The following is a 144,179-nucleotide window of genomic DNA, read 5'->3' as shown; positions in this document are numbered from 1 at the left end:
CTACTTACCTAACCAAATGTCATTTTCTGATGGCCTGGGAGCTGGCTTGAATGAACAATTCTGGGACTCCTTGGCGTTCTTCTGGGAATTTGTGGTGGAAGGCGAGCCCTCAGCCTGTACCCTCACTTTTCTCCCCTTTGGCTCTGTACTGTCCCAAGAAGGGGTCTCACATGCATGAGCCTGGAAAGCCCAGCCCACATGTCCCAACTCAGTTCACTCTCCCCCACAAGCAACCAAGACTTAACCACCCCTAGAGCCTGTAGCTGAAAATACTACAGGTGCATGAGCAGCCCAGAAAAAGTCCTGGTAGAACCTGCAGCTGGGCTTGGAGCCATTTGTAGAGAGAATTTTGTGTCTCTGGTGCTTGGAACCTGACTTAGAAGGGGGCAGAACATGTCCTTCAATTGATATGGTGCCTTATCCCCAAGGACTCTTCATGGCATAAAGAGGGTTACGGCCAGAGGGGCAAAGCAGAACCTGTACAAATCCTAAGGGCAGTGCAGGATCCATTATGACCTGTTGGCATGAAGGGATAAGGAAAGAGCAGTCACCAAGAGACCAGTTGACCCTTGAGTGACGTGGCTTTGAACTACACACATCCACTTATGTACAGTTTTTTCCTATATAAACACAGTGTTGTAAATCTGTTTTCTCTTCCTTATGATTTCCTTAATAATATTTTCTTTTCTCTAGCTTCCTTTATTGTAAGAATACAAGAATACAGTATAGAATGCATACGCCATGCAAAATATGTGTTAATCGACTGTTTTATCATTAGGACTTCTGGTCAATAGTAGGCTGTTAGTGGTTAGGTTTGGAGGAATCAGAAATATACATGGATTTTCAACTGAGCAGAGGGTGGGTACTCCTTACTTCGCATTGCTCAAGGGTCAGCTCTTACTGTAGGAGAGGGTTAGCTGACAGCGGGTGCGGCCTTCAGCAGAGGAGCACCACTGCCAGCAACCCCTTTGCCCAGGAGGGAGACCAGCAGAATATACAGACCCCTTTCCCCCTGCCTCTGTTTTCCTGCCCTTATTCCCCATTGGCTGATGCCAACTGGAAGCCAATGCACAAGAGAATTCAGATGACGCAGTCCCCAGAGCCCCCAGAGCTCAACCTCCTGGGCACAGAGGGAGATGGAGAAGGGTGGAGAAGCATGAGTCTGGAGGGGCAAGCAGAGACAGTAGCACACACGTGTACACCCGTCCCTCCTGCTTCTGTTGCATGCCGTGCCTGGTGCCTCATGTCTGTGGTTAAATCCCTACATCTCTCTGTCTGCCCTCCTAGCTTTCATCCATCATCTACCACCAGGGCCAACCTCACGTGCCTCACAGAAAGCCCAGCCTAGTCATAATATAGTCAGGGATCAAATGCCCAGTGCAGAACATTCTACAGAAGAGAAGAGAAATGAGTGACAGTTTGGTATCTGAGATCGAATGACCTCAAAACAGCCACGTGTGCTAAGCATATAGGAATTACTGAAGGAAAAAGAAATATCAGGCAAAAGAGATTGATCATGCTGAACAAATACCACTGCTCCCTCTCCTATTAACTAGAAGAAAGCATTTTTTTTTTTTTCATGGTCTTTTGGTCTCCTTATGAGTTCTGATGTTCCCTAGTATATTTTAACCTTTTTGTTTGGGTGACATCCTTTCTTTAAATCTTCCCCCAATTCTTTAAGAAACAAGTAGAATACAAATGTGTATTAAAAATAGCAGCAGGACAGAGAATGGTAACATAGTTCAGTGTTTCTCAGTAGTCTGATGACCACTGATTCCTGAGTCATCCAGAGGCTTTAAAAATATCAGTACTGTTCCACATTCCAGATTTCTGGGAGTTGGCCCTAAAGTCATTAATGAAGTGGTTAAGAGTAGTGATCCTAGGGGTGCCTGGGTGGCTCAGTGGGTTAAAACCTCCGCCTTCGGCTCAGGTCATGATCCCAGGGTCCTGGGATGGAGCCCCGCATCAGGCTCTCTGCTCAGAGGAGAGCCTACATCTCCCTCTTCCTCTCCCTCTTCCCTCTGTTTACACTCAATCTCTCTCTCAAATAAGTAAAAATCTCTTTTTAAATTGTGTTATGTTAGTCACCATACAGTACACCATTAGTTTTTTATGTGATGTTCCACGATTCATTGTTTGCACGTAACACCCAGTGCTCCATGTCTTTAAAAAAAAAAAAAAAAGTAACAGTACCTATTCTGTTTTTTTAGATACCAAGAGATAATCTATGTCAGAGGATTTAGCATAATCCTCATTGATCAGCACTAGGGACCAGTGTTTGATTTTTGCCCTGGGTCTCTATGGGTTGGCCAGTGCAGAAGGTGACCCTTTGCTTGGCTAACTTTAGAGGGACTCCACGGCTTCTGAAGAGCCAGGACCCTCCCTCTCTGTGATACTTAACGCACCCATTAGGATTTCTTGCATCACAACTGCAGCAAAGGAAGTTGGGACAGGTAGTTCCCTCCCACGACACAGATGGCAAGGGCAGCACCCAGAAGGCCACGCTCCCTGAACCGGGCTGCATGATCTTGGCTGCTGGAGCTTCATGGAAAACTCTGGAACACCAACTCTGAAGAGATTATTTTTATTTCTACGCTGTGCTACTGCTTTTACTCAGCCGGCCTGGAGAACACCTCTCAGTTAGAAATTATACCACCAGGCATTAGAACTATGTGCAAAGGCCATCACTGAAAAAGGCTGAGGCATAATGGAACCCATTTGAAATAGCTCAGCAAATATACATGTTCAGTTACAGAAGCTTTCAAAGTAAATAACTTAGCTACTTGAAGCAGAAAGTAAGAAAATAAGCCAGGCTAAATAAGGGAATCTTTCCTAGATTTTTATTTCTTGTCCCTCGGGTACTCAGGGAAAGCTGCCAGGTGTAGTTCTAACAAATTTTAAGAAACAGAGTATTTCAGCAGAGGTAAAGGGGGAACAGGACTTCTCCGGCTCCACTGGGGTTTTTCTGTTTGTTTGTTTGTGGGTTTTTTGTTTTGTTTTATTTGGGGTTTTGTGGGGATTTTTTGTTGTTGTTGTTTTTTGTTTTATTTTGTTTTTTGGGTTTTTTGTTTTGTTTTTTGGTTGTTGTTTTTTGTTTTTGTTTGTTTGTTTTTTGTTTTTTAAATACTTACACTCTCCAAATCTTTCCAAAAAAGATTGAGGCAGTAATAATTCCTGTTGCTCCAGCGTCTTGGTTTTGAACAGCAGAGGTGATGTGAGGAGCCCTGTAACTTCCTTTGCTGGAGGCAACCTTCCTCAGTTAGGTGAAGAAGGACTTCAGGGTGAAGTTTTAATTCTTCAAGATCACGTCCAGGCTGTTGCATCGCAGAGTCTGGAAGCAGGCACGTCAGCACACACATCATAATACATCTACTCCCAAACCGAATACCACAGGAACAGGTTCGGTTTAATGTGAGGCAAAGGGCTGCATGCTCCTGGCTTCTCACACCTGTGCCTCCTTATCTGCGGCGCACAGGTCTGGGCTCCGAGGCTTGAACTGACATCCTCTTGGGAACTTTCTGCGAAGGGGGCTGTTCACAATCGCCATCAAGAGAAATCTCATGCTTTGCCTGTTTTCTAGCAAAATACCTAAGCTGGGGTTGTCTTTCGATAGAGCAAAAGGGATTTTTTTTTTTTTTTTAATTCTTTAACTCTAGAAGACCTGCCTGCCCACGCAGTGATTCATGACTAACCAGGAGGTCACAGAACAGCAGGGGGAGGAAGGCTGATTCTTAGTCCAAAGTGGTGAATGTTACCAATGATAAATTCTTGAGATAACTTCCTGATGAGCAGAAATAGAAGAATCTGCACAGGGAGCCATGGATTCCTTTAGAGAAGAGGGTCCGTCTACTTTCCCCAATTATTAAAACGTATGAGGCTACCAGGACTGCGTCCACCATGAGAATCCGGGCCTCGTTAAGTGGACGGATTCCGCGGTCCTGGCGTCCGTTCCCAAACATCCTCCCGCTGCAACCACAACCACATCCTAAAAAATTCAGTGCCCTCTCCTTGCTCTTGTGCCTTTGGTGTTCATTTGATGTCTACTGACGTCCCCAACCACCTCACCCCCTGACAACACACACACGTAAAGCCTTTCTCCAGACTCGCTGATATCAAATTTCAGGATTCTTCCTAGGTTAATAAATCTTATCTACTAATTCAGGTTAATTTGCGAATAAATGTCAACAGTTTCAAGGGCTGCCTCTTCCAGACAGGATTTACATCTTATCAGGATTTATACCTGGTGACGCAGGTCAAAGAAATGAGTAATGGGACAAGGAACTTAATTGTAATGGGGCTGATAAAATGGCTCACGGTAGCACTTAGGATAGATAGTTCTTGTTGCTTTAATGGGCACTGAGTCATCTAACTCACATACCTTATGAAGCAAATGCAGGGATCCACCCCACTTTTACAATGAGGAGTCTGACATATAGCGGTTAAGTAACCTACCAAAGGCCACACAACGGGCAAGTGTCGATGCCTGGGTTCAAACACAGGCGACTGGTGTGTTTGCAGAGTCCCATACTTTACTGCTCGACGACAAGATGGGAAAAGAAACTTTGGGGCATGTGGAAATAAATGAACAGCAAGCAAATGAGAACTGACGTGGGTTGTTTATGCAGAGTTTGCTATAGGAATGGGGCCAGCTGCTATCTCTTGTGCTGTGGCTGAGACTCAGTCAGGGAACGGAGTGGGAAAGGTGCATGGAGGACAAAAGGGAAGCATCAGACATACCCTGGCTGGAGGCTGTTGATGTAGGAGGCTGTTGATGTGGGAGGCTGGAGGCAGACGGACTGGAAGTGGGTCGCCCCATGTGATTGGTTACAGGTGCACGCCTGGTTGGTCCTTAGTCAGAAGCAGAGACAAGAATTAGGAACGCTGTCAGTTGCTGATCCAGCGCTAGTTATTTGAGGCCCATCATTAAAAGGGTTCTTGTTTGGCTTTCTGGACTGTCTTCTAGAAATACTGATAGGACTTTTTCTAAGTCTGGCTTCTAGAGAGCTGGCCTCCAGAGCTGGTTACTAAGGACAGTGGGTTGGTTTCCAGGACTGGTCGCTGCAGATAGTAGGTAACAGTCCTATTTTTAGCATATGGTCTGGCCATTGTCAGCTTGTATGTTTAATCTCTCAGGCAGAAGAATCTGCTAGAACATTCATTTTCTCCCACCATGGAAGGCAGCCTCCTTCTGGAAAGGAGTCTTCTAGCTCTCAGCAGATTCTTTCACCGGAGCAGGTTTGTGAATTAGGTCAAAGTCTTGATTTCTGGTGAATTTCTGGTGTCTGTTGAGTTTCCTAATGCTGACCTCGCCTTCGCTACTTAATATTTGCCTTGTGGTGAGGAGCAAGAGGTAGAAAAACTGTCGGCCTCATCCTTAATCATGCCCACAGAATAAATGTCAAAGGTTGGCTAAGGTCTTAGCTGAAAGGCAAGGAGGGGAGAATTTCTAGTTCCATTTTCAAACTAAAATGCAGATCTCAAAATTACTACACAAGTGAACTGGAGGAGAAGCAACCTGTTCAACTCTTTTGCTCCCAAAGACTGAGCTCCTTTTCAGCAGCTGGCAGTCTACCCAATAGCCCACCGCATTTCCTTATGTTACTAGATGGTTCTGTTTTCAAGAGGAGTAAGCATTTAACAGAGAATCTCAAATGTATGCAACACAGATAATGAGTTAATTTTTTTTGTCCTGAGAACCAGGTCTGTTCATTATGATAAAGGAAGTAGAATATACTACCCTTGCCTTCAGAGAGTCCTACCGACTTTTGCATGAGATACCATTTTTCAATGACTTGAGTGAATGACAGTTTCAACACCAAGCATCCAGTGAGTTTTGCCTTGAGAAATACATGAGTCCCTAATGAGATATGTCTCTGGCTGTGATTTTATTGACTCTTTCTAACACAAAGTTAATATGAAAGCTAACATGAGTGCTTGCATTTGGGGACCTGAATCAATTACATACCCACAACAAGTACAGATCTATGTTCTAAAGATGTTAAAGGAGGAGAACGCGATTAAAAGCACCTATGGATGTCGTGATGTAACAAGTGCTAGTGACCAGTGTTAAAATTGGAATCTAACATAAAATACAACAATGGCTCCTTCCAGCTACCAGGTGAGCACAAACCCAGAAGCACATTACCCATTGGTAAGGTCAATACAACGTTGAAGAAAGCGTGGAGCATTTGGCCGAGGCCACTATCTTACTCACTCCTCCTGGAAGGGAGCAATTTGGGACTAGGAAAAGGGACACAGGAGAGTGGATGTGAGGACTATCCTGTTACGTACAGCCCAGCAAGGATAGTATGCAGCTTGGTAAACGTGGCCTTTAACCTGACTCAGTAATTGGAGGAAGTGATTGGGCGAATCACTTCTCTCCCTGGGCTTCAGTGGCTATTATACCTGACAGAGCTACCTATGTAATAGCTGTGTGACATTTCTGTATAGATCCGTGAACAAACTTATGAAGTGTTTTAAAGTAAAATTAAAAGATTCCGTGTAGAAGACTATTAGTATAATACTCCTACTACTATACACCGAAATGGTGACTGCAAAAAAAAAAAAAAAAAAAAAAACAAAAAAAAAACAAAATAAAAAAAAAAAAAAAAAAAAACAAAAAAACAAAAAACAAAAAAAAAAAAAAAAAAAACAAGTGGAAGATTGAAAGAAGAAAAGAGCAAGCCTAAAATGCTGCAAACCCTTCTTACCATTAATTGGGCAGACAGAAGAAGAAAGGAACATTTTCCTTTCAGAAGCCACACGTGGAATTAAAAAGGAATTATAAGAGATTGCTCACCAGTGAGTATTGAAACAAATTCAAACAGCCCTTCCAATAATCCATGTAAAATAATTCCTTAATTTGATATTCTCTTGGCAAAAAGTGGCAAAAGTAAAACGCAGTTGTTCCTTCCAGGACCCTTGAATGTGTGTCTAGCTCTACACCTAAAAGAAAATATTTTGTCCAAAGTCATCTTTAAAACTCTTTTTTTTTTTTAAAGATTTTATTTATTTATTTCACAGAGGGAGACAACAGTGAGAGAGGGAACGCAAGCAGGGGGAGTGGGAGGAAGAGCAGCTTTCCCACTGAGCAGGGAGCCCAACATGCAACTCAAACCCAGGACCTGGGATCAGAACCTGAGCCTAAGGCAGACGCCTAATGGCTGAGCCACCCAGGCACCCCTGAAGTCATCTTTAAAATTCTAAAGCCTGAAGCACCTGGATTCCTGATCACCATAATGCACACACCTCAATGAGTTTTCTGTTTCTCTTCAATACACACACAGAACTAAGCAATCAGCCCACGCAACTCCTCGGCTCTCCTCAAACACTTGAATAAAATGAGAGACCACAATAAAACCTGAAAGATGATATCTTCTATTTTCTTTTTTTTTTAACGTAAGGATGCCCATTTCCACCTTAGCGTATTCTTTTGTGATTTATTTGGAAAGCCAGACATGATCTATGGAGAGGCGTGTAGGCACGTGGCTGGGCACGTGTGCGCGTGCGTGCCCCCGTGTGAATATAAAAAAACTCAATCACCTATGCCCACTCAGGGTACAGAAGATATTCTTAGATATAAACATTCCACTTAATCTAGTCTGGCTAGTCATCCTCTAACTGGATTAACTCTATTTCTGCCTATAAGCCAAAGAAACCCAAACAAGGCCCACTATAATGAGATGACACCAAGTGTGCTTCTCTACATAAGAAAAAGGATGTTTTAATTAAGGGCAAAGATTTCCTATCATATTAAGAATGAGTTCATCATCCATGGCATCATTCTCAAGAGCGAGTCAGAAAAATGAACAAAACACAAAGCAACAAATAAAGCGATGCTTTTGTTCCACAGGCATGATCCTCGGAATATACTTTTATATATGCACGATCTTTTTATGTTAAGAAGGAGTAAATCTTCAATAGAAAACAATTAAAAAAGAGAAGTTCATACTTTCAAGATTAGTGAGGTAGCAGAGCCCCTCAGAGAGACATTTTGCAGTGTGCTGAGGAATAAAATAATAACTCTAGCAGAAGCAGCCTTTAAATGAAGAGCATATCAAAATAAGGCCATGTCTGTGGTTAAAAGCACCGAGACAAGCGGGAATACGTCCGCAGAGGAGGAGTGTCATTTTGGCTGCGCTCCTGGAGAAAGGTAACAATCCAGGGAGAGGTTCAGAGAACGGACCTTGCGCTGAAAACCCCTCAGGATATAGGACGACACTGATAACAATCAGGCAAAGAAATCTGACAAGCACTTAAAAAAATTATCCGTTCCTTTGGGGCCTGGCACCAGTAATCCATTCAAAACGGCTTCCAAAGCACTGGGACCATATATCCAATGGCAGTTCTCTTACAAAATTGCCACTAGACACTAAGGCAACGCCCACGGATTGTCACGCAGGGGGTTATGCAAATTCGCCCAGTGCAGGGTGACACGGCAGTCACCGCCAAATAATCTCTCTATTGCTAATTGTACCCACTGAATTTTGATAAAACGTCTATAAATAGCACAACAGATGTTTTTGTTCACGGGGTTCAGGTAGATCTCTTTTTCAAGAGTTCAACCCGATGTTGGTTAATTTGGACCCGTGGACCCCGGTGGCAGGGAGAGGGTTTTCGTGGTCATTAGCGAGTTCACATCCAGGATACTTGGGTAGATGAACCCCGTGTTTTTAACGGCAAGCGGACTACGTTTTAAATGAACTGGTTATCAGTGTTTGTGTAGGTCAGAGTGCGACCCACTTCTTCTCTAATAGGGTATGTGCCCTAGGGTAATGAGCTAGCTCCTGAAGACAATTACAGGCCATAATTACTCTCCAGTCAAGAAGAGACTACATTAGAATGGGTTTATATGTTGTAGGTAAATTATTTTCCTGACTTTTGTCAGGAAAGGACACGATACCATCCTCCCCCAAAATGTGAGACGGGAGGAAACACATATCTCACAGACATTTTGTTTTCCTTAATGGGGCCTTGAAACTTGATTATCAAGGACGCACCTATGAATAAAAGGATTTTTTTTTACATTTGTGGGCGGGGAGGAGGACTCTTGGAGAGACAAGTGTTTGGAATCCTGACTCTTACCCAAATATTTGCCTATCCACAAATTTCCAGTGCACCCTTGTCATTGTTTTACCAAAACTGCGGTCCTCACCTGAGACTATCTGACCCGCCAGGCTGTAGACCAGCTTCCCACACCATCCAGTAATTACCTCTGTTGGTTCTACAACTGTCACATATATGTCTTGGACAGCAGGAGATTTTATATGCACTGATTTTTCCAGCAAAGCAGCTAATAAGAGATAAATGTGAGCTTGCCTCACAAATACCACAGGATATTCAAGAGCACAGCACAGAAATGGGCTTTATATTATTGTATGCCTTCAAGTTCAGTGTCTTTTCAACATGCAATCTATTCTTCAAGTGTGTAGGGCCTTTGCCTCCTAGGTCACCAGGAGTCACTTACCACATGGGAGTCACTCAGTCTTCCACCACTCCTGGTCCCCTCCCCATGAAATAGCACCATTTTGTTCCTAAAGCAGCAAAGAGTGCAAGTAGCCTTAATGCAATGATTTTTTTTTTTTTTGTCATCTCAGCAATAAGTTCTTTTAATGTCCATTTTTCTGAGAACCTGATTCATCAGCCAGGTGAAATTATGGGGCTCCTTATTCTCTAACCTCCGTTGTTGAACAAGTTTTGATCTGTTCTATATAAAACATCTATCATACCTCCCTCAAAGAGCTAATATTATATTATGGGACAGAGAATACAAACATAGTGCATAAATTAATCCCATTTATAACACGCAGAGATGAATACCGCTCACAAAAAAAATCTATTCTAAAGATTATTCTCAGCTTTCCTTTAATTTGGTTACTTTTTGATTTTAAGTTCAGCGTCTACAGAAAGAAAAGGCAGCAAGTCATTGGTGAGAGATCCCCGGATGAGCAGCCGGGGGCCATTGGCTCTAGCCCTGGCTTCCACACTAATGAGCATGTGACTGCAGACACATCATTTCATCTTTCCAGGCCTGTTCCCTCATCTGTTAAGTGGACTAGAGCGTCTCCAAGGTCCCTCTCAGCCTAACACACAGTCTGAAATCATTGGCGGTCAACCTCCCTATTTATAATTACCCGTGCAAGAATGCACGTGCTGGTTGTTGTTGTCTCCTGAAGGGGTTTTGTCACAGTCTCAGCCCCAGGTTTCAGTATCACATTCCCTGAACACCAAGACAACCATCAGCCTTTCTTTCTGAGGACGGGGAGTAGTGAGAGTCGGAGAGATGAGCCTGTAAGTCCTTCTAATTAGGTTTTAGTTTTAATTATGAATATATATTATAATAAATATCCTAATAGTACAAATATTTGGCATGTTGGATATGTTTGAAAGTTATTTTATGGTTATGGGGATCACAGTGTTTTGCAAAATTAAATACAAGTAGGAGTTGTTTTTTTGTTGTTTTTTTAAAAAGATTTTATTTGTTTATTTGACAGACAGAGATCACAAGTAGGCAGAGAGGCGGGCAGAGAGAGAGGAGGAAGCAGGCTCTCTTCTAAACAGAGAGCCCGATGTGGAACTCGATCCCAGGACCCTGAGATCATGACCTGAGCCGAAGGCAGAGGCTTTAACCCACTGAGCCACCCAGGCACCCAGGAGTTTTTGTTTTGTTTTTGTTTGGTTTTCAATTTACTTATTCTAGAGATAGAGAGTGGGGAAGGAGAAGGAGAGAGACGAGCAGACTCCACATTGAGCATAGAGCCCAATGAGGGGCTCAGTCCCATGACCCTGAGATCATGACCTGAACCAAAACCAAGAGTTGGGTACTTCACTGACTGAGCCACCAAGGTGCCCCAAAATATAATAGGTTTTTGTCTTCCTCAGTGGGTCAATAATTTTCCCCTGGCTAAGAAGAGATCATGATTTCCTATTTCTGAGAAAAGTCATCAAGATTTTCTTAACCTCTCTTTTGATATTGGTTTGAAGTTATTATCATTTTCATCTATAAGTATCCATTTTCCTTCCCATAGTTATTTTTCAAGTTGTATATTGCCTTGCATTTTGTAAGTATGTCTGTGGTTGGGGGAACATGCTTTCTTTAATGATTAGTTAAGCAAATAAACAGCAATCTGTGGCTTGTTCCTCTTGATCAACCCCAATTAGAAGGAGGCTTCATTTGGGGCAGAGGTTAAATGATATTGAGTGTAATTTAGTTCTTAGTGTCTATAGCGAGGGTTAATAGTGGTTTCAGTAGGATAAGCAGGTGCAGTAGGAAGTTCAGATTCCATCTCTGGTAGCAGAAAGGTGTCGACTTTGGCTTGGACACTCACTTTCAGGCTCTGTGACCTTAGGCATTTTATTTAACCCTCAGGTTCTCATTTATAAAATGGACAGAGAGAGGAACTAGAGGAAATGTCTTAGGTGGTGTATTAATTTACTGGTACTGCCATAATGAATTATCCCAGACTGGGTGGTTAAGCTTCAAAAATGTAGTTTCTCTCAGGTCTGGAGTCATGGGTGGGCAGGGTTTGCTCCTTCAGAGTCCTCCCTCCTTGGGGTGCAAATGGAAGCCTCCTCTCTGTGAGCATGGTCATCCCTTGGTGGGTACGGGGTCGGGAATCCCTTGCTGTGTGTCCAGATTTCCTCCTCTTGTGAGGACACCAGCCATTTTGGATGAGGGTCCATCCTAAAGACCTCCTGTTAACTTAATCACCCTTTTGAAGAACTTACCTCCAAATACAGTCACATTCTTGGGGGAAAGGACTTCAACATAGGATTTTTGGAGGAACACAACTCAGCAGATAGGTTCCCTGGGCAGCAGCTCCCAAGATGGCTGTGTGCAAGCAGCAGATTTACAAGCAGGGGTGGGGGGGTGGGGGGAGTGATATAGGCAAGCTCTCCGGGATAAAGTCAGTAAAGAAGTGAAGGAAGCAGCATCCAGCCATGGGAGAAGTTGAACCACAATAGAGCCATAACAGAGGCTTCAGCTGATCCCATAGAGAGCAAGGGTGACCCTTTAGAGTTGCCCCAAATTGAGGCCAAAGGGCTGGGTCTTTGTACCCCAACACTGACCTGATGCCTCCAGGAAAGGAATGCCTCCAGGGAAGGGAAGGAGGCAAATCCTTGCACCAAGAGACTCCATGTAATCGAAGGTCATTCATGCAAACCTTCAGCTTAGCAGCTGGGGCTTGGTCCTGAAGGTGGGGGACAGGGTGGTACCCCCCTACTTGCACTGGAGAGGTAAATGTCAATTTCACCATTTCATGGGATTTTGATGAGAACTGACTGAGACAAGCATAGGTACTAATATTTCGTCCCTGGAATGTAGCTGGAGCTGGCAAGATTTCCCTTTCATGGCCCCAATCTGGGCGTGCCCGCAAGGCCCTTCCTTGACAGCAGGATCATCAAGCTATGGAGAATCCTGGCCTCCCATGCAAAGCTATCTGATGTGTTTCTGCTGAGTAGGAACAGGGTCTGGGAGAGCTGGTTTTGAGGTACTTTCCAGTGTTGATATTTAACTTCCCTCCCCTCTGACCCCCTTCCTTCTGTCATCCAGATAGCTCACTCAAATCAACAACCCATAAACCATCTGAACTCTTGCTATACGGAGCTCTTTGGGGAGCCGCATGCCGCTTGACTACAAAGCTCTGTAATTTTCATGGTGGGTTTTTTTTTTCCTTATTATTTTTAAATACCCTGCATTTAAAGTTTCACATCTGCAGAGGCACGGAAAAGAGCATGTGGAACATAATGCACAGTGAGCTCTGGAAGAAAACAAAAGAGGAGGGGGTGGTTTCAGACAAAGAGGTTGCCTTGTATCTCTGACACAAGGCTTTTGTGGTTGCTGCTGATCAGTGCAAATGAAAGTCCATTTGGGAGAGCCACGTGCCTCTCCAAACTGTGCAATAATACTTCATGGCTGCGAGTCCTTGGGCTGAGGCACAGTGAGACTTCGAGAGAGAAGCTAAATGGCAGCCTATTGTTTCCAGAAAGTGTAACCTAGCAATGAATGGCTGGGAAGAAATAAAGAATTTTAAGTAAAGAAAGCGCTGTGTGGGAGTGAAAGAAGTACATAGTATCCTTCTTGCCTGCAGCTTTTCCTAGTGGAGACTAGCAGAAAATAAATGGAGATTTGCCTGATATATTTGTTCTCCCAAGGACACAACCCCGTGTGGCCTGTCCTTCAATACCTCCTAGAGGTGGATCCTATTTCCAGGTGTAAACTCACACCCACCGTGTCAGGGAGGATAAAGAAGTGAAATGCTTCAGGCTGTGAAATGAAACAGTTTGCTCTGACCTCAAAGGAGACTTCTAAGTGTTTTGTGGGGTGCCATAAAACAGATTCGCACCCTGCATAATGGGTAAAGAAGAGAAAAGGCTATTCTGTGTTATGTGAGTCAGGGACCAGAGACAGATCCCAAGGGAAGCTTCTGGCTGGTTGGGCTGCCATTTCCTTGTTAGCATTGTTTATTCATCAAGTCTCCATTTATGGGGCACCTACTGTCTTAGTCTGCTCAGGCTGCCATAATAAAATTTTATAGTCCGGGCAGCGTAAATAACAAACATTTATTTCTCACAGTTCCGGAGACTAGGAGTCCAAGATCAAGGTACCAGCAGAGATGGTTTCCTGCTGAGGGCTCTCTCCTTGGCTTACAAATGGCCGCCTCCTCATGGTGTCCTCACACGGCCGACAGAGGGAGGGAGCGAACTTTCTGGCTCTCTTCTTATAAGGGCACTAACCCCGTCATGAGCATCCCACCCTCATGACCTCATCTAAAACTAATTACAACTAATTACTTCCCAAAGGCCCCATCTCCAAATGCCATCACACTGGGATGTCAATGTGTTCATTTTGAGGGAACCCAACTCAGTCCACATATTCGACCCCTATACCCCTGAAATTCGTGTTCTTCTCACTGACAAATTACAGTCCTTCCATCCAAACAACCCCACAAGTCTTAAATCATTCCAGCATCGAGTCTGAAGTCCAATATCCAAAGTCTCTTCTAAATATCATTCAAATCAGCTGTGAGGGAGTCTTGTGTAATTCATCCTGAGGCAAAATTCCTCTTGAGATGTGACCTTGTGAAATGAGACAAATTGTGTGCGTCCAAAATGCAGTGGTGAGACAAACAGACCATTGACATTCCCATTCCAAAAGGGAAAAATGGAAGAAGAAGGGGTGATGGGTGCCAAGCAAGCCCAAACCTTAGCAAGGCAAATCCCATTTCATCTTAAGTCTCAAGAAGACTCAGTATGTTGATATGAATATTTTGGGGAATGTTTTTCAGTCCATAACACCTTTTATGCCATAGAAAGAAGGGGGTAATGGGGATATGGTCTCTGCTTTCCAAGATTGGGATGAGAGAAACATAACCTAGTTGGGGAAGTCAGAGAAGACGTCCCTGAAGAAATGACCAAACCAGAACTTAAGCAAACCAGAGGTCAACTGGGAAAGAGCATTGGAGGCCAGTGGGCAGTATGACCGGCGACCATAGAAGGAGCCAGCATGACGAGTTCAAAGCCTAGAGAAGGTCCTCATTGTACCTGAAACAGAAAGAGCTCAGAGAAGCATAGTGGGCAGGGTGTGGTTGGAGAGATGGGTGGGGGCCAGACCAGGCAGGTACTTGCCTACACAATACCAAGTGAATCCCCTAAAGGAATTTACACAAGGTGGCAGCATGATCATTTTCACAGTTGGAGAAGATTACACTGCCCCTGGTGTAAAGAACAGACTAAAAAGTGGCTTGAGTCTGAATGGATGCTGGTAGATGGTAGGCAGTAGTTGTCGTAATCCCAGCAGGAGACAACAGTGCCTTGGACGAGAGTGATAATAGGAAAGGAGAAACATGAACTGACTCAGGAATTCCTGAAGAGGTTAAGGCAACAGGATTTGACAGCAGATCAGATCCAGGGGGCAAAGGAAAGGGAATTAGCAAATCTCATTACCCTCGACACCTGATCTGGGATCTGGGCCAGATGTGTGTGCACAACACAGTACAGATGTGTGTGCACAACACAGTACAGATCTCGTACACCTCATTCTTCACATGGAGCACTCAGGGTATGCCTCCAACATCAAGACGTCACAGCTTGCCCTTCTCCTGCTCTGCTCTGATTACAGAGGCTGGCCCCTGCAGTCTTTGTTGTCCAGACGATTTCTGGCTGAGTTTGGCCATTGGGAGGCTATGTGGAGTAGAGGGCAGGAAGACAAGCCAGGCACTTCTCTGCCTCGGGCAGTGTCTCCTAGAGTTCTAGTTGCTGCAGGACAAGTCTGCCTTGTTCCCCGCTGCCCTTTGGCCCTGGGCTCTAAACACAATCTTCTTCCCATCCAATTTTCTAGTTACGAGCCTCTGGGTTATCTCAGTAACCCCTGTTTGGCTTCTCAGCCCTTCTGTTGTCCGTATGACTATTTCTCTGAATGAAGTCCCCTCTGTTTGCCTGGTCTGACCTTGTTTCATGTGGTTCTTACATCACTCAGTTCATGAATTCATCCCTTCCCACTACTTACCAATGTCTGACACTCATTAGTTTTCTTCCACCATGAAATAGAAAGCTTCAGATGCAAATAATCCTAGGAAACTTTAAAAATTGAATTATACATAGGACATGGTTTTGCCCACAGACAATATTTTATATATATATATATATATACATACATATATATGTATGTATATATATATATATGGTATAAGAGAGCAGGATGTGGTGGGGTTGGGGAGAGGGACACTATGCAGAATCACTAGCAGAAGATAGAGAACAAAGGGGCTAGAAAAAGGAAGTGAAACATGCCAAGATTGAGTTGCTTCCACATTTGCCAAGCTCTAACCATAGGGTGATAGGGTGACATCACTGCTATGCAGATATATATATATATACACATATATATATATGTGTGTATATATATACACACACACACATGCATATATATATATTTATATTTACCTATTTATATGTATAAAAGATTAGGTAAGTTATAGCAAAATGTCATTAACAAACAACTAAAAGTAGAATCTCAAGAGGAATAATTAGAAAGCTGTATTAGCAAAATATAGAAATGTGGGACACCGAAAAGTCTATTCTGTTTTTTACCTTATCTATCTATCTTTATTTCTACCTGAAGTCTACACCAAGCTACGATAGCTGTTCAGTGCCCGTTCTCTATTGATTGTCACTTATGGAAAAGAAAAATTGTTGTGTCTGTACAATCTGTATCATTGGTGAATAAACAATGTACTAGGGCAGAGAGAAAAGCATGAACCCAAGTTACATTTGTTCAGAGCTGGGACCTTCTCATACTCATGAGGATAATTCTAGTGTCATACAAAATTGGATTTGCTCAGTTGTACATATGACCTGTGTATTAGCAATTTGTGCTGGGAATGACCCAGATTGTGGCTTTTATAAATAACTCACATTATTTGGTATACAGTATACCCTACACCATTTAGGACATTAAACAAGTTAAACCCTGCAACCTCTCCACATCCCTGTGTAAGTACACACACATACACACACGTACTCTTAATGCTTCCATCTATCTTGAAAACACCATTAATTCAAGATTTTAAAGTTCAGTAAACTTCGGCAACAAATATATCACATGCCAAGATGCGGCCTCACCTGACTCCACAGCTGCCGTCTGAGATGGTAGTCACTGACCACATATGGCTACTGAGCACTTTAAAGGTGGTAATCTGAATTGAGATGTGTTGTAGGTATAAAATATACACTGGATTTCTCCAAGACTTAGTATAAGAATGATATAAAATATTGCATTAATATGTTTTGTGTTGATTATATGTTGAAGTAGTAATATTTTAGACATTAAATTACATCTTTTTTCCAGAGAGAACATGAATGCAAGTGGGGGGTGGGGTTGCATCAGTGAGGGTCAGAGGGAGAGGGAGAGAGAATCTTAGCCAAGTTTCACCCCCAGCATGAAGCCCAGTGTGGGGCTCAGTTTCTCGACCCTGAGATCAAGAGCTAGGGCAAAATCAAGAGTTGGATGCTTAAAAAACTGAGCCACCCAGGTGCCCCAAATTACGTATACTTCTAAAGTTGACTTTAATGGTTTCTTATTACTTTTTTAACATGGCTACTAAAAAATTTAGAAAATGTGTATATTGCTGGGGGCAGTTTAAATAATCATCCATCTAAAGATAAATTGTAATAAATATCACAAAATTCAAATCCCCTTCTACCACCCAAATTCAGCATGTCTGACCACTTCCTTGGTGATCTGGGGAATGTAGTGTTTACTCTGGGAGGCACATGAAGTATGGCAAAATAAAATGAAATTGGTAGCTAGAGAAATCTGGCTTTGAATCTAGTATTCGGTAGCCGTGTGGCCCTGAGCGAGTTATTAAACTTTTTGAGGTTTAATTTCCTCTTCAGTTAGACACCCCCACAGGATGTTAGAAAGATTAAGGAAAACGAATGTTAAGTGCCTAGCTCAGTGTTTGACATACAGTAGCCGTTCAAAACTAATACCAGTTATTTTGTTTGTCTGTGTTTAAACAAGTGTGCATGAGAGAAGGTGGATTATAGGACTGACTTTGCATAAAAGTCACCATTGTCAACTGAAGCAGCGTCAGTGGTCAGTGAATTCACTCATACAAATTGAAGGAAGGGCCCCACCAGCAAAGTGTTATTTGGTAAAGGCTCTCTTAACTCTTTATTAATTACAAACCATCTAAATTTCTAATCCATTTAAATGGCCTACCTGGGAATTCCAAGGTAGGATTTATGCCAACGGCGTAAGGGAGAGGAGCGAGGCATGCTTCCCTTTGCTCAGTTACGGGCCACTCTCTGCTACCTGCCATATTCTCCACTTGTTGCTAAGACCTCCACAACCTTAGCTATGATCTTTGGTAAAGAGCTCTAGGAGTATAAAAATGTACACTGAAAGAGTTATTGAATGCAAATTTGCTGTTTGATGAAGCTTTAGAAATCTCTGATAGCTCTCTGTGCTTCTAAAAAAATGTACTACAAAGCCAACCTCACACTGCTTTAGGTTGGCTTTCCAACCAATTCACCGAGTAAAGGAGGAAATCTTGAATGAAGTCTCAATGTCATGAAATCCTCAGCCTGATTTCTCTTCATTATGACTGGACAGATTTCCCAAAACTCAGGTCAACTTTCCAAGAATAGCTATAACCAGCAGCCTACAGCCCATCCAAAGGAATTTTAGTCTGAATCCATTCCTTCTGAGGTGTGTAGCTCTCCAAGTCCTTATTCTTTCCTCAAAAGAATGATAGGTAGGCATAAATCAAATTCAGGCATATTAAAACACATATGCTTTTTTTTTCCAAAGCATAGAATGTATATTCCCGTATCGCTATCATAACGTGTGTTTCTCTGAAACGCACTGAATATTACTGACAAAGAGCCTAACCATGTAATGCCCCATGGTAAAATGAGTCCAGAACATACCTTTCGTCCAGCATAGACTTTTTCCTGTCCTGATAGGATTGGGGATGGTGTTCTGTCATCTGTCACACCCTCCTTTAATTCTCTCACTTGTTCCCTTCACTTAAAACAAAATTCTCAGCCTCCTCTCTCTCCACCAGAGCAGTGTCTGTTTGTTGTGTCTCCATCCCAGCCACGCTGGCCCTGATCCCAGGAGAAGGCTTACAGACCTGACCGGCTGGCGTCCACGGCCATTTATTAGGCTGGGGTTACTAGTTGCATGAGCAGCTCTGTCTTAATAAGAGGTACACAGACACGCTTCATGCCCTTTCTTCTCCTTCATTCATCCAACTAATACGCGAGAAGTGCCTTCTCCAACCCAGACGCTGTTTTAGTTGCTGAGAGAAAGCAGGGGACAAAACAGACCAAAGTCTCTTTCTTCGTGGAGTTTACACTTTAGCTGTGAGGGATTCTTATCAACCAGATAAATAAGGAAAACATTAGGTGTCTCAGGTAATAAGTGCTAAGGAGCAAAATGAAGCCAGGACATAGGGGGTTGTTCATGTGATATTTTAAGACAGGACGGATGAGGTCAACTTCTCTGAGAAGGTGCCATTATGACCTAAGATCCAGCTACGGATGCAGCCATCTTGCTCCCACCTTCTTCTTGACTTCATTTCTTTTTTTTTTTTTTTTAAGATTTTATTTATTGATTGACAGAGAGAGATCACAAGTAGACAGAGAGGCAGGCAGAGAGAGAGAGAGAGAGAGAGAGAGAAGCAGGCTCCCTGCTGAGCAGAGAGCCCGATGAGGGACTCAATCCCAGGACCCTGAGATCATGACCTGAGCCGAAGCCGGCGGCTTAACCCACTGAGCCACCCAGGAGCCCCTTGATTTCATTTCTTGATGAGCCTAGCTAGACAGTGGTGCAATCTTTTTTTTTTTTAAGACATCTGTTTATTTATTTGACAGAGAGAGAGATCGCAAGTAGGCAGAGAGGCAGGCGGAGAGAGAGGAGGAAGCAGGCCTCCCGCTGAGCAGAGAGCCCGATGCGGGGCTCGATCCCAGGACCCTGAGACCATGACCTGAGCCAAAGGCAGAGGCTTTAACCCACTGAGCCACCCCAGGTGCCCCGACAGTGGTGCAATCTTAAGTTCTGCACAGAAAATCTAAGGGGGGTGCTCCAATTCCAACATTAGCCAGAGGGCTTTAAACCAGCCAATATGTCCAATCAACTCTGCTGTTCATTGCCTAGAATTCCCTGGAGAATTTCCTCAAATGTAGAAGTTATGAGCAGGACAGGATTTTCGAATTGCTGTCTTTCCAGCTGTAATAGTCTAAAATAGCACTAAAACAACACTCTTTCCCTCTGGCATCTCTCCGCTCTCCATTCACACCGAAGCGTCTGTAGAGTAAGGAGGGAAAGCAGATTCCCAATAGAAAACTGTGAATGATGACTCTGCAGCAAGGTCTGGGTTTCTAGTGCAAGTGAAGACTAAAAGGCAGCAGGTCTGTGCAAGTAGAGATGAATAATCATACTTGGTTACTTTTATCGATCACTTACTTTTTATTGAAACTCCTACGTTTTAGCACTTTCCTGAAAATGTACATATATCATTGCATGTAATCTCCACAATAATTTTGTTGCTGGTGTATTTAATTATCCAGTGGTTCCATTTAAGGAGGATGAAACTTAAAGAAGTGAAGTAATTTGCAGCAAGTAATGGAAGATCTAATACCCACATGTAGGCTGAATACTCATTTTAGAGACCGTACAGTGTTTTCCGTAGAATACCGGAATATGATCAGCTAAAAAGAAAGATTCTCGTTGGTTAGGTTACCCACAGGAACTACAAGCTTTGAACCTTCAAGCTTCCCAAGCTAGTGTTCTTTTCTTCCTTCTTTCCCTTCCCTTCCTTTCCCATTTCCTTTCTTTTAATTTCTGGGTCAGATGTTGACTTCTCATCTTGTCCTCCGCTGTCATCATGGTTCTTTCAGCCAAGGATGCTCTCCTGCTTGCTCTCCAGCCCTGAACCTTTAGGAAGCCTTTCTAACACTTTTTCTAAGCACTAGTAACAAAGATAAAGAGACAGAATGTGAAGACTTCTTACTAGGGCCCTTCTTCGTCACCGTCTTCTTTTCTCCCTTAAACTCTGCCAAGAATGACAAAGTTATCATCGTAGGGGAGGGAGGAAAAATTATTTTCATTCCACCCTGCTGGGTTCTCCAGCCAGGCCCTGGAAACGGTCTGACGAAAGCAGATCAACAAGAGAAAAACAGCAGCTTATTAACGGGGGCCTCCTGCATTCACATGGCGCCCAGGCCTCAGCAACTCAAGGGAGGGTTGGTCGTGGGGTCAGCGCACCTAACGAGGGAGGAGGAGAAGGGCACTTACGGGAGAGCCCGGGACTCTTTGGAAAGATCAGCGGACCCTTAGGAGAAGTGATGGGCGGTGTGCTGGTGTGTGGCAGGGTCTGGGTGCGGTGCCTGGAGAGAGCACAGTTGCCTGTGGAGGGGATTTATGACAGTTGAATTTTGAGGGGAGGCTCTGCTTTCAGGTAGATAAGAGATTTCAGAAACTCAAATGCCTTCAGATCAAAATAGTTCTTACACCAAAGTGGCATATTTTGGGGTAGTGTGTCCCGATTCCCTTCACCATATAAATATTCAGGGAGTAGCTTATATCCCCAAACCCACGTATGTATGCCCCAGTGTCTCTGGCTGAGGGAAGAGAGCTGGTTGGGGAGTTCCTTGCCACTGGGAAAGAGAAAGCTTACCCTTCTGGCCCTTTATCCATTGTTCTTTGTCTCTTCCAATGCTTCTATCACCAGTCCTGCCTAGAGGGCATCCAGCATGAAAAAGTCTTGGGTAAGAGAGCAGGTGCCAGAAGAAGGTGCCATTATAGAACCACGAGCATGAGAGGAAGAAGAGAGATCCTCATAAACGGCTATTGGCCGAGGTGGGAATCCCTTAGTTACTGGTCATTCCTTGAATCACGTTCGAATGTAAGACACATATTGAATTGGTCTATTCTGTCATAGTATGTTATACAACGTGGGGGCATACAAAGGTGACAGAGCTCAGCCCTCCTTTTCAAGGATCTCCCAATCCACATAAACCTGATAATTAATTGCCTTAGAAATCTTTACATTCTCCCGTGCTTTGCTGAGGTTTGTGCGAGGTGAACTGAATGTTGATTTCGGTGGAAATATATCAAAATTACACTCTGTTCAATAGGCAAGAGTGTTGCTCGAGGCTTGGGGCTTGATACTATGTATCCTTGGTGTTTTTCTCTTAAAAAGTCCTAGTAGAAGTGTAACATATTAGGTTAGTTTATTCACATTTTTTTAGAAACTTCCTCTCTCTTATTCTCCCCCCCCCCCACATTTTGCCTCCAATATCTCTGCGTGAAATATGAACCACTTCCAAGCAAGTTAAACATGAAGACCTACTTAGTTCTCAGGCTCATTACCAAGGATTTAAAACCTCTCCTATTCATTCCACAACAATGGTTTCCATGGCAATTACCGCAACACATGACATCCCCTGCAGCTCTGCTTAAAAATGCACCAGCAGAAATGGCTACACATCCACACATTCATCAGGAAAAGCTAGGCTGGACAGGTCTCTTCCTTGGTGGCACTGGGTGTAGGAAATTAATAATAACAATAAAAAAAAAAAAAGACAGTCATTTTGATTTCTTTGTGCCATATTGATTTTCCTTTTTTTATTTCAACACTTCATACCTGCGAAGATATAATTTCTTGTAGCAAATCATTTGAATTGCATTTATGTGAAAGTGGCTAGGGATAAAGACAAAGTGCTTACCATAATCACTGTCACCCCCTTTACCTCTTTCATCTGTTCCTGACTCTTTTAGCCATTACCGCTTGCCCTTTCGCCTTCTAAGAGAGACATAAATTCTGAAAGAATACAGTGCCGAAGGAGAGTCCCAGACACAGAAGAGAATCACATACCACACTGTCTTGCTGTCTGCCCTTTTTCTGTCCCACCAAGAAGCACAAACAGAAGGTGCCCTTAAAATACATGCACAAGAAATAGCAAGTCAAATGAATACCCAAAGCAAAAACATCCCTTTTATTGAGCACGGCAGTGTGCAGGGACCACGGTAAGAGCTGTGCATTTATCATTTCATCACAATACTATGGGTTCAGTGTTTTCACTGTTGTACAAAGTCAGAAATGCATGCTCAGAGAGAGAAAGAAATTTGCTTAAGATCATGCAGCCACATATGTCAGAATTGTAACCCACACTGGCCTGGCTCCAGAACCCATGCTCTTGACTTAATTGATAAGGGGACTGATTTTCTCACTCAGAGCTGAGAAAAGGTAGATGGGGAGAGGTGTGTAGTCAGGAGGTCGGGGCTATTATCGGAGCTCTTGGAGTCCTTGTGCTCTAGCTGGGACCTTTCTAAGCAAGGCTCTGCTTCCTTACTCCTTCGTTTTCTGGGAAATGTTAATAGCAATGTTGACCTGCTTCCTTGGGTTATGTAACGAGAGCCTGAAATAAACAATAGGTAAGACTTTTGAAATGCTAAGCAGTAATGATGGTGATCATAAACCCACAGGGATAGACAGAGGGGAAACAAACATAGCAAGAATACTTTAAAATGAACAGGGAGAGGGGCTTGCTCAGAGAGAATGAATGGTATAATCCAATTACCCTCATTCTGTCAAGCCCTAAGCAGATGTGTTGGATGAGAAATGCAGCTCCTGATTCTAACTTCTGTGAGACCTGGCTCTAGAGGTGTAAAAGCCCCCCTTGAGAAGACTATCTGTGTCATTCCTGGTTGTTTCTGGCCCAAGAATATATAAGACAGGGGTGCCTGGGTGGCTCAGTGTGTTAAAGCCTCTGCCTTCGGCTCAGGTCGTGATCTCAGGGTCCTGGGATTGAGTTCCACATCGGGCTCTCTGCTCAGCAGGGAGCCTGCTCTGCCTGCCTCTCTGCCTACTTGTGATCTCTCTCTGTCAAATAAAATCTTAAAAAAAAAAGTATAAGACCATAGAAGACTTCATACATGCTCATTAATTTTTCTGCAGGAAGAATTTCGGACTTCACGCTTTCCTTTTAACAAGCATGGGAGTAATGCAAATATCACTTACCTTCATCATGGGCTCCAGTTTGTATAATCATTAAATAAGGAGCTATATTAGCTACATACAAAGGTAATAGCTTTGCTTATCTAATTTTGCATTTACTTAGGCTCAATTCTTAATGATGTATGATAAGGATTGGCAATTAATGCGGCAGCTGAGGTTACCATGCTTGACTTTATGTTTTAGTTAGCAGAAATTAAACATGGTTGTAATTTTGTATCACTTTCCTCTTTTCCTGAACTTGAGCAGCTGTGTAAAGAAGAACCTTGGAAATAACACTGAACTGTGTCCCTCCACATATTCCCATATACTTAGGGGACAAGCATCATTCAGCACCTGAGGACATACAATAGAACGCTACTTGGTCCCTTTGCTCAAGGAACTAAGAGTCTAGGCATAACCACATAAGGCTTTCATAGACATCATTTAAAAAGAAGCCTCCAGGGAAAATGGGAACCATAATCTATGTGGATGTAATCTAGCTGAGGCCCAAAGACTTGAGGATTTTGCAGGGCTTCTCATTCTCCTATACGGAAAACGTGTAGAAAAAGATGTGTCTCAATTGTCAGTGATTGCACCAAGCTCTTCTAAGGACCTTCCATGGCAGTATAAAATAAAGAATTTTCACTTTCAGAAATAGAAGATTAAGCAATCATGTTTTGTAAACTTTCAGGTTAGTCATTTTTGTCCATTACTTATATAAATGAATTATAGCTGAATTCTAGGTTGAGTCCAAAAGGCTTTAGATTTTGCAAAGCTATTATTTGGGGATGTTTTAAAAGGACATCCTGGAAATTGATTTAGCTTCCTGGAAATAAATAACTCTTCTAGAATGTGTTTCTCCCAGATATCCCTCCTTAAATTTTTAGGTTTTCTCAGGGTGCCTGGGTGGTGCAGTCCATTAAGCATCTGACTCTAGGCTTTGGCTCACGTTTTGATCTCAGGGTCATGATCTCAGGATTGTGAGATCAGGCCCTGCACTGGGCTTTGCACTCAGCATGGTGTCTGCTTAAGACTCTCTCTTCCTCTCCCTCTGCCCCTCCCTGCTGTGCTCTCTCTTTCACTCAAATAAATAAATCTTTAAAAAATTTTTTTTAGGTTTTGCCAGATTTTACAAGCTAAAGCCAAAGAACACACATTGCATTTTGGCTCTCAGAGACATAAATACTTAAATATACACATGCATAATTATACATATTTAAATATTGGTCACATCTGCTACTGACAGGAGGATCATTGCAAATAGAAAGATGTGGGCATTTAAGAAAAGATATCCTAATAATGCATGAAAGACTAACATTTCTGGATAGATTTATTTTAAACTAAATAATAGATGCATATAGATTTGATGAGAAAAATAAACATTCACTCTATTGCTGTAAGTCCATTTTAATGGTAAAGAGAACTGAAAAAGGAAAGGGAAGGGGTTTATTTTAAAACTAAAGAAAAAAATCATGTAAGACTTCCAACAAACAGATGAAGAAAAGTGCATTGACTTTAAAATTCAGTAGAAAATGTTTGAATTCCAAGTTGTCATTTACAGACCAATTAAACTTCAGCAAGCATTATAAGTTGAGTTCCCTAAAGAAGCTGACTGTATAATAGGAGATTTATCTGGGGGTGCACTTGGGATGAACACCCAAGAAAAGATGGCAGAGAAAGAACTGAAGCAGAATTTGGTAGAGAGAAGTTGAGCTTCTCTGTAGTCTCATCAAAGGCTTCCACTTGCTCAACAAGGAGCTCCAAAGTTGGGTTAACCCTTCAGAATGGTCCTGAGACCAGAGAGTACCAGGTCCTTGTAACTCCTACACTGATTACTCATTGAATGGGCCTCCCCATGAGTGCCATGACTTTGAGCATTGTGCTTCCCTTTAGCAAAGGTACCAGCAAAGGGTCATCTGCCAGGAGCACTCTCAGCATCTGGGAAATAAATTCTGGAAAAGGGTACTCTGAACAGCATATTAGTGTCTAAAACAGTACACTGTACCCATTCATGTATTCATCCAATGGGTGTGCATGGAACTCTAACAATCTGTTCCTGTGATCAAGCAATAAACAAAGCAGACCAGGTCCTCACCTTCATGGGACTTACTCTCTGGAGGGTGAGGAAGGGCTTTTACAAAAAGGAAACAAACAAATGAAATAATTACCAAGTGTTAGTACTTTAAAGAAACTAGAGTGACAAGATAGAGATGAGGAGAAGGAGAGGCCACTTTAAATAGAGCCTTCAAAGACAGAGGATTGAAGAATGAATGGAAGACAAAGGAGTGGAAAGAATGAGAGCCAACAATTCTTTTGAAAAAATTGACTATGAGGTAAAGGAGAGAAATTGGGATGATAGCTACAGGAGGGAGGTGGTATCAAAAGGTCATTGATATTTTCTTGAGATGTTTACAGGGCAGACGAGTAGCGAAGAAGGGAAGGGTGAGTCAGGAAAGAAAAGGTAACCAAAGAAGCAAGGTCCACATCAGGAATCAGCAAACTAGGGCCCAAACTCCATCATCTGGTTTTGTAAATAAAGGTTTACAAAAGCCACAGCCACTTAGTTCCTTATTGTCCGTGGCTGTTTTCATGTTACATTCAGCAGCCTTGAGTTGTTATGAGTGAACTCATAGCCTACAAAGCCTAAAACTTTTACAACCTGGACCTTTACCAAAAAAATGTCTTCTGACCACTGGATTAGAAGTGGTAAGAGGAAATGGGATCCAGGGCAGATCTGAAGAGGCTCACCTTTGGATAGAGCAGGTGCCCTTCTTGAAATGTGACAGGAGGTAAGGCAAAGATCCGCACAGAGGCAGTTAGGTTTGTGGATGGGTGGTGGCGAAAAGAAAGGAGTTCCATTTTGATGGCTTTTATTTTCCTGGTGGCAAATTAAATAAGAGTGTTGAGTTCGAGGGAGAAGTTGGAAGTATTTGAAAAGAGAAGAGAGGTTTGAAGCTCTTTATTTGGAAAATAAAAAAGCTTAATTTCCTATGGAAGCATAGTAGAATTGAAAGAGGTGGTGGTACACACCCATTGGGGCTTGGGTCCCCAAATTTAAGGTAACCCCAACTTAATGAAGGGCGTTAATGAAGTTATGATGTTGTAATGATGTTGTAATAAATTTATACTTGGACAGCATTCTCTCTCCCCCAACCCAAAGCAGTGAGAAATAATATATTAATAGAATAAACAAACAATTTATTGTTTGGACTTTGTACTCAGCATGGAGTCTCCTTAAGACTCTCTCTTCCTCTCCCTCTGCCCCTTTTATTATTAATAGAATAAACAAACAAACAAAGACTCAGTTGAGTTTAGAAAGAATATAATCATCTCCATATATCCAAAACAGAGCAGAAAAGTAAGACAGTAGGTTCACTTGAAGAATCAGGCATGGTGGCTGGGTGTTTGGGTTCTTCAGGGTGAAGGATAAAATTAGCTTAATTTTAAGCTCCCTCTTAAAGCTAGAGTTAGGGTGGGTGTATCAGTTACAGCAGAAAAAAATATAAAGCACTTTTGGGGTACCTGGTTGGCTCAGTTGGTTAAGCATCTGCCATTGGCTCAGAGCCCTGTGTTGGGCTCCCTGCTCAGTGGGGATCTGCTTCTCCCTCTGCCCCTCCCCCTGCTTGTGCTTTCTTTCTCTCTCTCAAATAAATTTTTTAAAAATCTTTAAAAAAAAAAAAGAAAGAATATAAAGCACTCTAGAAATTTGAACATAATGTTTATAGCAGCAATGTCCACAATAACCAAACTATGGAAAGAGCCCAGATGTCCATTGACAGATTAATGGATAAAGAAGATGTGGTACACACACACACACACACACACACACACACACAGGAATATTATGCAGCCATCAAAAAATGAAATCTTGCCATTTGCGACATGGGTGGAACTAGAGGATACTATGCTCAGCGAAATAAGTCAATCAGAGAAAGACAATTATCATATGATCTCACTAATAAGTGGACTTTGAGAAATAAGGCAGAGGATCATAGGGGAGAGAAGAAAAAATGAAACAAGATGGGACCAGGGAGGAGGACAAACCATAAGAGACTCTTAATCTCAGGAAACAAACTGAGGGTTTCTGGAGTGAAGGGAGGTGGGAGGGATGGTGTCACTGGGTGATGGACATTGGAGAGGGTATGTGTTGTGGTGAGCACTGTGTATTGTGTAAGACTGATGACTCACAGATCTGTACCCATGAAACATAATATATTAAATGTTAATAATAAAAAAATTAAAAAAAGAAATTTGAAACATAGTATCGAATTTAGTACAGAAGATCAGGTGCTTACAAATTATTGGGAGGGTTGAAGAATCAGGTTCTAGGCTGGACATCATGGAATGATGGCAGAATACTATAGAGTCAGGTACAACCTCAGCTGCTCTGGGAGCTGTCCTAGGCTGGCAGCTTTACCAGTCCCTGGTTCACTAGAAACTGTCTCAGGAAAGCTGTGCCCTTACATCCCAACAGAGGCAGACAGAGGCTTTAGGAAGATTGCCTCTACTTCACTTGCACTTTTCAAATCGAGCATGAAGGTACTTACATCACATCTGAGAAAGTTTATAGCTTTCTAACTCCTCCAGATAAAAGGAAAGTGAAATGGCAGAAACTAATCTAGTACCCACGACAGTGAGGTAGCATAACATGAAAGGTCTACTGCCTGAGGCCTGGGGTTTTATGTTACAGAGAGCTGTGGGTCTATTGAGGTAACTAGGAGCAGCAAAAAGTCTCAGGGCCAGAAACTGAGTCAGATCACCTCCTGGCTCAGTGAGGGGTCTGGTGAGCCCTGAAACACCATTGTGAGACTTAGTGCTAAGTTTTGTAAACAGGCAGCAGGGTGGAGGCAACTGCAAGGTTGGAACTAATGAAGAAAGTGCAAGACAAAGAAAACAGAAAATGTCAACTCAAAGTGAACTCAGCAACTTAAATTTATCCTAAGAAAGCAATGAAATCAGTAATTAGAATACAAATTCACTTCTGGTGAAATTAATTGTACACAAATGTTTAGGGTGCTCAAAGAGATAAATGAAAGAATAATATCAAATTCAAAAGAACAATAACTTGTGAAAGAAAAACTGGCTGAAAATAGGTGGATATGAAAGAGAAATTTAAAGTCTATGAATTAAAATGTTATCAAATTAAAAAGATCAACAGATCCCATAAATACACAACTAGCATAGTTAAGGAGAGAATTAGTAAATTGAAATGCAGTACTGACAAAGTCACCTGGAACACCAATAGTTAAAAACAGAAACAAGAAATTAGGAGATGTGGAAGATCATTTCAGATGCTTTTACATCTAAAGGGAGTTTCAAAAAAGAGAGTGCAAGAAATAATGGGCAAATAATATTTGGAGGCATACTTCTGAGATTTTTGCAAAAGGAAAAAACTGTATACTGTGAATACTAAGATGCTCAAATACAAATAAACCCACAGAGATGAGTTATAATTAAATAAAAGCACTTCAAGGGTAACATTAAAATCTTAAGAGCTTCTAGAGAAAAAAAGAAAGATGACTTAAAAGAACCAGACAAGTGCACTACCATCAGAATTCTCATCAGCAATAATAAAATGTTTTCAGAAGTAAATGTCATGTTAGTTTCAGGAGACTGAAAAACATAAATTGCAACAACAACTCTATGCCTAGATTGACTAGATTTTTTTTAAATGACAGCAAGACAAAATATTCAGACATTCAAAGACATAAAGTGCTTCCCACAGACCTTTACTGAAACTATAATTAAGCAATGTACTTCTGCAAGAATAAGTGAACATATTCAGTTGGTGTGGGACATTGATGAAACTATTGGTAAATATTATTCACCGTTAACAATAAAAAAGTAAATCCAATCACCCAAATAATTAATTTTTTTCTCCAAAATCTAGGCATATTAAGCAGCTCAAGTGTTGGCACAAAGAATGTAAATAGCTGAGGTTTTACCACATCAGTTTAAAAGCAGGTGAGAGAGACCAGGTTGGTGATTGTGTATCAGGAAATAAAAATAATGTTGGACCGTGGGGAGTAAGTAGAATTATAAAGAAAGGAAAGTCATCTGAGCAATGATTACTAATGCAAAAATGGTAGGATCATTAGGAGGCCTCAACAAGGTCAAGGAAAATTTATAGTCAGGACCCTGGTAGGATAGGATATGAAGCTGTGTCAAAGATTACATCATTGCAATAGATTTCTGAGGTATTGCTCTAATGGGGTGACCATGGGTATGAGTCATGAGATGAGACAAAGGTAAAAAAATTCAGAAGTGAAATCTAGGAAGTGACAGATTTCTACCATTCCCCAGAATGGGATAGGAGTGAGAAAGATAGAGAAGGCAGAGGGTCAGAAACCCAAGGGTTCAATAAGTGATGGTGTGATGGGTGAATGATGGCAATAAGGAGGAAATGGAGTGGAGGTCTTGGGTGTGGCCACGAGGAGCAGATCTTTACCACATGATGTTCTGTTTTACACCTAAGTGATGACAGCATGTATACTGTGGGTTGCTGTGCAAGAGTCTGGGTCAATGGACCATGCTGCAGAATGGGTCCTTTAAGAGTTCCTACTTGCAAGGCTTAAATTAGATATAAAGGGAATCTAGAAATTAATTTTTATTACAGTTTAGCATCTGTTGAGTTACCTTGTTCTTTCTGGATATCTCAAGATCAGATCTTCTGACTTAGTTTCAGGATTCTTGGAAGAGTTCTTATACCTTGTTTGCATTTCTTTACAATTTTATGAGTGTCTGAGGGTTGTATGGAACTATATGTTATTCTTTGAGGAAGTAATCTATACCAAAAAGATTCAGAAGTCTATTTATCAAGGAATCTACAGTCCAACGATAAAAGAGCAGGAAATAGATCATTGTGAGTACATGTCCTTGTATGTTTTATTGCTTATATTGATTATATATTGGTTGTAAATAAAATATGCAAACATCCTACAGTATATAAATAAAATCAACCTGTAATATAAATTCAAATCCATAAATTAGGCTCAGATTACATAAGGAATAGAACATTCTGATTAATCAAATATTTTAGATTTTGCATGATTTGAAAATAATCATGGAAATGTATTTGTTGAGCTCCCTGAACATTTTAAGTGATAGTTTCTGTGTTGCAGGTGATACAAAGAAGTATAAGACCATGCCCCTACTTTTCAGAAATTCAGTTTAATATTTTTAAAATATATCTAATATTTTATAAAAGCTGATACAGATTAAATGTCAAAAGAAGAATTACCCAGATTTTTATAAATTTACTCTGGATATTCAGAGTAGAAAAGGGTCAATGCAGTCTGCTTTGCTCAAAGAGAACCTCAAAGATTCTATATTTTAAAGAGAAATAGAAAGCTAAAAATGGCTTGAATACAGATTTAGAAATAGCATTGCAGAAGACTATTTCATAAAACCAGCTTTCCTAAATAAAAGGTATTTGTATGGTTATAATGGAAAATACAGATTACTGGGTTAAAGGCTTTGAATGCCGAGGACATTAACCCATAGGGACATTAAGCCAAGGGTAAGTTTGGGAGCAGATAAATGATAGCATGAAATCAGCAATTTAGGACTGACTGCTGACAAGTTATAAGAAATATTATGTAAGAGAGGCATTAGAGGGATAAAGCTGTTAGAAGTTCAGTGCTAGCCTTGAAGAGACATAAGCGTACTCCATAAGAGAGAAAGAAAAAATATATGGCTGAATAAGAAAGACATTATGGTCAACCAATAGACTTTATTACTAATCACCGGCAGTGAGATGACAACAGGAATAAATCAGGGGTCCCAAAGGGTCCAGCGGGAGTTCAATTTAATTAAGGAAATTATGGTATTTCTCATGAACATTGTAGAAAACAGGGAAAAAACTGTTTTAGCTCAAATTTAGTATTCCTGTGTTTGTGAGCATAATATATACAAACAACCCACAAATTGGGAGCTGGCAGTGTGTATGTTAATGTTTTATTTGAAGCAAATGACTTTTTATTTTGTTTTTCCTATTAGAAAGGCTAAGCATGTGTAATCACTTTTAAAAACAGCTTTAACACTGAACGAATGAGTAGAAGCACCGTTGATCACCAAGCAGGCGTACCATGTTTCATTGAACTCATTGCTCCTAATAATGGCAACTCAAACATGAACAAACAGGCACAAAAACACACATTACTCATTAACCTGTTCTTGATGGGCATTCGACACTGAGTAAAGAGAATATATAAAAGCCTGATGTAGAATAAGGTACAAATCATGGAAGAAATCTTAGCAAATCCATACTTTGTGTTTAGATTATACTTTTCTTATTTTGCTTTATTAGCAAAAGTTATTGGCCTTGGTTTATTGGTGCTTCGCATAGATTAAAGCACTGACAAAACATGCTTCATGTTGGAGTTCATTCTTGTGGAAATGTAAAGAAATTTTCATTTTCAAAATACCTGATCGAGACAGGCTTTTCTTTTGTTGAGTGTTTTTTGTACCATGCCGGGATTTTTTTTCCCCCCCAATGCAGGATCCATTCTACCACCATACAAAAGGAATACACTCTCAGTGTGGAATTTCTCTGTCTGACCTTGCATCAAAGAGCTAGTGTCTATTACCAGAATTGAAAGCCTAGCTTTCCTCTGGCTACTGAGGTCATGTGTTTAATTTTTTAGGTCAACATATCCAATTAAAACAGATTCGGTTCAGAATAGACAATAAAAGGTGGAAGCCTTACAAGGGACAAGACATTCACCTGTCTGAAGTTACATAATTAAGGGGGAAAAATGAAAGTTTCATATTGGCTTGTATGTGAGTGTTGGATACTCTAAGTAAAATTCAGCCACTCAAAAATATTTTTCAAGATAGCATCAAAGGAATCCCATGACCCCTAGCAAGGTCAAGAATCATGAACAGACATTATCTCCAGATTTGGAAAAGTAAATCATATCAAAGTAGACTTTAAATCAAACCATAGTGGGCATTTTATCATTCTCATGGACTGATAGAAAGGGTTCTGAATTTTGAATCCTTTGCAAAAACTGCAAAGTACAATATATACAGACATCCTCTGGCTCCTTTATCCTATAGGCCTCCAGCCTCAGAGGTTTTCTGTTTTTCATATCCAGAACTCCAAGAGCCCTGTCAAATCCCTATAGGGAGATAGAGACCAAACCAGGGGCTTCAGGCTGGCTGAGAAGTTAAAGGACTTGGAAGGATCAGATGACTGGGTATAGCTAACTGAAAGTTCCCTGTGGCCCCTTTCTCTAAAGTTCATAGTTAACACAAGCCCAGGAGACTGCCTGGATTAATTTTTAGGTTCTTTAGCAAAATCACAATGAACTCAAGTGTTTGCTTTCTCAGGCCTATGTTTTGACATACTATGCATTCATGAAAGAAGAAATTGACCCCAGAATAGGCTTCTGATGCTTTTAGTTAGCAAGTCAGTGAATTATTAACTATGAAGTCATCAGTTGACACATAAGGGAGTCTTCAAAACAAGTGCATGCTCTCCTTTGAGCCAAACTTCTTAGGTTTGAGTCCTGGGTCTGCTACTTATGATGCCACTTCTGGTTGTTTTAAAGACCGTAGGACTCGGTTCCTCACTTATATAGGGTAAATAAAAATAGTGCCTCCTCCAAGGAGTTGTGAAAGTGATGAATTAATATGCATAGGGCACTTGGCTCAGGGGTTCTCTCCTACTGAGCTTTCAGTACTCTGTGAGCCCACTTCAACTCACAATGAAAACTTGATCGGGTTCAATAGTGCCCTGCGTTTTGTGCAATTGCCTTCATTTTGAAAGGATGACTTACATATCCCCATCATGTGCCTTTACTCACTCTGGTTCTCCTATTGGAATATTCATCAACCATCTTTCACCAAACTATATAAAAAAAAATCAATTCATCTTCTATAGGATGTTTGCTCCACTTTACCCACTTCTATCCACTCTGCTCCCTTCTCTAATTCCTTGTGCACCTACCCATCACTCATTTACATGTGTTGTGTGATCCTGAAGAACCCACATAAAGTAAATAAGCCACACCAGAGTTATTCTTACCAGTGGAATGTCTAACTGTGTTGTACAGCAAATAGAGTGTTTCTTAGGCATAAGTAAGTGAGGGACTTCGTTTTCGTTTTAGAAGTCAAACAGGAAAAGGGTATGCTATCCGCACAGGGGCTTACCAATCCATTTCCATTACCACAGCAAGAAGGAAAACACTAATCACACGAGGAGAAGGAAGTCATCCAAGGGGAGGTCGCAGATCACAGCAGAGAGAAACTCAGAGTCAGAATATTGTACTTTGAGCAAGCGCACTGGCAAATACTAAACCAGGGGCCCTGAAGCTAGAAGCAAACTCCCCCAGCCCAGAGTGATGAGAATATTGAAGGACATCCAGAAGAATATGTAGACCAGACTAGATCTATTCACCGAGCCTCTGTGGCCATGGCTTATTTTTCCCTTCGTAGAGAGGAATGGGAGTTGGAGAAATCACTTGGTCGATGTTTTTGGTGGGAGTAAAAATTTGTATGTTGCTCTTATTGTGAAATTTGGGTTCAGTTGTTCCCAACAAATCAATTTACCAGCTTTCATGAGGTCTTCAATTTTCATACATTAGAGAAATAACCCATTGTAATTGTATATCCAGGGTTTGCCCTACAAGACTATTTCAAGTAGAGTATTGATTTACAAAGTGGGCAAAGTAACAATTGAGCATACTCCATGCATAAAATATAATTGTCTTAACCAGATATGCTTCTCTTTGGCTATTCCTTCATTGCATTTACAATTTTCACTAGCGTGACTTAAGTTGCTCACATTTCATGCACATATTTAGTTCTTCCAGAGACTCCTTAGGCATTTAAATCTTTATACTAATTCTATGTATAAAAAACTAATAATTTCATTCTACACTGATCATTCCAAGACTCTATATTTTTACATGTTTTTAAAGTTAGCAACGTCTATATCCATTAGCTGTTTATATCACCCATATCCTAGCTCTTCAACTACATTATAATCTCCAGGTCTAGGACACAGGAACTCTACTTCCTTCTTTTGAAAAATTAAAATGTCTGCTAATTCTGTACATATATTAGAACAAACATTTCATTTTAACAAGTGATTGAAGAAATAAATATATTGTGTAAGAGAATAACAAGTTTCTTCTAGGTTCAGATTTCTTGGAATTTCCAACCGGATATCTAGGAAAATTAAAATTTCAGTAAATGTGTCAAGGGATGTTATGCATTTAGGGTTTTGGGTTCAAGAAGGCTGCCAATATGTGATTTAACCTTATGAAGAAACATCTATGTTAGAGCTGTGTTCATTGTCTCATATAACGAGGTACATTGTGTCATACCCTTGCCTTTCTCCATTGGTTGGAGGTTCTCTGGTAAAGATGAAACAGATGTCTCATTTCAGCTCGGTCTGAGGAGATCCTCAAGGATCAATATAGATTGTTAGGTGGTTACCTAAAATGACTTTTTCATTGTGCTGCATTTGTTACTAGCCTTAGAAACTCTGGCTGTTGCATGGCATTGGGATTAGAATAAAAGGAAAACATATAACCTAAAATAAACTTTCTCCCACCTTGAAGAGGTGGCATCTTTAAGAGAGGGTAAACAGGCAGTCTCTCTACAGAAACAACGCTGCCCCAGAATATTAAGAACATTCATCTTTTAGTGCCACAGATTTCCCCCTCAGAATACATTGAAGGAATTTTTAATCTCTTCTGGGAATAATTAACTATTTGATACCCTAGAATACTTAGAAGTTCCACATATCTGGCGGGTGGGGGGGGGCTGTTCTTGAGTGGGACCTGCAAAGTAAAAAATAAATGACCAAATTACAATGAAGTATTGATGAGATGATTCATAAATAGAATATTGATGGAGTGGAGGAGAGATTTGAATTACAGGAACAGATAACAAAGAATCTAAGATATGGATTGACATCTGGGGATTCAACAACATGTCAAAAAAGGTTACCACAAATTATGCTCTCCTTCCACAGAGCAATAATAGTTACCACATGAGGAAAACGTATTTAAATATTTTCCTTAAAATGCTGCATCACAAAAGTGTGTTTTCATATGAACTTGAAAATGAGAGAATAAATTTACAAATACAATCCATTTGAAAAGCCTATAATCATTTTTGGATTAATCAGTATAAGATCACTTTATGCAGAGGAAAGTGGAGAGGGAGGGAGGATCTATTCCTTTCCCAGATTCATCCATGCACTTTGCAAGGGTTAGTTTATTTAATTTTGCTTTTAATATCTTAACTATCTAGAGACCCTCCTTGAAGTGAAGACTCCAGGTTCTATTTCTTCTATGGATTCACTCAGGAATGACTTTGGGAAATCCTTTCCTAATCTTCAAAGCTTATAACCTGTCCTCAAGTAAAAACAATTTGCATTTTGAACACATAAATGATACTATGGTTTACCAAGAAGACCATTCTTGCCCTGTCACTAATCAACTCTGTGATCCTGAGAAAGCTCCTTCACTCCTCTGAGCCAGAGTTTACCCATATTTGAAATAGAATGACCAAAACTAACAAATTTCATGTCCCTGACAGTGCTACAACTTTGATTTTAAGGAATTAATACATGGCACAGATCATAATACATTCGAGAAAATAGAATCCAAATGAACGTATTTTGTAGTTTCAAGCTTTCTCTTCTTGGAAATTCTGTCTCCTGAGAGTCAGAGACAAGGCAATAGAAATGGCTTAACAAACTGTATTCTGTTGGGTTGGTAAATATTTACTACATGATTGAGTCAATGGGTGAACACATCTCATAGTGACTGCATAAACCCTGTAAAAGTCAATAGAATTATCTGAAAATATAGTGCAAGTTGTAGGAAATGATTTTCACTTGCAAACTTTACTTCCTTGTGCTACTGTCCGTGGCAAGGTCACAATTTTAGAGAAAGAGATTTTTTCAGGTCACAGTTATGCTACTGTTATCACAGCTCTTTGTCGGCTGTCCCAGCTTAGTGTGGCCATTACTGCTCGTATGTCAGAGATAATGTGTTTTTATTTTTTAAATGCTGTTGAATTACCCATACTTGAATCTCCTGCCAAGTATAAGATGTCAGTGCTTGCACATAACGATTACTGTGGGAGATATATGGTGTTTACAAGCAAACAAATGGGTAGTATTCACAGACTAAACAAAGGATAGGCCCTATTCATTCAATTTGCTAATAGGTGCTCCCCAGATATTAGCTCAGTATAACCGTTAGCTGTAACTTCTGTATTTAAAATACTTTTTGGGGTGCCTGGGTGGCTCAGTGAGTTAACCATCTGCCTTCAGCTCAGGTCAAGATCCCAGGGTGCTGAGATCAAGCCCCAGTCTGGGTCCCTGCTCAGTGGGGAGTCTGCTTCTCCTCCTGCCCCTCCCTCTCTTCATGCTCTCTCTTTCTCAAATAAATAAATAAAATCTTTTTAAAAAATTAAAAAATAAAATACTTTTATAAGGGGGGGCACCTGGGTGGCTTAGTCAGTTAAACACCTGACTCTTGATTTTGGCTCAGGTCATGATCTCAAGGTCATGAGATGGACCCCTGCATCAGACTCCTCACTGAGCGTGGGACATGCTGAAGATTCTCTCTCTCTTTGCCCCTCCCCTGGCTCACTGTCTCTCCCTCTCTCTCTCTCTCTCTCTCAAAAGAGTTAAAATTAAAAAAATAAAATAAAATAAAATCCTTTTAGAAGTAGCCAATTATCTGAGTCAAGGGACAATCTTTGAAAGCTAAGTTGGAAATCATGTAGATTTTGATCCATTGACTGTCAAGAGGGTGCCTTGATGGAGAAGCCCAAAGCGCTGGAACATGGATTGACTATTGCAAATAGGAGGTGACAGTCAAGATGAGAGGTGATGGGAAGACTTTGGCAGGGGTGGAAATTGCTTCAATAGTACTCAGAAAAGCTGACACACTGACACCAGTAACAGAAAAAGACCACTCTGTCTCCCTCCCACATTCCAGGAAAAGGGTATTTCAGTCACTCCAGGCTTCAAAGAGAAGGAGTGGAATGAAGGGGGAAAAAAAAAGAAAGTTGGCAACGGATTCCGCGAGCACCCCAGAGACCAATGCTTCATGGCTGTCTCCAAGTCCATTTGAAAATCAAGAAAATATCTAACCTAAAGATTTAGCAATTATTAAGATACCCTCACGTACCTACCACTTATGTTACGGGTAAAAAGGTCCCACATTTCAAGCAGCAGAAGCAAGGTTAACTCATTTCTCTGAACATTTCCCTAATTCTTTTAACAATTCTGGAACGGTTCCTTTCCAATAAAATTTCATTTCCACTTGACACAGTTTTCTTGCACACTACCCCAAACGTCTGAATCCCAGCTTGGGTAGTAAAGGTGTCTTAACTAGTTGATGTAACTAGTTACACTTACAAAAGTTTAAATATTTTCTCAAAATTGAAATACATTAATAGAACTCATGATTAGATAACTTTTGGTTATGTGTCTTTGGTGAGGATTTTAATCATTCCTAGATTACCAGGATATTACAAAGTCTGGTAGTATTTTTGCTAATGACTGAGTTTGCTTTGTGGGATGCAATACGTGTTTTCATAGAAATGTATAAATTGAGATGAAGAGGAAATTAAGTGATTATGGAGTCCAGGCTTCTCACTTTATACATAGAACTGTTTTACTAGCCAGCTCTCCTAATCCTTTCCCCAAGTAATAACCATGCCATTTATTTTTTAATTTCCTCAGTTGTGCATATTCTCTTTTAGACTTTCAAGCAATCAATAGGCTTTGAATACTTATCATATCCCAAGCTCTGCTAGCAGATCTAGAGGATACGGTAGAACTGTATATATTATGGTATTTTCTCTAAGATCATTAAAATCTTAGAAAACAAGTAAAATAAATAAAAGGCCCTGGGTCATGAGCTTCTATATTTGTCAGTTTGGGCCTTCAACAAAAAGTCGTGGTGATTTGTGTTAGTAGAAGTATAGGATTTGAAGAGAAGGAAGTGATGGTTTCATTCTATGCAATGGTGATCAAACCATATCTGAAATAAAACAGTCCTGGATTCTCAATTTAAGAAGAGTTAGACAAGCTACATGTTCAGAAGATAATGAAAAATCCCAAGACCATGTAGAATAAATACAGACCTTAACCTAAAGAAGAAAGGATGTAGGGGGATAATGAAAGCTGTCTTCAAATATGAGAAGGTCTTGTATTGCAATTGTGTGAAAAAGCATAATGGGGGCACCTGGGTGGCTCAGTGGGTTAAGCCTCTGCCTTCGGCCCAGGTCATGATCTCAGGGTCCTGGGATCGAGCCGCGCATCGGGCTCTCTGCTCGGCGGGGGGCCTGCTTCCTCCTCTCTCTTTGCCTGCGTCTCTGCCTACTTGTGATCTCTCTCTCTCTCTCTCTCCCAGTCAAATAAATAAATAAAATCTTAAAAAAAAAAAAAAGCATAATGATCTTATAGATATGCATAACCTGAGTATCTCTAAAAGCACCAAGTTGAGGGTATCAATAAAGAGTCCACCCCTCTGACTCATCTTTGTTTATATCTGTGTGTCCTCAGGCTATTTTCTAAATATCATTTGTTCCCTTCTGCATTTTTCTGTTCTTACTTCTTTGCTCATGAGCCACATAACAGAAATACTTCTTGACTTCCATTGCTGCTGGTGGAAACTCTTTCTCTGCCAAGGATGTGGTCTTTGTATGCCCTTAAAACTTTAAAATCATTCAGATGCAAAAATCTATGGGGCCTTTAGCCTAAGGTTGTTTCCCATGTTGCTCTAAATGAGGAGACCATCCCATCTCCCAGTAAAGCCCAAGACCTGGTTGTTGGGGCAAAACCAGAGAGACAAGATTCTGTCTTATCACTCCGAAGGAAGATCACCCAAAATTTTTCTTTTCAAAAAGCCCCTTCCTTCCATACAATATGTTCATAGAGTATGACACCTAGAGAAGAGGGATTGACTGGCATCAGCCTTAAATACCCAAGTCAAGATTGAACTCTGACCTGAGAAAGCTCTTACCAATGTAGGGAAGCTAGTGGGACATGCTTCCATGTAAAGGATGTAGTTGGGAGTAGTAGTAAGTAGTTGGGACTTTTATCAGATCGAATGTGTTCCATGAAAGTGTTTTCCCCATCACTGTTGCTGTTCAAATGCATATTCCACAAGCTCCATGGAAGATCATTTGGAGAGAACTCAAACAACAAACAAGTGGACTAGATATGCTTAGAGATTCCATCCAACTCCAAGACTGTAGGAGTCTAATGCTATTTGTTTATCTTGGACACTGAAGTAGGATTTTGGTGATAAATACTGATCATTGGGGCAGTCATCATCACAGACCCAGAAAAAAGTGGAAAACCAGGGATCAGGGGTTCTTTAGGTCCTCTTCTAAGTGTTAGCCTTAGTGCTGTTTCTCCAAGCATGATATGCAGACATTCTACATCAGAATCATCTGGGGAGCTCATTAACATGTAGATTCTTAGAATGTAGCTTAGAAATCAGTCTTTAAAGACGCACTATCCAACAGAACTTTCTGCAATGATGGAAGTGTTCCATATCTATGCTGTCCAATACAGAAACCAGGAGCCACAAGAGCCTTTTGTGAATTTCAAATGTGACTGGTGTGACTAATGGACTGAATATTTTTTTTAAGATTTTATTTATTTATTTGACAGAGAGAGAGATCACAAGTAGATGGAGAGGCGGGCAGAGAGAGAGAGAGAGAGGGAAGCAGGCTCCCCGCTGAGCAGAGAGCCCGATGCGGGACTTGATCCCAGGACCCTGAGATCATGACCCGAGCCGAAGGCAGCAGCTTAACCCACTGAGCCACCCAGGTGCCCCTGGACTGAATTTTTAAGTTTAGTTCACTTTAATTAAATTCCAATAGCCGTGTGTAGCTAGAGGCTGCCATGTTGAGTAGCACAGTTTTGTTTTCTTTATTAACATATAATGTATTATTTGTTTCAGGGGTACAGGTCTGTAGATTATCAATCTTATACAATTCACAGCACTCAGCATAGCACATACCCTCCCCAATATCCATCAACCAGCCACCACATCCCTCCTACTCCCTCTTCTCCAGCAACCCTCAGTTTGTTTCTTGAGATTAAGAGTCTCTTACAGTTTTTCTCCCTCCATGGTCCCATCTTGTTTCATTTTTCCCTCCCTTCCCCCACAACTCCCCACCCTGCCTCTCAAATTCCTCGTATCGGTGAGATTATATGATAATTGTCTCTCTCTGATTGACTTATTTCCCTTAGCATTATACCTTCTAGTTCTATCTACCTCATTGCAAATGGCAAGATTTCTTTTTTTGATGGCTGCATAGTATTCCATTGTATATATACACCACATCTTCTTTATCCATTCATCTGTTGGTGGACATCTAGGCTCTTTCCACAGTTTGGCTGTTGTGGACATTGCTGTTATAAACATTTTGGTGCACGTGCCTCTTCGGATCACTGTATCTTTAGGATAAATACCCAGTAGTTGAACACCCCAGTTTTAAAGTCTTAGAAGGGGGGCAGGGCACCTAGGTAGCTCATTCAGCTGGGCATCTGCCTTTGGCTCTCAGGTCATGATGTGGTCCTGCTTCTCCCTATGCCACTCCCCTTGATTGTGAACTAACTCTCTCTCTCTCCCTAATAAATAAAATTAAAAAAAAAAAAAAGTCTTTGAAGCAGGAAACTTAGAGAGAGATAAATTTGAGATGCATAACAGTAAGGCTGGGCAATTGAAGCAATTGGAGATTAGAGCAAAGATGCAGCAAAAATTAAAGAAAATTATAGCAGGAAGTGACTTAGACGTCATCTCTTGCAACAGTTCATAACCTTTCTGAGTTTCTGAAGTCCTTTGAGAATTGTTGAAAGCAGTGGTATTCACAGGCAGTAGTAAGATTTATATGATAAATATCTATGGGGTTTTAGGTGGAACAATTAGAGAATCCCTAAAGCTCATCCAGCACCCCCTTTCCAAACCACAAATCCCTGACTGGGAATTCCTGATATAGCAAAACACCCCTCAGTCTGTTGACTGGAACACCAAAACACAGACTTTCAAGACTGGCCCGAAGCCATTCATTTATCATCAGGCTTGGCTTTCATTGTGTCCCGTCCTATCCTCTGGACATCTTCCTTTACTCTGGGTCATGTAAATTTCATGTTTTATGTGGACAGTAGAACTCGCTTAGATTTATCTGAGAAGTTAGGAGTCAGCTGGGTGTGCTTGGATAAGCACACCTGGAATTATTTGAAAGGGCAGTGGGTTTTGTTTTGTTTTGTTGGGTTTTGTTTTCAATATTTAACCTTGTTCTCGCATTTCTGAAAATGAAGGAACCATTAGTTCCATATTCCAAGTGCAGGAAGAACAACAAAGTGCTTTTGATTATCTTTCCTGTCTCTTAGAATAAAATGTGGTTAAGAGGAGTCAATAAAGAGAAGTCTTACTCCTTGGTGTTTGATTAGGGAAGCCTTCATGCAATTGATTTTGCAAGCTCTTCGTCATGTTGCAGAAAGGTCCCCATACATTTCGGGAGTATTAACTGTTAAAAATAGTTTGCAGTTGCTGGGTAAATATCAATTTGCAGCAATTCAGAAGAAAAATTTGGCATGTCTGTTTACATACATTGTAGAGAGAATATTAACATCACCTTGAGCTATCTGCTGTTTGCTTGTATGTGTGAAGGGAGAAAAGCCAATTCTTAATACAACACTTGGAACTCACATTTGCTATTGTGTGTTCATAAATATTAATCTAGAGAGATAATTAGCTCTATAAATTTTACAATTAGCCTTTCAGAAAAGAAGTGGATGCGAATAAAAATAAGACGTGCTTTTAAGCTTTCCCGCTGCAAATGTTTTCCTCTAACAACTCTGAGGCAGGTCTGTCTGTGTTTAATCTTTTCTTGAAATAGGCATGCTTTACACTTACTCCATCTCTCCCTTGGGACCATAACCTTGTAACAGGGAAAATAGGTTTTCTATTCTTAAAGTCTAGTTACCATCTATTTTTAAAATCTTTTTTATTTCTTTTTTCCCTGAAATATCCTGGGATAACAAAAGGCCATGGTTCCCTCCCTCTGAGACTGCTCTAATTCAGGCCAAGGGAAATCTCCATAAATGTGTTGCCCAGGTGACATCAGCGTATTTGTGTTTGTGTTTGTGTGTCCTTCTGCATGTACTTATTTTAAGCAACGCTCCCAACCTTAAACCAACAGTCAAATCCTACAATTTAATGTCAGTGGCAAATTAGGAAGATAATAGTCCGAGAGACTTGGTCAGTCAGCGCCCGGTTTTAGAAACTATACCATGCGGTAGGAAACCTGTTCTATTGGAGGTCAGCAGTGCTGAGTCCTAACCTAACTGATACTAACTAGTGGTATAAACTTGAGAAAATCACATTTCTTTTTCTTTGAAATTAAGAGGGTCGGATTGATCGGTGGATTCCTAATCTGTCTACATATTAGAATTTATTAAAATACAGATTCCTGGGCCTCTCTCCAGCACTACTAAGTCGGAATTTGCAAAGAGTGAGGCCCATGAATCTACATATATAATAGATATTTTAAGTTTTATTTAAATTCCAGTTAGTTAACATATAGTATAATATGTTTCAGTGGTAGAATTCTGTGATTCATCACTTACATACAATACCCAGTGCTCATCCCAAGTGCCCTCCTAAATGCCCATTACCCACTTAACCCATGCCCCACCCACCTCCCCTCCAGCAATGCTTATATGAATGGTATCATATAGATAGATATAGATATAGATATAGATATAGTTTTTTTTAACAAGTTCTTTTAGTGGTTCTCGTCATACTTAAAGAACCCAATGGTCTGTGTATGGCAGCTAGTGAAGGCAAACATTTTTACTGTCCCCTCCTCTTCTCAGTGTCTGTGACTGAAATGTACCTAAGCAGGAGACCTCAGGAAGAAGCTTGTTGCTTGTCTATCATCCAAATAAGATACAAAAGAGGAGCAGAACCAGAGGTGGGCTGTAGCCTTTACTGTCCACTCAAGGCTATTTCTTATCTGCACAATGAAAATGATTGTAAGACTGGTAAACATTTTCCCTTGCGGCAGTCTAGAACATCGCCAGGGTGGGAAATAGGTTCCTGCTCTCATGCCAGCTATAGGTGACTAGCGGTGGAGCCTGGAACCTTTTAAGAAGAACATAAGGCCAAGTCCAGGGCTAGGTAGGGAAGGGTACCAGCATGAATGGTTAATGCAGCAGTGGTCACAGAAGCATCATTTGCTCTGCTTTTAGACCCTGTAAGAAGTCTGGAACCCACAGACTTCAGAGACCTGGATTCAAACCTGAGCGCCACCGTTCATGAACACCACCTTGAGAAGGTCTGCTCCCCTCTCTCAAAAAATAGGATTAATGAAACATATCTCATGAACTCCTTTAAAGATTAAACTGATAATGTTTAAAAAGTTCATAACATACCTAGGACTTAAGAGGTAAAAAAAAAAATATATATATATATATATCTATATATATGTATATATATATATCTAAATATATATATATATATATATATATATATATATATATATATTTTCTTCACTCTCCTGCTTCCATCAAGCAAAGTATTTCTGATCCAATGACGTAGCTCCTAGTCAGGCCAGTACAACAGCCTGGTACATGAGAACTGCTTGAATAATGACAAATGGATAATGAATGAATAATAAAACAGATATGTAATGCTTTATGTGTACCTGGCAGTGATCTAAGCACTTGCTAGCCTCGTTTATTCTTCTCATCCTTTCATGGATGAATGAAACTGTGATGCAAAGAGGTGAAATCACAAGCCCAGAGTTACACAGTTAATGGCTGGTGTTCTAGCACCCATGTTCCTAACCACTTTGTCATGCTGCTGCTTAGAGGGAGGAAGGGAAAGGAGAAGGAAAGGGAGTTCACAGCACTGAGTAGAATGCGAAGGCAATAGACCCCACTTTGGGCCAAGTGCATGTTTTGTGTGGCCTGCATGGGCCAGATTAAAAATTCGACGTGACACCTGTAGGTGGGACTTACACATCCCCATCCCTCCAGCCTCACCATCCTGTCGTCTTGTAACCAGATTTCTTCACTCGTTTCAGTTATGTATGTCCCTGCCTACCCTGAAAAGTGTTTGAATTTGGGATCCCTCTTGGTACAGCCAAGTGGCACCCATGGAGCCCTTGTCAAACAAATTCACATGGGTGGTGGACAGTGCTTCCTTGTTACTCAACTAAAGGTTCAGAAAATCTTCCAAATTGCTTTGACTCGTGTGCAAAATGGATCATTTTGTGAACTGAAAAAAAAAATAAATAAATAAATAAAAACAAGCAGAAATGTAAGTCAAGCCTAGGGATGTATTTTCTTGTCTCTTTTCAAGTTAAGTTCCAAGGCGCTTAAAGCATCAGAACTATACAGTTTAGTGCCAGTGTTGCCTGCTGAGATTTCCAGCTCAATTCTTTCCTTGTTCTTTTTGTTACTTTTTCCCCCTAGAGACTTTTCTGCAGCAGAGTCCAACTTAGCTAAATTCAGGAGAAGAAATGAGGGCTTAGCTGAAATGGAAAACTAGCTTCTGGCTTTCTGGCCTGGCTGGGGAAGATCCTAGAGCTGCTTATAAAGAGAGATTTGCAGGGCCTGAGAAAGTTTACAAGGTGTCCCAACCCAAGCAACCTGAACTGGCCTCCACTCCCCCTGAGGAGGAGAAACGGGAAAGAACAGTGCAGATTACATTCTTACTTTTTACTTGACATAGAATGTTAACTGTCGAAGATAAAGTCGTGGCCCCTTTTTCACAGATTCCATGAGAAAGAAGTGTAAAAATGGTCCCACCAACTGGGCCAGCAGGCCTGAAATTGTGTGTGTTTTACGACTGGCAGTCTCTTCATGGGTTGGTGGCTGCCCCCAGACTCATTCATTCCCCCAAATCCAGGGGAGGCTGGAGACCCCCCCGGAGTCTCCTCAGGATAGCTGTGGGGACTTTGAGCCGCATGGGGATATTGCTTCAACCTTGAGAGCTTTTCACCAAAAGGAAAGAGCAGGTCAGTGAGACAAATGATCCTGACTCCAGTCTTGTCCCTAAGTGCCCAGCAGGCGTGGGGACCCTGTGCCTTGTCATTTACCGCTTCAAACCTCAAATGAACCTCATGGCTCTGGCTTTCTGGGATTGCAAGGTTGGTCCTGATGCACCAGTGTGCCATCCTGGGGTACCTGAAAACACTGAGGGGAACTGTTGCTGTCATCCCCGGGTTTCTCTTGGAGTCTTGATGCTCGATATAGTAGTGAGGGAGGTGGGGTAACAAGGGGCAGCTTCTCGAGGGGTTGTAGATGATTTTGGTTTGGTCTGGGCAGCGAATATATTTTGACATTTCAAACGTCATTGAAGACGCCCTTGAGACATATTTTTATCGTGAGGTCAGGAGTTTAAAAGAACAGTCTCATCTCAAAGCCCACTGACGGAAGCATGAACCCCTCTGGCTGTTGTCAAGGTGTTCCAGGCTGTGCTCCCCTGATGCTAAAGCACAGCCCCCCACCTCATTCAGGCATGGATGCCAATATGGACAGAAAAGCAAATTTATGCTGAAATGCCCATTGACCCTCTCTCGTGCCATAGCATTCCTTACTGCACACTGCCTTCGCGCTTCTACACGCGGTAACTTCCTGGATCCCTCCACCTTTCCACCACCTGTGCCCAGCGGGCGTGGCTGGAACTCTTAGCCCCATTTAACAGACTAGAAAAGTGAGGATCCTCGAGGCCCAGTGAGCACCCCAGGCCACGAGCTAGTACCCGGTCCGGCTAAGGCTCAGCACGTGTCCTTTCCACTACACCAGAGGACAGGAGTCACTGTCTTCGGTGCTCATGGGAGAAAATCCAAAGACCCAGAGAAACGTGGTGACTCCTCAAAAGTCATTTAGCCTATCAGTGGCAGAAGATGGGACTACAAATCAGCTTTCCTGACTCCGTGTGCATCCTGCTGCCTCTACAACACTGGCTGAAATTCTAGAGCTCTCGCAGACACTAGGGGCAGTGGCCTTAGGATCTTAAAAGTGCTGCGCCAGAGGCAGTCCCCCCTCTGGTGGGCAGCTTTCAGGAATTTAGAGGTAGCTGGGTGTACTGTCTGCACGGGCAGCGCGGGAAGCTTTCCCCAGCCCCACAGAGGCTGCTGTACTGGACGCTGGTTGTCCTCCGGGACCATCAAATCACTTTAGCCCAAAATGGAACACACCAGCGATATACACACACACACACACACCTTTCTATAACCTCTCTCTGTCTGAGATAGGGGAATGAGGAGCAAAATCTTCTGAAAGTTAATTTGTTGTTTTTTGTGGCAACAGGGGTTGAGGAAAAATTGGTTATTTGGAATCCACAGATAATCTCCAACCCTCATGCTGGCCATTACTTGTAACAGTTCGTGGAGATGCTTATGAGCAAGGAAGTGTCTAAACTCACCCTGGAGCAAGAAAACGCGGGAACCGGAACAATTCACAAACTGAAGGATTGGCTCCAAGTGGAGAGTAAGTTAGGTAATAAAAGGCAGCTTTATCAGCCCCAAATCAGGAATCAGTGGTATCAGGAAAGGCAGAATCGAGGTGGGCTACTTTATCTCGGATTCTTGTCAGGCAACTTTGTTGCACCGTTACCACCAGCAGCCCTGCCGAAAGCCCCATATCTCCATGTCCCACCACTACCCTCTCTTAGGAACCCATCCTGGCCACTCACACAGGCCTGCGCATTCTGGAGAAGCTCTGTCTCACCCCAGGTCCATGTTAGATCTCCCTGCAAAGCTGTTAGGAAGTACCAACACCTGGCCTCTCTATAAGCAGATAAGTCAAAATCTTCATAGATTGCTTGGCTGATTCTTTCATGCAGCTGTGTCTAGGCTCCACGCATTTCTTTCTTTTGTTGCCCTAGTTGTCTGTGTCCCATTCCTCAAACCCTGTCCCCTTGCAGAGCAAAATGCCCAAGTTAAACTGCTACTGTAGACAAATAAAATTGTTTGACCTACTGAGAGCAAAAGAAATGCAAATGAAAACTATGAAACAGACCTTTTCACTTATCACATTAGCAATATTTTAGAATACTTAATTCCTTGTGTTTACAAAAGTATAGTGAAACATGCAGTCTTATGTACCATGTAATACAAACTGATACAACATTTCTAAAAAAGCAATCCTATCATTTGTGTTAAGACATGGAGGAGCTCAGGAGTGCCCCAGTGGCTTAGTCAGTTAAACAATTAGTCATCTGACTCATGATTTTGGCTCAGGGCATGATCTCAGGGTCATGAGATCTAGCCCTGCATCAGGCTCCGCACTAAGCAGCAAATCTGCTTGAGAATTCTCTCTCTTCCTCTCCCTCTCCCGCTGCCTCTCCACTTCCTGCATATGTGTGCGTGCTCTCCCTTTTAAATAAACAAATAGACAACAGCTTGAACCCCTAATGCATAAATTTTATTTCTTGAATTTACCCAAAGGAAATAGCAGAAGACATGTAGAATGGAATGTTCGATAGTATGCTAAATGATGAATAAATGAAATAAAACATTTAACAATAATAAATGGAATGGTTGAAGATACCACAATCTACCCACACTATGAAATGATATGTAATCATTAAAAGTTATATTTACAAAGGCAAAGAACATGGGCATATGCTTTCAATATATGAATATTAGTGAAAAAACAAGATACAAAATTGTGCATGAATACTTACATATATATATAAAATATGTGAAATTCTCAGTGGTTATCTTCAGGGGGTGAGATTATAGGTAATATTCATTTTTGTTCTCTCTTAAATTTCATTTTCTGAACATGCTGCCCATACCCCCCAAAAGATTATCACTTTTATAATTGGAAAAACAAAAAAAGCATTTTTAATGAATTGACCATTTGATCATTCCCTTCACATTTGAAGACAACGTGTGTGCACTCTTTTAGGAAGCTGATTTTCATCAGAACCCAGAGGTGCTATGAGTAGAAATCAGGGACAATTGAAGCAGAGAAGATAATGCTGGGGGGAGGGGGGTTGGGCAGGGAATCCTTCATCCTCTCAGCTCCCTCTGCCTGGGCAGTTTTCTTCACCAGCAGTTCCAAAGGGCCTAAGCTGCTGCTGGAACACAAAACCTCTTCTGTGCTCATGGTCACCCTTATGGTTTTGGCTTAGTGTGTCTTTACTACCTGTGTGCCTGTGTGGCTCTCAGACATACACCCTCTTATAATTGGACATGTATTTGTTTCATTAAATTCACTCAGTCAGCAGTTTCTGCTCTAAACAGTCCCTGAGGCCAAAAGAAAAAAAAAAAACAATCAGTAATCAACATACTACTTTCAAGTACAGAGTACCGACCTATTTATAAAAGGAAATTAAGTAAAATCGGTAATTATAACTAGCATACAACCTTTCAACATAGTCAATGAGAAATTCAATTTGCTTAAAATAATGAGATACTCTGGCAGGAACAATCTGTTCAAATGCTGTTCCCAAGAGCCTGGGGATGGAGAGGAAACCCTGGCTGACATTTGATACTATCCATCAGTTTATCAACTCTGTCTCGGGGTGAGTTTTATGATGGTGCTGGGAGGTTTGGGATAGAGAAAGGAAAGAAAAAAGTTCTTTTCTATCCAGCTAAAGGAAGCCTATTGGAAAACGGATTCAGATTTCCATTTTGAACTTGAACAAGTTCAATAATCTACCTCAGACCTACTTTCTGTGCGTTTCATGTAGCTACTTTCCACTCTCCCACACCAGCATCCAAAATGCACAGTTGACGTCTCTGAGATATCTGTTCTCCTGCCTACTCACGCCCCTCTTTGCCTAAAGCTCATCTGCGTTTTCTCACCACGTTCATGCTTTACAGAGATAGGATGAAGATATACAGAAGTTGAATTAAAGCGTGTCAACACTAAAAAACACCTTTGATGTGGGGCCTTTCCCGGGTTAGCTACAGACTCCCTCCTGACGTCCTCTAGTCCTCCTGTCATTCATTCGTTCAGCAGGTTGTATTGGCTACTACTAGGTGTCAGCCCCTCTGCTAGATGATGGGGGGATGGAGAAGAGAGAACAAAGCAAGACTTTGTCTTCAAAAACCCCAACCTCTAGCTGGGGAATGGACCCATAAATAGGTCATTATAAAATTATTTGGAAGGGTGGTGATAGGGATTTTTGAAAATGGTTGGAAGAGACACCTACGTAACCTGACCTGACCACAGGAAAGGGTGAGAAAAGAAATGTCAAGGAAGGAACAAGGAGATAAAATCTAAACGGAGTAGTAAAGGATGAATTAAAGTTAACCAGGCCCAGAGGAAAGGCATTCCCAGTCAAATGCTCAACGAGAGCAAAGGTAAAGGCAAGAATCACAGGCCAACAAGCAGAATGCCGATGCCAGAGGATGAATGGCAGGCAAGAAGTAATGAGAGACAAAGGTGGCAGATTAGGCAGGTGTGTCTGCTAGCTTTTGCCATGTAACGAACCACCCCCCAAACAAACTGCCCCCAAACTTGGCTTAAAATAAGCCAAGTTTTATTTATTCCTGACTCTCTGGGTCATCTGGGCAGTTTTTCTGGTCTGGACCAGCTTGGCCAGAGATGGATATTTTCGGAAGGCCTCACTTACACATCTGAGACCTCACTTAGGATGACTGAGCTGACTTCATGTGGTCTCTCACCTTGGAGGAAGTTCACTTTGGATTCTTTGTATGGAGGCCAAAGGATTGGCAGAGAGCCAGGAGATTCCCAGAATGCACGTGCCACGTGAAAGTGTTTTTCAAGACTTCACTTGCTTTACACTTGCTGATGTCCCACTGGTCAAGCCCATAGTCGGTGTGGGAGAAGACTATCAAGGGCACAGATACAGGGAAGTGTGATATGTTGCAGGCTGATACTCTTAACAATCTGCCACAACTGGTAAAGATAGAGGGCCTTGAGTAACATGCTAAAGAAATGGAAGACCATTTAGGGCACGTAAACACAGGAAGTATATATATATATATATATATATATATATATATATATATATATACATACATATATATTTTTTGGAGGAAGTTTATATTTTAAAAGGACCACCCAGGCAGCTATGAGTTCAGAGAAATTATAGACTTGGTGATAAAAACTCACTCTCTATCTAAAGACAGGCAAACTTGGTTGTGCATCTTGACCATACCACATTCTAAATATATTTGGTTGACTAAGTTCCTTTACCTTTATAATCCTCGGTCTTTCCCATCTGTCAAGTGGAAATAACACCAAATGCCTAACCCATAATGTTATAACCAGGATTAACAGGAGATAAAACATCTAAGGCTCTTCCGAATAGTCAAGAGCTGGGGATAAACACCCACTAAGCGTTAGCCATTACTACTTTATTGTTATTAGGATCTGAGAAAGCACTTAGCACCCAGATACAGAAGTTCAGGGGAGAGATGATAAAAGCCTGAAATGAGCACTAGTAGCTAAGGCAGAAGAAGAGAGGTTTGAGGAATATTTGGGGGTTAACATTGGAGGATGAAGAAAATTGACTACATGTGAAACTCTAAAAAGAAAAACTCAAGAGAAATCTCTAGATTTTCTAGCTCGGGTTCCTGGGTGAACTGTTTGCTTCTAAATGACAAGATAGGAGGAAAAACTTATTTAGTAGGAAAAACTAAGGAGTTTTTTTGGGAGAGTTTGAGATACCAATGAGACTCTAGGCTTATGGGGACTCATTGGACAGACACCATAAGTTCAACTTTAAACCTAACTGTCCTCAGTCATGAGATTACATAATGTGAAAAGAAACTCCAACTGTAAATCTAATTACACTTGCTGGCAAAAGGTTTCATTATTCCCTGAGTTTTACTGGGATATAATTAACGTACAACGTTGTGTCAGTTTAAGGCACGTAGCATCGTGACATGACTTACATACATTGTGAAGTGATTTCCACAAGTTCAGTGAACATCTGTCATCTCATAGAGATGGAAAAAGAAATCGTTTTCCCCCTGTGATGAGAACCCTTAGGATCTACTCTCTCAAAGATTTTTAAATATAGCAACATAGCCATGTTAGCTCTAGCCGTTACGTTGTACATGACATCCCCAGGACTCATTGATCTTACAACCAAAATTTTGTACCTTTGGACCACCCTCTTCCAATTCCTGCACCCCCACCCCCATCTCTGGTCATCTCAAATCTGATCTTCTTTCTATGAGTTTGGTTGTTAATTGTTGTTACTGAATTCTTCATGTAAGTGAAATGGTAGAGTATTTGTCTTTCTTTGTCTGACTTATATCACTTAGCATGATGCCCTCAAGATCCATCCATATTGTCACAAATGGCAGGACTTCCTTCTTTTTTGTGGCTGAATAATATTCCACTGCATCTATTGGCTACAACCTCTTTATCCATTTGTCTGAGTAGACACTTAGCTCATTCCATGTCTTGGCTGTTCCGATTAATGCAGCAGTGAACGTGGGGGTGCCGATATTTCTTTGGTACAGTCTTTTCATTTCTTTCAGATATATCCCCAGAAGCTGAATTTCCAGATCATAGGGTCACTTTGTTTTTAATTTTTTGAGGAACCTCCATATTGTTTTCCATAGCTGCTGCACGCATTTATAATCCAAACAACAGTGCACAAGAATTTCAAAGGATTTTTAGAGATGGATTTTTAGATAGATAGATAGATAGATAGATTTTTAGAGATGGAATAGGCCCTTATTCCTCCATAAAATCCAGACCCTAATAAGCAAACATAGGTGTCTGAAATTCCTAGTTTTGTTCCCTCTTATTTAACTGGCTTCAGCCTCCCTGGAAGATTAGACAGTGTCATCCCATCGGAGGTCTCGGCTGGAAGGGACTGAGCTAGGAGAAATGCCTGGAAGCAGAGAAAACCAAAAGTAGCCAACAGAGGGGAAAACAAAAACCTGGGAGTAAAAGAACAGGATTTTGCTCCCTCCAGTTGGGGACGGCAATGCAAGACTGATCCAAACAAAGACATTGCAGATTCCCAATTAAATGATGGGGATCAAGGATCACCAGGAAAGAAGAAAAGGAAAAACAGCTTTGTTTAATAAGAACTGGAGAACTTTTACTGAGGGAGTATAGGGGTACCAATTCAGTTCTTTTAGGAATTCCGTCAACCCTTAGTTCTCAGAAGTCTGGGGCCACTCCATCTCTGTTCTGCCATAAAGTCTTTCAGGCGGAAGAGCTTTCAGAGGGTGAGCTGGATGCTTGTCCCTTGCAGCTGGAGGACTGCCCCCAGGCAGGACAGTAGAAATAGCTAGAGCCTCTGCCTTTGGGCTTGGTGCAGATAGGACAGTTCCCAAACATGCTAATGTAGAGGACAAGGGGTCCTAAAATATTTAACTACTAGGTCATTAGTTCTTAAACTGATGAAAACCACAAACTATCTCACCATGAAAATTTGCCTCCACACACAATTATCTATATGTTTTTAGGACTTTCATAAGCCTTTGAAAGACTATCCAGGGAAAATAAAAAGCTCTGAGGACCCAAAGCTAACACTCTAGACCTGGAAAGGCGGTAGGAGGGACCTCAAGAGTCACCGGGTAATGGAGTCCTCATTCTCAAGAGTGGTGCTGGGACCAGGTCAAGGCAAGGATATACAAGGAATGCACGATTCCACCATGATGTTAGCTGAAATGATGGAGAGATTTGACAATGACGTGCTGAAAGCAGATTGTGAAAACCACTGCATTGGTTTTCCACCCCATTGGGTGGGGTACATACTGAGGCTAATAGGATGTCGCTGAGTGAAAAAGCAAGGAATTTTGGAATTTGAAAAGGAATTCTGACTTCCACCTGCTAAAAATAAATAAATAAATAAACCCCCTAACACTACCAAATATACGTCTCTGTTATCAAGTTTGCTTTGGAAGAGGTGTTTAAAAGACTTACTTTTCCATTAACTGGGTTTATATGATCATTTGAGGGCAGCCCACCCACTCCCTGCCTTTGTCTCCAATTTGTACATGTGGCTCAGTGTCCTCTCGGGGAACACTGTGTGCACGAGGCTTGGGTCTGCTCTGCTGTGGTGGGTGGGCAGCAATCTGTGCAGAAGGGGACCCAGTTGCTACTGCAGAAAGCGTAGGTGTCCCATGAGCACCAGGCAGTTCTGGATTTTGGAACAAATAGGAACATAGAGGTTAGGATTTGAGTCCCCTCAACCATTTCACGTCTCCTTGCTTAAAAGAGCAGGATGTTCCCAGATGTGAGCTCCTGCCATTGTTGGCTTCCTCACCCAGTTCTCAGAAGGGAGGAAAACCATGGTCTCTGTTGTTCTTTCTTCCTCCCCTTGAGTATTTCCCATTTTTTCCTCTCACTGGGATGAATCAGAGCCCTGAAAGGTGTGGAGGTGGTCAGAGACTCAGGGATGAGGGTTTTGGGCCTCACTGTGATTGCAACTCCCTAACTTCTTTCAGATTCCTCCCACTGGGGTCCCTTCCTCCTCAGCCCACTTGAATACACTGGTTCCTCCAACTTCATGCCCAAGACTGACTCTGCTCAGACATCAGTAAAACTTAATCCCCTTCCCACCCACAAACCAAATCTGAGTTTCTTGAGTGTGTTAATCCAGGATGGAAAGAGATATGTCTCTAGTAATTTAAATTTGGGAAGGAGATAAACATTTCAATCTAAGAGAATGAGGAGCCCACGGAGCCAGGGGATTTGCCTAAGGGAATTCAGTGCCTTGTAATTGTCCACATTGAACTCCAAAGGGTGGTACCTTTGGAAATACCATTCTGAACAATGGGGATATGCTAAAATAAGCCTTGGCCGTGTCATTTCTTTTTATCTCCCATGCCAAAATATCGTGGAAAGGAAACACGAGCAGCTGTGGAATGAGTACTCAAAGCTTTGGGTTTATTGACTAATAAGGATAAGCCACCCTTGTAAATCCTTTCCAGGCAGGCACAAATGTGACATAGACAAAATCAACTCTAATGACCAAGAGAACATTTTGTATAATAACCTTTGATATTACATAGAATTATAATTAACTTTAAAGACCAGGGTGCGATACACAGTCCTCTAAAAAATCCTTGTAGTTGATTCCAAGTTAATGGTAAGATTGGACAAATGAATGCAATGAAGTGCAAGAACATTAGCAAAAATCACATTTCAAGTGCCCTGCTCCTTAGGCCTCTTCTCCCACAATGCACCATGTTTTCCAATCCTTTTCAAGTGCTCGTTCTAATGACCCTGACACTTGACTATAGATAAAGCAACACATTTGTCCAATTAAATATCTTCCTTTAAATATTCCCCTATGCATTCCAAAGGAAAAGGGTGTCCAAGATTAACACATAAATATTACTTCTCAATAAAATCCAGGCGTGAGCCCTCTGTTCTAATGAATCTAGTCTAGTGAGACTACTTTTTTGTGCAGAGGGGATATCATTTATCAAAATAGTACTTTCTAGTTAAGAGGGAACCCCTTGGTGCCTGGTCTAAAAAGCATTTCAAATAATACTTTCTCTCAAACTGATAGAAACCTTGAGTCCAGAGAGAGTTGGGGTCCTAATGAATGGAGCACTTCCAGAGTACTTAATTTCAAACCTTATATTCCACCTGAGTATTTAGTATGAGATATTGATATGGCCAAAGATTGTGTTCTGGAACCTCAAATAGGCATGAATAAAATATGAACGTATTTATGACATGTAGTCTCAGTCCTTCCTCGGAAAAGGCCCTTTATAGATTTATGTCAGTCATCATTCTTTCAAGTTTTTACTTTTACTGCAGTTCTTCAGGGACTTGGCAATGGGTTATGCACAAAGACTGTGACTCATGTTGGACAGCTGTAATAATTAATATCAAAACGTGAAATAGAGATACTGCAGCAGATGTCTCACTCATGTTTTGGGGATATGCCAAAGGGACCCGGGGCTCTGACCTGACAGCATGCCGGTCAGGAGCCCCCTGGTTCCGGTTACAGAGTCGCAATATATATGCATATAGTTGGGGGAGAGCTGTCCATACCTGGTAATTTACTGTAGATACGTATGTGTACTCAGAGCACACTACTTTGATAACTCACTGGTGTGGACCTTGGGCATTCTGAACAAAATGTGGCATTTGGGCAACTTTGGGCAACTTTTGAAAATCAAAGGCTGATGTTCTAATTTGTGCTGAATTCAGCGCTCTGCTTCCCTGCCCTCCCGGGGCTCATTCTTGGGCCTGATTTGCACACTGACTGGTGTATTGATGAAAACCATTAACTAACAGAAGTTGGAAGAAAGTTGGCTATGGTCTGAATTCAAATTCATTATGTTGAATTCCTAACCCCCAGTGTGATGGTACTAGGAGGCACAGCCTCTAGGAGGGAACTAGGTGGTGACAGTGGAGCCCTGCTGATAGGATTAGTGCCCTTATGAGAGAGGCCCCAGAGAGCTAGCTCAACCCTTCCATGGGAGCTGACAGAGAAGTTGGCTGTCTGCAGTCCAGAAGAGGGCTCTCATCAGAATCGGACTATGCTGGTACCCTAACCTTGAACTTCCAGCTTCCAGAGCTATGAGCAACAAACGTCTGCTGCTCATAAGCCAACCAGCCTGTGCTGTTTTGTCATACTGGCTCCAACAGATGAAGGCAGTAACACAGCGAAGTCATTAAGAACAGTGGTTTTTGATGAGACTTGAATGAGTCCCCACCCTTTATACACTGTGACTAGAGCTTGTCATAGGCTCTTAACTTCTAGCAGAATCAAGTTCCTGACCTGTAAAATGGAGATAAAATAGTCTATCCCTCTGGCGTTACTGAGATTAAATGAGAAAGATACATTAAAAGCACTTAGGACCATGCTCAGCTCAGAGTACGTAAGCAATAAATATTAGCCTTCCATCTTTTTGTTTACCGACAATAGACAAAGCCATACTACAAAGGATTTATTCTGTTTCTGAACCCTCGTTGATATCACGAAGCCCATCAAGTCGGTAAAACTATGGGACGCAGACAGCGGGAGAAGCATTAGCTTTGAGGCTGGTAGACTTGCAAAAGGGGAGAATGGAAAACATGCCTGGAAAAGGTGACAAGATTACCACTATTACCCTTTGCTGCCAAACCACCTGTGACAGGTTTTTAATTTTTTTTTTTTAACTGTTGCCTTCATTGTTTATTCTCTGTCCCTCTTATTTGTATGCCTTAATGCTGACCTCCTGCACAAATACGCTATTAAATCCTAAACCGTTTTTGCCAGCCTGATGCGGCGGGGCTCGTGATCACTTGCATCCCTGTCATCAGGAAAATGCAGAGTAATTCGTGCTTCCCAGGAGGGGGGCACAAGGGCAGGGGAAACTGTGTGATGATGTGAAGATAGAGGATTTTGCAGAGTAAGCCTCCATTTAAAAGTTATTTTCTCAATTGGCATTCATAGGGAGTCAATTACCAAAATCTATTTTTAAAACTTCTTCAGAGGAGCCTGGTGTATCTCCGAAGTCGTGCTGAAGACCAGGGCACTGTTCCTGACGACCAAGGCACTGTTCCTGACATGCGCAATCGCCATTCCACTCTGTGGTCTTTTAATTGAAAGGATTGAAAGGATTTTTGCTCATAGAATTTTTAAAGGAGATAATTTGGCTAAAAACTGAGACATGGAAGTCGCCGGCATGGTGGTGATATTTGTAGCCATGGAAACAAATAATATCCCCAAATCGAGGGGGAGGCATGAAATCTGGGTGCAGAATTTGGAGAAAAGCTTTCATTCAGATGGTGGATAGAGAAAAAGGAGACAATCCGGATAGTCTTGAGAGGGAGAAGAGCCAACGTGTTTATTGGACGCATAAAACCAGGGGAGGGAGAAAACCTTGAACAGAGATTGGAGACCTAGATCGTCCTTCTCAAAGGATTTTATGTGAAGTTCAAGAAATTAACAGGAGCAAACTAATAGGATGCTCCGTGTGGCACTTGTAAGCATTCTCCCTACAGTCGCTCATTTAAATCTTGTGCAACCCTGTGAAATCCGTACAATTAGGACTCCCTTCCATCTGCTGATTTTGCAGATAGGCCCGCTAAAGCACAGAGAGGTGAAGTCACTGCCCGAGATCACACAGCCAGTAAGGAGTAAATCCAAGGGTTCGGACCCAGAAAGCCCTGCTCCAGGATTAGACAGGTCTGGGAAGACGCTGAGGAGGAGGAGGGATAGGTCTTCAAGAGGCCAGAGGGGCAGCCAGATGATGAGAACTGGGGAAGAACAACAAATGATCTGTTGGCTACAAAATGTTCCGCCAACAACCTCGCTTTTAGAACTCCCTTTCCTCTCCATTCTTCACAACCAAATGGGGTTTTAATTTCCCTGCTGAAATCCTGTAAAAGATAGTCCCAGTCTGTCCAGATCTTAAAAATGATGTTCCAAAAGGGAATGAGGGAGATCAGAGAGAAAGTCACTTCAAGTCATTGTTGCGTTGGCAGGGGGAGAGGGGTAAAGCAGAGGAGAGGAGGAGTTTAACGGTATGAGAATTGTAATGCATCTCCAGTCAGAGTGAGAGGGTTTAATCGGGAATGCTGAAGAGCTTTCCATAGCCCAGACTTGCATGGCATGAAGAAAGATACCTGGGTGAGTGTGGGGCAGATCGCTCCCGGAACTTGGGGCCAGCAGAGTCCCTGCAGAAACGAGGTACATTTAAACTGCAGTTGATTTCTCTTCAAAACATTCTGTCTCTAACCTTTTAAATGTCTAATTGGCTGCATCGTTAATCTAAGCAATGGCCCATCTGTGCTCTATTCCCTCTTACAAACAAAAAACAAACGTAGCTCCGAGAAGCATGCCCCCTCCATCGCACATGTGACTTAAGCTTGGATTTCTGGACTCCTGGGAATGGCGCGGCACCCAGCAGGAAGGGTTTCTTTTGTGTTTGGATTTTCCCTGAACTTCTCCAGGCTTTGCTGACCTTACCCAGTTTTACAAATATCTGAATCCTGGCCTCAAGTCTTTGCTGACCTTACCCAGTTTTACAAATATCTGAATCCTGGCCTCAAGTCTGAGCTCCTTAAAGATGACACCCAGGCTTCTCTCTGCTTACCCCGGGCCGAAAAGAAAACCGTTGAAGGTGTATGCACACAGTTGGCTCCTCATTACTAATTACCTGAATAAACCAAAAGCAGCAGACATACTGCGACTTGAAAATCCTTTATAATTAGGCAAATTCATTACCATTTCACAAATATTTTATTGAGATTCTACTGTATACCAAACTTGAGGTTTGGTGATGAGATTTCAGAAAATGAATAAATTATAATTTGGGCCATGAATTCCCCCAAAGCTGGAGAGAGTTGAGAGAGTTTTATATCCTACCCTGATTTTCAGCTTTTTTTTTTTTTTTTTTTTGATTCACTGACACTGGCTGACCACACGTCTGTTTATAAAAACAGGCAGGCATCACCACAGAGTGATTGCAACAGGGAATGGGTTTTTTACTTTCAACAACTCACCACACATGAGCCACAAAATTGACAAACCATAAACAGTAATTCACAGATTACTTTTGCTATCTTTTCCTAACTGATGTGGTTTGGGGGGATTTGTGGTTGTCTCTAAAACACAAAATTACGCATATCAAAAAGATATCTAAAGAGGGAATATACATTTACATTTAAAATTATTATGGATCTCATTTGTATCTTTGCCAAGTGGCCCTAAACCTGACTTCATACCAGTGGTTTCATCAACTCACGCTGTACCCATAAATCTCGGATTTCATTTTCTATTATTTCTAACTAAAAGAGGAGTCAGATAACTGTGCATATTGAAACACCTGGTAGATCTTTAATAGCGTGCTGCTATGTTGGATGGAGAATTGGAAATTCAGTCTTGTAGCGAGACTTAAATCTGTTTTAAAGCGATGCTAAGTGTAGCGGGAAAGCCCAAAATAGTTCCATGCAGCTTCAAAATGAGGAAAATAGCCAAGAGGACAATGAACTGGAGGTAGAATTATTTTCCATATATTTTTACAAATCCAGGCAACGCATTCTCCATTCAAGCCACAAAATGAATGAGTAGCTAAGGGAGCAAACCTGAGATGAAAGCTTAAATTGCTTTTACCTTGGGGCCACTATCTTCTGCCTCCTGGGATGCATTTCTGTCCAAACTCTCTTCTTGTTTTTGGAGGGTGGGGAGGAGAAGGGGCCAGTTATCACAAAAGTAGAATTCATCATTCATCCTATCACTGGAACTGAACCACTAACCTAAATAAAAACTTGGATTATTTTACTGTAAAAAAAAAAAATCCATTCTCTAAATAAAAAATACAGATAAATGCCTCTTCTCTAATAGTCTGCTAATAAACCTCTAAGTCCTTAGTGCCACTCAGAAAGTGGCCAGATTTCTAACTGCCTAAAGACACACAAAGTAAAGAAGCAATGTCTGGGATACTTTCTCCAAAAAAAAAGAAAGAAGAAAGAAGGAAAGAAAGAAAGGAAAGAAAAAAGTCATTGTTAAAAGGAAAATCTTTACCTTACAAAGTGAATATTTTTCGTGATATAAATGATAACGTTTGGAGTGCTTCGGAGAGGAATATAATTAAAACATTTTGAAGATTCACATATAATAGCTAACTTTAAGGAGGTAAAACAAATTAACGTAAGACACTGTACATTTAGCATTTTGGCTGTGGTTCACTAGGAATTAATGAACTGATTGTTGCTAAGAAAGAAGTTTAATGGGGATGCTTGGGTGACTCAATCAGTTAAGCCTCTGCCCTCGGCTAAGGTCATGATCCCAGGGTCCTGGGATGGAGCCTGCATTGGGCTCCTTGCTCAGTGTGGAGCCTGCTTCTCCCTCTGAGGGCCACACCCCTGCTTGTGAGTGCTCTCTCTCTCTCTCTCTCTCTGACAAATAAATAAATGAAATCTTAAAAAGAAGTTTGATGGCCACAAAGACTAAATATAAAAAATGTTGAAATTATTAGATTCAGAGGTAAGTAAGGTGACCTCTAAGATTCTTCATAATCTCAGCAGCAGCAGAAATAGGAATTCAGGAGCACCTGGGTGGCTCAGTGGGTTAAGCCTCTGCCTTTGGCTCGGGTCATGATCCCAGGGTCCTGGGATCGAGTCCCGCGTCAGGCTCTCTGCTCAGCAGGGAGCCTGCTTCCCTTCCTCTCTCTCTGCCTGCCTCTCTGCCTACTTGTGATCTCTGTCAAATAAATAAATAAAATTAAATTAAAAAAAAAGAAATAGTAATTCACTGAATCATTATATAAATTATGATGAGTAGCCTGAGGAATAAACATAAGTGCATAGGAAAAAAGATGTATTGACATTAGCCTGCTGTTCTTTCTACAAAGAACTACTCCCATAGATGTGACTAAAATTACCCACCTGTTCTAGCCAATAGCCTATCAGGTATGAGCACAGATAAAGGTAAAATAGTGAAAAAAAGTCTAATGTTTTCATGGTTAATATGAATTTTTTTTAGTAAGTAGTAATTAGTAATAAAAATACTGCATAAAAAATGGAAATATTCTTTTTTTTTAAGACTTTATTTGAGACAGAAAGAGCATGAGCAGGGGTGGGGAGCAGAGGGATATGGAGAGGGAAAAGCAGACTCCCTAGTTAGCAGGGAGCCCGATGTGGGGCTCGATCCCAGGACTCCAGGACCATGAACTGAATCGAAGGCAGATACCTAACCAACTAAGCCACCCAGGCATCCCATAAATGGAAATATTCTCAATGCCTGTCCTTTGTATATATTTTTATATCATTATTCCATTATTGTCCTCCTAAGACTATTGTTACAGATAAAAAACACATATTTCCTATCATAGAATGAAACTTTAAGTTTTCCATATATTCAGGAAAACCTCTTCCTTTAGAGCTGAATTTCACCTAATGTGATTACTCTTTTGGCTGGTTTGTTGGTCACATCAGAGTGCTTGGTTCATCCTGTGGTTTTTCCACATTGTCCAACATGAAATCAGCGTAAAGCACTGGCACGCTGGCCAATTTGACCACATCGTACAAGCATGCTTACTCTGAGAAGCGTCCAGGAAAGTGGAGAGTGTGTGTGTTCACACAAATGTTCTAGAAAACCCTGTGCAAGAGCATCGGGTCACATCGGCCATGGGAGAAATAGCAAAGTCATACAGCAAGTGCAGGCATGCTTTTGGAAGGTTTCCTTTAATCAGTCGAAGGGACTTAGTACAGAAAGCGACTACAATGAATTGTTTGGAACAGCACTGGTGCCTTGGAAATTGCTAGCCTCTAATCATGAGCCAAAAAGCATTTGTATCATGTGCCTGAAATGCATGATCTATGCTCAGTGTTCTGCCAACATTTTCAGGGCTATAAGTCATTTTACAACCCTGCATGTGACTCAGAGCTGGAAAGCGCTGGTGTTTTGTTGTGCTTAGTGCTACTTCCCATTTCCCTCCCATTCCTCTTTTTCCCGACCCTTGTCTTCCTTTTAAACTAAGTAGACACAGCCTTGGTTTCAGAGGTAGACAGAGGGGCTGCCTGCATTCACGGGCTGTGCTGGGTTCTGTAAATGAAGGTACATCCAATGATTTATCTGCAACACCGAGATATCTATGTTTGAGAAAAATGTGACCGAGGAGACTTGGCTCGTTTTACTCCTTTGGGAGTCTTTGGAAGGAGTGAGACTGTGATGGAAAATCCACTGGACAGAGAATAAAAGTTCTAAGTTTTAATCCCAGTCCTGAAACTAAAGGCAGTTTTTATTAGCACGAATGTCCTTTGTAGATCAGCATTGTTCTGTTGACCCATGGTGAGTTGAGAATGACCTTTAGACTGGACGTGATTTACTAATGACAAATTGAGCAGAAGCAGGTATCAAGGTCACTCTTTCGGCTGATGGCACATGTTTTCACAAGGTGTAAGTATCTGTCACAGTCACACAGGGGAAAATTAACTAGCATTGTGTGAGGTTCAAATCCACGAACTTGGTTCTTTGTAACATGTTCTAACCAACTGAGCTTTTGTGAAATGAATTCTGTTGAGCCCTTTTTGAACTGTACCTTCAAGTTTTCTCAAGTCACTAGAGTAACATTAGAACACTCTAATCAGGATTTATCTGATAAAATTGGGTTGGGTTAACTATAATACGGGCTGGAAAAGTCTGATTTCTCATCTATCTGAAGATGCATTGGCTTTGTAGAAGGATGTCACCAGTGGAAGACAACAGGTTAGGGTTTTAGATGGTGTCTGTTAAGGATCAACTGTGTGAACTAGGGAATGGTTATCTCCACCTTACTCTGAAGTTCTTTCTAGACCTGAAATTCCATGTTGGTTTGTTGATTTGTTTTTTAAGTAAACTGTATGCCCAATGTAGAGCTTGAACTCACAACCCTGAGATCAAGAGTTGCATGCTCTACTGACTGAGCCTGCCAGACACCCCCAAAATTCCACAGTTCTAAGCAAAGGAGAAACTGAGGAAAAATATAACCGAGATCATCTTGAACACCACTATGGTGTTACATACACCCCATAAATATTCAAAAGCTATTTAATGCTAGAAGATGATCCTTGACCAAGAGCAATTTTATTTCCTTACTCAGTTTATAACCTTAGTAATGCTTCTAACACCAAAATATTCAGCAAAGATCATGCGTCAACCAACCGCTTGAAATGACTAATGTGAGTGCTCTCTGGTCCACCTCATCATGTGTTTTGTTCAGGTGTTTCATTTTTCACAGTGTTACATTTTATTTATGTAAAGAGAAAGTTAAAAATAGGAAACAGCAGCGAAATGAGCTACCTGACAGCCTAACAAAACGCCTGCCACAGGAATTGTGACTTCCATTTGTAACTCGTGGGTTCAGACTACAAGTATTGAAATTACAGCCTTACTCTTCGATAGATCTCAAAGCCCAGCATGGGAAGAATGCCATTCTGAAAAGCAGCAGGTGTTTTCCATTCGTCCTGATTGGGAGCCCCCCCCAAAACACAAAGGAATCAACAGGAAAACATTGTAAAGAAAGAGGGTGGGTTTAAGAACTCGTTCCTCTGTTACTTGTAGGACAAAACCATTCGGTAAATTTCCTTCCTCAGATGTGAGACACCAAGCAAGGACTATAAAAGCTGGGAATACTTTAAAACTAGTGAGTGACTCATTTTCAATTAGGGATGACTTAAAATTTCAATTAGGATGATTACTTGCCCAAGATCATTGAGGGTAAAAGTCCAAGCATTTCAAAGTGACACAAGACTCTGTTTTTTGGCTACTGATAAAGGAAATGTCTAAATATCACTTGAATAAGGAAAAGCATTTGTTATAACCTTGGTTACCTCCTAGAAATCCATGACAGTACACAAAAAATTCTTGGTTTGGGGATTTGTAGATTAACATCGCTGTTTGAGTTGAACGAGAGAGCATTTTTGAACACCATATGTGCTTACTTTAAGACAACCAGATTAATACTGGCCTGGGGACCTAAAATCATTCATCCTTACTGACTGTCCATTGCTTTCCACAAAATAACATCCAGGACTTTGTGCATCCCACAGGATACTTAATTAGCTCCAAAGACAAAATTAGACAGTGCTGATGCCTCTGTTATGTCATCTTAAAGCTTGAGGGGCCGAATGGATCTGAGAGCCAGACTATTTCATCATCTTTAATGGGTGTTCTTTAAAGAAAGATTTAAAGCTCTATGCAGGTTGAATTGGCAGCAGGCGAAAAAGAAAAAGAGATAGAAGCAAATGAGACCTGACCTCTCAGACAGCACTCAACTTGGGTTCAACAATCAATACCTTTCCAGGTTTCCCAAACTCTCCCTATCCAATGGCCTGCTTAATGGGTGGGTCTAGACTCACACACTGACCAGAGAGATGGTGTGAGTGGAGGAGTCTCAGGAAGCCCTCAATTCTCTGCCAAGTGTCTTCCCCGATATTCTAGAATTCCTTGGTAACAGCAGTGACTCCTCACCAGAACTACCTATCTGGACGTACCCATCAAAAACACCTCCAAATCTCTTTAAAAATATAGGGCTGCTAGATGCCTCAGAGATCCCCTGAATGAGCAGGTTTAGTGTCAGAAATTTCAAATGCTAAGGGGGTTGGGGGGTGACTATAATTTATGGGCAGGGTTGAAAACACTAGCTGAAATGAAACCAGAATTGAAAAGCAGCCTGCCTGCAAACATGATCTCCCTTGAGAGAACCAGGGATCTCCCTCACATTGACTGAACAAGTTCAATCACATTCTCCTACAATTTTAGAGTCAGTACAGTCTGAGGGTTCATTTGGTCTACTGTGTCCTGCCTACATTCCTGGTGAGAGAATTAAGTCCAGATATGGGGGGGAAAATGCATGAACCAAGGTCACACAGGTTTAGTGGTAACAGTCAAAGCCAGAATCCAGTTACTTTGGGGGCCTCAGTAAACATTCTGCCTTGCCACCTCCAGAACCACCATCTTCAATTTATTTGCCTGGCATCGCTCATGTCCATGAGGAAATATGGTCCCACTCTAATAAATCCTAATGAGGCTGGGATGAGAGAAGGGTACAGACCACCCAGAGCTGTGTTTGCAACAGAAAAAATGGTTAATAAACCTTTCCTTTATCCAGGATCTCCTTTTATCACCTGAGCTCACATACCCCTCTCCTGGAGCATCACAGCAGAAGGCTTGACTGGCTGATGAGAGTGTTGTGGTTGGAGGCAAAGAGGGTGGGTAAGGGGGGATGGGTGGGGCAGGAGCCAAAGGAGCAGGAGAGGGGAAGTCTAAGCAAAGTTGACTGAGGCCTGCTCTTTCCCTACTAATAGAATCAATAGATTCTTCTTACAAAAGAACAGATAATTGGCTTCTGAAGTCACTTTAAGGAACAGATGGGAGGTAGGAGTTGAGAACTCTATTCTGAGAGTGCCGTAATCACTGTAGATACTGTGGTGTTGGCCAAATCACCCAACTGGCTTGTGCCTCTGTTCTCTCCATCTGCTAATGTGCTAAAATAATGGGCCCCACCATCTCTGGCACCTCCTTGCCTCTCTGATATACTCTGAGGAACCACCGTACAAAGCTTCTCAGAGATTTTGGATCAATTGAAAACTATTCAAGGTCCAAGGAACCCAACTAATCACTGTCGTTAAGGAGAAATTAATTTTAACCTTTGGATTCCATGCATTTCTAGGGTCCTTTCTAAATGTAAACATTATTTTCAAAAGGACAATTGATCTGAGACCTTTGCGTTGGGGATCAATATATTTTGCTGTACATCATATCAATTAAGATAGCTAGTTCATGCTGAAATACCTTTGATATTTTGATCAAAACTGAAAGGCTACAACAACCTGAACCTCGCTTTTCTTCCATCGGTTAAACAAGATCTATCAAAATGAATGCACCATGAGCCTGACTAAACCTGCCGTGGCACCCAGCACTACCAACTAGAGCTGAGTCTTTATGGTATCTGTGGTTCAAAAATGTAAAAATATTCTTCCTACACCAGTAAAGACACATCCTCACATTCTGTCTCCCTCAATGCTTCCTTAAAATGGTGCCAAAGAAAATCTTTCATTCTGAATTTTAGAACATGTGTGAATATGACTTTATTCTGTGAGTGGCTGGTAATATTTTTTTGGAGTTGACATTTTTTTGACGGTTCATTTAAAGTGATTATTGCTCCAAGTTGTTTTCGGTAATGTGAGACAACTTGAAAATCTTGAATTTATCTTTAGACCCACTTGCACGTTCTCCAAGATGGAAGTTAGAAGTTTGAAGAAAGGAGTTTTTCTTTGATTGAAGTCCGTTTCACATACAGGAAACTGTTCTTTCATGCCAGTGAATGTTTTTGTCTGTACGATGCCAGGAAAGCCAACAGGGGATTCAGAAAAGTCAATTAAAAAAAGAGTGAAATTCATACTTTGATAGGTATAAGGAACACAAGTTAATTATCTCGGTGTCTCACTTTTAGACCCGTTTTCAGTGGGGAGGGGGAGTAAATTGGAGAATTCTGGGTTGAGGAAACAGAGAGACACAGTTGCTAATAGAGCCAACAGACAGATTTGTAAGTTGGTATTTATCCCCATAAAGACAGTAGAAGCAAAACAATCAGAGGGGCCATAGGGCTATATTACTTGCTGTCTCTCAGGAATGGGAGAGTAGGGATAAGAGGGATGATTTTGGACGATGTTCTTCTGGATGCCTTCTGTGTTCTACTACGATCCAGCTATGATGTGAGTTGGACAGGGGAGAGTGGGAAATATCCTGTAGTAGGGCCAAATCAGGTGTATCCCTGTCTACCCCCTGAATTACTTTGTGTGGGAGGAAGGCACTACTGGCCTCATGCAGGCATGGCTGAAAGAAGGCAGTGGAAACCTGTGTACCCCATCTGCTATGTAGAGTTACCAGCAGAAAATCTACTGTTCCTTTACAACAGTCCTTCTACAGGGCTGATCCGATAGTCAGACATAGAGACCCAAACATAGTATCTCACCCTAACATTCTTCACTGAGTTACTTTAAGGAAACTTGGCATCCTTTGGCATCATCTCACTTGACTTTTCCTCCTTGAGCTGCAAGGATGCCACCTCCGATGATTCTTCCTTGGCAAGATGCTTGAAGACATGGCACCGTTGTTGTATTCGTAATGCTTTCTAGAACCCCAGCGTCACAAACACTTGAGATGAAGACCCAGTTGTAATGAGCCATATTTATAACAAAACATAATTGAGATCACTTCAAACTGTTGCTCCTAAGAAATCCAGCATGATGGCAAAGCCCTTTCCCTGAGCAGATCCTGAAAATCATTGTCATCTCTGTCCATGTCTGATTTGATTTCCTGGTTAAGTTAGAGATTAATGGCAATGAGGCCAGAAACACATGAGGCCCTTTAATCGTATACAAACACTCAAGTACACATATACACATACACATACACACATATCCATATCTCTCTCACCCTCCCCCTCTGTGTCTTTATACACATGAATATAAATATATATGCATATTAATATTTTATATGTATATATAATCTTCTCTTATATTTCTCTTTTGTGACCAGCCAACTCTCTAGTAAAGGCAAGCTATTTGTCAGAAAGGAGACCAGGCACAGACTGAGCACAGCCCATCAGAACTGGCCAGAGGGAAGCCAGGATTCTGTATTCCTTTACAGCATTATCTAAACATGAAACATGACTCCACAGAGTCTTATTATTTCAGTTCTTAATTCGAGGAAAAAGAGAAAAACACCCTATCTACTTCTTACAGTATTGTATAGCAGAAATAATCAGTTGGAAAAGTGAAACTTTCTCTTCAAGACTTGTTATTCCAATATTAGATCCCACCCATAAAAATGTGGCTAGTGGCTTTTATCCCAAGTATGGTCAGTGGTGTTTCCATAAAACAAACAACAGCAAAAAGACCCCATTATGTGTACTCTATGATTCCAACTCTATGACATTGTGGAAAAGGCAGTACTATGGAGATGGTTTGTTGTTGTTGTTGTTGTTGTTGTTTTTAAAGGCAATGGTTGCCAGAGGTTAGTGAGGAGGGAGGGATGACTACAGGGAGCACGGAGACTCTGGGAAACAGTGAAACTACTCTGTGTCATACCCTCAAGGTCAGTCCATGTCATTATATATTTGTCCAGACCCATAGAGTATCAACAACTTAACGTAATCCATGGACGTTGGAGGATAATGACGTGTTAGTGTAGGTTCATCATGTGTGACAAATGTCCCATTCTGATGGGGGATGTTGATGGGGGAGGAAGCTGGTGGGTGGTGGAGGGCGGAACACAGAGGGTATTTGGAAAACATCCACACCCTCTGCTAAGATTTGCTGTGAACCTAAAACTTCTCTGAAAAATAAAGCCTTTTTATTTTTTTTTAAGTCCTCACTGGCCAAGAAAAAAAAAAAACAAAAAACTTGTTGCTTTACGGGTAAATCAAATCCAGTCATACGTGTCATCTTTCACTTTTTGGTTGCTTCATCCAGGAAATAGTGAAATGGTGAGCTTTTCTATAGACTGTGTGAGGAGGGGGAGGCACAAAGTAAGAAAACACACACACACACATTAATAAATATGAATTTTAATCTCAGATCTGTGACTAATTAGCCATGTGACCTTAAGCATTCTATCACCAAACCATTATCAAGAGTTTTATGTAGGGGCACCTGGGTGGCTCGGTGGGTTAAGCCTCTGCCTTCGGCTCAGGTCATGATCTCAGGGTCCAGGGATCGAGCCCCACATCAGGCTCTCTGCTCAGCGGGGAGCCTGCTTCTTCCCCTCTCTCTCTGCCTGCCTCTCTGTCTACTTGTGATCTCTCTGTCAAATAAATAAATGAAATCTTAAAAAAAAAAAAAAGAGTTTTATGTGCCAAGAATTCTGCTGGAGGCAAGGACATACAAGCCAGAGAGGAAAGGGCAAATAAATCATTCTGAATGAGAGACATATCTCTAATAGAAGCAAGTAACTTCCCTTTCCTGGATGGAGGGAAAATGTGTAAAGTTCTGCAACAGAAGGTACTTACTAGGATGAGACAAGGTGGTTGAGCCATGGCCAGCAAACCTCTTAATTCCTCCAGTCCTCAATTTAAAAGTAATTGATTTGCATTGGATGCCCTTCTCTGCTAACCCTGTGATTCCCTTTGTTATCCTCATTTGGGACTACCACAGCTGATCAGAGTACTTTCAGAGCCAGAGTCTTGTATTATGTCCTCATGCCTTAGCAAAGGTGACTGGTCACTTCATCCTGATAAAAATCTCTGTTTTCTACAAATAGAAAATTCTTCTTGATGTTCAAGTTGCAAGGATAGAGTCCTAGCTGGACATCTCAGTCAACAGTCAGATGAGTGAAAAGGTTTAAATTATTCAGTTAACATGAAATGACAGATTTAGAGGGAAATAAAATTAACACAGGGGCACATGGTGGCGCAGTCGGTTAAGCATCCCATTCTTGGTTTCTGCTCAGGTTATGATCTTGGGGTGGTGAGATCGAGCCCCACATCCGGCTCTATGCTCAGCAGGGAGTCTGCTTGAGATTCTCTCCTCTCTCCCTCTATCCCTCCCCCACCTCTCTCTGTAAAGTAAATACATAAATCTAAAAAAAGCAAACAAAAAGGTAAAGCAGTGTTTAAGGACGCTTACAGCATACACTCATTCCAGATGTCACTGTTGGAAATCAAACTTTCTTAGTTTGTAAACTCTTAAATTCTTAGCTTAGTAACTTTTAAAAGCACATTTTTTTTTTCCAGAAGTCATGAAACAAATGTCAAGTGGAATTACAAAGGGCGTTCTCTTTCTTGGTACTGGAAATGAGGGTGGGCCGTGTGCGGGAGAGGAATATTACTACTGCTTGACAACATTATGCTCAGAAAATATCAAAAAGCAAAGAGAGTTTAAAATGGGTATTTACATATAATATCCATGCATATTTACATTTAATATCATATTGGATTTAATTTTATTACTTTCTGGAAGGCAATTGGGAGAAAAATAAACACAGTGGAATGTTATCTCATTGACATGCAGAATCAATATGATCGTCACATGGCTGATATAAACTCATAAGAAAATGCTTTTGACATTTCATCAGAGCTTCTTAATTTAGTATTTACAGTGTCTCTGTGAAATGATATAGTAGTTTTATTGTTTAATTATGGAGATGGCAGAATGTAGCAGATTCCTGACTTTTCCCCCTTAATTACTATTAGCCTGCTTTCAAACTGTTGAATGCAGAAGTATGTAAGTTGCTCTCTTGTTAGGTTTGCTATTGCTCTGATTTCAAATAATTTTTAATCCTCCCTGAAAATGCTTTTAGAAAAAAAACACTTTTCCTCTCCAATATGTGGACTTTTATTATGAGCAATAATGTAACACAAGGGTATGATTATGGCGAGATAATCACAGTACAAAATAGAAATGATGCTTTGGAGTACTATAACCTGCCCAAAATGCTTATTCATCTTGCTGATGTCCCTTAGATTTATGGCTCCTTCTTGCATAAGGTGATCAGCTCTTTTGGAAATGAGGGCTGCATTTTTTTTATTGCACACAATGTGTATAATTTTTAATTGTCATTATTTGTGCTAGCAAATGTGTAATAGAATCAGTCAGAATGAGGGAATAAACAAATGCCTTGGCCCTCTCCCCAACTAATATAGAATTCATGACCATGGGCTGTACCCAGAGTAATGTTTGTAGAAGGGAGACTGAGCTTGTGTTTCTAAAGTAATTTGGATTTGAGGATCTGGGCTAACTGATCTCTAGGGTTGAATAGGTTGACCAGATGTCTCCTTTCTCCCCCATTGCTTCTTTAGTAATTTTAATAGTTCTTATTATGCCTTTGGATTCAACACCTGTTAGATATCTGTTAGCATTTGTACTCTACTGGAGCAGTAGAAGAACGACCACCTCCCATCCATTTCCCTCCAAATAAGTGACTTCCCCATCCCTGGGGCACTGGCCTCCACCATGAAGCCAATGTGAATTATGTCTCTCCATCAGCAGCAACTTTCATAAGGCAGTCTCCGCCAAAGTTGTTTTTCTGATTGTAAAGGCAGATTTATCTCACGGCAAATGGCTCCATTTAAACAAAAGAAAACAAAAGTTATAAAATTCCACTGTCTCCAAAACTGATTGTGAGTGATTCACGTTCCCCACAACTTCACAGAGCCTCCCACAAGGAACTCCACAAGAGAGAACTGATTGAAACACTTCTTCAAGAATAAAAATGAGCAGGGTGCCAGGTCTGTTGACAGGGGGAGATGGGCATCCAGCCTTATCTTCTTGCTACTGCCCTTGCCAGTTGCTATCCCACTATGAAGAGAAAGAAGGCCACCTGGGTTTATAATCCAATGACTGGAAAAGTTGGATAGAGAATTCGGGATTTTTCTCTCTGCGAGTGTTGGCCAGGGCCCAGACAAAAGTGAGTTGGTAAATGAAAAATCCACCCTCTAGGAAGCAGACATAGGAGCAAATCAAAGTGCTTATACAGCCACACAGAGCCTTTCCTGTAGAATGGTGGGGAGTGATCATGTGTGGAGAAGTGCTGGATGGAGAAACTCTGAGGAGCTTGATGGTACCCATAGGCTCAAGTAAACAACGTTCCATTTGTCCAGCATGGCTCCTGTCTCCCAGGTTAGGAGCCATCTTCCCATCAACAAATGAGGTCGACTAGGTTCTAGTACCCGTTATGTGACTGTGTGACTTAATTTCACTGTTCTCTGTTGAAATTTATAAAAGTAGAGTTAAAACATAATTCATGCCATTATTGGGAAGATACATAGCAAAGTAGAGTCCATACAGTCCATCCTCACTATTCATTGATTCCAAATCTGTGAGTTGTCCTGTTCACCAAGATTTATCAGTGACCCCAAAATCAATACCCGTAGCACTTGGCAGTCCTTTGTGGGCATGTATAAAGGAACAAATAAAACCCAAGTCAGCGGATGTGAATGTTCCCAGCCAGTAGGTTCAACAAGTCCTACTTGGTTTAGCTACCATGCTGTAAACATGGTTTATTTTGTGCCACCTTTTTCACATTTTTGTACTTTTTATTGGTAATTTCACTTTTTATCATGTCCCCCAAGCACACCGCTGAAGTGCCAGCTGGGGCTCTAGGGCAAGAAGGTGATACTATGCCTTACCGAGAAAGTACAATTGTTTTTAGATCAGCTTTGTTCAGACATAAGCTTTGGTGCTCTTGGCCATGAGTTCAAAGTTAATGAATCAGCAGTATGTGCTAAATGAGGTGTCTTTAAACAGAAACACCGGTGTCTTTAAACTTTAAACACATTTTTTAAAAAGCTGTATATTGGTTGGTTGGTGACAATGTTATTACCAGAATCTCAGAAAAACCTAACCTTTTATCTCCCCCAGGAGCAATGGCTCAGTATTTACTAATTTAGTATTTGTAGTGACTTCTATAGAACACAACTGTCACAAATAAGCATCTGCTATATTTTGGAAAGTAAAAAGTACTATATAGGCTCAAAAAAAAAATTCCCATTATCTAAAAGTTCTTCTACAAAGCAAATTCAGAACCTACTGCTTAGAGGAAATGGGAAGATTCCATGGCTTCTTGTCTTAGGAACAACTCTGCCATTAAATAAATGTTGGTCTATAGTAAGTCTCTCTATCTTTCCAGGCTCGTTTTGGTTTATAAAATAAAGGGGTTACATGAAGGTTGCTCTTAGGTGTCAGGTTCTATAGAAAGGCTTCATAAACATTTATTGACTGAATAAATGGGATTCCGTAGTGATCCTAACATGAGAAATTATGCTATGCTGGCAGTGTTATGATGTAGCCAACCTCCTTCAGGCAAAACGAGGCTGAGCCCTCTGGAAGAATGAGACCAACAACACTGCTTCCTCCTCTCCAGCATTCTCTTTTAAATTGGAAAAATCTTGGATCGGCCAATATCAGTACCCATCCATCAGATGGTTTCTCAGATGTCCGGCAGCTATGTCTCCTAAAAGAATGAGAGTTTTGGTGGTGATAGTTTGGAATAATAACTTTGGGAGTATGGGTTTACAAAATGGGAATGCAGGAAACTCAGGCTTACACAGAATGCCAAAATAATATCTACTATTTATTGATGACTCGCTCTGTGCTGGGCCATCTTGTAGGTGGGAACTCGGAATACTCTCAACAGCACTACGAGGGACAGACTGTTGTCCAGCCCATTTTAAAGTAAGGCCCAAGAAGTTAAGTAAATTGCCAAAAAGGTTACACAACTATTCAATGGCTAAACTGGGTTTTAACCTTGGGTCTTCTGATGGCAGATTCTTGGCTTTAGCCGCTAACTACAGCAGCCCCCAGATATCCTCTTAGGAAACATGAAAATACCAGAAAGTCAGAAGTGTTCTGGGCTTTGGGAAGAGAAAGAGTAGGTCCCGAAGAGAAAAGAAAGTACAAGAAGGGAAATCAGACAAAGAACCAAAGCACATTTTCTCAGGACTAAGTAACCGTAAACCAAAGTCCAGTGGCATTGATAAAAGGGCACACATCTAATTTACATTAATATTCCAATTCCATACCCCCCTCCCATTCTTTTCTTTTCTTTTTTTTTAAAGATTTTGTTTAGTTATTTGACAGAGATCACAAGTAGGCAGAGAGGCAGGCAGAGAGAGAGAGGAAGGGAAGCAGGCTCCCTGCTGAGCAGAGAGCACCTGATGCGGGGCTCGATCCCAGGACCCGGGGATCATGACCTGAGCCAAAGGCAGAGGCTTTAACCCACTGAGCCACCCAGGTGCCCCCCATTCTTTTCTAATTAGAACTTATTTTCTGTGCTAGAATCAGGCAGCACAAGGCTCCTGAAGGACCCGGGACATGACCCTTGACTACTTCCTTTCCCTGATGTCTTCTATAAAGCAAAACGATCTGGAACCCATCAATGCACTGCCTTGATACTTGATTCTGACCAGCTCTCTCAACCCTCACACCATGCCCTATTTGGATTATCACAGCCCAACTCCAGTTCCAGCCTTGCCTCTTTCCAACCCATTTTCTATAATCCAGCTGGAAGGATCTTTTCAAAATGTGCATTTGATACTTAAAACCACTTGATGGCTCCCATTGCCCTTAGGCATAAATCCATTTCAAGATGCAGGATAACCTGGGTCTTTCTTCCTAGCCAGTCTCTTCTGGAATTCTCCCACTGTGGCCCAGTTTTCAGAGAAAGGAGTATGTTCCTTTTTAGCTCAGGGTCATTGCACTATCCTTGGCCTTCTGGCTCAGGGTAAAATTTACCTCTTGAAATTCCATGTGTCTTTTGCATATCAAGTGAACTATGACATCTTCCAGGAAGCCACGCCCACATAGGGTGGGTTTCCGTGACTCTACCATGAAACTGCAAAATGCCCTGATCAGTCCCTACTGGGGGATTCTCAGGGTACACTGTATAGGCCTCTCGCCCCATCAAACTGTAGGTTTCCTGAGGACAGGAGCTGCTCCTAGGCTGTCACAGTATTTCCAAGGCCAGTCACAGGGCTTGGCATATAGCAAGCAGGATTTCTATTAATATTTTCTCAAGTGCTCTGCCACTTACTGGCTGTGTAAAAAGCACTTGGACTTTGAGTCTTACTTTCAGACATGCAGAAATAATACCTAAAAACCTTACAGAACAGTTTGCACACTGGTAGTCTTTGGGCTCACCTTAGGCCATAGGTATATTTTGTCCGTGAACGCCACGGTTTCTAAAGATGGATGTGAATTCTTCAGGCATAGCATGCCTTTCCAATTCAGCTCTATTTCCTTACTCCCTGTGGTCTCACCTACCTGGTCACTGCCGATCCGAAGGCATTCATGTTTTTGACAACTGGTTTACAGGACTATTGAGATGATAGGATCAAATGAGGCAGAGAACACTGTCATCTGATCTAAACTAATCGTTGAGCACCGGAATCCCTTTCAATGGGAGAATTGTGTTTGCTTGCAAAAACATCTTCATAACAGTTTAGAGCAGAAGTTGGGACCCAGGGGCTTAGGTACCATCTGATGTCAAAGTTCTGGAGAAAAGTAGAGAATCACTGTACACAGGAAGAAAAGGTCATTGGGGATTCTTGGTGATGACAGGGATGGGGAATAGAGTTGACAAAGAGCTGAACAAAGAAGGGAGAGAGAACCCGTACAATATCAAAAGGAGTACTCTAGGGCAAGATTGACAATTGGTGACCCAGAGGCCAAATTCAGCCTGCCACCTGTTTGTGAATAAAGATGTACTGAATGCAGCGAGGGCTCATTTGTTTACATACCGTCTGTGGCTTCGAGTCACAGGATCAGGGCAGAGTTGAGGAGCTGTGACAGAGACCAGATGGCCCGCAAAGCCTGAAATAGTTACTCTCCCACCTTGCACAGAAGAGCTTTGCTGATCCCTAATCTAGGGAAATAACTAATGGACAAACCCTCCCCTTAGTAGAGGGTAAAACAGAACTTTTTAGATCCAAAAGGTCTACTGTGCAATTCGATGTGTCGTGTAAACATCCTCAGTCCCCTTGATTCTTTAGGAAGAGCTAGTTTGTTGAGGAAGCTTCTTTTGAGAGGACTTCCAGCGACAAGGTTGAAGGAAAGTTGAGTTTTGCATCTGGGACAAAGCTGCATATTGTTACCAGTGCTTACTATAGCATTTTATATAGAGCTGGCATTCCTGCTCAGAAGGAACAGAAATGCCCCAGAGGGATTTCCTGATCAGGAACTGAGCAGGCTATAGACTGGGGAGGGGGGTGTTGCTGAATTCAAATTTAGCCCCCTTTGTGAAGGAGGAAGGGCAACTGACATGCATTGCCTATGTGAATCCCCTAGCACAGCGCCTGGGACATAGAACAGTCAAGAAACATTAAGAAATTTCATTAGTAGTAGTTGTAGTACTCATTATTATTAGTATTATTTAGTCCATTTTCACTCTTGGATAGTTGAAAAACTGAAGAGCAAAACCAAGAAGTGATTCCCTCGAGAATTTGAGGAACTTCACAGTAAAATAAGTAACAAACATGTTTGTGAGAGATATTAAAAGTAAATAAAAAATAAGGGCTTGAATATACTTGCCATGAGAGCTGAGGCAGCCTCTGTGAATGAACCTTAAATTTACTCTAAGTTTCCTTCTATCAGGTATAATAAGAAGTAGAGTGTATTATATAAATCTCTCTATTTAGAAGAAAGAAAGCTGTGTCATTATGAGAAAAGAAATTTCCTCAGCTCTGATTTCCAGGGGTACCTGGGTTGCTCAGTGGGTTAAACTCTCTGCCTTCAGCTCAGGTCATGATCCCAGGGTTCTGGGATCGAGCCCCGCATCGGGCTCTCTGCTCAGCGGGAGCCTGCCTCCTCCTCTCTCTCAGCTCTGAATTCTAAAAGGAGTTTCTCATGTGGGACCCTGAGGGTACTCAGAGTGGCAAAATGAAAAGCAAAGTTGTTCACAGGCTGGCTGCACACTGTAGACCCTGTGGAAGTTTCTAGAAGTACCCATTCCTAGGCCTTGTGCCCCAACCCCCCATTGACGGTCTCCAGGGCTGAGGCCCACAGGTGATTCAGAGGCAAAGCCAGGATCAGCCACTACCAGGACAGGGCATCCTCTGAGATAATTCAGAAGCAAAGTTCAAATGAATGGATCTTTGGTTTCAAGACCTCCTTTTAATGTAACTCAGGGAAGGATAACCATCTTGAAAGGACAGACTGGTTCTTGAGAAATGCCAAGGTTAAGGCTCTGAATTGGGAAAAGAGCTGAAGGTCAAGATCAAGTTCCTTTGTAGGAAGGCAAAGGAGTGGACCCCAGGCAGGATGTGTGTTTGGGTACCAGGTTTCAGAGTAGGTGGTTGGAGCCCTCTTCACGGCCATCAGCAACCTTGCTTTAAACAATACAACAATTTGACGAAATGCTTTTCATTCACATGGAAGACGCAGCCTGTGGCATCTGTTCCTGTGAATAATGGCCTTGCTGTCTCTATTTGCCAGAATTCGAAACCTGTCTGCAGAGAGTATCTGGAAGAGGCTCTTCTTTGCTCTCAGAGGGCAGCAGATGTGGGTAATCTGGGCCATAAACACGCGTCAGAAAAGAGGTGCCAATTTTACTAAAAGTAAAAGGGCAGGTTGCAAGTTGATGGCAGTCATCGTTTAATTTACTCTGAGTTATCACTCCACTGTATTCAGATTCCGGAGAGATGCTAATCTTAGCAGCAGGGAATTATGTCACGCTGGCAGTGTTTTATGGCGTCAGGCCTCTCTCCCTTCGGCAGAGCTGGTGAGCACTCCATTCACTCTGGCCACTGATAGAACCCAAGGCCTGTGCAACAGGAGACCCCCTGGGAAACAGCACGCCGAAGCCAGTGGCTTCTGGATCTTGGAGGAAGCATACTCGAACTTAAGCATTAAGCAGGATGAGCCAGGACAAATGAGGATGATGAAGGGGGAAGACCTACAGTATAATAATATAATATAATATAATATAATATAATATAATGGGCCAGACACTGTCCTAAGTGCTCTGCCTGAGTTTATCTCGTCGAATGCTTATCACGGCTCTACAAGATCGGGTCAGCTGTACCTGATTTCCTGATCAGAAAGTTGAGAGGCAGAGAAGTGACGTGTCAGCCGGTGAGTGAAAGCGGCCAGCTTGGCGCGGAACCCAGTGAGTGAGACTGCGGAGTGATGTGCTTAACCCCCGGCCCAGGAAGTTGGACTGCCCGTCTGACAAGGCTGATAGAATTAGACGCAGCAAGTCGCCCCGGATTGTGCTCTGGTCCCTGAATTTCCACTGACTATTCCGCGTTTCGTTTTGCTTTTCCTTTTTTTTTTTTTTTTTTTTTTTTGGAAGGAGAAAGAACAGTATATGCGAGGCAGTGCGTTCTGGGAAGACTATTCTCACGGGTCACACAGAGCTTTCTCCGTGGCCTTTGATCATTTCTGCCATCTCCTCTGCTTCAGTGACAGTGGATCATAGCAGAGCTTGGGCACACAGATTTCTGCGATCCAAACCAGAAATCTGCTCCCTGTCAGTTTCCAAGCCATTAAGGCCGTTAGCACCTTTAACCTCTCCCCTTTGCTCCAGCGCGCATGAACCATATCGAGCCACAACACATGAGTAATAACTCTGTCATGCAGTGCATTATGCTGGTCACTTAAAAGATTTGGTCTGCATCTATGGAATCCAAATGATTTTTGTTTTGGTACAATCAGTAAATCTTGCTACCTTAATCAATTCACATCACATTTGGCTAATTTGGTGTCGATATATAATGGCTTGTAAAAATGACCCAAATTAATGCCGCCCCATGTTTTCGGTATATAAACCTAGTGCTGATGCCATGATCTGTGTGGATTGCAGAAAACTCTGGGGGACGGTCTCAAATCCCAGTGGATCTAGAACTCGGTGACTAGAGTACTATACTCCGATGCATTCCTGGAATTTAACGAGCTAAGGCAATGATCCTGGCTATTGAGGTTTTTGAGAGGAGTTCTGTGTTGTTGAAATAACTAGTAGATAATCATCTTTCCTCCAGGGAGCAAGAAGAGAAAGGGCAAATTCAGGAACAAAAAGAGGCAAATGGCAGAAGGAAAGGGCTTGGTTCTGTCACTTTTGTTGTTCAGAATAAAATAAAATAACATGTCACATAGACCCATATATCCACTCTGCTAGTGGCTTTTACCCATAGCAGCATGGATAAGAATGTTCCTTCAAGTTGAACTCCCCAAAGATATGATGTAAAATAAAATCAGGGAACCTGGGTGGCTCGGTCAGTTAAGCGTCTTACTCTTGATTTCGGCTCAGGTCAGGATCTTAGGATTGTGAGATCAAGCCCCATGTTGGGCTCCGGGCTAGCTGTGGAGTCTGCTGAAGAGTCTCTTTCTCCCTCTCCTTCTCCCCCTGCCCGCACTCCCATGCTCTCTAAGAGAAAATAATAATAATTCTAAAATAAATAAATAAATTCATAAATAAATAAATAAAGCAAAATAACTTAAAAATTCCAACTTTGAGCTGCCCTCTTGTGACCTTCTTTTGCCCTGACAGTTTTCCATGATTAGTTTAATTAGACGGCAGCCAAGTAAAAATGTAGAGAAGTTGGTAACATTTCCCTAATCCTGCAGGTAGAGAATGGAGAGAAGAGACAAATTTAGAATTTCTCCCAGTTGGCCTGTAATCCACTTACAGTGTTATCATTTACCTGCCTTCTGAGTATTGTGACTTAGCACAATTCTTCCTATGGAAATATGGCCACAATAATGGCAAAGAAAGCAACAGCAGCTAGATTTCATTGCCCTGGTACTATGTGAAGCTGCCATTATGAATTAACTCATTTAATACTCATGGCAACCTTTTGTAAGGCACTTTGGTGGGCACCAGTATTAATCCCATTTTGCCCATGAGGCTACGTGGCATGTGTGTTAGAAGCACAGCAATAATGTCCTGTATTTTCACAGAACAAAGAGCATCATGCTTTGCTGGATCAGCTGGGAACTTAGTCAGGTTTCAAAACTGCAAATCCTGAAGCTCTGAGAAGCAAGGTTTTCCCCATAATGAGATCGCCTCGGGGCCAAAGTGAAAACTTCTTACTTGATCATTTGTAGCTCGAGCATTAGAAAGTGTCCTTCCTTGTGGGACCAGCTTCCTTCAGCAACATTTTCTTCACTGCCTCCTTCTCTTCCAAGAGGACCGAGCATCCTCTTGGACCTCTCATCCCCTCTTTACTGAAGCAGGGCAAAAGGTACGAGTCACACACAGCATCATTCTGAGCCCCAAAGGGACAGTGTGGATCTAAGTATCCGGGTGACTCCGAGCCAGCACTGTTTTCCTCATTTGCTTTATTCATGTCCTGAAGGCTGTAGCCTCTGGATCTATTTCATGAGATTTTTTTTTTTTTCTTTCTGAAAATACCAAGCTGTCCGCCAACAAGTTTCAAATGTAGAACAGTGCAGTTAACAACCGCTTCACCTGCCACTAGAATCTGGCTTTTGCCTGGAGAGAGAACATTTTGGCATTTGCTCCCAACTTGCACCAAAATAAAAAGCTAATGTCGACTTTTTCTCCTACCTCGAGTTTACTGTCGTTAAGCTGGTGTGCTTGTGTGCCTGAGCCCAGTCGCGAAGCATGTTAGTCGGCTTTATTGATTTACAGTCTACTCCTGTTTGGGAACTTCTAACCACACCTTCTTCTGACAGGTCAGGAACTGCATCCGGGCCTCCCTCGTAGGAAAAAGAAGGGGCGATTGTCAAGTCAAGACTCCCATACTCATGTTAGAGTGCATTTGTATTAACGACAGGAGTAGAGTAAATGAAATAAGACTGATCTGGGGTAGTAAATCTGCCCGACTTAAGTGAGTTTCATATGCAGTTAACAGCATGTAAATTTCCTAAATGTGATTAACAGCTTCACGCCTGTGAGACCCATCAACTACTGACAAAGCTTTCGTAAGGGAATGGCGGGGGGGAGATCACAAATAAACAGAACTTCTTGAATTCTTCCTCTAGGGTTTTGTCTTTTTGCTATAGATTTTTGTTCTTTCCACTTTCTTTTCTTATTTTAGAACTTAATGTTAAATGCTTTTAAGGGTTCCTATATTATTGAGTTGACACAGACTCATTCTTCAGCTGGTAGCTCTGGGGGCAGGCAGCAGGATATTTTCTATTTAGTGTACTTCACTGACAGCTTATTAAAATGTGCTGTCTCTTGTATATTAATTTTGAAGTTCTCAAATCCTGAAAATTCTGTCCTTAATCACCTGTTTACAATGCAATATTAAGTTGTTGAGTATTTTTCTCTGTCAATGTCACTGATGTGCCGATGTCATACCATGTGTTACAGGGCTCCGAGGGGTTTTATTATTATTTTTTTAGTTTTAATTTTTTTTTTTTAAGCATTCCCTAAACTGTCAATGGGACTTTGTGAATTCAGTACAAGTTGTTGGAGGGTTTCTCTGATCCCAAACTCTAGGTCTCTGGCATTTAAGATGTCACTACTGGAGTGGGTGGCTCAGTGGGTTAAGTGTCTGCCTTCAGCTCAGTTAATGATTCTAGGGTCCTGGGATCGAATCCATGTCATGCTCCCTGCTCAGTGTGGAGCCTGCTTCTCCTCCCTCTTCCTGCTGTTCCCCCTGCTTGTGCTCTCTTTCTCAAATAAATAAAATCTTAAGAAAAACAAAAAGAAAAAGAAACAGCCACTGCTAACTTACAACTGCTAGTTATAACTAAACAAAGAATTTGGCAGAGAAATCCAGGTCCCAGGACCATCCAGTAAAGATGTATGTGGGGCCTCCACATCCCCTAAAAGAGCCTCATTTTATGCACTGAAAGGAGGACAAACTTGTTTTCGTTGCAAGAATTGCTATGAGTTAGGTCCCTATGGCTTCACGTCTCAGGGTTCTCACACTTGCCAATAAAACCTGAGTAAGTTCGTGGACCTTCAGAGGGAAGCGGAGATTGGGTGGGGGGCGGGGAGGGGCTCTTTAGGGATGACTAGAATTACAATAGTTATAGCTCAGTATTTCTGACAGTTTTGTCTGCTTGTGGGCTACTCTGAAATAAGTGAGTGTCTCAGAATGGCCTCCCGGAGTCCTCAGCCCGCCCCCCACCCCAGGGAGCACACCTGGGAGATCAGAGCCAGCTGCAGGAGGTCAGACCTCCCCAGGGGGCAGGCCTGCAGAGAGCCCAGGATGACGAAAGTCCCCTGTGTCTGTCTAGCACCCTCTAGGTTCCAAAACTCTTTCACCAATGTTTTCTCCTTTAAGCCTCACCACCTACTTCTCGGCCATCAGTGATCTCAGGGGACGGTGTCACTGGGGTGGCCTGCTCAAGGGGACTGTGTGGCATGAGAAGAGGATTGTGTCTGATGCTACCGAGATCCTACCTTCTCCCACGAGCCCTGGTCTTCTGTGGTCTCGCAACACTTCAGCGTCTACCCTTTGAAGGAAACTTTCTAGATAACCCCATAAAATGGGCTTTCTTTCCAGTGCCTACCACGCTGTAAGCTGCAGTACAGGAGGACCATGGGCATATCATGTGTTCATCACTCTATTCTAGTTTTTAACATATTATCTGGGACCTTGTGGATGCCTAATTCTTACCTAATCCTCTTAAAAACACTGAATGCCCCATGGCATGGTCAAAACTTTTATCTGGGTCCTTACGTGTGTGGAACCAAATTCTTATTATCATATAGACTGAGCTGTTCCTGTTCCAGAAAAAAGAACAGAAGGAAGGGAGGGGGAAATCTCATTTATGGAGCATCCGCCATATGCCACCCGCTCTGCTAGATCCTTTCCCTGCGTGTGTTTCACCAGTCCTTCCAAAAAGTGTATGAGGTGGGGAGTGCAGTCTCCAGTTTGAAGGTTCTGTCATTGGAGTCTTGGAGACATGAAGTAGCTTACCCAAGTCACTGGGCTGAAAGTGGCAGATAACCGTAATTCGGTGTCTGACTATGAAACTTTCCTCTTTACTAGGCAGCCTTCCCAGAAATTCATGATCATAGAGAAGAGGATCCCCAGAAAACAATGATGACTATGAATAAGAGAATCACCTTTTAAAACCCCAAAGATTCCCAGACCTGTACCCTTGGGGCAAATAATACATTATATGTTAATTAAAAAAAAAAAAAAAGCTTATAAAGAGTAGAGAGGGCCCACATTTTTAATCCAATGGTGTTAATAGGTTGTGATGTGATATTCTACTCTCTCTGGAGCTTGTGTAATGATGGGTCTCCCAGGTACTGGACTCTGGTGCATAATCACCCCAAATCTCTCAAGCACCCTGACCTTGGACCTCTGCCCCCATATACCCCTTGGTGCTGCTCTTCTTTGCTATCTTACCCTAGTTCATTTTCCCATTCTTTGAAAGTAGCCAGAAGCCAATAATTGTCCCCCATGGTTTTAGAAGGAAACTGCACTCACAAAAGGCACTCCTATGCCTGGAATCCAGTTTGTAATTTATTGCACTAGTGGGTGCATTTGCTTTTTATTTTATTTTATTTTATTTTATTTTATTTTTTGCATTTGCTTTTTAATGGTAGGGTTTCTATATTCTCTAGAAAAATCTGCAAACTGTTTTTAACCTCCTTTTTAAAATTTGATCTCTTGATGTTTAATTAATGCTCTCTTCACATCATCTTAGACAAATGTCCACCATGCTTTCTGCAACATAAACTTCAAAATCCTTGTTACCTGAGCTACGTACTTTTTAGATTACATAAACCAAGATACTTCAGGAATAACAATCTCTCCAACAAAAGCACCAGTGTGCTTAAAGATAGTAGAACTCTTTGGGTGAACTGTTTCCTAGTGAGAATGTTGGAGTGGCCAGTATACTCCATTTCAAAGTACTAATTAGAAGGGTTTGTTTTAGGGATCTGGGCACATTGCACGTGACGTTGTCATCGTTTGCAGTAGCTCTTTGCCTAAGCAAACCACTGCAAAGCACAAATAAAGACAAAAAGAATCAAGCTTTTGCAAAACTATTAAAACAATGGCCTATTAGTTGTTATGGCACCGAAGGAGTTTTACCTGATGATTTATTACTGACAAATCTGTATCTACCATTATTCTATGTTCTCCCATTTCAGAAGTTAGATAATAAAAGAATAATGGAATAATATCTTGCCAAGCAAGACACTCCATCTGCTTTTGTTTGTTATTTTTTTCCCCAACCCATCGCCCACTTTCCCCAAATGCTTCCTCTAATGCAATAATTTTCCTTTAACACAGACCTATGATTTTAATCAGCCCATCTGTGTGGCTCCGTCTGGGGGAAAGGACTGAGGAATTAGTGCTTGTTCAATTCACATCTTGAATGTGAGGGCATTCACAAGCACAAAGTCCCCTCTGCAACTCAAAATTAGCAATTATAAAGGCCATCCAAGGGTATCTCAGTTCTCACTAACTTTTTCCTTTTGCTTAGCAGGGGTTGTGCTAAATATTGGGCAAGGAATTTTATCTCATCTGGGAAGAGACATAATCCCTACACCCACCATCTGGATGGGAGGCCACTCAGATCTGTATTCAATAGTGACTGGTCCCCTAGCTGTCAGAAAGACAGAAGCCAAAATCAGGACTCTGGTGACCAGTTGAAACTAGATCTACTCAGTAGGGATTGTCACTAGATGCTATAAAACATTTTGTAGCCATTAAACCAACAGCTCATAAAATGAGTGAGATTTGGACAAGTATAAACATAGAACCTGTTAATGGCTCCACAAAATCTTACGGATTGGTAGGGAAATTAACGAGAGTCAGATAAATGGACTAGGAAAAGGGATTGAGTATTTTCTCTTTAACACTTAGAGCATGCAGTGTGTTAGAATCACTAAATTGTTAGATCTGCAAAAATAGAGCTGCAAACAAAGAAATTGAAGGGATGAAACATTGTAATGAAGACTTTGGAGGTAGCTCCCACACTACCCTTCACTCGATGCCCCCCCTGCCTGTGAATTTGCTGTGGAGTGCACAAAGTGTTCATTTTTATGCCTCATTACATAAAATGTGATGTCACGGAGTGGCAGTTGCCAGGAGAGCTCTAATTTGGAATTGCCAATGTTATACACCTAAAGATTCTCAACTATAACATAGCTTTAAAACTCTTCTCACTGAATTTCTCTAATAAAAAACACAGCTGTGAGTGTTCATTCAAATATGTACTTATCACGTTTTATCCTGATGAGTAATCACTTCCAGATTCAGCCTGACATTTGGAACTTTGTTTCTAAATAGAAGTCTTTAGAAGTAACAAAGGCACCTTTGCTCATTAGAAACAAAGCCAGACTCATGGTGAGTTTGAACAAACTGGACTAGGGATACAGAAAAATCTAGTTCAAAACCAGGGACATATATTTGGAAATTGTTATTTGGACCTGAGACGTTTCTGTGTGCACACAGAAGGAACCCAAAGGGCTCAGGACTGACCTACCAGCTCCAACCCAGAAATAGACTTCCCATTTGTCACTAGCTTTAGAAAATTCCAGAAGCTGTCTCAAAGCAGGGATAACGAAGTCATCCCAGCACCAACCATTCCATTGAGAAATGACTTAAAAGTTGACAATAAAATAATTTAACTTGCCTAAAACTAAGAAACGTAGGATCTTAACTGTATTTGAAGAAAAGATGAGGGGAGCTGTAAATTCCTGGAACATGAATGAGTTGAGATTTTAGTGAATCACCAGTTTTTTTTTCTTTTTTTGGAAGAGCATCCACATTTGACACTCAGTTCCTCTTCTTCTAAGAGCTCAGCATCAGAATTCTTCCTAGCATAGGTGAAATTCTACTCAAACGAAGGGTGATGACCTACAGAAGGCGAGATAAGAAAATGGAAATGTATTGAACAAAGATACCAAATAAAAGAATGGCTGGTGCTATGGGGGCTGGGAACATGGTAAGCTGCCCCTTACTAGCTGCAAGGCTGCACTTCTCTTCATGCATAAAATGGTATTAGCAGCATGTACCTCTTAGCCTTGTGAGGGATACATGAAATAGCCACGTGAAATACTTAGCACAGTGCCCACCACATGGCAGGCGTTCCTAACTATTAGTTCTCTTTGCTCCCACATACCAACCCATCCTCATTCCAGCTCTCCCCTTCTGCTTTATTCTCACATGCCAAAATGTTTTAAGCTATATCCTCATAACTAAAAGCAAAGTGGGGAAGTTATTATTTCTGAGTTTATTTTAAGCCATGAAGCTGATCCACGCCTTCCGCACACAGGAGCAAGACAGATGGTGCCTTCTCCCTTCTCAGAGACACAGGCACAAAGGGTGGGGTGCAGTGAGGGATGAAATGGGTTTTGTAGTAGCTGTCTAACCTTGTAAGTCATCACCTGGCTCATCCAATGATTTCTTTGATGTTCACAGGTAGTTCTAGAAGCTTCATGTTGTAGATTCTGCAGGCACAACTCCATTTCCAAATTTCCCCTAAAAATTGAAAAAAAAAAAAAAGGTAGTCACTTCTACTGTTTGGAAGAGTAGATCATCTAGATCTTCTAGGAAAGGTGAAATGAGTAAACACACCGGGCCATCTGGCCGTTGGATCGCTGTAAACAGTTAGCCCTCGGGTGCAGTCTATCCCTTGCTGGTCTGTTAGAACTGCTAATCTGTTGTAAATCTGCACTCTCCTTAAAATCTCTAAAACTTCTTTCTGTTTCGTTGTGTTTGATTATTCCAATTATTTTAGTAGGTCACGAAGATGTGCGGTATGAAATTCATCAGGTAGGAAGGAAGTCCTCCTAACCCCGAGCCAAGTGTTCCAGCTCCTGTCCCGAAAGCCAAGCACGCCTGCCTGGGCTCTAGAATAGGTTTCCAGAATTACACTATGCACACAGAAAGGTACAAATATATACCAATATTAGGGACCGCACCTGAGTGCGATATTTCTCACTTCCTAATATAGCTTGTAGCTCGCTCCTGTGAGTCATGTAGAGGAGCCTCGTTCTTTAGAACAGCTGCGTTGTATCTCAGTATGTGGAGGTACCATGCTTTCCTTGAAAATACTTCTCTCTTAGGAGCTTGAGGTCACTCTTCAGTCTTTATTATTATCATTATTATTATTATTTGTTATTCCGGAAACTATTTTTGGAGCCCAACTTGAGCTTTTCTCATTTCATACTTGCATGAGCATATAAGACAAATTTAAAGAAATTAAAATAACAGCTCAAAAACTATGGGGATTTTTTTAGTAGACACTGTTAAATTACTCCCGTAGAGGTTTTAACAGTTAAACCACCAGAAATGCCAGTGAGTTCCTATTTCCCTACATCCTCGTCCACACTGTTCATAGGCTGCTTCGGATCTTTGCTCATCTGGGATAATAAATCTTCAAGTGTAGTGTTTGCTTACTTTTCTCTGGCCTGGAATCCTTTTGTATGTTTCTATTGCCTCCTAAGTGCTTTATTTCATACCCGTGGCTCATGTTTCTACTGGATTGTTGTTTATATTAATTTCTATCTTTTTATACTAAGAACAGTAACTCTGTCTCATGAGTTGCAAACTTTTTTAAATAGTTTCTCCTTTACCTTTCTATTTGATTTTTGGTTTTGGATCACATAGAAAATGTTTTTATTTTTATGTAACCAGATTTTTCATTTCAATCTTTTAGGTCTTCTGGCTTTGTGTCCTATTAGAAAGCACTGTCCTGCTCTGAGATTATTGGTTTCTCTAGAATCTTAATGATTTTAGTTTTTTTAACCTTTGACAATTGGACTCCTCTACTATGTGTATTTGTTTAAGTAGTGAGGTAGAGATATGATATTTGCATGATACCTAGCCATTTGTTCTTTAATGAATATCACATCTTTTCCCATTTTTTATCATATATTAAAATTGTGTATGTATTTGGGCTTATTTCTAAATTCCTAAACTGTTCCAACTCTGTCTATTCAACTACCAGAATCGCCAGTTTTTATCGTAGCTTTAAATACATTTTAGTAAGTCCTGAGGCTAGCTTACTCTCCCTCTCTGCTTTCCTTGAATTTCCCTGGGCTTCTTACTTTTTATTTTGTCATAAGTACTTTGAAATAAGCTCATCTGACTATTTCAATTGGAGCACAGGAAATTTACAAGTTAACCTAAGATGATTCTTAAATCTTTATGATGCCACGTCTTCCTAGCCAAAAACTTGATATGCTTTTATATTCATTTGTTTTCTTTTGAGTTCTTTAATATTGTTTTAAAATTTTCTTTGTATATATTATGCACATGTCTCATTAATTATATTCATAGGCATATTCTCAATTTGAGGCTATACCTGCAAATAGAGATTTTTCTTCTACCATACCTCTATATTTATCGTTGGTTGTATATATGAAGTCTCTTCATCTAAATTCGTTACTGAATTATCCTACTGCTTATAGTGGTTTGCCAGCCGGTTCCCTGTGTTTTACAAGTAAATAGCATGCCAACTTCAAATATTCCTTCTTAATTTGGGTTTTAGCTTCTGTGAGGATAAGCTAGGTTAGGCTGCAGGAGTCAACGTCTTCAGATTCTTAGAGATTTGGCACAACCAAAGCATGCTGCTTGCCCAACTGAAGTCTGCTGTGGATCCAGATGATTCTCCAGGACAATGATCCTCTATGTGTTGGCTCGGCTTTCCAGGCGAACCTTAACAGCACCTTCCAATTAACACAGGCTTCCATGGAGCCCATGTCTCAGAAGGGACCAGCAAAGAGCCAGGGATCAGCAATTAGACCAGTAGACACACGCGTCCCTTCTGCGTACATTTCATTGTTCCAAGCAAGTGACGCTGCGCTCAAATCCAAGGGGCAAGGGAGAGCAATCCTGCCGCATTCCCTGGCAGTAGAGGTCATCCTGATGCAATGCAACGTGACTTCTCCTGTGATTCCTTTGACCCACTTAACAAATTGCCCAGACACCCCCAGCAGAAATAGCTTCTTCATTTATTTCTCATCCTGCAAGTAAAAAAAAAAAAAAAAAAAAATTTACACGTGAATTATTCAAAAAATCATTTCAGACCTTGCTAAAATGAGTCCTTTTAAAGTCCAGTTCTCAGACATATCAGAGGAATCTTTCCAAGCCCGTTTCCCTTCTTCTGTGGAATGGCCCATGTACCAGCTGATCAGTGTTTCTTCCAGGAGGCCACTCCACGTTCTAATCTTGTCCCACTGCAGGGTTTATCTCTGAATTTTTCTAACATTTTTTTAAAATTTTTATTTATTTATTTGACAGAGAGAGCAAGAGCACAAGCATGGGGAGCAGCAGGAAGAGGGAGAGGGAGAATCAGGCTCCTTGCTGAGCAGGGAGTCCCATACGGGACTCAGTCCTTGGACCCTAGGATCATGACCTGAGCCGAAGGCAGACACTTAACCGCTGAGCTACCCAGGTGCCCCATTCTTCCATGTTTTATCCCTTTAATGCTAGATTAGCTCTGTACATCTGAGGAAAGGAGAAAGACTTTCTTCCTTTAAGCACTGTGTGTTGTATAAAATCTTTGTTTTTCAGAGATATGGGTAGAAGGGGAGTGAATATATATATATGTAGAGAAACATATAGCTTTACCTCTCCGCCTGCTCTCCTCAAAAGCCACAGCATGAAAAATAAACATGTCCAAGTTCTCTCTAAATAATTAGCAAAATAAAAAATGTTGGCATAGGAGAGACTCTACATGCCTTTGAAAAGAATTTTAGGCATTATTTTCGCAAATTCTATCTGCAGCAAGGTGATTACTTAGTAAACAGATACCATCCCTGTGATCTCCAGATGCTTCCTTCTGAGGGATTGCTGTGGCAATTCTGATAATATAATTTCTGATAACTCATGTTTTAAGAATGTTTTAAAAATGCTTATTATGTAGTTGGATTTTTTTTTCCTTTTTCCTTGGGCCTATTTGGGTCTCTCAAAACAGAAATATCTGTGACAGGGCACCTGGGTAGCTCAGTCGGTTGGGCAACTGCCTTCAGCTCTGATCATGATCCCGGAGTACCAGGATGGAGCCCCCCATCAGCCTCCTGGCTCCATGGGGAGTCTCCTTCTCCCTCTGACCTTTTCCTCTCTCATGCTCTCTCTCACTCACTCTCTCTCTCTCTCAAATTAGTAAATAAAATCTTAAAAAAAAAAAAAAGAAAAGAAATATCTGTGACAAATATCCTGAAGGAAAGATGATCAAGTGGGAATATTCTTCACATAAGAAAAATAGCAAAGAACCTAAAGGAATGGAGTTTTAACACTTCCAAAATACCATCTCAATGGCCAATTAGTCGGAGTTCTTATCTGAATTATTCCCATCTGATCAATAATATATTCATGAAAAAATATCTGTTTTAAAAAATTTCCTGCATGATCAAAACAATATATAATTGCTACTTTACTTGACTTACTTTGTCCCAGAACTAATACTTGGCTTTTCAACCTGCAATAAATACCTTCCTCTCTATTCTCTTCTGATTGTGCCATAATTAACACCAGAGAAGCACAAGTTTAACTATATATGACAGATATTTATTTAAAATACCTTCTGCTGCATACATTAACATTTTTCTTTCTACATTCAGCAATAGCCTTGAGTTCAACACTAAAATCAGATTCACATTTCTATTATGTTAATAGCCCCATGCTAGAGCAGAGTATATCATTTCAGAGAAAGTCAGTGAGCTGCATCACAGTAATTGTGTGTTTACGGCATTGGGCAATTTAAGTGGAAAATAAACACTATGGAAATATGGCACCCTCAATTTTCTCTACCATCACCAAGGACAAACATGGAAGTCATATCCACACCTACTAGCAATATTCCCATTAGGTGCCCAATAGCCAATTTCTCCCCAATTTCTGAGAAAATGGAAATCCCCATTGCTTGAGATTCTTTACCCTAACATCATGGAGTCAACAATTTAAGTATGTCTCTTGTCAAAAAGACCTTCCCTGTGAAGATAATCTGTAAGCAAGATTATGACAAGGGTGTGGTTCACCCAATCCTGGAAACCCAGACTTGTGAGACATTTGTACATGCGGCAGTGAGATTATTGGGATAAAGAGAAACAAGTCTTATTTTCATAATTAGGATATAAATCTTAGAATGTTATCTCTTTCTAGGAAAGAGATTTAGGTGGAACACGTCAACAGTGTCTACAAGGTGAAAGCCTTTCCAGGTGCAAAGCGTGTTCGATATCATGAAGTTGTGTAAATGAGGGAACCGGGTCCTGAGAGACACACAGCTGGTAACCAGTGGAATTTGCTTTGGAACCCAGTGTCCTAGCCCCTGTCAATCCACTTTTCTCCATTGTACCGCACAAATGATCTACCTCTGATAAATTAATAAGGGAAAGCTATCAGTGCTGAATTATAGTCTGATCCCTTAAGAATTCACTGTATCCCCTCAAAATATGTTCTATTGTGCCAGAATCCCAGAAAGAGACATTCAGCTGAAGATCACATATTTATTCATCCAAGATTGGGACTGGAACCCCATCTGGTCTTTCTAGATCCCAATTTTCCCGGCACTGTCCTACTTCCCTCACCACCAGAGAAAGAATAATACATCCTGTAGCCATTGCCTTTGAGCTTCTGTTTTCCTCAAAGCAAAGGAGAAGCATCCAGGTCAGCACTGGCTCTTGTAATGGGTGTCAGAGAAGAACTTGGTAGCCATCACTCAAAAAGTAGAGAACCCCAGGATTTCAGGGCTCTGATACATCTACTTCAAAGCAGGGAATGCCCAGCAAATATAACTAGGAAATGTGTTCTTCCTCAGTTGGCATGGGATCACAATGGTGATCTGAAAATGTAGATTTCATCTCTCAATTTATCACTGAGTCTCAAATGAATTGAACTTTTCATGGCATCTCTGCTCTGCTCAAATTAACCTGAATAGAACATTCTGGCCCGTTTTGGTCCCTTACATCAGAAGCCTTTTATTGCAGCTACACTAAATTCCACACCCTGAAGAGGGGTTAAGTGGAATTTCTGAGGTCCTAAAAATAAGCATTATATTTATAAAGTTCAACAATAGTTAGAAATTGTACTTCTTTAGGAAAAAAAAAAAGAAAAGAAAAATCATAAGGTTATTATAAGTGGTCTCTCCTTTGATTTGGTTTATGAATAGTTCATCAAAAACAGAATCTGGAGAAATATTCAGTTTAATTAAGGGCACTGACATGGATAGAGTAGAGTATGTTTAAATATTATAAAAAATGTTGCCAGCATCTTCCTGGTACACAGAATAAAACATCCACCATACTGTTTTCTTTTACTTACATAATTTAATGCAACCAGAGGAGCATTGTTGATGCTCTAATCAAAGGGCCCAAGCTTCTATAAATCCATGGATCCTCGGGGCGCCTGGGTGGCTCAGTGGGTTAAAGCCTCTGCCTTCGGCTCAGGTCATGATCCCAGGGTCCTGGGATCGAGCCCTGCATCGGGCTCTCTGCTCAGCGGAGAGCCTGCTTCCACCTCTCTCTCTCTGCCTGCCTCTCTGCCTACTTGTGATCTCTGTCTGTCAAATAAATAAATAAAATCTTTAAAAAAAAAAATCCATGGATCCTCTTGGTTTCTGTCTGAAGTTCTGTTGCAAGTATCCTCTAATCCAAGCCTACATGGGTTTCATGCATTCATGAGTTCCTGCATGAACGTATTTATTCACTCACTCATCCATCCATCCATTCATTCATGAGTACGTGGTAAATGGTCATACCATGGTCCAATAAGACCTTGGAACTGTGGACTCATTTGTGCAATATCTACTGGAAGATCATGAGTGTCATGAATAAGACTAGTTCCAGATTCTCTGCTTGAGACATTAAGAGAAAAGGAACATTTTAGAGAAATGCTCATCTAGAGACCAGTTCTCACTGCATCTAACTCATGTTGGAGGGTACCCATTGCTTTAAGACACGTAAGATTCTGGAAGTAGGTGTTCACTAAAGAAGTGGCTATTAAGAGTATAAGATGAAAACAGGTGACTAATTATAGCCTCTGCCTCAGGGCAATTCAAGACCTACTGGAAAAGGACAAAATTCCCCATGCTATCTGGACCAAACTGTTTCTTTAAGCGTGAAACTCTCTTCAGGGCCATGAAGAATTGGTTCCTGTGTAGATGGGAAGATTCTATTTGGTTCTTGGTTTTACTCTCGAAAAAATACAGAAGAGAACATGTAATACCAGACTCTGACTTTATGATCATGAAAACTAGGGTATATCCTAGCTCTATGTGTAGTTGTTCTGGATTATTTCATTAACATGGATGTTATGAAATTCTTTCTGAGCAATTGAATATCCTAAGCATCTTGAGTGTTTTTAATGGCTAGTCTTATTGTCAGCTTGTGGCGTACCCTACTCTTACTTATAACAAAAGAACATTTTCCAGTCTGGAGTGGACCACAGACTCGTACCATACCTCTTGAGATTTCCCTCTTTGGATACTGAAAGAGTGCTTGCAATTTACAGGATTTGTGCCTTTTTGAAAATGTTCTTATCATTTAAGAAACTAAATATAAAATGAAAAACATTTAGAGAATTTTGTAAGTGTTAGAGGAGATAATTATTTTCACAAACCATTGATGCAAATGACAAATTCACTTTTTCTTTTTACCATTTCCACTTGAACTTTGTTCCAACAATGTAAGAGTTTATGGCAAATGGATTTTAATTGCCCTGACATATATTACATATATATATGCATATATATGCATATATATGCATATATATATATATATATATATGATGAAAGGGGTCGACATCCCCAGTAAATGTTTGATCTTTTTTTTTTTTTTTTTCTCATTGGGGCAAATAATTACTGAATTTAAAAATAAAACTATTTAGTTTGGTAACTGATTTAACCTAGAGTTAACTTCTAAATGTAAGGACTTCCCATGTTGTCTAGACTAAGCAAACAAGGTTCCTTAGGGACAATCACTGAGAATAAGACTGTGGGAGGGGTTGGAGTCAACATGGCCAGGCTCATCTATCACTATCCCTCCTGTGTGTGCTGTCTTCCAGTCCACAGGAATAGCTTCCATTCCTGGAATGGGTCATACCTTCCTGACTTTGTGCACACTCTCCTTGCTGCCAGGAATGCCTTCTTCTGATACTGTCTGTTAAAAGCTTGTTCATTGTTCAAGCCCATTTCAAATGTCATCTCCTCCAAAAAGCCTTTCACGATCCCTTAACTCATCACCGCTTCTCCTGTACTGTGGGCATGTTGCTTCCACCCTCTGTATAACACAATTTCTATCATGTCTTTATTTTATTTTATTTTATTTTATTTTATTTTATTTTATTTTATTTATGCCATTATGTATATCTCTGTTTCTCCAATGAGATATTAAACATGCTGAGGATGAAAATTTTATCGTATCTTCAAATCTTTCTGCCTAACAGTGTTTGGACCATAGTAGGTGTTCCATAAATGCTTGGGTTCAATCATTTTTGCAATTCTATGAAAATATCATAGTCTTTCTCCTCTATATGCCTTTGTTCCTACTCTTTGTTCCCTTTGGCTGGGATACCTTTTCCCAAGTCCTACTCACTTTGCTACCCAAATCTTTTACTCATACATCAGGACCTCCCCAGCTGTCATGCGTTTGTATTAAGCCTTCTTCAATTATCCCCTTCCTCTCTACCAACAGCCAAGAGACATTTGGGTCTGTCCTGCACACTTCCACAGAAATCTCTGTCTTCCTGAATCATGGCATAATTCTATCATGGCTTATTTACACAGTGGTCTTATGAGTTTGTTGAGGACCTGAATCATTTCTTTTTTTTTTTTTAAGATTTTATTTATTTATTTGACAGAGAGATCACAAGTAGGCGGAGAGGCAGGCAGAGAGAGAGAGAGGAGGAAGCAGGCTCCCCGCCGAGCAGAGAGCCCGATGCTGGGTTCAATCCCAGGACCCTGAGATCATGACCTGAGCTGAAGGCAGAGGCTTAACCCACTGAGCCACCCAGGCGCCCCTGAATCATTTCTTTTATCTCTGAATTTCTAAGACTAACATAATAGGCACTCAATAAATATTTGCAGAAGAAATGAATGAATGGATGTCAAAATGGAATTTGGTGGATAAATCCATGCATGTTGCTTTCATTCTTATATTATTTCCTAAACATGAAACAGAGAATCAAAGAAATGCAGAAAAGAAATTTAACTAAGCATATTACAAAATCTTTGACTTCATTTTCCTTCTACTTCCACTATACATTGTGAAATCCATTGGCCCAGTTATGGCAATGGATGGCTCACCCCTTAGCCATCTTTGTTTTCTTCCAGACTCTACCCACCACCCAGTCCCATCTCCTTGGGTGTGAGAAGCAGACATTTTGACTGGCAATAAATTGACTACATGAGTACGATATACCTTATTTAGGGAAAAAGAAAAGCTTCGAAATCTCTCTGCATAGAATATAAACTACACTATTGAGAATTTGTGGTATACCAGTTGTATCTTACTGGACATTCCAGATAAATTTGAAATGTCACCCTCTTGCCATAGTCTCACCTCATCACCAACAACAGTTTTATTTAGAAGGCAGCATGTGTCATAGAAAAAATGACAGAATTTGTATACAGACAGAGCAAGGTTTAAATTGGTACCTCCACTTCCTAGAGTGACCTTAGGCAAGTGACTTTGTCTCAATTTCCTCATCTGTAAAATGGCAGTAATATAGTACTTTGTCATGTTGTTCCTAAGAAGTAAATTCTGTAGTACATGCTTACACTTGGCAGTGTCTAGAAACACACAAAGGATTCTTTTTCTTCTTTCCACAGGTGAAACGCTGAAGAGATTTTAAACAAATTTCTCTTCATCTCAGTTAGTTCTCCCACATCCCTCACCCCTATCCCCATTATCATTTTTGGATAAAAGTGGGTTAAAATAAATATCAAAACTCAACTTGGGGGCAGCTGGGTGGCTCAGTGGGTTAAAGCCTCTGCCTTCGGTTCAGGTCATGATCCCAGGGTCCTGGGATTGAGCCCCACATCGGGCTCTCTGCTCTGAAGGGAGCCTGCTTCCTCCTCTCTCTCTCTCTCTCTCTCTCTCTGCCTGGCTCTCTGCCTACTTGTGATCTCTGTCTGTCAAATAAATAAAAACAAACAAACAAAACAAACAAACAAAAAACTTAAAAAAAAAAAAACTCAACTTGGTGTCCCTCGGGCTGTATTAGGTCTCCCTCCTTGTTCTCCTGAGGCATTCTGTGTCATCGGCTACCATAATTTTTCATACTGTTTGTTTTAATAAGCTTTTAAACTAGATCGTAAACCCCTTGAGAGGAAGGACACTGCTTTTATTTCTGATTCTGAGAGTCTATAAAGACCTGACCGTAGGTGGTCAGCAAGTGATTGATTCTTCATTCATTTATTCAGTAGTCAACCAAGACCATCCTGGAATTAAAAAAGACAACAGGAAGCCTGCTAGACATGGATGGAAGAGTGGAAGGAAGGGATCCCTCTTGTGCTGGCGAGGATATGGTTGGTTTTCCTATTTATCATCTGAGGCAAGTGTCTTTCCTTACCAGTATTGCCCAGTTACCTTGTCAGCTTAGTGATGGAGCAAAAGGGACTTCAGACAAGTCACCCCTGTCCGTACCCCTCTACAAATCTTTCCTCCAGCAAAGTCCCAAAGTCAAACTCAGATTACCTTAGAACTTATGCTACCAAACAGACTGGGAGCGTTGAACGGTCGCCTGCATTAAATAATGATGTCACAGCCAGACTGAGGATGTCTTTCTAGCACGGAAACAACTAGAGAGAGAAAGTGTTTATTGAAATGCAAATGATCCTTTGTGCTTGTTCTTTAGCTCTTTTGAAAAGGAAAATCTGTTCGAAGATAGCATTTGTGTTGTCCCCCTCCCCCTATGCTTATCTCTACCCTGTTAGAGGGCACCAACAATATGAAAATATGTAAGAATCGTGGGGAAGAAATGCTTATTTTAAAAATGCAGACTTCCTCTAAAAATAGCAAAAGGCATAGTAAAAGTTCCCAGAAGGGTAAATTAACATTGGCTCAAAATCATTCTTTTTCCCAGCGGGTCTATGGACAGAAGGGGTGCAGGTGGAGAGCCGCCCTCTCTGCTTAGACCGGAAGCCAGGGAGGGGGTGTGTAATGAGATCCCCAGCCCTTTCTCCCCACCCTCTACCCCCACCCCCACCCCAAACCCCGCCCGCAGGCCTGTCATTCCACGTGGATTGCCTCTCAGCCAGCCTGGCTGCAGCTCCCCTCTCAGAGAACAAGGACATTCATTCTTCATCTGCATCCGCAGTAAACAGCAGTTGTGAGAATTGGAGCCACCACAGCCCTCTGCATCTGCAGATTAGAAAGTTCTCTTGAAATGTAAAATATTAAAAAAGGTTTTAACCATCGCAGGGCTACCTCCGCTGTAATGCTGAGCAGGGCTGGGAGGGGACTTGTGAGTTTTTCAGCATCTCACCTGAGGGGGCCCTTTGCAGGGTCCTGATGACTGACAGTTATGTCATTTTTCCAAATGCAAATTTTTGCAGAGTAGGACCATAGAGATTTAAATATTTTCTTGGTTTCTACTGGATCATTTTGTCCAGTGTTCTCCTTTGTTAATCATGCATCTTATGGAACAACATAGATATTGATCCCTGTGGAGCCCCTTCTAGAGAAAAGAACCCTGGGAATTCCTGTCAACACACCCAGCCTTCTCTGAGGCCTGAAATTGAACTTCTGCACTTTGCTTTATGTCTTAATGTAGCTTCTGAAAATTCTAAATTGCATCAGTCTTAAGTAGCAATTTCCTATTCTCCATTTGCATTTTGAACATTCGACACAGTTACTGTTTAATGCATTGTAAATACTAGACTCATAGGGTCCATAGTCAGAAATAATCTCTTTCTCACCTGTCTTCCAAATGATCTTCTCCTGAGCCTTGGCGGCCCCAAGGGGAAAAAATGCAGTAATGTGGACAGCCTTCCCCTCTCAGCCCCGCAAACCCGAGCCTTGCTTTGTTTTCTACCAGGTGACAAAGGAGGTTTACCTGTGGCTGAAAAATCCGATGCTGCAATTTAGGCTTTCTTTACAAAAGCGTGTCTCCTCTCTCCCACCCCATGATAAATAGAATCGGCACTGCCTGACACTTGTGAACAATGGGTGAAATGGATATTAGAAAAATCTCATTTATCTTCTGCTTTATTTCTTGATAGGGGTCCTTGTCACTAGGGCTATTGTGTGACCAGCTCTGGAAAGGGCATCTCATTAGTTTTTCTTATCAAGATAGCAAGATCCTTTTAAACAGCAAAGCCTTTAAATTTTAGATTCAATTAGGAAACTGCATTGTGTGTGTGTGTGTGTGTGTGTGCACGTGTACTTCAGAGTATCTGCTCTGAGACAGAGCAGTGTCAGCTTGAGTCTTAAGGATTCCGTGTGCACCACGGGTGGAAGCAGGGGCCCATCCCAGTGCACCACTCCCTGGGACCCAGCATCCTTCTCCACAAAGAAGTCTGATCCCCTGATGTTCACCTGGTCCCTTGGTCTCCTAAGAGGTGGAGTCAACCTGAGCAAGGTAGGGGAAGCAGGAAGCCATCTGCATATTAAGGGATATTTGTAGATTTCTTTTCTGAGTTGGTTTATTTCAAAAGCCCCAAAATCAACCCCCCCCTTTTTTTTGGCTCTTTAATCTTTCAAGGGTCCCCCTCAGCGTGCACGGCTCTCTCTTGCACAGCGGGCTCTTTTGACAAGTGTGCTTGGGAACGTCTCACTGTTGCCACCTGGACAACTGGGAGAATGTCAACAAATCAGCAATGATTCCGAATATGTCAGATGGAATTCAACTTTTTCACATCCTTTCGGAAATCCTAGCAACAGGCAGATGAAGTGGGAGAACTGTGCGTATAGGGCGCTGTTTAGTAAATGTAGCTGATACACTGAGAGAGAGCTTCTCTCCACCAGCAGCTGTGAAAACAAACCGAAAATGAAAATATCCTGCCAGGGTTGTGAATGATCTCCCGGGGATACTGGCCTCTTTTGAAAGCACAGTGATTTCTTTCAGGACAGTAGGATGCCATGTAGCTCACTTGTTAAGTGGAGACGGGAGGTTATTGGCTTGCACGACTGCGCCCCCCCTTGATGCGTGCCCTTGAGTCCCCTCTTGCTGAATGGATGTTTCGGGGAAAAGGTCCATTTACTTGCCTCAGAACAGAGTCACCACCACTCGTGATTCCCGCTCACCACAATCGGGATTAAGTAATGCTCTGCTGATATACTATATGTTAGCTAATTGAACATTAAAAAAAAAAAAAGACAAGAGATGATTCACTTGAGAGTGGATAAGCTTCCTGGATGCTGGGACAGTGTCTTGTTCACTGGGTATCTCCTAGGTCTTGCAGGTGCCTGACATAGAACAGGGGCTTGATAGAGTACTTCTTTTTTTTTTTTTTTTTTAGATTTTATTTATTTATTTATTTGTTTGTTTGTTTGACAGAAAGAGAGGGAGAGAGAGAGAGAGACAGCACAAGCAGGGGGAGAGGCAGAGGGAGAGGAAGAAGCAGGCTCCCCACAAAGCAGGGGAAGCCCGGTATGGGATTCCATCCCAGGACTCTGGGATCATGACCTGAGCCAAAGGCAAGTGACTTAACCAACTGAGCCGCCCAGGTGTCCCGATAGAGTTCTTCTTTAACAGAAGAATGACTTAATACAAAGAGGTTTCTATCTTGAACTTTCTTTCCTTTAATCAGAGAACTCTAGTCTGAGATGCCACAAGACGGCCGTGAAGGGTAACTGAGTCCTGATTCCAGCTTTGTGCCTTGCCAACTGGAACCGACATCCAGACACCAGTTTCCTAGGGCCTCAGTTTACTCCCAGGAGGGGCGGGCACTCAGACCTTTCCAGGTGTTCCAGTCCTAGTCCCTTGACTTAGGATCCTGGTGATCTTGACCTCTTCTTCCCCCACTGACCGCGCAAATTCCCAGATAAGGGCTCATAGGCCTGAGGTTGCTAATAATAAATTAAGGCTTGTATTGGTCCTATTTTTTTCCTATGAGACATGGCATCTGAGGCTACTTAGGTGTTCTGAGCACCTACAAAAAGTGAGAGTCTTGGGTGAGGACAGAAAGGGAAGTAGGACGCGACCAAAAACCAAAGTGCACCTACCGCACCACTTCCCAGGTGGCCAGTCGGTAAACACTCTCAAGTAAAAGCAGAGAACGTTTCTGGGAACAATGAAAATGAATGACTCCATGCAAAGAAGAGCCGTGTGGGATTGATGCTCATCCCCCAGTTTTCCCATAAAATCCGGGGCTGACACATGCCACACCCGGGAATAGCATTTGGTTTCCTGCACATTGTCGCCCGGTCCCTTACCCTGTTCCCTCACTATTTAACCAAGTCCCCTCCACTGCTACAACACTTGATAGTGTTAAATATTACAGCATCACATCCATCTTCATGCGTAATTAAGAAACGGATTAGATGCTTTGAAAATGAAAATTGCCACCCCGACTTCCGAGACTAGAAAAATTATCCAAATCCAGTATTACTTCCTGAGTTTTGTTTCATGGAATACTTATGACAAGCTGTGATAAAATATTGAACCGGGATGTTCTGACTAGAAACAGGTGCCATCACGGTGCCACATCATTACGTGGAACTTGTGCGGCGCTTGTGTACCAAGAGCTTCTCGCTAATAACGTCAGCTTTGCTTTGCACTTGCTCTGTCAGCTCCGCTCTGTCGGTGCTCGGAGGAGAGAGACGGAGTCCAGTGGGGTGAGCATGTTGCCCCACGTTAATGGTTTCTCCCACCCTTCGGCGGGCGAGCTGCACGTGTCCTGCCCGTTCCACTTCCCACAAGCCTCCTCCTTGGTGGGAGCGATGGTGACCTGAAGAATACATCATGGTTCCTGCCACGGAATGTCTCTGTGACTTCATAAGTAGAGTCACACACATATGTCTGCCCCTCCTGTCCTTCTTGGATTCAACCCTGATTTCTAAGTTTGACAACCGGCCCCTCTTCTCACAGCCCAATCCCTGCCACCGAGCCCCAACTCCAGTTGCCCCATTTAATCTCCAGGGGAAACCCTAAGCCTCTTTCAGGGCTTGGCTGAACTGTTTCTTAGCTGTAAGATTTTCTTGCTGATCCTGGTCCCTGGGGTTTTCTGTCCTTTGAACCCAATCCCAACCTCACCCCATTTGGGGTGTGCACAGTATCACTGCCTTTACCTAAATGCTGCTTTCTGTTTGATCTCAATTCTTTTGCGTGTTTTTGACAAATTAAGAACACTTTGTAAATGCAGACCTAGATGTGAGTTAAATTTATCCACCAACTCCAAAGCCACGTCTATAGCCAAAGGGCAGCTTTGCGTGGAGAGGATGACCCGTCAATAAATGAAGATTGCAAATCATGAAGACCACCATTTGCATGCCTCCCTACCCTTTACCCATTGCCTCCACAAACTGCTTCTCAGATTTTCCCTCCCTGATACCCCGGGACGTAGATCCCCAGGGTAAGAGGATATAACTCCAAAAGGAAGGCAAGCATAAAATATTTTAAGACTCTTGCTTTATTTTAAAACTTCATTGAATGTTGTTATCTCCCGTGAGAAGACTCCTCGTTTTCTATTTTAAAATGTTGTAGATCACTCACCATTAAGTAAAAATACTAGTCCACAGTCATTGTCTGGGTTAATAAGACCAGTTTGAAAAACACTAGGATGTCGTTGAACTAAATCCATTTCACTGCTCTGTGAAAGAGGTAAGACACTTGTTCTGAATTCATTGTGCCAGGAGAGAAAATTGACCTTCAGCTTGATTCACTTCCTGAGGTCACAGATTAGTGACAGCCCAGGATTCAAACCCAAATGTGTAAACTCCAGACCCCATGTGAAAATGTCTTTGCCCCTCTAGAAGCTTCCAGCTATACTGGCCTAATGATTTATGAAGTCATGCCTTTTATCCATCACCAGCTGCTGGAGCGATGAATGGAACTGCCTACCGCCCGGGTCACCGTGGCCCCCAGGCCCATGTGAATTCACTACACTGACGACTTTGAGCACAGCGCTCTGCTCTGATCCCACAGCCCACCTAGAGACGAAGGCACCCTCCTCAGGAGTCCACTGGAGTACCTTACTGCCCTCATTTTCAGCAGACATCTGCCCTTTTTTACCCAACTATAAAGTCCTTGGACATAAGATCACCTCTTCTGCATCTTAGCACTTCTCCTTGATCAGCTCAGTGTCTGGCCCTTCCTTTATGTTCTTCTATACGTATTTGTCAAGTGAATGAACTAGTTTCCTGGTTTTCTGAAACCGACAGGGAGGGTTGGAATGAATGAATGAATGATAAAATAAAATAATCGTTCCGCCAGAGCCAAAGCTAAAGCATAGTGGCCAGAATGAATACATAACACAGGGCTGAGCTAGGCCAGTCTACAGCTTTCCCTCCCTACTCTGTGGGATGATGTATAGCGTTCTGGAAGTAATGGTCTGTGGCTTAAATGGGCCAGGTGTGTATTTTGATTTCCTCTTATTGCCTGTTGAAAAATATTTTATGGTTTTGTAATATTGTGTCTTAATATCCGAGATGATGACCATACTACCCAACAGCCGGAAGGAAGACATTCTTAAATGTCATAATTATTTATCACAAAATATCAGAACAATGATTTGAAATTTGGTCTTCTTAAAAATATTGCTGTAACTGCTCCCCATTTGATTCAGTGATTGGAAGAAGGCGGTGGGGCGGGTGGTCAAGCTCTTTCCCATTTCTCTCCCCCAACCCTGCCCTGAGAGCCACAGAATTGAAATGTTACGTGTACCTCACCTTCTCTTATGATATATTATAACTTCTCAAGGCTTGAGATTTCAGTCCTGGATTTTCGGCAGCTAGACTATAACTGATCTCCCATCTATTTCTATTTGAAAGAGGTACTATGTCTAAAGAAACCATTATCTCCTGATATTTTCACACTGGTGAAACCACAGCTCTCCATAGATAATCTGACACACACTTACACACTCTTCAGAGCCAAGAATGGTGAGGCTTTCATTTTTCTAAATGACCTAATAAATAAAAGGTAACAACCTTTTCTGAATATACGTGCCTTCGTGATCTTAGAATAAAAAGCAGGTCTGTTTTTCTATTGGAGAAGCTGGCAATTTTAAGTACATGGTAGGATATATCATCTCTTTTATATTTATTTAGGTCACTATTACCAACTATTTTCTTTGGGGAAAAAAAAAATAAAGTTGGACCATCCCCAATATTTTGTGTGTGTGTTATACATATAGATACATCCTACAGGGAGGAATATAACACCAAAAGCCACACAGCTTATCCTAGATGACAGTCTGATTTGCACACTTAATCTCTGTGTAATAATAAGCTTGCAGAGCAAATTCTAAACATCTTGAGATGCAAACAGATTCCCTTAATCCCAGATTTCTCCAGAGTTCCCCAAAATTCTGGGTCCTGACTGCACACTTTCCAGCCCTGTGAAAGACCCAGCATACAGCATAGATACACTGAGGGTGCCCACTTGGTTTCAGGAATACTCCAATGCCTGAGACTTTACGTTCAGATTCCCCTGAATCTGGTGGCCGTCCGTCTGCTCACTGCACCCTCCTCCACATCAGTCTCTGCAGGGGAATGATTTAAGTGGCCGATTAGATCGATTCCTAAGGAAGCTCAACAAAGGTATCCACCCCTCCATAATCTGCTCATTCTGTATGGACAGACATGGGCTTAGCTCCAAGAACTCCAACTGCATTGCAATCTGCCAAAGACTTTCAGACTATTTAATGCTCTGCAAATACTGTTGTCGAATCCAAGGAATGATAAAGAACAATGCAAAGTACAGCCTTGTCCCTTAATGGTGTTTTATTAAAGCCTTAATTTGAGGCAATAAAAGAAAATGGAAAACAAAAATAAAACAAAGCAAAACAAAACCCCCCTTTTGAAAGTATTGTGAGCTTTCAGTCAAATCAATCACTTGTGTAGAAATAGACAAAGAGTGAGACATCCTAGCAAGAGAAGCAAAACTCTTTTCATCGAGCACATCTAAACTTCTGCTATCCATCTTACTGTGGAAGTGTTAAATCTACTGATTTTACTCATTCTTGCTTAAAAAATAATTACCACAGTTTTTCATGATGTTGAAGATAGGCATACTTTCAACCCAGAAATTCTGATCCTAAATAGATCCCTAAAAGTGCATTAAAAAAGTCTGTGTAAAATTATACACATGACCTCCCTAGAGGAAAAAAAGGAAAAGAAACAATCTAAGTACCTATGAACAGGAAAGTGAATATTTTAAAACAAAATGGAATACTATACAGCACTCAAAAAAAATGAAACAGCACCACGAGATACCACTTCACACTCTCTTAAGATGGCTATAATCAAAAAAACAGAAAATAATAAATGTTGGCAAGGTTGTGGAGAAATGGAAACCCTTATACGTTGCTGACAGGAATGTAACATGGTATAGCCACTTAGGAAAGCAGTTTGGGAATTTCCCAAAATGGTTCGCAGGGAGTTACCATAGGACCCAGCAATTCCACTCCTAGGTGTCTACCCAAGTGCAATGAAACTTACGTTCACACAAAGGACACGTGAATTTTTATAGACGCATTATTCATAAGAGCCAAAAAGTGGACACCATCCAACTGATAAATGGATAAGTGAGATGTGGTATATCCATGGAATGGAATATTCAGCCATAAAAAGGAATCGAGTACTGATGATGCTACAGCACAGATGAGGCTTGAAAGCATTTTGTTAAGTGAAAGAAACCGGACGCAAAGGGCCAAATAACATATAAATCCATACATTAGAAATTCCAGAACACAGAAGTCTATATAGACAAGATGTAGTTCAGGGGTTATATATAGCTTAGTGGTGAGAAAGAGTGACTGTTGAGTGGTGCAGGGGGTTTTGGGGAGAGGAGTGAAATGTTCTAAAATTAGATTTTGGTGATGGCTGCATACCCTGTGAATATACTACCAAAAAAAATTCAGTTGCATGCTTTCAGTGGGCAAATTGTATGGCATGTTAATTCTATCTCAATAAAGCTATTTTTTTTAAAAGGTTAGAAGGAGAAGTGAAGTAGAAACAAAGTTATCAACATGATTATTTCCCACAACATAATGTTAAGTGAGAAAAACAAAAGGATGCATGTAATATAATTCCATTTATATGAAGTTTAAATACTACACCAAACAAAAGTACATTTATATTAAGGATGTACACATATAGGTAATTAAGGACAGATAAGAGGATGGGAAGGGGAAACATTCTCTGGAAGATTTGTACAGGGTTTCCAACACTACTTATAATATTTTATTTCTTAAGTTTGGGTGAGGATACAAGATATTCACTATAAAATCGTTTTTGTCTTTTTAATTTTTAAATTTTTGAGCCATTTACAAAAATAATAATAATTACCAACAAGCTCATTCATCCAGAAGAATCAGCTGAATTTTATCAGAGTATGTTTTGCCCTATTAGTAACTTTCTGCTCCCATTAATTAGGCTTACCCTGAATTGTAAGATCAAAGAGAAGTTAAGTCCCCTATGAGTTTTGGTTGCAACCTTAACATACCACTATAAAACTTGAAGGAAATTAGCAATATATTCCCATATTTGCCCCATAAAAATGTTAAGTCTTTAAGTTATCATCACTATTCCCCTGTTGAGAATGGTTACTTAATTCCTATCTGATGATGTCCTTCTAAAATCTAAATACTGAGTCTTTAAAAAAACAAAAAATGCTAATACCTGGTCAACTGTGGGCCACTAGGACCATCATGGTCTTTTTGCTCATTTACTTTTCCCAGTCTTCTGCGGCTTGGGGCTGTGAGAGTGCTGATGGGTATTTTCCATCATAGCTTGTCAAATAACCACTTCATCATTTCTCTTTTGATTACATCTGTACTTTTTGATATTATCTTAAATTTCAAACCTGGAATCCCAAATAATATTAACAATGTTATAAGTGCTATCATCCATTAAGCTATATAACGAGAATTCTTTGTTTTTTATTAATAAAATCAATATGAATCTATACATCCTAGACCCAGGATCAGATCTCCTACAGACTAAGCAACATCATGTATCCATTTAACAGGATGCCAAAATCTTGCCCTTTTTGCCAATTTCAATAAATGTTTATGTTGTTGAAGTATTTCAGGTCTATTGTTCTGCATTTTCAAAAATTTTTCTGCAGTAGAGAAAGACTTAAATTCAGCAAATGTGACCTTATAAAACATATCCTGTATTGTTGCAATCTCTAAATATGAGTATTTTCTCTATAAATTCATTTTGGTTCTTTTCTGAGTCAAGTATGTAGCATGTTAACTGGCCTAGTAGAATTTGCTCCTCATAGAGTCTAGATGGTCATTAGCCAGAACTTGTCATGTCCTAGGACTTTGTACTTCTTGCCTGAATAACTCAGAGCAGATGCCCAGTCTTTTTTGAGAATTGTAGAATCTTCAAGCGAAAGGAGGGAGTATTTTCTGTGGTTTGAAAAGCATCTGTACCGTCTTATATACATGTGACACTGAGCTCAAAAATCAGTCTGCATTACTGTTTGAGGTGCTTAAAGTAATGAATGTTCACCAGAAGAATGCTTAGAATTTATGTTTGACTTCTGGCTATTAGAAAAAGCAAGCATAAGCTACCTTGTCTCTTGTAAAAATGCTGTTCAAATTATTTTATTGAATATAAAATGACCTCAAGAGCTTGATAATAAGGGTTTCATTCTTTAAGATTTTCTTGACCCATCTAATCCCTCAATTCATAAAGAAAACACGTGCATGTTAAAGAGATCGTGTGCTGTATACAAATAACTTGCAGTGTTTCTGTAACGAGGGGATCTTCTTGCTATCAGGTTAGTTGGTGAATTGTTTGCTCTTTAATAAAATATTTAGGTTTCCAAGTCTAAAGTGCCCTCAGTGTTGCAATATTTAAAGGAATTTCAAAGTCAGTAATTACAAATAAGTACCATGAATGTTATTTTCCTTTCGTGTTTACCCATTGCCAAAACTCTGAAGACAAGAAGTCCATGCTTCTCCTCCCATTCTCCTTTTTTTTCTTCATATCCTTATCTTAAAATCTCTCCCCTAATTATGATGACTAAGCATGGAATTCATCTTGGGCACAATTAAGAAACTGGGGAACTTTCTAGTTCATACCTTGCCTGCCCGTTGCAGTGACTTCCAAGATATGGCCTCACCTCCAACCAGTTCCCAGACCCTTGCAAGCCATCTTGTACCCTAAGCAGTACTGGATCCCTGAAGGACAGAACTGAGCTTGTCAGCGTGGGGCTTCTTCATGCCCTCAGCTCTAGCTCCCTCTCAATGACCTTTCCCTGATCCCACTCAGCCTCTCATCTGGTCAGTCCCACCAATGTTGCCTCTCAGCTTCTCATAGTCTCCAAAAAGGTCTCAAGACAACTCACATATATTCTGTGATAGACTGAATGTCAGCCCCTCCACAAAGATGTCCACATCCAATCCCCAGAACCTGGAATAGACGTGATGACAAAGTGGAGAAAAAGTGGGAGATCTGGTAGGGAAAGCAGAGATGAGAGAGAGGGAGAGACTTGAGGATGCTATACCACTGTGAAGATGGAGTGAAGGGATACAGGCCAACAAAAGCTGGAGGCCTCTAGAAGCTGGAAAAGACAAAGAAAGGAATTTGATCTTTGGCGCCCAAATCCAAGTTCCCCAGTGATTTTTACTTCTACCAGACTAGGTTGCTAATCTGATAAAGCAAGGCATTAATAGATGATCACAACTTAATCATCTTTCCCAGATAATAATAACAACAACAACTAGGTATGATGTTGTAGCAACACCAGAAGTGGTTTTGTTCCAAATTAGAGGTAATGAGGTGGAGGCAAGGAGGATAAGCCAATTGCCAAGGTGATAGAGTGTGTTGGAGCAAACTTCTTGGGTCAGTTTGCCTATATCCAGACTTGTCCTGTGTTAGCAGGACCACACTGTCTCTTCTGTTTACTAAAGCTTTTGGCATCTTATTTCACATATCCCCTCCTTTTGGAAGCCTGTCCTAGTGCCCCCCCCACCCCAGATGGGTGTCTCCATCTCTGCCCATTCAACATCTGCTGTATCCAGGATGGTACTTAGTTCCAGGATTCCGTGACCACAGTAGCTACAGGCAACTCCTTCAGCACCTTCTTAAGGCTGAGAAAATGACATATTTTTCTTCATATTCCTAGCATCCAATTCATTACCTGCAATGCTACAAGTAAACTACAAATGTTTGATGGGAGAAAATAAGTGAATGATGAGACTTTTTATATCTTTGCAAATAAAGTGTCATCAAGAAGAATGACCTATGTTACATTCATTTTTTTAATGCAATCAAGAGAATCAGTTCTCTTTCTCTCCTCTCTCTGCCTCTTCTCTTTCTCTCTCTCTTTTTTAATCCAAAGGAAACCTGAAGTAAATTGAAACCAAATGGCGCACTCAGATGCCGAGGGGGACTATGGAACCCATGACCTCGGTGATTCGCTCCGAGCTACCTTCACCGCAGTTCCTGTTCAACACAAGTTTATGATCAAAATAAGCAAAACTCAGAAAAAGATGCATTTCTCACATCTGCTTTTTTTTTTTTAATTGAGGCACAATTTACACACAGTGAAATGCTCAGATCTTCAGTGTTTTCTTCAATCAGTTCTGATGAATGCAAATCAAGGAAAAAAAAACATTTCTATCACCTCAGAAATTTCTTCCTGCCCCTTTCTAGTCACTTCCACATTCTTCTCCAAAGTAATCACTGATCTGATTTGTGTCACTCTGGATTAGTTTTGTCTGCTGTAGACTTTCATTTAGATGGAATCACATAGTGTATACTTTCTTGCATCTGGTTTCTTTCATTCTGTGCAGTATTTTTGAGATTTACCTCTGTTATTGTCTGCACCAGTAGTTCATTCACTTTGTTGTTAAGTTGGGTTCCATTTTAGGAACACACCACAGTTTACATTTCCATTCTTCTATTGATGGACATCTGGGTTTCCAGGTTTGGGTTTTTGTGAATAAATCTGCTATGAATGTTCTCGTCGAAGGGTTTTTATGGACATATGTTTTCATTTCTCTGGGATAAAGACCTAAGAGTGGAATTACTGATTCACATTATAAACATTTTACCATCTGCAGATGGACTATATGCACATAAATTTTAGAATATGCAAGAAATAAATTATTGTAATTGTCCTATGAGTGTTAGTGTGTTGCAACATTAGACTTAGTTACCATGTGTCTTGGGTCATTGTCTCTTGAAGCAGAAGCTAAGACAGGGATTCTTCTGGAAGGGATCTGTTGAGATGATGCCTCTAGGAGGAACCTGTCCAGGAAAGAGGGAAGCAGGATAGGGCAGGGAAGAAGCTAAGCCCAAAGGTGGTTTCACCTGAAGCCCAGCTTCACCCTTACCAACGAAAGTTCTAGAGCATCTCACCTTCAGGTAGGAGAGCTGGACACTTCACAGTTGTTTGCTGGAGACACCCCCCTCCAGGGAAGCGGAGTTCACATGTAGGGAGCAAACTCCCAAGCATTTCTTTGGGTTGGTGGCTCTTGTAATTCATCAGAGAAGAAAGCAGCTGTGAGCCATGAACAGCAGTTGGGGCACGGGAGCATTGGCCGGGTCCACAACATCCAGGCAGGGCTCAAACGGCATCCATTCTACCAGGCCAGTCACTAGAATGCATAAATTATTTCCTTACCGCAATGTACCTGCATTGGCTCAGGATGGGACAATCCATACAAAGAAAGGCACTCAGTCACTACTCGGGAAGGCTCACCTCTGTGGCCCAGAACCGATGACTCTAGATGACAGTTATCTGCCCAGGCTTAGTATATACCTGAAAACTTGCATGACTTCCTGGTTAGGAAAAAGTCCACAGTAGCTCTCAACCTTGACCTTCTGCTTAGTGATCTTGCACTTGAGGGATGATGTGGCTGCTTTCTGAGATCTTTCAGCCCTAATGTAGCTCCTAGTGGTGGCTGTTTATCCCTGTATCCTGGCGGTTTAGACGCCACTTCATAGCACAGATCTGTAGGCCTAGCAGGCTTGGCAGGCATATGAGGAAGGGCGTGGCTTGTGAAATACATGTTTCCTAAGAAGTCTCCTTTTTTGCACTAAAAACTGACCCTTCCTCCATAGACCTGGTTTTGGAGCAAGGGGTGTCTTTCTTTGAGGGATGTCTTCATTCTAAATTGACAGAGTGGGTATAAAAATGAAAGAGAAGAGGTCATAAAACAGCAAAAAGTGAATATCATCTCTTTTTTTCCCAGCCAAACAAGCCATGGTGGAGGGATCGATAGGCACAGGGGCCTTGGGAGGCACCCAAGGATCTTGTGGCCCAGGGGCTCTGCTATGGGACACGTGCAGTAGAGTGCATATCTCTACTTGCTGAAAGAGAAGAGTGTCACTACACCATCGTCATGCATCCACGGCAGCTCAAGGTCAAGATGTCTTTCCATGACCTTGGTGGAACTTTGTGCAAAGAAAGCCCCATTCCCGCTCCGTGGTCTCAACACCACTGCTGTGGAGGGTCTTGTTCTCAGCAATAAAAGGAGCTATTGTTCCACTTCTTAGAAATAAGACGGTGGCGGGAAGGAAAGCTGTTATTGCAAACTCATCACAGTTTATTATTTCCCTCAAAGAAAGGGAGGAAGTCCTCAGGCAGGCTCAGCTGAGATATTACAGGGGCTAAGAGGTGAAGTTGAAAAACCTTTCATTTTAAGCTTGCAGCTGCTGTGTACACTCAAAATACTGCGAGGAAGGACTTGCCCAAGAACCACAACCATGAAATTGAGCCACGTTTATTAATCTTTGGTTATTTCTCTGTGGCGGTTCAATAGCAAGCAGCCACATGTTAATATTTCAGGCCGTTCAAGGAGAAAAGTCTTAGAAGTTGCAACTCTTCCCCAGTTTCCCCAAAAGAATAAAAGTGCAAGGAAAAGGCAAGGCTTTGACACACTGATGAAGAGGAAGTGATCTTCCAGCTTGAAATTTTGGTCATTCTCAAAGTCCTATGACATGAATTTCGGCTACCAAAGCTGTCCAGTTTTGGCCCCAAGAACATCTATGTCAGCTGCTGAGCCAAGGGGGGAAAGAGGAAGAAATACCTAAAGTTCATTATTTTTCACATAATTCCCAGCTGTCAGAAGAGAGAGTAAGACAGTCTGTGGATAGAGAAATTACATGGTGAGGTGATAAGCAAAGCCTCAGTTGACTGACCCATTGAAAAATATCTTGAGGCTGAGTTCAGGTTTGAAATGACTTAGCACTGATACCAGAGACACATGTCCATGGCCCCGGATCTCTCTCCTTTCCCTGAGAGATGAATCACAGCATGTGGCTGAAATATTATTATATTTCTAACTTGATAGTAGCGACATGTTATAGAATTAGAGCACAAATAGATTGTTCAGCATGTCATCTTTTGTTTTCTACAAGTAGTTAACCTCTTAGAGCAAAAGAAATCCATTTTATTGTAAGTGACATTTTGAAAGAGATACTGACTTCAAAAACTTATGTTTACTTAGCCTTCTGGAGCTCGTCTCCAAGAACTTTGAACTTTCCAAACAAATTAGGTTAAGGATAAAAACCACCGAAGAGATCCTTAGCATCAAAAAACAATTATGAATCCATTCAATCTGGGTCAAAGATAGGGAAACCAAGGCAGGAAGACAGAGTTTTGCTCATCCTCACTGATTGCAAGCTGAAGATAAAATTTGAGCCATTAGAAAGGGTAGACACAGCAACACCACGATGGGAACAACAGCAGTTCTCTCTCTGGAATGATGAGATGAAGCAGGAAGTGAAACCACTGCTCAATCCACATGTACATCGTGGCAGGTTTCATTGCAACAGGCTTGGGGCTCAAGTTTTTATGACAAATATGGAAATAAACACAGTATGATATTAAACAGGCTCTGTGAGGAAAGATTAATGATAACAAGACTTTTTTAAAAATTTTAATTTTTTTATAAACATATAATGTATTATTAGCCCCAGGGGTACAGGTCTGTGAATCGCCAGGTTTACACACTTCACAGCACTCACCATAGCACATACCCTCCCCAATGTCCATAACCCCACCCCCCTCTCCCGACCCCTCTGCCCCCAGCAACCCTCAGTTTGTTTTGTGAGATTAAGAGTCTCTTATGGTTTGTCTCCCTCCTGATCCCATCTTGTTTCATTTATTCTTTTCCTACCCCCCAAACCCCCCACATTGCATCTCCACTTCCTCATATCAGGGAGATCACATGATAATTGTCTTTCTCCGATTGACTTATTTCGCTAAGCATAATACCCTCTAGTCCCATCCACATTGTTGCAGATGGCAAGATTTCATTTCTTTTGATGGCTGCATAGTATTCCATTGTGTATATATACCACATCTTCTTTATCCATTCATCTGTTGATGGACATCTAGGTTCTTTCCTTAGTTTGGCTATTGTGGACATTGCTGCTATAAACATTCGGGTGCACGTGCCCCTTCGGATCACTACGTTTGTATCTTTAGGGTAAATACCCAGTAGTGCAATTGCTGGGTCGTAAGGTAGCTCTAGTTTCAACTTTTTGAGGAACCTCCATGCTGTTTTCCAGAGTGGCTGCACCAACTTGCATTCCCACCACCAGTGTAGGAGGGTTCCCCTTTCTCTGCATCCTCGCCAGCATCTGTCATTTCCTGATAACAGGACTGTTTTAACTGGGTGAAGTTAAGCAAAAACACTACCTTCATAGAAACCCCTGGGTATTTGAAACAGTATCACAAAGGAGGTGCAAAGGGGAATTTCTCTGTTTGTGCAAAGAATGGGCAAAGGAGAAAGTGGGGAAGTTAAATTGGGCTAGAAATTGTTGCACGCTTTTTTTTTTTAAATTTTATTTATTTATTTATTTGACGGAGAGAGAGAGATCACAAGTAGGCAGAGAGGCAGTCAGAGGGGGATGGGGAAGCAGGCTCCCCGCTGAGCAGAGAGCTCAGGTGGGGCTTGATCCCAGGACCCTGAGATCATGACCTGAGCCAAAGGCAGAGCCTTAACCCACTGAGCCACCCGGGTGCCCTGTTGCACACTTTTCCTGAGCACTGGCATGGCACATCAAGGAGAAGTTTAGGCTCCTAGAGACCTTTAAACATAGCCGGAAAAAAACAGAATAGAAAACCACCTAAACCATCTGCCTTCATTTCTACAAACCTGTACCATAAACTGAAAAGAATTTTATGTGCGCCTTCCCGGTAGTAGCCCCAGGTGTGTGGATACGTCTTCGTAGGCATAGCTGGGGCTTGCATTCTTTGCCTCGCAAAGTCGGATAGGAGTAGTTTAACAAAAAATTATTGAAATAGTTAAGACATTTTTGCAATTGCACAGGGAGATTCACATTAACTGTGCAAACTAAAATCATCATCATTCCAACAAATCAAATACGACCAAGGAAAATAACAATACCAACAAATGGAGCCAGTGTGAAGCCACTCAGCACCGTGGTCCTGGATTAATCATGTTGCTCTTTGAGAATTTAAAGCTTTTAATCATGTAGTGCTGTAAGTCTTTGGTTAAAATTCATGGGCACTTTACGGGTTTATTTCGGTCCCCAGGGCCCCTGTATTGTTCACTAAGTACAATGAAAACCTGTTAAGAATAAAGAAGAAAAATTAATGTCAAACTGAATAAAAGAGCTGAAAAGGTCAAAACCTGTTCCTAGGGCCAAGGAATATGCCTGCCCGTGAAAAAGACCACGGAAATCAAAATTAAATGCAGAGCTTAGGCCCATAAATTTGTGGAACTAGCAAAATTGTCTGAAAATCGGCTCTCCCATGACTGTGCATTACAGACACATAATATGCCCGGGAATATACTGTGGATATACCAGGTAGAGCATGTGGATAAGCAAGAAATAAATTCCTATTTTTTCTTGGACTCCAGATACCTTGAATTATCTCTTTAATTATCAGTCCTCAAGAAGGTAGGAGCAGGTTCCCTCAGAAGACCCATGTCTCACCTGGATGTATAAACCGACCAACAGGCATTAAAATTCTGGTATCTGGCGAACACTCACCTTATAGTTGAAAATAAATATAATGCAGATATAACAAAGAAAATACATTTTATTATATCATTTCAGTTTCAGCACATTGCCAATTTGTCTTCAAAGAAGACTAATGCTCTATTTTTGCAAATCACCTATCAATCAACTCTAGGATTTAGGGTTGCTCGGGGAGGTAGGGTTGGCTCTATCAACATCTTGCAAAATATTCCTAAACATTAAGGTGCACAGGCAGCTCATTTGGTAGAAAAGTTTGTAAAGAGAAAAGAAAAAGTGCCACAAAAACTATTTCTGCAAGTTTATCCCATACAATCACCAGCAACTCATGGTCCAGGAGTGAGGCTAAAGTCCTTGAACCGTATTGTAAGGTTCCACCACCCCTGCCTCCCCGGGCCAGTCCCCTGTGATTGCAATGGGCTGGGGGCTATCTCAGCCCGCTTCATCATTCTCCCTGCTCATGAAGGGGAGAACTTCCCCCCCACTGGCACTGTTGCTATCCTGGGTGGGCTCGTGGGCATCTAGCTTTCCTCTCTTTCACGCTCATTTCCTGGGTTTCCAAATCCACTTGTCAACCTGGCAGTGCAAATCCATTCTTTTTAACCAGGGTCCCCAGAGCTTTACCCTGTCCCTATTCTGGGAGAAAAGTCCCAGCCAGGTACCAGTGACCAGGTAGATTTGTAGATTCCCATTGGTTCAATCAGTTCTGGGTGGAAGGGCCTGCTGGAGCTCAGTGTCACTGAGCAGGGGACATGCGTCAGGGGAAGGAAGTTCACTGGTGGGTACCCTGCCCAGGCCTGGGCAGCCACACGTTGGCGGCAGCTCTGCCTCTAACCTGCGGGTCACCTCCAGCGGTCCCCGTCATGTCTGTCCTTGAGCGAAGTCCAAGGAACCAAGCCAAGTTCTCCGGTGGTCATGGGCGTAGCAGAGGGCGAGGGGAGGAGAGCCTCAGAATGATTCGTCTCAGAAACAGACACAGTTCCTCCCCGAGGGGAAGGTTGTGTGCCAGCTAGAAACAGGCTACTTCACCTAGAGCTGATCTGAGATTTGTTTTTGAACGTGTGAGCTCACAGATGCACCTCCGCCTACATTTAGTAAGCCAGAGGCCCCCCGAAGTGCACTGGACGGGAACCCGAGTCTAGCAGCAAAGACTAGAAAGGAAAGTGAATCTGCTTTCTGGGCGATCCAAAAGATCCCTGTTTCATTGGAAAATGTTTTAGGGTGTCAGCTCGAACGGCACCGCGCTCCTTGGATAAATGAATCAATCCACTGGCATGACGACGATGGCTCTTCGTTATTATTGCTCAAACAGGTAACTCAAAAGAATGACGTGATGGGAACAGGAAAAGAGTCTGGGGTCAGCTTTCCATTTGAAGGGGCTGCCTTCATCAGTGGATGCTGTGAAAAATCAAACAAGCATTTGTTTTGGAAAAAAATAATACATGCAAAATGCATTCCTGCGTTTAGCCTCTTCCAAATAAATGGAAGTGTACGTTATCTGTGACCTTGGGCAAGGGTTCGCAGGTGTTGGCACATTGAAACAGACATATTTTTCAGCAGGGGAGAGACGACCCGCGTGGGTGCCACGCCGGCCACAGCGAAATTGGTGTTGCCACATTTCCTATAACTTAAAAAGCATTATTGAGGTTTTTGAATATGTTCCCTAAATTTCAAGGCGTCTTTCTATTTTTATCTGCAGGAGCAATATTGTACTTATTGATGGATCTTTTAAACACTCCGCAGTGTGTGGGCTTATGCAAATGTGATTTTTCAAAGGGGCCTCTGTGAGTGCACGCGCATACGTCCCCATCCACTGTGACACCTGGGATAAGTGCACAAGGTGAAATCGGAAGGAGAGCAGATTGAAAGAGCCTTTCCGCTCTCCAGGGCCATATCCCACACGATTTTACCATTTCCCAGTTGGGATTTTGCTGGGCATCTCGGATTGAGGGCTCCTTTTAGCTTTTTCCCTTGAAACCTAACCCCATGATTCTCCACACACCCTCCCATTAGTCCTTCGGACTACATTAACTGCCAAATTACATGCCCCCAAGAGGCACAGATTCTCCAAAGCAGCTGAGCCTGTCTGTTGGTTTTCTCTACTGTTCAAAAGGATGAAACGGACAATCCAGGCAAAACACCAGTCCAGAGGAAGAGACTGAGACATCTAGGACTTAGAAGGAGCCTTTCTATAGTTCTGTGAATCACTTCCACCATTAACATTTTTAACAGATTTGGGGGATTTTTAAATGTTTTTTTAATTGAAGTATAGATGATACAAGATGTTGTGTGGTAATTAGATAAGCCTGGGTGCTAGGCTCTGCTCCCCACAAGTGTGGCTACCATCTGTCACCATATAACACCATCCCAATACCATCAACTATATTGCCTAGGATTGTTTTTATTTTATTTATTTTATTTTATAGCATTAAGACTTTTTTTTTAATTTTTAAATATTTATTTATTTGAAAGAGAGAGCAGTGAGGAGGGGCTGGGGCAGAGTGAGAGACAGGATCTCCAGCAGACTCTCCACTGAGTGTGAAGCCTGACCCAGGGCTCAGTCTCATGACCCTGAGATCACGACCAGAGCAGAAGTCAGGAGTTGGACACTTAATAGACTGAGCCACCCACATGCCACAAAACTGTCTCTTAATGACATCTTTGGTGGTGCGGATGAGTTTTTTCTTATTTTATTTTATTTTATTTTTTGAAGATTTTTTTTTTTTTTTTTTAAGAATTTGAAATAGGGAAGTGGCCATGATACTCCAGAAGATCACTGTTAGCTTTTGGTACAGAAAAGTTTAGGTTTTATTGCAGTGTAGCTGACGTATAATAAACTGCATGTACTCAAAATGTACAACTTGGTTTTACCACACGCTGTCACCTGTGAGATCATCACTGAGGTTAGGAATGCACCCCGGAGTCTCCTCAGGTCTCTTTTCAATCAGTCCCTCCTGCCAATCCCAGCATCACTCAACCCATCCTCCCAATTCGTGACCTTCATCTGCTAAGGAAGCCAAGAAAGTTGTCCCACCAGAATGCCCCACCTTCTAGATAGATTTGACCGGTTGCTTCTTCTTGGTGCCATTTAGCTCATTCCCCTGCTACGTTTCCAATAAAGTGAAAGGTGCAGTTTACAGGCCTGATAAATTTGTGTTAAGCATTTTGGGCCAAAAACAGCATACGTATTATGTGTTGCATTAAATCAGAGACCCTTAATACCTGCTTAATCCAATTATGTCTATCCTACTTTCTCTGAGACTAACTTTTATGTGTTGTCCTTTTATGATTCTTTGTTTTTGCTTTTAATGATTTCTTTTTTACCTAAAAGTTGCACGCAAGAAAATATAGAAACTTGAACAAGAATATTACTTGGGTTATAGTTCATGGAGTTTTGACATTGTCTCTGTTACCAAATATTTGTGTACCCACCCTATTCACTCCTCACTGTGAGGAGAGGAGGCGTAGTGGTGGTTTCTAGTGGCTGTGGATGTGAGTTTGGATTGTGGCCTTCTCGGCGAAAGCAGCGGGGTCTCAGAAAATGCGCTGTTTTCTTCTCTTAGTTTACTTTCCTCACTTGCAAAATTAGAGATTAACATGTCAGCCCTAGCTCCCAGAAAGGTTGGTTATATAGATCAAAAGGGATAACACATGGGTTGTTTTGAGAGGAGTAAACTCTTAATCCAATAAAAGTTTTTATTATGCTGATGTTCCTTTGAGATCAGGAGGACTCCTAAGTATTGTATTGCATGGGCGGAAGAAATGGAGACCCAGAGAAGACAAGGGAGTTTACAGAGCTGGGGAACAAAACTTCATCTCTTTGGCTCCCACCAGACTGCAGCGTGCAACAGAAAATGACATGATCTTATTTCCAAACTATTCTTGACACATTCTTTCTAAAGGGGTTGTGCAAATCTTGGTCCTGATCTGAAATTAGCGTTGCCTTGTTAGGAGCCAGGACTCGGACACACGGAAGGATGACAGGTCTGTCATCTACTGTCACTCCCAAAATGCAATACGCAAGCCACTCAGGTCAGGGTCTGCATTTCTTCAGCACAGCCCAGGCGTCACTGCTATTGCTCATACCACCTCTTTTATCCTCACAAGATAAAATTTCCTTTCCCTCTGAACCCTAGGCACTTGAACTTTCCTTAGAGATCTTACACATTTTTCATAATATTATTGCTACGTATTTAAGATTTCATTCTCTTGCAGGCAAGGACCGGGTCTCATGCATGCTTTAAACATAGCACGTACTCAGCACACAATTGTTGAATTAAATTAAGTGGACTTTCAGTCCCAGTTTGAGCTTCCAGTGAGAGTAATAATACCCTTACTGATTGGCCAGCCCAGCTGTGAGCATTAGACAAAACAGGTCACTTACCAAACAACAGAATTCTGATTAAAACTTGACAAAAAATAAAATGGGTTGTTTATAGTTTAGCTCTTACACTTTTAATAACTGTGAATGCCAAATTTAAATTTCGGGAATTAAACTGCAACTGTCTTTATAATTAGTCATTATTCTAAGTTCTGGATGAGCTAAATACTTAACCTTTAATTGTCTCGCTTTATTAACAATATAAAATCTTTTAATATAGTTCAAAAAAAAAAAAAAGGCAGACCAGTTCAGGCCAGCTGCTCGTGGTTTTATTTGACAGCTGTAAGGTAGTGATGACCATTAGCAATGTATAGTCTGGGGAAAGAAATCTGCCAAGATTATTCTCTGGGGACATTAGAGTATACATTTACATGATGTTAATAAGATGCTTTCAGAGGGTCCCATCCTTTACATCCTCCAAATTATGAGGAAGCCAAGAAAACACCATTTCTATAATAGCCAGATGAATCTTATGGCTTGTGGACAGGACCATGGGATGCAACCTTTTCTACTGGGTCATAGAATGTGAGGCCACTCAAAAGTTCTGGCCTGAGGCACATGAATTACATGGCAACAGAAGGAACCAGCTGCCACTTTCCGAAGCTTGGAAGCAGTTCTGACATATTAGGGTTAGTGTTTTTCTAAGTTTCTTTGAGACCATCAGTAGGAGAATGACTTGGGTGGTTCTTGAAAATGCATATCCCTGGGACCGCAGTGCAAAATACAGAATCCGTATCTCTGGAATGGGGCCTAGGAATCAGCGTTTCCACCAACGTTCCATCAGCTTGTGACTGTCACGCACAGTAACCTGTGAGAAGCTCCCTTAGTGTGTCCGAGCTCCACCATCAGCAACACATGGTGGTGCTGCCCAGGGCTTTGCCTCCCACCACCACGTTCTTTCCTTGGAAGCAACCTTGTGTTGAGTGCTTCAAATGACCCAAGTACGGCTGACTCCCGAGTTAGGGGAATCCTAACTGCTTTCTGCTAAACAAAGAAGCAAGTTGCCATAAGGTCAATTTGATTGAGTTGTTCAGTTGGCCAGAACAAGTCACTAATCAATGAGTGTGGCCTGATTATTTGGGGCCACGTGAACAATGGAATCAGACGAAGGCCAGGTGATGCAATTACCAGGAACTGACTTCTGACCGTGGATCTGAGTGACTTCAAAGAGGCAGTTACTTTATAAGATGACCCGATAAGTTTCTGTCTTCGATCTATATGTATTCCTCTGTCTGAGCCGACCACTGATAAAGGTCTGAGCAAAACTCTGCTTTGACATATTTAGACTATTCAGTGCAACTAGTTACCACCAACCTTTGTAATTTTTCTGCCTTTGTTACCTATAATTTTATTATTTTATAGAGATATTTATGTCTGCAACATCCAGCAAAAATATTTCCAAACTATTGATTTTTAGGTTCCTTTGAAGGGTCAGTACGTTATATGTGATACCTTAAGAAGTTAAACAAATGCTCAAAATTTCTTTCCTGGTTATCCATATCAAAACATCTCTATTTGGGGGCTACCAGCAGATTTGTCAGATACTAAGCATTTGGTGGCTGCTAAAGAAGTCCAGTGATCTGACTATAAAGAATCCTGTGCTTTTTTTCAAGACACTCTTCTCTGCATGGAAGATGATGGTGGTCTTTCTGTATGACGGTATTGCCTGTGCTGTGTAGACATGGCAATGGTTGCAGAGAGTCTAGAAACTGGGAACAGATGAATCTCTGTGGACACAGGGGACCAAGTGTTGATGGGTTTAAATCCTCCCTGTGGTCAATCAGTTTAAAATTATTTACCCAGGCACACAATATTTCCCTAAATGGGGTAGGCTCTGAAAGGGAGAAAGAAATTTCAGTTCTTGTTCATGGAGGAAGTTGTAGTTCATTTTTATGATCATATGCGACTCCTGTGTAGCTAAGAATTTAGTCATCTCATCTAACCTGTACAGAGGTCATTCATTCTGCTACAACTATGTCAAAGCGAGAAATCACACATTCCTTTCTAAGATGCACATGTAAGTGGGATAGAATTTCCAAGACTCTAGCACATAGCAAATAAAACAAACTAAAACCAATGTTCTAACACAAGACCATGGGAATTGTGATTTTGATCCTTGAACAACAAAGTGACTTTTTTTGTGAAAAATAGGTAATAGTCCTTGAGTAATAAAACTAAGGACGGGACAGAATGGCAACAGTTTTTGAAGCTGAATACTTTCATTCCTACACTGGACCTCGTGTGTGTGGATGCCTATGTGTGTTTATAGTAACATGCTCCCTGGGGAGTTTTTACCTCTTTTAAAAAAATATTGAGCTATCATAAATACAGAGGAGTATATAAAATGTACATGAAAAGCTTAAAGAATGTCAATATCTATTATACATATTAACATAATAATATGTTAATGTCTATTAGTAATATGTTAGTATCTATTTAACCACCATCAGATTCTGGGATGCTAGCATCCTGGAAACCACATGTCATGCCCACTATCCAACCCCAATAACCATTAATGTGATTTTTTTGGTGATATATATGTATGTAGGTTTATAGACAAATTTTTTAAAATGTATATATACTACAGTTTTCAGGGGTCTCCAAGACCACCCTCACTTCTGACACCAGCTCTAAGCTAACAGGTCCCCCAAACCAACCTCAGGTTCTGTAATTTGCTAGAAGAATATAAAGAACTCACTATATACATTGCTATACTTACAGTTATGGTTTATCACAGTAGAAGGATGGAAAAATAGCCAAGGAAAGCAGCACATGGAGTGGGGTCCAGGAAGACTCCATGGGCACTGCCTTCAGTGGTCTCCTCCCAGTGAAGCTGTGTGAACAGGGTTTACCTCTCCCAGGGGTGGCATGGTACAATATGTACATAGTCTTGCCAACCACAGAAGCCCATCCAAGCCTTGGTGTCCAACTTTTATTGGAACTTAGTCACATCAACATGGTTGATCATCTGCTGGGCTGACCGTCATCTCCAGCTCCTCCAGAAGTCGAGGTGATAGTCCATGATCCAAGGCCCCCCTACATGCCATAAATCATGTAAATCACATTGGCCTCCTGATAAACAATGACACTCTCATCACTCAGGTTATTCTAAAGGCTTATAAATTATCTACCAAGAGGAAAGGGCAAAGGCCAGACCTCTCTTTGAGCAAGATTAATCCTTTTCTACACGAATATGAATATATATATTATGTGTGTGTGTGTATATATATCTATATATAGATATATAGATGTATAGATATCTTCACTAAAAATATAGTTTGTTTCTGTTTTTTAACATCATACAGATGCTTCATATAAATCATTATATGTATACTTATGTATTGTCTTTTGCTTCTTTGTGTTCTATTTATTCCATACTGTGTTAATGTTCTAGATATTTTTATCAAATATAAAGGAGAGTCTTGAAGTCTTATCAAAAGGTAGAAAGTAGATTTGATAAGTAACTAGAGTACAGCAATGAAGCCGGCCTAGAACTTTCTACACAAATGGTTAAGGACTCCATTTTCTCATGAGTCTGCCCTTCATGGTCAGTGATGAGTGACCTAGATGACCCCAGAATGAAATACAGTCATTTTTATTTTAATAAAAGCTATCACTCACCTATCTTTACTGATTAACCTTAATTATTAGGGTCAACAAAGATGAAATCAATCACATCATAAGCCAGGGGTCAATACATTTTTTTTTTAAAGACCAGATATTAAATGTTTTAAATTTTGTAGACCGTATCCTCTCTGTTCCAGCTACTCATCTCTGCCATTGTAGAATGAAGGCAGCCACAGACAACAGGTAAATAAAATGTGTGTGGCCGTGTTCCAGTAAAACTTTATTAATGGAAACTGAAATTTGAATTTTGTATAATTTTCACATACCATGAGATATTATTTTTCTTTTGATTTTTTTCAACCATTTAATAAGGTAAAATCATTTGTAGCTCACGAGTCCTATAAAAACCGGCCCCAGGATGGATTTGGCCATGGGCTCTAGTTTGCCAATTCCCGGCCTAGGCCAATGGATTCAAGGAATCCATCTAGGAAACCCTAGAACTGGGTTCCGGTTTTCTATTTATAATAGCATACTCCTTATTTCTCACTAATTCATCAATCTTACACCCCTAACAACGACAAAAACAAAAATAACGCATCTAAAACATTTTAGAACCTAATCTGTATTGCTTGACTGAAAAATAATGATGTTACACATAGGAAATGGGTTGTAGTAAGCATTGGACCAGAACAACTAGCTAATATTCTAGATTTTACAACATAAGAAACCAGATCGAGCAGATTCCCACAATAATCTCTGATATTAAGTCACTAGATAGAATTTCAGTGGCAGAAGGGCACTAATCTTCTTCCTGCCCCCCGATTGAATTGATACGGATCGAATAAAAGGTAAACGTCAGACAGCAAAATCACCAAGGTAATATAGACAAACTCTAGTAACAATCTTGTCAGCTCAGGTGTGACAGAAATTAGAAATCAATTAATGCAGCACCATCATTTTACTCTGAGAATTGAAGAGGTCCCCCACCACTAAATTTCACTTGTGCTTTCACTTTAGGTCAGTGAGCACAATGAGCAATTTATAATGGCAAATAACACAAAATTCATCTCGCTTAATTGTGATACATTGCTTTTACTGCAACTTTTTTTTTAACAAAAAAGGAGTGTTTTTTTAAAAGTATGTCAACATGAAATATCTTTCCCAAATTCAAGAACTGAACTTAATCACTTTTATTTTTTTTTTCATCATTAGGTCAACCGAACTAAAGAAAAGTTTGACCCAGCCAAGCAGGTAAGAGCTTCCCTCTTCTGTAGGCTTAAGAGACTGCCTGAAGACACCTGCCAAAGGTAGTGATGGTGTTTGAATCACATGAGTTTGGTTATCTGATTTTTGCTTTTCATGCTTTCTGATACATGAACGGTTCTGTGGTTTCTCTTTGGATTTTTCTCTTCTGGGTTTTGTTTACTCTTTAGTCTGGTCCTTTGTCTCTTTGGATCCCATTTATATCAAAGCCTGCCTGTTGTTGGATATTGACATTCTCGTATGACTAACTGATTTCACAATCCTATACCACTATCAGTTTATTTCGTCGCAAGTTGGTTTTGTTTTCTTGAAACATTGGCTTCTTTTTAAAAAACATTTTGAATAAGGTTATTGGAAGGATGTTCAGACAATTAGGCCTATGGGTATCGTTTTTAGTTGTAAGCAGTCGATGATACTCCAACTCCATCACTCCTGAATTGACAAAATGGCGCACTATGCCCAGTGGCTGCCAGCATCACAATGACCTGTTCATACCACTCAGCAAGGCTTAGGCAGAAAGAGCTCGTACCTATTTTTTCTCTTCTGTGATTTCATGTATCAAAATAATAATATCCAAATTTGAAAGAATAATTAATTTTCCTTAAGTGACTTAACACAGCTGTGCTTTCTTGCCTGTAAAATACCTGGTGAAGATTTATGTGCTGTCCATTTCGCAAGACAGCCCAGAAGATACACAGAAGCTAATCAACCGTTCTCAAGTCATGCTCACAGAAGAGCTATTCAGAATTCTTTTCCTTTTTCTCTTGGGTTTTTAAATATCATTTCAATTGAATACTGAAGACCACAGATTCAGAAACATTGTACTGATAAATGATTTCCATTAATAGCATTTTTATTCATTAGAGCCTTTTAATTTGTTTTGGTTTTGTTGATTTTATGCTTATGTTTTTTAATGTTTTCAATACATTCCATTTTTCTGTTTCTTTTCAATGTTTTAATCCAATTACCAGCCCCGTAAACAAACATTTGCCACATCTACCGTAGATGCACTGAACTGTGAATGGAAGTGATTTCTGATTACAGACAGGCTAATTTTCAAGGGACAAGAGGAACAAAATGCAGTGAACTGAATAAAAGAATAATGGAAAATACCTTGTTAGGTGACATATGGCACAGATTTAGAGCACAGATGGGAAAGGAAAAAGTTACTTAATCCTAAAATACATATGCATTACATAGATCCTAGTTGTCATGTGGATCATATATGATCTCCTGGTTATGGAAGAAAAGATATTTTACACATTTTATTGGCTCAGCGGTGTTCATTAATATTAGGATTAGCCTCTCTAATTGAGAGGGTGACAAAAAACAATTTAGAGCCTGTCAAACCCTAGAGTTTTGTTAAGAGAGCCGAAGGCAAAGGCCATTAGGCACGAGTGTCTCCAGGGTCTCTGAATTTTCAGTTTCTTATCCCCCTCTTTCTTGGTCTCCTTTTCCACCCCTTTTTAGGATTTCTACCTTCATGGCCCCCTACTCTTCCAAAAAAGAAAAACTTCCTGCACCTAGAGGAATAATGAATAATGTCTTGGGGACTTATCTCTGTTACAATTTTCACATATTGCCTAGCATTCGTGCCTTGGAGTGAAGGGAGTAAGCACTGACAGTGGAGAATTGGGATGGTTTAAATATGAGCCAAAGATGGTGGACATCCTAGGGTGTAAAAGGACTATCACAGGTCCCCTAGCATCATGGGGCTCTCAATACAAAGTGGGTTACTCCCCCATGAATGTGAGGGTTAACCATGATTATTTATTGGATTTGGAGTCATAACAAAGTGAGTTTGGAATGGATACAGCTGTTTCTTACCATTCTTACCAGGGATGTGAATGAAGGAGGGGAGGGGGATGGAAAGCTCTTTAAACTGGCAGAGGGTTCGGTAAAGTAAAAATCACAAATAATGAGTGCTTTGTCAAATTAGGCCACCTTCCATCACAAGAATAGAATGTATTACTCTGAAGCTCCTAAATCAGAGAAACAGGGTGCATAGGCTCCAAAGTCTTTCAAGAAAACTAACAGGCACCTAGTATTCATAGCCCTGGAAGCGGCTTGACTGAGCTCTTAACCACTGTGAATTAAGATTCTTACGCAGTGATGAATTCTCTTTGGTCACAGCAAAGCCAACAAGACAGAAGGCTAAATACGAGTGACCACCAGAGACCAAAATATCAATTTCTTAGCAGGAAAGAAGAGCTTGAAAGGATTTTCAGGACAAGTTCAATGTAGTAGTAGAAAGCAGGTAAACTCTTCATTTGCTTGATGCATAGCATAGATTTGATGAGCCTTGGGGAACAGGGTATCCAGAGGTAGATAGACCAGCTCAGACTTTGGCCCTGCACTCCTCTTCTCAGAGGCCAAAGGAAACTGGATTAAACACCTGTATTCTGATGCTTTTATGCAGTAGAGGCTGATTCTACTTAGTAATGCAGCTTAACACATTTCTTTCTGTTCTTCAGGCAAACATTAAATCATAAAACTTTGCACAGTATTTCAAAGACATTGAGCTGCCAAATGATGAATAAAATGGGTGATTTAGACACTAGAGTCCAAAGCCTGATGTCACTTTTATCATCTCATTTCATTATATGCTATAAAATACGGGGCCGTAACTTATAATGACAATGACAAGCACACACAATATACTCTGTAGATTCACTGCTACCTCTAACAGATCATGTTTTAGACAGACTGTCTAGTCCATATACAACTAACACACAGGGCTTTTGACTTTGGATTCAGTGGTTTTATATGCTGTCTCAGGGGACAAGACCTAAAAGCTTAGCTGATGTTTATTAGAATCCTGGCCTGATCTGAGGCTGACATTATAGCCCAGGACGCCTACTGATGAAACAGAAGACTGTTCCGGTAATGGCTGTGAAACAGTCTATTTCTTAATAGACCACAGACATTTGCACGAATGAGGTAGAGAGAATAAACGCAAGGGAGCCTTCAGTAAACAGAAACTGACCTGTAGAAGGTGAATGGTCTAGCCTGGTTTTCTACATTGATCGAACTCATTGAATAATTGCTTTGCAGTCCTCTCCTTCACTGCAGAGCAAGAGGAAAGAGGCCCGTTCAGAATGGTGGGGGCAAGGCAGGGACTGGATTACCTTCTGTGGTCTCTTGCACCCACAAAAGAACCATTGCTACATTTTCAGGCCCCTGCTGAATGATGTGACAGGGGATTTTATCTACAACCCCTCTGTCAACATGGGGGCAATACTGTGAGAGACTGGACTTGCTGCCTTGTTGGCAACTCAATCCATTCAATTTGTGGGTAAGGGGTCGGCGGGGGGGAGTGTTTCACTTTGCATCACACTCTGCTATTTGCAGATCAGCTGGGAAGGAATTGGGAGTCATCCTCGTGGAAGTCTAACTCAGGTAGCTTTACCAGAAAAATTAGTTGCTAAAAACCTTAACTTTCTCTGTGTCTGTGTATTTTCTATGCGCACGTGCAGGCCCTCATACTCATGTATAATAAACTCTTGTTAACTCATCCCTTTCCAGTCAAGCAGAGCAAATCCCGCATCACATTGTCAGGGCTGGTCCATCGGCCAGTGACAGACCCCATGATGCGTCTTTCTCATCTTGTATCCAGGACTCTGAGTCTGCCCTGATTTCACATTCTTGACCAATGCTTGAATCATGCCCATTCTACCTAAATTCCTGACCTCTAGTAATTGTATACTCCTTATCCCTTGTTTCGGGAACCTGTAGCATTCACTTCTCATCTATTTTGGTTCTGTTTTCATGGGCCTGGTTTGTGCCTGAGGACCACTATTCCTTTCCTGTGCTCAGGTCCATGAAAATACCCCATGCTTAAACCCTGGGGCCCCTTTTCCATTTCAGCATTTCACAAAAGAGTCTCTCACAGAATCACTATGCATATCGGCATCGTGAGTCTGAGCTGTTTTTTAATGGATGCCCATAGCCTATGCCCAAAAGGACTGCCATAGAAATACTAAAGGTTAACTTTCCTCCACCTGAGATTTACTGCTGAAATTAGCAGAGCTCATTTGAGAGATAAATTTGCTCTTTAAAAATTTATTTCCTCTGCATTCATTTTCTCTTCCTATAAAAGGGAACCTGGGATCTCATAAAACTAAATTAAAATTATCAAATACTATTGAACCAACCTAATGAAAATTTTAACCAAAAGTCATTGTAAATTAGGTATGTGCTATACTGAGAACACAAGCCTTTGTAAAGTAGATATTGTTCTTATGTAAACTCATGAATGGAGACTTTCTTGAATAAATTACTTCTTAATAACATCAGAAAGTCATTGGCTGGGTAAATATCTCCCTGGGGCATTCACTGAGATTCTGGAATTTAAATGTTCAATAGAACTTCATATTTGTCACCTTTACTAACGAGTTTTTCTTTATGAAATCATTATTAGCATGAAAAGGTTAAATTTTGTGTCTTATTTCTAGAATTAATACCATTTAAAAGACCTCAAGGGATTGAAATTTGTCTTGCTGGCATGCAACAGCTACATAATTTCTCTTACCCTCACATCTTTACTCCCCAATCCCCTGGCAATTCACTCCCTGAAGCAGGAGGGAAACAAGTGATCGGAAGAGCCAGCATGTCTGGAACTTTCTGCCAAAAGGGCGTTTTCAAAGGACCAGACAGCAGGGTCATTGCTTCTGTTCTAACTTCTGATAACGGCATCTAAAACTTCTACAGTTGTTCTTTCTCAGCCACATATTCCCGGCAAGGGCCCCTGTGGCTGCCACATTTCTGACACTCGTGAACACATTTGTCAAAACTCTCTGAGTTGTGAAAATTTGCTTTCTTATGGCTACACCAGAGTTTTTTTATTGGAAGGTATTTTACCTGCATTTCTTTCATTTCCACATAGCAGCAGAAGCACTAATTGTTCTTCAGCATGGGATTATCAAGTGACCCTATGCTACAGAACCTTGTGAGGTAGGAGATAAAATGCTTCTTTATGAACAGATCTGAACTGCTTTTCCACACAGGGAACACTGAAGCAACACCATGATATTTCAAAGATGCCATCCCAATGGCCACACTCAGAAAGAGAAGATGCCAGTAGATCATCCCTGTTTTCCTATGCTGCCCAGATCCTCCCCAGACTCTTCCTGTCTGTGCATAACTGTATTCCCACATTTACTGGTGACTTTATACTACAATGAACTAAACCAATAGGAAACTTGCTGCTTGTCCAGGACAGGGAAAGTCCAGGGCGCATTCCTTCCTGACAACTAAAGTATTCACGGCACCTGTACAAGGTTTGTAGCACCTAGCTTCCCTAACAATTGAATCAACACCTTAAGACTTATCCATGATGATATAATTGGTTGTAAGAACATGAATGATATGCTTTTGGGGGGCCATAATCTTTTATCACTTTTGCTATATATTGGGTCAAAAAAAAGTATAAAATCATAACATGAAAAATTGAAACTGGTGTTTGCATATACTTCATATTACTGTGAAATGGTTTTGGACACAGCAGCTAAAGATATTGACAAAAGTTGCTCAAGGATGGTTTTATTTATGAATTTGCTCCTATGCAAACACCCAAGAAAGCCATGGAAATCACCATGGCACGAGACAGATTAGCCAAAGACCCGGGATTAACAAATAAGTGAGTGTTTTTCCCAACATCTGCAAAGAAACCCCTATATTCAGCCAAAGATTTTAAACAGAAGTGAAAGCAGTTCCACATTATGCTATAGATTCATTGAAATACATGTATTATGACAAAATTATCTCTATATACATACATATAACGTTTTTCTACTGAATTTAAAATCCAATCCAATCAAATATGATTGGAATCAAATATGAAATCCCACAGAAAATATGACCCAGGTTGGTAATAATCCGAGCACCAGACAGAGTCCCATGGCAGAAGTCAGAGTAGATAGGCTTGAGAATGAGGTTTAAATAGTGATTAGCCCTGGGAACCAGGGGGTGTGATATACACTCACAATTGCTAGGGCCTGTGGTCTCTAGTCACTACTAAAGTCTCTTTTTCTATCATTCCTCCAAATTTGGAATTGTCTCCTCTTCTTGATTACCCTCTGAGACTATATGGATTTCCTCCATGAGAGAAGATACTCTGACCTCACACTTGAAATTTCCAGAACCTTGTAACTTTGTAACTTGACTTGACTGGCTCATTACCATGTCTGAGTGGCACATGTCACCTCCAGAGTATAAGGTACTCCAGTCTGAAATTCCTTTACATCTTGAGTTATACAAGACAGGCATGTCTCCTGTCTTTCTATTCTGTTTTATTAAAAGTGTCTATGGATATTATTTAACAGGAGTTACCAATATCTGTGGTAAAGCGGTACACTACATATGATACACTGATTTACCAAAATAAAAATAGAACAGTAGGTCAAGAATGCTGAACTGCAGGGCACCTGGGTGGCTCAGTGGGTTAAGCCTCTGCCTTCGGCTCAGGTCATGATCTCAGGGTCCTGGGATCGAGCCCCACATCGGGCTCTCTGCTCAGCAGGGAGCCTGCTTTCCCTTCTATCTCTGCCTGCCTCTCTGCCTACTTGTGATCTCTGTCTGTCAAATAAATAAATAAAATCTTTAAAAAGAAAAAAAAAAAAAAAGAATGCTGAACTGCCCCCGTCAAGTGTCCCATCAGTAGGTACAGGTTGGCAATAGTTCAGGTAAAGACAGGACACCTGGAGGCAAAAATCTCAGCTCAACCTCCGGCAAGCGGTATGTCCTTAAGAAAACTTTTGTTGTTGCTGCCTCAGTTTCTTTTTCAGAAAAAAAAAATTTTTCTGTCTCACAGTGTGGTTTCATGGATTGGATAATCAAATATATTTAAGATGCTTGGTATCGTGACTAGGACATGTTATTATGACAACCTGCCTTAGAACAAGGCAGAAGGAGTAGCAGTCCACCAGGAGCAAGCAACCAGTCTGGGTGTTGGAGGAAGTGGAGTGTAGCAAATGATTGCAGGGTTTAATAAATAGCAAGACAGGAGCACCAACAGGACCTGGGAATTACCAACATGGTAGTGGGTGTTTATAGGATGTTTCCAAAGGGATAGAGGTGTAGAGAATTGATGATAGATTATCAAAGCAGCGCTCGGATGATAGCTGTTCATTGCAAAGAAAGAGGACCACAGGACATCCACCTCATTAAGAGTGCTCCAAAGCAGTGTTAGGGCAAGGTTTAAGACCTGGGAGCTGTATACAGACCAGCTCTGTAGGCAATCCTGAGGCTGGCATGGTAACCACAAGCCCTGACATGATACCAGCCATTTCATTTCCTAGACCCTAGAAACTCATAAGACAGTAAGTCTACGGTGAGATATACCCTTTAGCTGGAAAAAGGGCTTCAGGAGAAGATTGTAAGCTAATGGAATAGATTCATGTAGCTAAGAGTGGTAGAACTGTTCCCAAAATTGGGCTACTCCTGTGATGTTATGCAAGTTAACTGACTTTTCTGCTATAAGACGTCACTAACAATGCCTAGGTCTCTCACCACATGGGAAGAGTTAAAAGAGATAAAACATGTGACAATGCTGGAGCACCTGGGTGGGGCAGTCAATTAAGTGCCCAACTCTTGGTTTCAGCTCAGGTCATGATCTCAGAGTCATGAGATCAAGTCCTGCATCAGGCTCTGCGCTCAGTGTGGGTCTGCTTGAGATTCTCTGTCTCTCTCTCTCTCTCTCTCTCTGCCCCTCCTCCTCATGGGCTCTCTCTCTCTCTAAAATAATAAATCTTTTAAAAAAATACAGAAGTACTGAGCAAAATCCTTGATGCAAAGTAAATGAAACACACATAACTTTCTTTTTTCGTTGTTTTTTTTTTTTTTTCCTCATCCCATGTGCCTGAAATGGAGAAACCATGTACTTTCATAAAATGATCCGTTAGTTTTCAGGATAATCATCCAAATAGCAGAGCAGCATCCTCAATAAACTGTAGGCTCGGGGCTCTGGTCCAATAACATGCTAGTGCAAAAAAACACATTTTGGGCTGAACTGTTTCCTGACTCACTATTGTTTTATTCCCTTTCAGTTTATAGAAAAATCAGCAATGAAAGACTTCTCAAAGCCCCCATTTATTTATTATCATAAGTAAACAGCAGAAGAGACTTTTTTTTCTTATTTTTAAAAGATTTTATCTTTTTTATTTTTTACTTTATTTTTAATTGTATTTTTTATAAACATATAATATATTTATTCCCCAGGGGTACAGGTCTGTGAATCGCCAGGTTTACACACTTCACAGCACTCACCATAGCACATACCCTCCCCAGTGTCCATAACCCCACCCCCATCTCCCAACCCCCCTCCCCCCAGCAACCCTCAGTTTGTTTTGTGAGATTAAGAGACATTTTTGCACACACCAGCACGGGAGGAAGGGTTGTCTAGAGTTGGGCTTTTCAACAACACCCACAGAGAGTCAACACTATCTTAACCATCATTCTTGATTACATAAGTCAGTAATGATTTCTGTCTTTGCAACTAGCCTACAGTGTGGCTCTTTGTAAATCCATGTAATAGGGGGGTAAATTTATATATCCATTATATATATAATATATAATTATATACTAGTGAATTAGTACATATACAGTGTATATGCTATGTGCATGCTATGTTATGTATGAGATGCATACTATAGTGTATATGTATTATGTGCTATATACACTATGTTCTATACACTATACACTATATTTATATATATCACCTTAGAATACATATACACACTATATACCATAGTAGATAACTACTACTACTATTACTGTTACTATAGCAAGATATATATCTTGCTATAAGATAATATGTATGGACATACATACATATATCTTAATTACTTTCAAAATAAAATGCCTTACTTTCCTCATAGAGATTTTTTGATAAAATATGTTAGAAGATGAAAAGGATCCTTTGAAAAATTAAATATTATCCTAATTATGCTGCGCATTTATGTGTGTATAAACATGCACACATACATATCAAATGTACCAAGAAAATAATACATGTTTTGAAGACAAGTCCATTTAAGTTCCTTTCTGATCACTAAACTAACCATCCTGTTGAGCATTCAATCAGAACAGGAGAAAATTCCCACCAGACTTCTGGGTTTCAGTATAATTTGTCGGCTATCCATGTAAACTGCTTGATATCATGGCTGTATTATTGTTCCCTGTGAGCAAGGCAGTGTGCTAGAGATGGGAGCGTCTGTGGTAAATGTGGTAAATGATTCATCTACAGCCCTTGTCCTTGTGGGAATGGCTACTTGGACACTTAGTAAATAATGGCACAAATAGAGGTATAATTTCAAATTGTCTCAGCACTGTAGTGGGTAAGAATAGAGCAAATAACGAGGAGATGAGACCTAATCATCAAGATATTCCCTGAGGAGGTAACACTTGCTCCCATGCCTGCAGGGTGATTTGTAGTCCTGTAGCTAGATGGGCAGGGTGGGGGATGGAGAGGAAGTGAGGGGTGAGGGTGCACCTTTTGGGCAGAGGGACGAGGGCTGATCAGATGTCCCGATGTGGAGGAGGTCGTCCCCTGAGCAGACTGGATTATATAGTTGAGGAACTGTAAAAAGAACCGTCAAGGTGGGGGGAGCTCAGGAAGAAGAAGGAGCGGGGTTACCAGAGAAGGCTGGAACCTCCCGGAGGCTTGCTGACCTCCCAAAGGATTTCGATCTCTATTCTAGGAGCCATTATTAACTGCTCCTGGCTCCCAACTGCAGTGACTGGATGTCAAAATATTTTCCAGATTCCACACTCTTCTTACCTTTATCTTAGTGGAGATTGGTCTTATATTGAGAGAAGTTGTATCTCAGTAGTTAAACGTTGATTTTTTAACGATTCCAGGAGGAAAAAAAAAAAAAGCCAACCTCCACCTTAAACTGGAAATATGGTCCCTGCTAGATATCTGAAATCCCCAAGCAGTTTTACACCTTTGGCTTAAAGACTTTATCCCTATTAAAATGCTAAAATAAAATAGCACACACTCTGAGAAGTAGCACATGAACCCCATTTGTCAATTATACCTCACTATGGACCAGTCATTCATTTTCACAAGAAGAGGTTTTGTTTAAAAAGAGATAAAATAAAACCCAAATATAGGAAAATGGACAGGACAAAATGAGTCACACCATGGAGAAGGGAAAGGGAGACAAGTAGTGCCAGAAACCAAATTCACAGACTACAATTCTGTCATCTGATCACTACCTTGTTTGAGAAAATTTTGTACAAGCCCTACCTACGGAGTTCTGGCTTCACTATTCCTTCTGTTGTACCTGAACTCAAGGACGCAATCTTGACGTGCCCCTTTCTCCCCCACCACTCGGTAAAAACAACCATGATGCCAGAACTTAGTTTATGAATGATACTCAGATGTAACAACTCCTAAATGCTCGGAGTAATCTTTGCAGGTTTCCTGGACTAGAAAACTTCAGACTCTGGGTCTGAAGCCCCAGCCGGAGAGGAGGCGGGCAGCCTGCAGGGAGCACGTGCCGGAGGAGGGACTCGGAGCCCTCTGCCACTGCAGAGACTAATGGCTGCTTCCCAACCTGCTCCGAAGGATTAGACAGATAAAACCCAAACACAGGAAAGGATGCAAATGTCCCCAGGAACTGGGGCGAGTATGAGACTCTGCTCCAAATGTCAATTACTGGAAGTCTCCAGAGCCTGGTTAAAAATAGCTATGCAGGTTTCTTTGTTCACATGTCAGAAAGGGTCATCCCATCAAATCAGATTCCCATCACCCTCTTTTCACCCAATAGCTGAGTTGTCAACCATTTGCAACTGTAAATCTCCGTTAGGGTGCCCTCACGGGGTCCAAATTAGCATGCGCCCTTTCAGTTATATCCAAATACCATGGTCTGCAGGTTTTCACAGGATGTGCACGATGTGGGGATGCGCGTAGACATCATAAGTGTAAACATGGCTATAACGAGACTGTTTCCCCTCCTCGACCAAACAGTCTCTGTGTGTTTATGCAAAAAGAGAGAGGGAGTAGAGAGGGAGGGAGTAGGGGTAAGGAGCCGTCCTTGAGAGCAGACCTTTAGAAAGTCCTTCACACTGCAGTTTCCCCCTTCTCCAGACTTAGGTGAATCCCTAGCTACCCACCTTTGCCCAAGAAATACTGTACAAATGAATTAGATTTAGTCAGAATGACTCATGAACTTCTGCTAAAAGTACTTAAATTTGCAGTCAACTCCAAATTAGACTCGGTAATTGAAGGAGCCGCTGTACAGATATTCCCAAATAACAGACAATCCAAAAGTCATTTTGACTTGATTCTGGTATGCAATGTTTGATTTTTGAGGGGAACAGCAGCTTTGCTTGCCTAATTAGTTTTGGCTTAAGCCAGTATTAAACTTGTACTCTATTCCCTGAGCCGTGCCTGGCTTGAAACAAAAAGATACAGAACGGGAAGGAGAGGCCCTCAAAAATGTAAATTTCGCCACAAAAAAAGGGAAATATGCATCACAGAATGAACAATTTACAAATTCTTGATAAACCTGGGCTTCCCTTTGTAGAGAGGAATGCTGGTGGTATGCTTAACTTCTTGTCCTTGCTAAAATTTTCCTTTTCATTTGACTCACTCCTTGATGTGTCTCTCACCTGTGAGGCTTTGGAATTCAACCTTGCTGAGGAGCCCCAACCCCACCAACCCAAGGAGTCACTATAGCTGTGTCTGTGTTTGGGACTTCTCAGCCAGGTTTATCACCTCTCTACAACGGTTCCTTCCAAAGAGAAGCAAGCATTTCAAGAACTAGTCCTCTCTCTAAAAAACTACTCCAGACCTGTTTTTGGTGATGAACAGAACTTGTTAGAGCTTAGGTATGCCCATCTTTCATTATAAGCGATTTTATTCCCTTGGCTCTTCTCTCGTGTTAAGTTCTCTTCTCTCAAATAGGTACACAGTATCTATCCTATAAAACTGACTGCATTTCCATCTGTTTCTGGTGGCTACCCAAAGGACCATCCTGTTCTTCCTGGCAGCTCCCAGCAATTCTCCTGTCTCCTGGGGGCCCAGCCTAATTTTTCTCCAAACCTTCGGGCCTTGTGAAGCGATGCCTTTTTGCCTCCCCTGCCCTTGCCCTCTGGGTCCCTTTGAATAACAACTGACAAGTTTATAGTTCTTGCCACGTCCTGAGAACTGTTCTGAACCCTTGGGGTGTATTAACCCATTTCATCGCAACTCTATAGATGACGGTTTCAGTGTCTGCATTTTACAGCTGAGGAAACCCGAGTAGAGGGTCGTTAAGTAAATTTCAGTTAGTAGCACAGCTGGGAAGTGATGGGCTGAAAATTCAAACTTGGGACACCGATGCGGAGCACTTGCTTCTATGCTCTTCCTCCACCGGACCGGCAGCCTGCCCCTCCCCTCCCCTGAAATCTACACGTATCCTCACGGCTGTGGCTCTAAGAAGGACACAGAATAGAACACCAAAGATAAAGACAAAGCTCTCCGTGGGTCCTCTCAGTACGTAGGGGCTTTCAATCATCAGTTGAGGCAAGAAGTCTGCACACAGGGAATGGTGTACTTAAATAGCTCCTTGGGTGGTTCAGTGGACAGCCAGGGTTGAGAACCATTCATCAAGATCAACGGAAAGGGGAAGAGAAGGAGGTAGCGCTAAATGATGGGTCATAAAAATCAAGGTGTGTTAGGTTTTGAATCCCAATATTACCCTGGGGCCTGGGTCTTATTCCGCATGTAAAAGTGTGTCACCCTTTCTCAGACAAGGGAGAATAGCGCGTCATTAAGTTGGATCTCCCTCTTTGTTGAAGGAAAAATCATAAAATTGTAATCAATACAGCAGTGTAGTAGACTAGGAGATTGGGCAAGAGAATGGATATGAGGTCTCTTCTGCCTCAGAAGATCTGTGATCGCACAGAAAAAATATTATAGCAACACTAAATGGCAACCGTAAGATGGATTAAAATATCTTTTTACCTCTGTGCCTCACTTTGCATTTACAGAACTCCGAGGTTCTCACATCAGTTCTTTGTAAGCCAGATAATTATTTGAAACCCCTGCAGTCCCAGAGCTATCTCTCAGCAGAAATTTAGTATCTGAGTTCTATAGTGAGATTTCTGATCACCAAGATTTCATCATCTTTATGAAACAAGCGACAATACATTTACTGATATACAGGACAGTTTCATCATAAACTGTTAAGTCTGAACTACTATTGTCAAAACAAATGGATAAAGCATATTGTGTGGTTTACTTTCCCTGATTTTTTTTTTTTCTGTCTGCATACCCACTCATCTGCAGAATTCGGTAATTCACAATGGGGCTTTCTGTCATTAGTCTGAATTAGTAAGTTTCTACTGTATTGTAGAAATCAAACTGAAGTCCTCAGGAGGTTGAAATGCTCAAAATTATCTAAATGATTTTCATTAGAGTAGCTCAGATTTTTATTAAACATGTTATTACTTTTCAGAAATAATGAACAATATTATAGTAATTAACAATCAAATATACATCAAGGGGTACTTTACTTCAAACTACCAGATTAAAAGGCTGATCATCATTTAGGGCAGTGGACGTAGTCTCTGGTTTCTCTATGAGACATTTTTGTTGGGAAGTTTGGGCTTAGTTAACTCTCAGGCAGGCACACTGCTTTCTCCTTCATCTTGCTGTTTGTCTACTCTGATGACCAGTGCATCATGCCTACTAGCTCCCAGCGTAGGCTCAAAACTGTAGAAGTAGGAGTTTTAATGGTGTTTATAGTATTTAATGGTACTAAAGAGTACCAGCAGTCCCATTGAAATGCCCCAGCCCATCCCAGCAGAGATGGAAAAGCTTGTTTAAGAATTTTTTTCTCTTCTCTTTCCCCAATCCCACCTCCCCCACTCCAGCCCTACTTCCCTCCAAATTCTTCCACAAATGAACAACAAGTCATATAACACATCTGTGAAGATCTCAAACCATGTGAGAACCATTTTCTCCTTTATCCTATGACTCAGAGATCCCTGAACTCACTGTGGTACAGAAGTCTGTCTCCTTCCCTCTAAGAAACTGGAAAAGCTCATAGCAAGCCTGTTCCTTAGCAATGGGGAAACCCTCTGGAGCATTTTTGTTTAAAACATTTAATTCCTGCTATGTAATGAAAGGCTGTGTTTCTGTATCAAGGTGTGGCTGAGGGAGTAATGGTACATGTAAGGTCAAGAAACTCTTTCTGAGGGACGCCTGGGTGGCTCAGTGGGTTAAGCCTCTGCCTTTGGCTCAGGTCATGATCTCAGGGTCCTGGGATCGAGCCCCACATCGGGCTCTCTGCTCAGTGGGGAGCCTGCTTCCCCCTGCCCCCCGCCTGCCTCTCTGCCTACTTGTGATCTCTCTCTGTGTCAAATAAATAAATAAAATCTTAAAAAAAAAAAAAGAAGGAAAGAAGCTCTTCCTGCAATCATACGCAAAAATCTAAAGCACAGCCTCAAACCTCTCACTTGTACTTAGAAGATCAGAAAAGAGTTTGTGCTCGTATTTTCCCCAAAAACCTTCTTAGGTTTCCCCTGTCACTCCCCTGCTGAAATCAACTGTTTTAAATTTCTTTAATTTGCCAGTTACTCAAAGTGTTCTCTCAGGCTGGAGCAGTCCTCCTTCCTCTATCCCTCCCATCCCTGGCTAGTTCAGCCTCATGTTTTGGGTTTCACACTAGAAGACTCTTCCTCTAAGAAGCCAAGCCAGGGCTGGAGTCCCTTCAATGAGCAATTTTCCTGATAGAACTCCATAAATCATGTTGCTTTCATGGTATTCTTCGGGTAGACCATATGCTCTATCAAGGCAGGAACACGTTTGCTTCTGCATCTTTATTCCTATTACCTAGCACAGCACCTGGCACAAAGTAGACAGTCACAGAATTTTTGTTGAATGAGACAGTGGCTGAATGAATGAGTGGATGATGTCAGAGGCTCAGGGAACCTTGCGTCTTCCCTCTCTCTGTTCATACAACCTCCCTATCTGGGTATCCCTGTAACCCATTTCAGCCAGCTTCATGTCCCCCATCAGTGCCCTCCACTTTACAGTATTCAGGCCCTTCTACCTTCAGAGCAGTCAAGGATGGGAAAGAAGAGGGTGTGCCTGGGCTCTTACACTGTTAAACAAACTCAGGTTTTCCAAAAAATTGGAGGTGAGTGTCAAATGATAAAAATGATATTGATGGAGAGGAAAGAAAGAAGGGGAGCTAGCCCATGAAATTAGGGAATCAAGAAAAATTTAAAATGCTGGCTCTAGTTATAGATATAAGAAGATTGACCAAATGAGAAACTGTGTGTTAAAAGCTTTGATGGGTTATGTGGATGTAATACAGACTGCATTCATTTACATAAGTTGCTCATAAATTTTGCCTAAACATGGTGCAGAGAAGAATAATGTTATCTATCACAGGACACAAGTCAATGTTTATCCTGTGGTTGGTTAGTCTTCTCGTATTAGAAAGGCAAGCCCAACACACACATTTTGTTTTTTTTTCTTTTTCAACTATCTCTGTAGCTTGCTCAACTCACAACTTTAAAGGCTAGAGAGAACTCTGTGACTCTCTATGCACATGTTGAATTCTGTAAGTTATTAAATGTTCTCAAATACTGAAATTGACTCCAACTAAATGTCACTTGTTTTTCCTAAATTCCATTTAGGAATAAGGTAATAGTAACAAGTGACAAAAGTTTTCTGTTGGGACTTACCATTAATTCATTTGAATTTAATTCAACCAAAATTGCATGAGTGCCCTTCATGTAATTGTAGAAATAGCAGAAAGAAAACTCCTTTCAAGTCTCTATCCCCAACCAGACATTTTGGGAAAATGGAGACTTAATTAGGACCAATCACATAGCCAAGATCTCAAAGAAATTGTCATTCTATCAACAATCCCAACCCATCAGCCTCATACTGGACTCACAGCCTATGGAATACCACTATATTTCTCAGCTTCTTCCCTCACAGTAATGAAAGTCATGGGCCTCAATGTGGGCCTAAGTCATAATAGCATGTGCCTAACCAAATGTACCCAACCTTTAGTTATTCCTGATAATGGGAAGCAAGAGGGCATTGGTCTTAAAATTCTCAAGTAGTTCAAAATCCTCCCTGAAGAATATTACTGTTGAGCATGAATGGATAGTTAAGTCTTAAAGATATTCAATTAGATTCTCTCAGATTAAGTATTAAGAAACTTAAGATCCAAAGAATTCAAGTGTATGGTCAAAGATCATTGTAGTTAGTGGCAGAGTCAAGAATAATACTTGTTTCCAGATACATAGTCCAGTGACCTTTTTTTTTTTTTTAACCTAGATTTCACAACTTTAACCTTTTACCAAAACTTTAAGCAGGTAGATTTTTCAGCCAACCAAAGATATCCTATGAGTCTTCTACTGAATTGAAGGAGAGAAGATAACTCAGATGAAAACACCAAACAAAACTCAGAAAGCCTTTAATTTTATAAGAAGGAGAGCAACTATTCCAGATTGACCTAGAACTCAGTCTTTTATTTTCCCAAGTCAGGTCAGTTTTTCAATAGAACCTCAATCCTTGAAGCAAATATTAAAATCATGAGCTCTGACTTTGGGGGTAATTGGCTTTCTCCCACTTTATCAATCTCGGTTAAATATTCAACTTCACTTGAAATGCCAGTTCTTTGAGTACAATGCTCTAGTGGCAATATAAATAATAACTCAATTTTAGGGTACTAATTACAGAAGCCAGACTCTATAATCAGTGTACAATTTGATCTAGAAATTCTCCATTAGAGTGTGTACCCTCAATCTCCAGACACTTTATTAAATGTCAGCAAAAGCCTAGCCATCTGATACTGGTAGGGCCTTTTGATTATGTCAGGCAGGGTGAAAATAGATTTCTTTCCTTTATTTAAGATGGGAAAAATAGGTCAATGGAACGAAGTTCATGTCAGATAATGGTGAAATGATAGTTATCATTAAACACTAGAACGATGACAATGTGAGATGCATTCCTTATTAATCTAGAGGCAAAATTAGAAGAGTTGGGTAGAGTACAGGGAGGCAGATTTTTGTTTCACATAAAGAAAAGAATCCCTCCCCATCAGAGCTGATCAATAATATAAATGACCCACCACAAGAATCCATAAGCAATTGAAGCAGAAGCAGCCTAATGACCATCTGTCGAAGGTGATGTACATGGAATTCCTGCATTGGGTGGGAGAGTTGAACAAGATGATCTCCTTTTCCATATATTTTTTTCTAAAACCTGGCTGTGTACAATTTAGCCTTTATAAGTTGATTTTAGTAATATCTGGATTATTACTAGGAATTATTGGAAATTTTCCTGTTGTACAATATTTCGTGTCACTAGCAAAGTCCACAAACTGAGAAACGAAGGGATCATGTTTCTATAGTGAACATGAAGATCTAAATAAACATAGATATAAAAATCTCAGAACTATAAGCCTCTTTAGAATCCCATCATCTTGCTTTGCGGGTGAGGAAATTGAGATCCAAGAAGGTGACTGACTTGCCCACAGTTCGTGCGATTGACATGGTGCTGATGGCTTTGGGCACTGTTTCTAGCCTAGTCAATTAATCTATGTAAGGGTTGATGTCTTGGGACACAAGACAATGATAGTAAATGGCCCTGAAGAAAGAAAAGCAAACAAATGACTGGGCACATATAAAATGCTTCCAAATTAAAACATAAAAATCATGTCAGGGTGCAAAACTAAGGGGAAGGAAGAATATATTATAGAAAGCAATGATAAGAAAAGTCACCGACTCAGGAAAGAAGAGGAAATTATAGGAAAAGCATTATAGATTATTCCATTTGAGAGCTATTTCTCTTGTCTTCTCTTTTTATTAACTATATCTGATTGTGAGATCTTGCCTTGGATTCTGATATAAATGGTATTATTGAACCCAAAATAAAGTTATATATGATCGAAATAATATACTAAAAATGATATTTAAGTTAAGAAATAATAATCCTGTTAGCATACCGGTATTCAACTTGACCCTTCCAAACACACACGCACACACACAGACTAAATTTTTATCTAAAAAATGAAGGCATAATTACATGAATTCCATAAAAGCAAAGGCTATTTCCGTCCTGTGGTCTTTAAGCTGCCTGCCCTTGCAAGGTATTATATACGCAATATATGCTTAATAAATACCCGTATATGAAAAGGATGATGATGATAGCAGTCTTTGCCAAATGCCAATTACAGGACATCCAGTCAAAGCTTCATGGGTCAATACATCAGCAGAAAGGAAGCAGCAAATGGAATTAAAATAATGTATCTGTTTGTTCATTGTTAATGGCTGCTATGAATTTGAATTAGGCCAGTAATTGCTTCCCTGATATGAGAGCAAAATGCCAAGGTAAAGACTGTAATTAACATTCAGAAGGAATGTACTCCTGGAGTATGGGGACTCCTTTGAAAAGAAATCTCCAGTTTCTTCTGTCCCCTTTCCAAATCTCTTTCTAATTTCGTAGCATTCTTTCCTCTCACAATTCCATCTTTGCTGTTTTTGATCTCTCCCCTCCTTTCACATTGAATTATTGTCCCTGATCTTGCTCAAAATTCCCATGTTTAAGGAATGCTACTCCTTTCCCACAAAAAGTTACGGAATAGGAAGTAACTGCTCCGTCTTAAGCAAAGACACTCATGAATCACACAATAAAACTATAAATGCCATAGTGTCATCGTTAACAGTCCCTGTGATTTCTTGATTTAACTTGGGCGACCGTGGTGTATGGAACTCGAAATTTGCTCTTCTGGCCGGCAGCGACTCCCAGGATCCTCTGTCAGGCATTGACATTCAGCATGGGTTCTCCATGGGGACTGGGTACAGGGACACGATGGTGCCCCCCAGGTTCATTAGGTAGCGTCTGGAGATGGAGGCACTTCGGCTTGCAAGGGAGGGCTGCTCCTAGACCTGGTCGGGGGAGGCCAGAGACGCTGCTCAACACCCCGCAACCCACAGGACGGTCCCCACAACAGAGAACTGTCTGACCCAAAATGTCAGGAGTGTGGAGGTTGAAAAACTCTGATAGCAAAGAAAAGGCGAAAAACCATAGTTAACTCTCAGCGTGAAACTTCATTTTAAAATGGACGGCGAGTACAATCTTGTTCAATCATTCTCCCCACTGTTCCGCCGCTATAGAACAATAGCAATGTCTCGGTTTTATGCCATTTGTTTCACTTTTGAAGAAAGAGAACGAGAGCCGTATTCCATTAGAAGGACACAGAAATGCCCACAGCGTTCTACTGATTGCATTAGTGCATTTTAGCATTTCTTGTGAAGTTTTTGTGTCACTGAGTCCGCAGATGAAACCCCTACTGCTCCCGAGACAAAATTTGACATTTAAAGTCATTCCAAGAGAGGAACAGAAATGAATAAAAAATTATTTTTCAGATTTTAAGCTCACCAGGTAGCAGGTAGCCAATGCAATTGATTTTCAACCAAATGATTCTTTCCTTAATCATATCATCAGATCAGAAACCGACTTCTGCTGGACTCAGAGATGCTTCTAAGTCGGTACTTGGTATTATTGAACCCAAAATAAAGTTATATATGATCGAAATAATATACTAAAAATGATATTTAAGTTAAGAAATAATATAGCATACAGCATGTGCTCAGTTCATGCTTCTGGAGTAAGTGATGTCCACTCATTAAATAGTGCTTCTTGCTTCCATGTGATTATTCCTACTTAGAGACGTGAAATCCTGGTCTTGGGAAATTTTTGCCTGGGACACTGATTATCTCCAGATGATGGAGTCTCTTATTCCAAATCTGTTTCTTCACCCACCTTATGACTGCAACAACTTTAACCTGCCTGGAGATTTTACTTTGAGAAGTACATTTGCCTCCATGTTTCTGTTGCATAGGTATTGTTCCTGTGCCCCAAGGCCTAGCAGGAAAACTGTTTTTCTCTTGCTGCTTAAAGCATCCATTTAGTGTAACAGGAGTGGAGTCCTTGCAAAGTGGCAGGCAGGGCTCTGTAAGTTTTCCTGACTGCATTGTGGAATCCTCAATCACAACATCGTTACGGGGTCAAGGGACCCAGCATGGAGCCAGAAGCCATGAAGAGAAAGAATGGACAACACAAATGCTATTAGCTGTGTTATTCGCCCAAGCACCAAGCCATCAGCTTCCCTTGGTGAGGCTGATCTTTCTCCCCCAGTTGTGACTTAGAGGGGAAATGAGGAACTCCCAACACATATCAAGCAGTAGCATTCTGAGCCAGTAAAAGGAGTGAGAGATAACAAATTGATCCTAACTGTTGGGATTAAAAACAAACAAACAAAAACCCAAGTGCTTGATTTTTAAAAATTTCTTATGATAACTTTATTTCTTGATGGATGTCACGGAGTTAATTGGTTTCCTTTGGTCATAAGGTGTTTAGCCAGAGTCTTGCCCCTTTCCCATTAAACAATGGTCAGATGGGACAAAAGGAACCAGCTCACCTCCCCTAGGATACAGAGGAGCTTAGACAATAAGAGTTATCTTTAAAATTGAGTATCTCAGAGGCCTTTCCAGATTCTCTCTGTCAATACTCCCAGTTGCTCTAAGTTAACCCCAGAAATTACATGGGTTGGGAACTATGACACTATGGAATTTATAGTTTTGTTGTGCGATACGTGGTTTTCTTTTCTTAAGAAAAAGATGAAAGACATTGTGATGTCCAGGGCTGTCTTTCTGAGTCACAGTGTTGTATCTGCTGCTGGCTGTCCGGAATCCATTCCTCACCTCCACCGACCAGAGACACCCGTTAGCATTCCCACCAATTCGCACACCTCAGACTTAATTATAATGATTAACCATGTGTACCTTGAGGATAAAGGGAAGTACAAATGTATATATCCTGCAACCTGTTTTCCTCACAAGAGGTTGGCAAACTGTTTCCCTCTGGTTTGCAATGAGGAGCCCAAGATAGCCGCGTTGAGCTCAAATAGTCCTCAGCTTCTCAAGGGCTTCATTTTCTTGTTTAGAAAAGAGTTGAGGAGCCCTTTCTCCCTCTGAATTTTCTCCCTCCAAAAGACTTTAGCATGCCTCTGTAGTTCGATGACGTTTCATGGAGATTGGTAGGATAGACAGACGAAAAACTAACCTATCAGAATAGGAAAGCTGTGTCGGTCACCTGGTGGCAGGTCAACTCAGGCTTCTGTCATAGCTCACCAGCAAGTGAATCCGCCAGAGAAGGTCTGCCTCCGTACAAGAGGGAGGGATTTTCGGACTGGATAGCTCTGACTTAACATTCAATAGCCCTTGTCATGACTGAGGACACTCTTCCTCTCTCATCGTTTTATTCTCTTGACTTCTATGATCGACATTTGCCTCATTCTCCTCTTACATTACATTTTTTTTTTTCTAAGCTTCTTTACTGGATCCTTCTATAAAACTTAGGAATATTTCAAAGTTTACAAGACCCTGCCCTCAGCCCTCTCCACCTTATATACCCTCCTCCTGTGTGATCTCATCCGGTTCCACTGTTTCAAATGCAACCCATGTATCAGGAGTCTATTTCCGCAGCCTGGACCCCTCCGCTGAGTTCTGTCTTCTTTTATCCAGCTCCTCTTTGGCCATCTTCATGTGGATGCCCAATGGGGATCTTACACTGAACATGGCCAAGGTTCAACTATTGATTTCCGTATTCACTTCTACTTATTAATCCACTCACAGACGCAACCC

The sequence above is a fragment of the Lontra canadensis genome, unplaced genomic scaffold (assembly GCF_010015895.1).
Source record: "Lontra canadensis isolate GAN:19392208 unplaced genomic scaffold, GSC_riverotter_1.0 scaffold76, whole genome shotgun sequence".
Lineage (NCBI taxonomy): Eukaryota > Metazoa > Chordata > Mammalia > Carnivora > Mustelidae > Lontra > Lontra canadensis.
The sequence above is the reverse complement of the archived record's forward strand: the minus strand, read 5'-3'. Positions refer to the sequence as shown.